Source organism: Topomyia yanbarensis, chromosome 2 (genome assembly GCF_030247195.1).
Source record: "Topomyia yanbarensis strain Yona2022 chromosome 2, ASM3024719v1, whole genome shotgun sequence".
Lineage (NCBI taxonomy): Eukaryota > Metazoa > Arthropoda > Insecta > Diptera > Culicidae > Topomyia > Topomyia yanbarensis.
Window position 1 is genome coordinate 211,359,944 of NC_080671.1, and position 144,179 is coordinate 211,504,122.

At 47.4% G+C, this 144,179-nt stretch overlaps 4 protein-coding genes across 4 annotated transcripts; all 4 read right to left on the bottom strand.

Annotated features, from left to right (window-relative positions):
• Positions 1–15,915: 15,915 nt before the first annotated feature.
• On the bottom strand, positions 15,916–17,718 carry LOC131680017 (uncharacterized). Its single transcript, XM_058960751.1, has one exon. It carries the CDS (start codon positions 17,716–17,718, stop codon positions 15,916–15,918), a length of 1,803 nt encoding a protein of 600 aa, XP_058816734.1.
• Positions 17,719–49,847: 32,129 nt separating this feature from the next.
• Positions 49,848–50,456, bottom strand: LOC131680019 (uncharacterized). The gene has a single exon (XM_058960752.1). The coding sequence runs from the start codon at positions 50,454–50,456 to the stop codon at positions 49,848–49,850; it is 609 nt and encodes a 202-aa protein (XP_058816735.1).
• Positions 50,457–82,203: 31,747 nt separating this feature from the next.
• LOC131680020 (uncharacterized) lies at positions 82,204–84,006 on the bottom strand. The gene is made up of 3 exons (XM_058960753.1): positions 83,756–84,006; positions 82,534–83,671; positions 82,204–82,407 (listed from the first exon to the last, which is right to left on the bottom strand). Exons 1-3 carry the CDS (start codon positions 84,004–84,006, stop codon positions 82,204–82,206), a joined length of 1,593 nt encoding a protein of 530 aa, XP_058816736.1.
• Positions 84,007–102,615: 18,609 nt separating this feature from the next.
• On the bottom strand, positions 102,616–104,178 carry LOC131680021 (uncharacterized). The gene has a single exon (XM_058960754.1). It carries the CDS (start codon positions 104,176–104,178, stop codon positions 102,616–102,618), a length of 1,563 nt encoding a protein of 520 aa, XP_058816737.1.
• Between the last annotated feature and the right edge of the window lie 40,001 nt (positions 104,179–144,179).

Consider the following 144,179-nt stretch of genomic DNA (forward strand, 5'->3'; position numbering starts at 1 on the left):
AGTTTGTGTATTTATTGAGGTTTTGTAATCTATTTTGCTTTCCTTCAATTAAATTGTTTTTTGCTATTATGCAGGATTTCTGAAGTTTGTATTTTAGTTCATTGTAATACAAATCTAGATTATAAATTGGTTCTACTTTGGTTTTATAAATATCCTGCGGTAAATTTGCTTTTCTGCCAAAAATCAATTCGTGTCGGGTATACTCTGTATCTGTGTGTACCTGTATGTATAAAATTTAATCCAATCATCCCAATCGTCATGGTGTTCATTACAAAAGGATCTTAGATACTCGTTGAGACATCTATGATTTCTTTCTAATGCGCCTATAGGTTGTGGATGATACGCTGTAGCGAAATTCTGTTTGAATTTTAGTATTTTTCCTATTTTATTCAGTATTTCATTATTATATTCCGTTCCTTGGTCTGATTTAAGTTCAATAAAGTTTCCAAATATTAGTATAAAATTCTCGACAAGACTTCTTGCTATAGTTGAAGCTTCTTTATTTTGTACGGGTATTATAATCACATACTTTGTTAAATCGCACTGTATTGTTATACAGTACCGATTACACTAGTTTACAGCATTTCTGAACTAAATAAGCTAGTGGTCATTTTCAATGTAAAATCGTGTGCTGAATCCGAAAATGAGGTCCAAAAAATTTACAGTAGAACAGTTTTCGAGTTACAGTGAAAAAATGAATTTTACCTTTAAAATTAAAAGTACGTTCAGTAAAATCCAAATATCTTCGATTGTAGTGCATCGATATGAAGTATTATTATGTTGAATTAAAGGTAACTGAATGCACTTTCGATCGTTAGAACATTTTGTTTTAGTGCGCCTTCTGGTTCTGACGTTATTTACGAATCTATTGAACTTTTTCTTAATTTTTCGTCGCATTTTGAACAAAAAAGAGAGTGTGGTCAATATTTTCGGCAAGATAAAGCAATCCTAAAAATTATATTTCTATTGGAAATTAAAGCCTGCTAATAACCAATGAAAATAAGCACTTGTTAGTTTAAATCCGATGACAATTGCGAAAGTTATTAAATTTTTTGTAAAATGGCAATTTTTGTGTTTCTCTTGGTCAACTTATTGAACCATCTTGATTCCAATTTTTTCTAGGGCTTGTTTAATAATATATGAGGGGCTCTCTGTCAGAATTCTGTTAAACAAGTAAATGGAAGAATTTTGAAAGAATTTAATGTGGGGTAATATTCGAACTCGTTTATCCAAATGATTAAGGACTTCTGATAACAATAATTTCAGCCTCAGTGGAGTAATGTCATCAAAAATTCGGCATTAAAAATACGCATAATATTTACATGTACAGAATCGTATATGTACAAAACACATTGTAAACTTCAATGCCTTGATACACACATCGGAAGCTTATGAATGTGCAAAATGCTAAATTCGGGCAATAGCTTCACGAATGATGACTTATCCACCTATTTCGTCACGTTTCGTTCTACTAACAATTTATTTTACGTGATTAAAACGTCTAGAAGTTTATAATTTGAAATTATATTGGATTCATATTGGCTTCTATGATGTACCGATTTTACTGTACTGGGTCACAAAACTTCAAGATACTATAATATATTGCGTAAAACATCTAAGTGCAATTACAAAATATTTTACGTTCTTCAAATCATTGTTAAGTTCAGATTTTGAGATTTTAATCCTACAATAAGTCTTGTTCGATGTCCTATATAGTTTAAAAACACGAACTGCTAGATGTTCTAGGAAGGAACACAAATTAAAAGTGTTACAAATTATTGATGTTATAATACTTGACGTATGTAGTATGACATATTTCTACGGATTCGTATAGTTTATATTAACATTGTACAAAACCCAATTGAGCAGCTAGCGTTTCAAAATACGAATTTTATAACGTGTGCGGGTTTAGTTTACAACGAATTTTGTATCATCAAAGTGTTATTTTATGTAATACACTTGTAAATATTACACGCAGTATTGCATACCAATCATTCGATGACTTATAATTTCATAGAGCCTGAAATTATTGTTATCAGAAGTCTTTAATCATTTGGATAAACGAGTTCGAATATTACCCCACATTAAATTCTTTCAAAATTCTTCCATTTACTTGTTTAACAGAATTCTGACAGAAAGCTCCTTATGCATTATGTAAACAAGCCCTAGAATAAATTGGAATCGGGACGGTTCAATTAGTTGACCCAGAGAAACACAAAAATTGGCATTTTACAAAAAAATGAATAACTTTCGTAATTTTCATCGGATTCAAACTAACAAGTGCTTATTTTCATTGGTTATGGCCAGGGGTGGCATTGCGCATCTCGAAACGAAAGGTTTCTTGTATGCAAGCTTGTATGAAAAAGTCGATTCGAAATGGTTCCATAATGTCGCCCCAGGCTTTAATTTCCCATAAAAATATAATTTTTAGGATTGCTTTATCTTGCCGAAAATATTGATGACACACTCATTTTTCTTTAAAAAATCAAAAGTGCATTCAATTGCCTTTAATTCAACATAATAATATTTCATATCGATGCGCTACAACCGAAGATATTTGGATTTTACTGAACGTACTTTTAATTTTAAAGGTAATATTCATTTTTTCACTGCAACTCGAAATGTGCCTTATTTATTCGACAGGATTTGCTTGTTTTTACAAATCTAGCAATCGATTTCTTCATATTTCTCCAATAGTATGTGTCCTTTAATTTTTTATACAATCGGTTTTGTCCTACGTGACCTCCTGTAGGTGTCGCATTATAGTCGTGTAATATATTTTCAATTCTTCTACGTGGTTTATATAGTAAAATTTCCACATCTTTCAATGTATTGATCGCGATCTTTTTAAACGATTCTACTGGTAAAATCGTGAATATTTTATTTTGTGTCGATATAGCTATTTTATTTAACTTCTTTTCTTTGAGCATGTCATTCAACCTTAGACAAACGGACTCTAGTGTCTGAGTTCCATCGGCTGTGACTGCAAATCTTCCTTTTCTTTTGGATCCGTTATAATTATCGTTATTTTTCCGTTCGAACGTGTTGTTGTATGTAGTTTAGGTAGTTTGTAAGTTTTTGAGAAATCTTCTATTTCGTAGATTGACAGTTGCGCACCTGTATGATCCTTTGAAATAGGTTCCCTTGTTGTCATATTTTTAGTCATAGACCTAGTGTTTACTTTCAAAATTGTCATTTCTTTTAATTCATCTGATGAGATTGCTATTCTTGAGAGAGCATCAGCACCAACGTTAGTTTTTCCTTTGATGTACTCGATTTCAAAGTCGTAATCTTCTAGATCTAGACGCATTTGCGTAAGCTTTTTGGTTGGTTCTTTCATACCAAAAAGATACACTAAAGGTCTGAGATCAGTTTTAATTTTGAATTTTCTTCCATATATGTAAGGTTTAAAGTGATTGATTGCCCAGTGTATGGAAATCATTTCTTGAAAAATTGTATGTTTTTTGGCTTCTGCCTTATTAAAAGTTTTGCTAGCGTAGGCAATTGGAAGGTCATCACCATTGTGGTTTTGCGATAACACTGCTCCACATGCTACGTTAGATGCATCTGTAGTTATTATGAAATCCTTTGTGAAATCTGGATATTTTAAAATTTGTGGGGATAATAAGTAAGATTTCAATTTTTCAAATGCCGTTTGACATTTATTAATCCATTCAAACTTTGTTTTCTTTTTTAATAAATCATTTAAAGGTTTCGCTATTCCTGCAAAATTTGGCGCGAATTTTCTATAATAACAAAATGCTACAAATCTGCGAATATCATCAGTATTTGTAGGAATAAGAAAATTTTTAACCGCGGAAAATTTTGAATCATCGGGATAGATTCCTTTATCGGTAATCTTATGCCCTAAATATGTTACTTCTGATTGAAAAAAATTACATTTACTAGGATTTAATTTTAAATTGTAGTGACGAAGTCGTTCAAAAACTTTGGTTAAATTTTTCAAATGGTGTTTCATGGAACATCCAATTACAATAATATCGTCGATATATATAAAGGCATGTTCAGGAGTTAATCCTGCCATGGCCTTTGTCATCATACGCTGAAAACTGTTTGGACTGATATTTAATCCAAACGGCATTCGCGTATATTGATAATGGCCTGAAGGGGTTGAAAAAGCTGTAAATTTACGTGATTCTTCTGAAAGAGGAATTTGGTGAAATCCTGACATCAGGTCAAGAGTACTGAAATACTTTGCTCTACCAAGTTGATCTAAAATAGAACCAATTCTTGGTAGCGGAAATTTGTCTGCTAATATTTTTTGTTGAGTTGTCTGAAATCAACAACCAATCTCCACTTGTTATTGTTATCATTTGACTTCTTCGGCACTAGCAATATTGGTGAATTGTATGGTGAAACAGAATGTTCCACAATATTTTCTTTTAGCATTTTATTCACATGAGATTGTATTTCTTCCGTTTGTGAATGTATTTGCTTGTAATTTTGGATATACGTCGGAATATTATCAGATAGGTGTATATCCTGGTTATAAAAATTGTTAGTTGAAAGTGCATTTTCGCTTAAACAGAAGATGTTTGAATAATTCGATATTAATTGTTTCAAATCTGTATGTATAAAATTAGGTACATTCGCACTATCGATTTCATTCCAAATATTTTCTTTATGTGTATTTTCATAATTACTGGTTTTATTAGTTTTCAGAACGTAATAATTGTCAAGTGGTTCTGTAAAAGGGTTTATTTGATTGTATGATATAAATACTGTTTTATTCGTAGTATTTATGAATTCTGACTGGATTTCTTTAGCATGTACAACCATTTCACTTTGATATGTCTTGTTTGTTAATCGTCGAATAGTTTCACTCCTCTGCGGAAGTATAAATCCATTCTGAAAATTGTCTTCAATTGGTACAGATACTGATACATTACGCTATATTTCACCCTAAGGAGGAAAATTTGGTAAAAACCAAAATTTCTCACTAGGGTGAAAATTTGTTGGTAAAAACCAGTCTTTGTACAGGAGGGCACAAATCCTTATTTCATACTTAGTTGCGTTTCGGCTCCGCCTTATCAGAAACCGACACTAACTTATTGTCGGAATAGATTAGCGCCGGCTTGACGCAAATCCCTTAAAACTAAAACACACTTTGTGTTTCAATCGAACGACTGATCAAACGTGATGTCCCGTTCGAGCAGAAGCAGAAGCGCCGGCTTGAAATATAGCGTAGTGCTTTCGCATAGGCCTGCTAAGCCGGTCGGTCGAAAACTTCCTCAGAGTATCGATCACTCATCCCCATTATTTTCAACTTCGGTTTACCGGGTATCGGTATAACAGCATTTTACTTTTCACCCAGATTGCTTACAATGTTTTCTTTCACCGATTCAATATTATCCCGAGTTGCACACTCCACAATAATCGAGCCATCTTTACCGTTTTTAAAGTTGCTAATTTTGTGCACCTTTGGATCTAATTTATTTTTTAATTCATTTCTCGTGTCGTCACTCGATTGCAACGGCTCGACTGGTTTAATCACAATGACCGGGCGAGCCTTACGTTTCGTTTGACTTCTAGTTCTAATTTTATTCGTCCCAGTAGCTCCCGACAAAACATTCGCGTAAGTAATTCTACTATTTTTATCAAAAACCTCGTCATTATTTCCATCATCGTCTATTTCAATTAACATCGGTTCATCTTCTTTATTCGTCAAAATTTTTCGTTTTCTACTGGGATTCCCGCCAGATTCAGAATGAACCTTCCTATTACTAAAATTCCTCTTTCTGTTCATTCCAACTAATTCAATTTCACGCTTAACATTTTCATTTAAACAACTTTTCAGATCTTCCAACTTTTTGGTAACACTGTTTTCCAAGCTAGCCAATTTACTCTCGAGAGAGTTGTTGAAAGACCTGATCAGTTTTTCTATTCCGTTTTCTACTGCGATGTTTATCTGTGCATCGATGTTTTTCGGGCATCAGTGAGAGACTCAGAAATGGAAGCGAATTGTTCCATCTTCCTATTCAACTCAATGGATATCGAACTGACATCCTGCACACCAGAAGACTGATCTGATAAACACTTCGCACACTTGTAGCAAAGACTTGCATTATCAGCCACCCAATTTACCATGGCCTTTGTTAGCCCGGAACATTTTTGACGATATTTATCACCGCAAAAAAGACATACAACAAGGCCTTCGGCGAGACTCACCATGCTCGTACACTTTGCACACAGGCCGCTCATTATAGGCAAATTAAACTACAGGTGGAGAAGCGGGACAATACCAAAGAACAATATAACACTGCGTCTTCCACTGCGGGCAAGCTTATAAAGCCAGCCGCAGCGAAATGAAATCTGAAAATCATAGAACAATAATAGTCTGTATGACTACACACTATACTTATGTGAATGATATTTCGATTAGCAATAGGCGCCCGCAAAGTTTTCAACGAAAAGTAAAGTATTTCACACGATTTAACCGATTGATGTTTACGCACTCTTTCACACAAGTTACCATATTCACTTTCACAAAAGCAATGATGTGGTCTTGCAGAAGGTCAAAATAAGCGCTGGCGTATTCACTCTTTTCTCCTCTTCCTTTCGTGTAATTCGCTATACACGAATCACACCCCGGCTTATAATTTCTTGTAAAACCTCCTTCTCTTCAAAGTGAATCAGATCGTAGCAGGAAATAACGCATCTGCTTACGTTCAGATTCGGATGGGATTCAACCACAACATCAGTACCGTCAATGAGCTTGGTCATCTTCATTAGTTTGGTAACTTGGACTGGGTTCCGAACTCGAAGGGTATACCGTGTTCCTTGAGCTTCGGTATTCGCACCTTCAATTGGGCCTCCAGCGACAACCTCCACCGATTTACCAATGACGAATGGGTTTCTTGGCAATGGTACGCCGTCTTTACCTGATAGCTGCAGGAATGTCAGTTCGCCAAATTTGTTCGTCGGATCCATAAATTCCGGCAATCTCCTTTGGCTTGACCCTCCCGGATCACCGCTACTAGCGGCCGCCATCTTGGATTACACCACTAGACGTTGGAAACTGCTATGTGGCACGGTCACCCGATACCAACCCCAAATGGGCAAAAAAGGTGAAGAAAAGGAAAGATCTTACCTTATTTGCCCCTTCAACGTCGACTTTTTCGAAGTGTTCCAACACTTTTGGGCCACACTGTAGGCAGGCAGAATCGCAGCTACCTTTTTTTTCGCACCGATTTTCGTGAAACTTTCACTGTCAGTCACTGAAAAACCACTTCACTCGTGTTTTCGCTCAAAAATAAATCGCGAATATCGCGAAAACACCGAAAAAACACAGTGTGAAATTTTCGAAAGCGCGTTGTATGTACCGTACGGAACGGTGTTTCGAACTCAGATGAATAAAAATAATAATAATAATAATAATAATAATAATAATAATAATAATAATAATAATAATAATAATAATAATAATAATAATAATAATAATAATAATAATAATAATAATAATAATAATAATAATAATAATAATAATAATAATAATAATAATAATAATAATAATAATAATAATAATTGTTGTTGTTGTTGTTTATTAACGACACTTTACACCAAACGGTGCATTCGTGTCGGAAGAAAATTGGATTCTATACTCGTATTAACATCTCATAATAATTTACAATTCATTTTTATATTCGTTTGTACAAATTAGTTTCCTTGAGGAAGCTTAGCAGTTTGTCTTCGGTGTCCCCGTCGTTGCCTAGAGCCACTCGCAGGCTGGTCGAATCGATGTTGTGCATCTTTCTAGAATCGTCGTGTTTTCGGCACTGAAGAATTATATGACGAACATCTACGGTTACCCCGCAGCAGTCGCAAACTGGTGGGGTTTCTCTCTTTAGAAGGAAGTCGTGCGTCAATCGGGTATGCCCTATTCGCAACCGGGTAAGCACTCGTTGATCAGCCGAACTCTCGCGGTCAGTCCACTTTACCGTATCGAATTTTATTTCGCGAAGCTTCACTTCAGTGGATGCAGACCATCGACGGTACCAATGATTTCGGATAGCTGATTTTACCTGATTGTTGGCATCTGCTCCCGGAATGGCTATTTGCAAAGGGGCATTACCCCTGGCTTCTCCTGCGAGGCGGTCTGCCTCTTCATTCCCGCGAATTCCAGCGTGTCCTGGAATCCAGCAGAGATTGATTGGACGATGTCGTATCATGGTTTCAATCTCCTGGATCCACGGATGCTGGGACGTGCCAGCTTCAATTGCCGATAAACAACTGGCTGAGTCTGTCATTATTAGCAGATCGTTGGAAGTGTAGTACGAAGTTACCGCTGTTTTAATTGCAAACGCCTCGGCCGAGAACACGCTGCACTGTGGCGGAAGACCAATCGACTGCTGGAGATGTTCTCCAAACATTCCCGCGCCTACTGCGTCGTCGTCTTTCGATCCGTCGGTATACACAACCGTTGAGTTGCTGAAGCGAGCATTCAGGAGTTCCTGAACGACAGGACGGACCACCTCAGAGGGATCTCCGGCATTCACACTTCTTTTGATATCCCACACGACGTGGGGCTTGGGCTCGTACCACTTTCGGGTGGCTAGTCGCGTTCGAGTACAAATATTTGGTAAGGGCATTCCGATCACCTCTGACAGTTCTTCGGAAGCTCGACGTACTAGTGGGAGATCCGCTTTATCGCTTTATCTATGAATAATAATAATAATAATAATAATAATAATAATAATAATAATAATAATAATAATAATAATAATAATAATAATAATAATAATAATAATAATAATAATAATAATAATAATAATAATAATAATAATAATAATAATAATAATAATAATAATAATAATAATAATAATAATAATAATAATAATAATAATAATAATAATAATAATAATATTGTTGTTGTTGTTGTTGTTTATTAACGACACTTTACACCAAGAAAGGGTGCATTCGTGTCGGAAGAAAATATTTTACCTGTAAATTTTACAATGCAGTTATCAGTTATGCAGTTACAAATCAAAATAAAATTTTATAACATTTTAAATAGGTTAGTTTCCTTGAGGAATTTTACCATACTCTCCTCATTTTTCCTGTCGTTGCGCAGAGCCGCTCGCAGACTAGTCGACTCGATACCGTGCTTCCTTCTAACGTCGTCGTATTTTCTGCAGTGGAGGATCACATGGCGGACATCTACAATGATCCCACAGCAGTCGCACACTGGTGGTGAGGTTTTCTTTAGCAGAAAGTCATGTGTTAGCCGGGTATGCCCTATTCGAAGCCGGGTAAGCACTCGCTGTTCGGCCGAATTCTCGCGGTCAGTCCACTGCCCTGTGTCGAACTTAACTTCGCGAAGTTTTACTTCAGTGGACGCGGACCATCGACGGAACCATTGATTTCGGATAGCTGTTTTCATTCGGTTGTTCGCGTCTGCTCCCGGAACGGCTATTTGCAAAGGGGCATTACCCCTGGCTTCTCCAGCGAGGCGGTCTGCCTCTTCGTTGCCATGGATACCAGCATGACCCGGAATCCAGCACAGCTTGATTGGACGGCCTCGTAGCATGTTTTCAATCTGCTGAATCCACGGGTGTTGCGATGTGCCAGCTTCTAATGCCGATAAGCAACTGGCCGAGTCAGACATAACCACCAAATCACTAACCGTGTTATGTGTTGCTAGCGCCGTTTTGATTGCAAACGCTTCTGCCGAGAAGACGCTGCATGACGATGGAAGGCCAACCGATTGTTGGAAGTATTCTCCATACACTCCCACACCTACTGCATTGTCGTCTTTCGAGCCATCCGTGTAGACGATAGTTGAGCGGTTGAAACGACCTGCTAGGAGCTCCTGAAAAGCAGGCCGAACAATTTCCGAGGGGTCACCAGCTTTCACACGTCTCTTTATGTCCCACACGATCTGGGGCTTGGGTTCGTACCATCTTCGTGCAGCTAAACGTGTACGAGTGCAAATAGCTGGAAGAGGGATTCCGATCACCTCTGTCAGACGTTCGGATGCTCGATGTACCAGGGGGAGATCGGCATTGTCCTTGCTTTTTTCCAACGTATGGATGGCCAACCGGGCTATATTTTGAAGAACGAGTAGGTCGAATGGTAGGGCTCCAGCTTCTGCCATTATGGCTACGATTGGGCTCGTGACGTATGCACCGGATGCAAACCTTACCATCCTGTTGTATGTAGGAGCGAGCGTTTGGATGACGGCGTCTCCTCCTCTGCTTACAAGTCCCATACCGTAGAGGAGTCGCGAGGTAACAATTGCGGACCCGATTTGAAATAAAGAAGCGCGTTGACCACGGGGTAGCTTGGCACCGATCATCTTCAAGATACGCAGCCTGGATTCACACGTCTTCTTCGTCATTTTACAATGCGCTTTAAAGTTGAGTGATCGATCGAGAGTGACACCGAGAGTTCTCAGCAGCGTTTGTGTCGGAACGGCTACACCATCTACCTTTATCGCCTGCATGGGTTCACGGCGTACGTTAGGGCTGCAATAGAAGATGCTGGATTTCGTTGCAGATATCGTAAATCCAACACTTCTTGACCATTTATCGACGGCTTTTACTGCGGCCTGAAGTTTCCGAAGGAGCGACTGTTCTTTCTTTCCCCACACAAGAAGCAGAATATCATCGGCGTACAGCAACACTTGTACGGAGTTCGGGACCACGCGGAAGATGGGTTGGATAGCCACGAGAAATAGTGTCACAGAGAGCACTGAGCCCTGCGGCACACCATTTTCCAGCGGATGTGCTGGCGACAAATGCCCCTCTACGTTGACCTGGAACGTTCTCTCTGCCAGAAAACTGTTGACAATGTTTATCATCCTTCCGCGTATTTGCCATTTTTGCAGTGTTCGTAGGATGCCATATCTCCAGGTGGTGTCGTACGCCTTGGCCAAGTCTAGCGACGCTATCAGACAGTGCTCGTCACGGTCGGGTAATGACCTCTCCAACTCCGCAAAGTATGTGTCAGTACCCCGACCAGATCTGAAGGCATGTTGTCGTTTGTCGAGACGCCCGTTCGACTCTAGTTCGGTGGTTAACCGTCGGTTGACAATTCGTTCGAACACCTTCGCCATACAACTAGTTAACGTGATTGGACGGAATGCAGCTGGACCCGCGTCATCCGAGCTTGGCTTTGGAATTGGTACGATGATTCCGGTTCGCCAACAGGGTGGGAATACGCCACTGCGCCATATTCTGTTGAAAAGTTCCAACATGGCAGTTTTCACAGACAATGGCAGTCGTTGAAGCATTGGATAGCCGATGCAGTCCGGTCCTGAAGAGCCACTTCTTCCTCTGTCGAGTGCCCACAGCAATTCATTCAGGATGAAGTCCGAATTGTAGATATCATCGCTATCTGGCGAGAAGTTTATGCGGTTTCGTTCGGCCTTTTCTTTCTCCTTCTGGAACAACGACGAATAGCTGGAGGTTGCGGATCTTTCGCTGTAGTGTTGCGCCAGTTCTTCAGCTATTTCTTCTGGCTTATCCGTGTAACCATTGGACCGCTTGATGACAGTTGGGCGGTGTTGGCGTTTCCCTCTCAACGTGTTCACTGTCTGCCACATGTCCGACGTAGTGGAACTTGGAGATATCTTCGCGACGAAGTCTTCCCATGATTTTTTCTTGGCGTCATGGATGGACTTTCTTGCTGCTGCCCGTGATTCCTGGAAGCTTTTCAGTGCATCCGCTTTTCGTGGGTCCTCTGCTGGTATACGCTTCAATGCTCTAAGAGCCTTTCTCCGATTTTTGATAGCTGCTTTCACCTCCGGACACCACCACGGAACCGCTTTGGGACCGACTCTGCCGGTAGTGCGAGGTATCGCGGTGTTTGCTGCTCTAATCAACTGGTCAACGAAACAGTCGATTGATATTTCGACGCCCGGTCGAATAGCGTTGGCGGTCAATCGCTCGTAGGTTGTCCAATCTGCTTGGTCGTAAATCCATTTCTGTCTTTTCGTTGGGATAGTCGACAGTCCGGGAATGGAAATCAGAATGGGAAAGTGATCACTGCTGTGGGTGTCCGGAAGTGTTCGCCAAACAAATTTCGAAGCCACCGATTCTGAGCAGATCGAGAGGTCAATAGCCGAAGTAATACCGGTAGCTGGATCAATCCGAGTGTGCGATCCGTCGTTGAGGATGAGTAATCGTTCCGATAGCGTTTTTTCGGCGATGAAGTGGCCTAATGCGGTAGATTTCGTAGAACCCCAGCAAATATGGTGCGCGTTAAAGTCGCCTAGTACCAGCACTGGACGTGGAAGCGTTTCGAGGAAGTCACCCAGCTGTTCTTGACACTGTTGAGTATTGGGAGGGACGTAGATCGATACCACCGTCATTTGTTGTGGCAGTTGGATCCGAACTGCGATTGCCTGTATATTGTCGTCGACATCGATTCGTTCGAAGGGTACACCATCCCGAATGGCAAGACCTACTCCTTGTTGCCAGTATCGACAGCTACCAGTTTTCAGCAGCAGAGAATAGTTGTTACCGATGAAATCTGCTGGAACTACTCGGTTGTCCATTTTTGTTTCTTGTAGCGCTATCAGTTTTGGCTCGTGTTGGGCGATCAGCTGCTTAAGTTCATCGATATTGGAGCGTAGGCCCCGAATGTTCCACTGCAGTGCGAAACTTTTGCTGTTGCGAGTGGTGATTGTCGCTGACGACGACGATGTTGATGGCGAACGTCTACGAGATCGTATTGGCTCGCCGACAGGGTTCCTCGACGTGGTTGGGAGATCGGTGTTCTGGAACTGCTGTTGTGGTGTGCCTTCACCGGCGGAAAGCCAGGAGGAGAATTGCGAGGACTGTATATCCGGGAGGTAGGGACAGTCCTCTTCCCCCCGGTCGATCCCTTCATGATGAAGTGGGGAAGCTACTTTCTTCTCTTCTTCCCCAAACCGGTTACTCGTTCGATTCGTGCTGTTCACATCTGTAACGGGATAAACCGCAACAGAATCCGTTCGTAAGCGAGGTGGAATAGGACTGACCTGTGGGACGTCTAGCCCCACAGTGCCAGCCGCTGTCGAAACTACTACACGATTACTTCCAGAATTGCCGACAGCAACCGGCACTGGGAAAGACTTTGTGTAGTTTTCATTGTCTGCTTCGACGCTACTGTTGTGGTGACAGCTGTTCCATCTCGAAACGGATATCTCGATGGACCTTCTCCGGGCGACAGCGAATGTTGTTGTGGAAGGAGCGTGTCGTCGATGTTGTCAGTCAAACCTGGAAGAACATCAGAACAAGCAGTACCTGCAAGGGGATTGACAACTTCGGAACTGACCTGAGGAAGGTCCAGCCCCACAGTGCCAACCGCTGTCGTACAAACTACACTATTATGCTCACGAAAACCGACTGCGGTCGGCACTGGGGATAGACTTTGTGTAGTTTTGTTGATCTCCTTTTGTTCGTCGATTGGGATTTTTTTGTTGGCTGGTTCGCATGTTGTAGTGGTGAAATCGATGTTCCTATCGGCCACAGAGGTGAATTCACTATCAACGGGTTGGGGTATGACGGCCCGGATAGTTCCTTCATCCTGCTGTGCTTGCGTTGGAAGGAGTACTACACTTTCCTCTCTTCCAAACCGATTTATCTCGTAGTCAGTATTCGTGCGTGGGTTGTCGTTGGTATCCAAACGTTGATGAAAATGCGAATTATCGAAGAGGCTGGCTAGGAGGCGTCTCGGTAATCTCAATTTCATCGTCTGAATATTCCATCGTTTCGTTGGTGGTAGTGGTAGCGGTTCTTTTTGGTGGCGGGCTAAAGTTATCCGGTGAGATTGTCGTTGGTTTGCTGGACTGGGTGTGTTGCTTCTGCGATCTTCCTCGTTTCGAATCCGTATTTATCGCTGGTGAGTTGTTCCTGGATCTCGTTACGGGCCCGATTGCCTGGTTCATTTGCTTCTGTTCTTTGCTGTGCTGTGGTTTTTCTTGGCTGGCGGACTGTTGTTTCATCTGATGGATGTACGCCAACATTTGTTCGATTTTTTCGTCTTTTCGTTTGGTCTCCGCCAGAAGTTTTGCGATCGTTTCGTCCTTCTTCTTCATTGCCAGTTCCAACTCTTTCAGCTTGCTAAGAATCTCATTCGGTTGTGCTGTGGCCTGAGCATAGCTGCCTTTACTTAGATGTTCCGCTCGTTTGCGTGCTTCCGGGAATGTTAGATTGTCGCGGATTTTTATTTTTATGACCTCCATTTCTTTTTTATACACAGGACATTCGCGGCTTGTTGGTTGGTGATCGCCTTCACAATTCCGACAGTACGCAGTTTCTTTACATTTTTCTTCGCCGTGTTGTTCTTTCGAGCAATTAAAGCATCGCTGAGGACCAGGACATCGAACGCGTGTATGGCCGTAGTTGAAGCATCCGTAACAAAGCATCGGGTTCGGGAAGTATCGGCGAGTAGGAACGTGAAGCAAACCGATCTTTATGTATTCCGGGTATGTGGTTTTACAGAAGGTCAAGATTAGCGCTGGCGTATTCACTCTCTTCTCAGCTTCCTTTCTTGTAATTCGCTGTACACGAATCACTCCCTGGCTTATAATTTCTTGTAAAACATCCTTCTCTTCCATCTGAATCAGATCGTAGCAGGAAATTACGCATCTGCTTACGTTCAGATTCGGATGAGCTTCGACCACTACTTCAGTGCCGTCAATGAGCTGGGTCATTTTCTGCAACTTAGCAACTTGGGCAGGATTCCGAACTCGAAGGGTATACCGTGTCCCTTGAGCTTCGGTATTCGCACCTTCGATTGGACCTCCAGCGACAACCTCTACCGATTTACCGATGATGAACGGGTTTCTAGGCAATGGTACACCGTCTTTGCCGGTTAACTGCAGGAACGTCAATTCGCCGAATTTGTTCGTAGGGTCCATGTACTCTGGTAGTCTTCTCGTTCGCGACCCTCCCGGGTCACCGCTACTAGCGGCCGCCATTTTGAATCACGCCACCAGACGTTGGAGAATACGCTGTGGAACGGTCACCCGATACCAACCCCAAATGGACAAAAAAGGTGAAGAAAAGGAAAGATCTTACCTTATTTGCCCCTTCAACGTCGACTTTTTCGAAGCGTTCCCACAATTTTGGGACACACTGTAGATGCGCAGTGGTGAATCTGTTCGCTTGCTTGCTTCTACACAGCCTCTAAATAGCAAAACAAGCAAGAAAAACGCACTTTTCCAATTTTTATTTTTTGCCGTTCATACACTTTTGGCCCGCACTGTACCGTACAAATATCGGTACACACTGTACTGGTATCTCAAATACCACCAAATCCAATGTTAAAAAAAAAATTCAATAATTTTTCAAAAACTTTTTACGTTTTTTGCGACTCAAAAATATCGTCCGTTCAGCACACCGTCACACTCCACCAGCGAGTGAATGCAAGATCGGCCCGGCAACCACGCGGGTAGGCACAGCGATGGCTGTTTGTTTACCTATTGCACCGCGTGGGCAAAACTAAAATTCACTTTTTTCAGCCGTTTCTGAACCGATTTTCACCAAACTTTCACTGTTCACCACTAGAGAAGCACTTCGTTCACCTTTTTGTCGAAAAATAAACCGCGAATATCGCGAAAAACACCGAAAAAACACTGTGTTTAATTCCCGAATGCGCGCTGTTTATACCGTACGGAACGGTGTTTCCAACTCAGATGAATAATAATAATAATAATAATAATAATAATAATAATAATAATAATAATAATAATAATAATAATAATAATAATAATAATAATAATAATAATAATAATAATAATAATAATAATAATAATAATAATAATAATAATAATAATAATAATAATAATAAATGTTGTTGTTGTTGTTTATTAACGACACTTTACACCAAACGGTGCATTCGTGTCGGAAGAAAATTAGTTTCCAAATTCCTATCAACATTATAAAACAATTTACAATTCATTATTTTTCACATTCGTTTATACAAATTAGTTTCCTTGAGGAAGCTTAGCAGTTTGTCTTCGGTGTTCGTTTCGTTGCCTAAAGCCACTCGTAGGCTCGTCGAATCGATGTTGTGCATCCTTCTAGCATCGTCGTATTTTCGGCACTGAAGGATTATATGACGAACATCTACGGTTACCCCGCAGCAGTCGCAAACTGGTGGGGTTTCTCTCTTTAGAAGGAAGTCGTGCGTCAATCGGGTATGCCCTATTCGCAACCGGGTGAGCACTCGTTGATCAGCCGAACTCTCGCGGTCAGTCCACTTTACCGTATCGAATTTTATTTCGCGAAGCTTCACTTCAGTGGATGCAGACCATCGACGGTACCAGTGATTTCGGATAGTTGATTTTACCTGATTGTTGGCGTCTGCTCCCGGAATGGCTATTTGCAAAGGGGCATTACCCCTGGCTTCTCCTGCGAGGCGGTCTGCCTCTTCATTCCCGCGAATTCCAGCGTGTCCTGGAATCCAGCACAGATTGATTGGACGATGTCTTATCATGGTTTCAATCTCCTGGATCCACGGATGCTGGGACGTGCCAGCTTCAATTGCCGATAAACAACTGGCTGAGTCTGTCATTATTAGCAGATCGTTGCAAGTGTAGTACGAAGTTACCGCTGTTTTAATTGCAAAAGCCTCGGCCGAGAACACGCTGCACTGTGGCGGAAGACCAGTCGACTGCTGGAGATGTTCTCCAAACATTCCCGCGCCTACTGCGTCGTCGTCTTTCGATCCGTCGGTATACACAACCGTTGAGTTGCTGAAGCGAGCATTCAGGAGTTCCTGAACGACAGGACGGACCACCTCAGAGGGATCTCCGGCATTCACACATCTTTTGATATCCCACACGACGTGGGGCTTGGGCTCGTACCACTTTCGGGTGGCTAGTCGAGTTCGAGTACAAATATTTGGTAAGGGCATTCCGATCACCTCTGACAGTTCTTCGGAAGCTCGACGTACTAGTGGGAGATCCGCATTATCTCTGCTTTTTTCCAACAAACGGATGGACAATCGGGTTATGCTTTGGAGAACGAGGAGATCAAATGGTAAGGTGCCTGCTTCGGCCATGATGGCTAAGATCGGACTTGTAACGAATGCACCAGATGCAAATCTTACCATCCTGTTGTAGGCGGGCGCGAGAGTTTTGGTGACGACATCTCCGCCCCGACTAACGAGTCCCATCCCATACAATAGTCGCGAAGTGACAATGGCGGAGCCGATTTGTAACAAAGAAGTCCGTTGACCACGTGGTAGCTTTGCTCCGATCATTTTCAGGATACGCAGCCTGGATTCACATGCCTTCTTCGTTAGCTTGCAATGCGCTTTGAAGTTCAGCGATCTGTCGAGAGTGATACCGAGGGTTTTCAGTTGATTTTGTGACGGTATAGCTACTGTATCTATCCTGATGGATTGCGTGGGCTCACGACGGGCATTCGGGCTACAGTAAAAAATGCTGGATTTTGTTGCTGATATCGTGAATCCAACACTTTTCGCCCATCTATGAACGGCTTTTACTGCTGACTGTAGTTTCCGATAGAGTGGTTGTTCTTTTTTGCCCCGCACTACAAGAAGGATGTCATCGGCGTACAATAGCACTGTCACGGTATTCGGAACCACCCGGAAGATAGGTTGGATTGCTACGAGGAATAGGGTAACTGAGAGCACAGAATCCTGTGGTACACCATTTACTGGCGGCAGCTTGCGCGATAAATGCCCATCGACGTTTACCTGGAACGTTCGCTCTGAAAGAAAGCTAGTGAGCATGTTTATCATGTTTCCGCGTATCTGCCACTTTCGTAATGTTCGCAGGATGCCGTATCTCCAAGTGGTGTCGTACGCCTTAGCCAAATCAAGCGATGCTATCAGACAGTGCTCGTCACGGTCGGGTAATGACCTCTCCAACTCCGCAAAATATGTGTCAGTACCTCGGCCGGATCTGAAGGCATGTTGTCGAGTGTCTAGCCGCCCGTTCGATTCAAGCTCGGTAGTTAACCGTCGATTCACCATCCGCTCGAATACCTTCGCCATACAGCTCGTTAACGTGATCGGTCGGAAAGCAGATGGACCTGTGTCGCTCGAATTCGGCTTTGGGATTGGCACAATAATTCCAGTTCGCCAACAGGATGGAAATACGCCACTGCGCCAAACCCTGTTGAAAAGCTCCAATAAAGCAGTTTTCACCGACAATGGTAGTCGTTGTAGCATTGGATAGCCGACTGAATCCGGACCTGTAGAATTACTTCGTCCTCTGTCGAGCGCCCATACAAGCTCATTCAAAGTGAAGTCGGAGTTATAGATGCCGTCGGTCTAGGGTGAAAAGTTGAAACGGTTTCGTTCGGCCTTTTCCTTCTCAATTTGAAACGAAGGAGGGTAGCTGGATGTTGCCGATATTGCGCTGTAATGCTCTGCTAGTTCTTCAGCCACTTCTTCTGCATTATCCGTGTAGCCAGCTGAACGTTTAATGACGGCTGGGCGATGCTGACGTTTTCCTCTTAATGCGTTCACTGTCTGCCACATTTCCGATGCAGTGGAGTTTGGGGATATTTTCGCGACGAATTCCTCCCACGATCGTTGTTTGGCATCACGGATTGATTTTCTTGTTGCTGCCCGTGCTTCCTGAAAGCTTTTCAGTGCTTCAGGTTTTCGTGGGTCCTCCATTTCGATACGCTTCAGTGCTCTGAGTGCTTTTCTTCGACTTTTTATGGCTGCTTTTACGTCCGGAAACCACCACCAGGAACTGCCTTAGGTCCGACCTTTCCGCTGCTTCTGGGTATTGCAGTGTTTGTTGCAGTGATCAAATGATCGACAAAACGGTCGATTGACATTTCGACGCCCGGTTGTAATACGTTGGCGGTCAATCGTTCGTAAGTTGTCCAGTCCGCTTGGTCATAAATCCATTGTCGCCTTTTTGTTGGAACATGTGAGAACCCGGGCATGGAAACGGTTATTGGCAGGTGGTCACTGTTATAGGTATCTGGAAGCGTTCGCCAGGTGAATTTCGAGGCCACAGTAACGGAGCAGATTGACAGGTCGATAGCTGAAGTAGCACCGGTGGCTGGGTCGACTCGTGTATGCGACCCATTGTTAAGTATAACTAGGTGTTCTTCCAACGTTTTTTTCTGCGATGAATTGACCTAGTGCGGACGATTTGTTGGATCCCCAGCATATGTGATGAGCATTGAAGTCACCTAGCACTAACATAGGACGTGGGAGCTGTTCGAGGAGGTCACATAGTTTTTCTTGGCACTGTTGGGTACTGGGAGGAATGTATATTGATACCACCGTCATTTGCTGTGGTAGTTGAACCCGAACTGCGATCGCTTGGATATCCTTATCGACGTCAATCCGCTCAAAGGGCACTCCATCCCTAATGGCCAGGCCCACTCCGTGTTGCCAGTGTCGACAGCTACCAGTCTGAAGCAACAGAGTATAGTTCTTGCCAATGAAGTCGGCTGGGATCACTCGATTGTCCACTTTGGTTTCCTGTAGTGCTATTAGGCTCGGTTCGTATTCAGTGATGAGCTGTTTAAGCTCGCTGACATTGGTTCGCAGCCCCCGAATGTTTCACTGAAGTGCGAAACATCTACTATCTCGTCTGGCGGAAGTCGTTGACGAAGACGATGATAAAGACGAAATAGACCTTCGATGTCCAGCTGGCACGTTGCGTGTGCTGATATCCACGGAACGATCGGTACTCTGGTACTGGTTGTGATGTTGCGGTGTATCTTCGCCGGCGGAAAGCCAGGAGGAGAATTGCGAGGACTGTATACCAGGGAGGTAGGGACAGTCCTCTTCCCCCGGTCGATCCCTTCATTATGAAGTGGGGAAGCTACTTTCTTCTCTTCTTCCCCAAACCGGTTACTCGTTGGACTCGAACTGGTTACATCTGCAACAGAGGAAGCAGCAGCAGCATTTGCGCGTAGATGAAGCGATATTGGACTGACCTGTGGGACGTCTAGCCCCACAGTGCCAGCCGCTGTCGAAACAACTACACGATTACTTCCAGAACTACCGACAGCGACCGGCACTGGGGAAATACTTTGTGTAGTTTTAGTGGATTTCTTCTTCGACGATCGGGTGACTGATTCGTTGTGGTATAGTCTTGTCGATGTGCCTTCTCCGGGTGAAAGCAGCGGTTGGTGCCAAGGTTCAGCAAGAACAGTGTTGCCAACCGGATCTGTAAAAACGTTTAGCGCAGCAGTATCTGTGAAAGGGTTAGCAGACTTGGAACTGACCTGAGATAGGTCCAGCCCCACAGTGCCAACCGCTGTCGTACAAACTACACTATCATGTTTAAAAACACCGACTGCAGTCGGCACTGGGGAAAGGCTTCGTGTAGTTTTGCTGATCTCCTTCTGTTCGTCGCTCGGGATTCTTTTGTTTACTGGTTCGCAAGTTGTAGTGGTGAAATCGGTGTTCCTATCGGCCACAGAGGTGAATTCACTATCAACGGGTTGGGGTATGACGGCCCGGATAGTTCCTTCATCCTGCTGTGCTTGCGTTGGAAGGAGTACTACACTTTCCTCTCTTCCAAACCGATCTATCTCGTGGTCAGTATTCGTGCGTGGGTTGTCGTTGGTATCCAAACGTTGATGAAAATGAGAATTATCGAAGAGGCTGGCTAGGAGGCGTCTCGGTAATCTCAATTTCATCGTCTGAATATTCCATCGTTTCGTTGGTGGTAGTGGCAGCGGTTCTTTTTGGTGGTGGGCTTAAGTTATCCGGTGAGGTTGTCGTTGGTTTGCTGAACGGGGTGTGTTGTTTCTGTGGTCTTCCTCGTTTTGAATCCGTATTTATCGCTGGTGAACTATTCCTGGATCTCGTTACAGGCCCGATTTGTTGGCTCGTTTGCTTCTGTTCTTTGTTGTATTGTGGTTTTTCTTGGCTGGCGGACTGTTGTTTCATCTGATGGATGTACGCCAACATTTGCACGATTTTTTCGTCTTTTCGTTTGGTCTCCGCCAGAAGTTTTGCGATCGTTTCGTCCTTCTTCTTCATTGCCAGTTCCAACTCTTTCAGCTTGCTAAGAATCTCATTCGGTTGTGCTGTGGCCTGAGCATAGCTGCCTTTACTTAGATGTTCCGCTCGTTTGCGTGCTTCCGGGAATGTTAGATTGTCGCGTACTTTTATTTTTATGACCTCCATTTCTTTTTTATAAACAGGACATTCGCGGCTAGTTGGTTGGTGATCGCCTTCACAATTCCGACAGTACGCCGTTTCTTTGCATTTATCTTCACCGTGTTTATCTTTCGAGCAGTTAAAACATCGCTGGGGACCAGGACATCGAACGCGTGTATGGCCGTAGTTAAAGCATCCATAACAAAGCATCGGGTTCGGGAAGTATGGGCGAGTAGGAACGTGAAGCAAACCGATCTTTATGTATTCCGGGTATGTGGTCTTGCAGAAGGTCAATATTAGCGCTGGCGTATTTACTCTATTCTCGGCTTCCTTTCGTGTAATTCGCTGTACACGAATCACTCCCTGGCTTATGATTTCCTGTAAAACATCCTTCTCTTCCATATGAATCAGATCGTAGCAGGAAATTACGCATCTGCTTACGTTCAGATTCGGATGGGCTTCAACCACTACTTCAGTGCCGTCAATGAGCTGGTTCATTTTCTGCAACTTAGCAACTTGGGCGGGGTTCCGAACTCGAAGGGTATACCGTGTCCTTTGAGCTTCGGTATTCGCACCTTCGATTGGACCACCAGCGGCAACCTCAACCGATTTTCCAATGATAAACGGGTTTCTTGGCAAAGGTACACCGTCTTTACCTGTCAGCTGCAGAAACGTCAATTCGCCGAATTTATTCGTCGGGTCCATATACTCCGGTAATCTTCTTTTGCTTGACCCTCCCGGGTCACCGCTACTAGCGGCCGCCATCTTGGATCACACCACCAGACGTTGGAAACTGCTATGTGGCACGGTCACCCGATACCAACCCCAAATGGACAAAAAGGTAAAGAAAAGGAAAGATCTTACCTTATTTGCCCCTTCAACGTCGACTTTTTCGAAGTGTTCCCACACTTTTGGGACACACTGTAGGTGAGCAGTGTCGCTACTGCTTGTTTTCCACTTCTACACAGCCAAGAGAAGCGAACTGAATGAATTTCGCCAAGAAAAAACGCACTTAATGGATTCCGCCCTTTTTATTGTTTCAACTTTTTTGGCACGCACTGTAACGTCCAAATTTTTCAATACGCACTGTATTATACTCAACTACCACCAAATAACAAGTCAAAAAAAAATTTCCAAATTTTCCAAAACTTTTCACGTTTTTTACGTCTTCAATAATATCTCCCGTTCAGGGCACCGTCAATCTCACGACTGGCATCTACAGCAAGTGAATGAACTGGCCGGGCAGCCACGCGGGTAGGCACAGCGATGGCTGTTTGTTTACCTATAGCACCGCGTGGGCAAAACTAAAAATTCACTTCTTTCAGCCGTTTCTTCACCGATTTACGTCAATCTTTCACTGTTCACCACTAGAGAACCACTTCACTCGTCTATTTGTCGTAAATTGGACCGCGGTTATCGCGAAAAACACGGTATTAAAATTTACGAATGTGCGATGTATGTACCGTACGGAACGGTGTTTCCAACTCGAATGAATAATAATTGTTGTTGTTGTTGTTGTTTATTAACGACACTTTACACCAAGGAAGGGTGCATTCGTGTCGGAAGAAAATATTTTACCTGTTAATTTTACAATGCAGTTATCAGTTATGCAGTTACAAATCAAAATATACATTTATAGCAATTTAAATAGGTTAGTTTCCTTAAGGAATTTTACTATACTCTCCTCATTTTTCCTGTCGTTGCGCTGAGCCACTCGCAGACTAGTCGACTTGATGTCGTGCTTCCTTCTAACGTCGTCGTACTTTCTGCAGTGGAGGATCACATGGCGGACATCTACAACGATCCCACAGCAGTCGCATACTGGTGGTGAAGTTTTCTTTAGCAGAAAGTCGTGTGTTAGCCGGGTATGCCCTATTCGAAGCCGGGTAAGAACTCGCTGTTCGGCCGAATTCTCGCGGTCAGTCCACTTCACTGTGTCGAATTTAACTTCACGAAGTTTTACTTCAGTGGACGCTGACCACCGACGGTACCATTGGTTTCGGATAGCTGTTTTTATATGCTTGACGGCGTCTGCCCCCGGAACAGATATAGCTAACGGAGCAATGTTCCTCGCTTCTCCAGCGAGTCTGTCTGCCTCCTCGTTGCCACGGATGCCAGCGTGACCTGGAATCCAGCAAAGCTTGATTGAACGATTTCGTAGCAGGTTTTCAATTTCCTGGATCCACGGGTGCTGGGATGTGCCGGCTTCGATTGCCGATAAACAGCTGGCCGAATCGGACATTATTACTAAGTCGCTGACCGTGTTGAATGTTGTTAGCGCTGTTTTTATTGCGAATGCCTCTGCCGAGAAGACACTGCATTGCTGTGGAAGACCAAGTGACTGTTGGAAGTGTTCTCCAAAAACTCCGGCGCCTACTGCGGTATCGTCTTTCGAGCCATCTGTGTAGACGATTGTTGAACGGCTGAGATGATTTGTCAGGAGCTCTTGAACAACTGGACGAACAATACCCGAGGGGTCTCCAGCTTTTACGCGCTTCTTGATTTCCCAAAGGATCTGGGGTGTGCGGTCGTACCACTTTCGATCAGATAGTCGCGTTCGGGTGTAGATGTTTGGGAGAGCAGTTCCGACTATTTCTGTCAAACGTTCGGAAGCTCGGCAAACCAGGGGAAGGTCAGCATTCTCCCTGCTGTTTCCCAACATTCTGATGGCTAATTGGGCTACAGTTTGGAGAATGAGAAGATCTAACGGTAGAGTACCTGCTTCAGCCATAATGGCTATGATCGGACTGGTGACGTATGCTCCAGATGCATATCTGATCATCTTGTTGTATGCGGGTGCCAGGGTTTTGATGACAGCATCTCCACCCCTACTAACGATTCCTATACCGTACAAAAGTCGCGAAGTAATAATTGCGGATCCAATTCGCAGTAAAGATGAGCGTTGACCACGGGGAAGTTTGGCACCGATCATCTTCAGGATGCGCAGCCTAGATTCGCATGCCTTCTTCGTCAATTTGCAGTGCGCTGCGAAGTTGAGTGATCGATCGAGGGTAACGCCGAGAATTTTCAGGCGTGTTTCTGTCGGTATAGCAACTCGATCTATCGTGATTGCTTGACTGGGTGCACGACGGGCATTAGGGCTACAATAGAAGATGCTGGATTTTGTTGCAGATATCGTAAATCCAACACTTCTTGCCCATTCATGGACGGCTTTTACTGCTGACTGAAGCTTTCGATAAAGCGGCTGGTCTTTCTTCCCCCAAACTACGAGTAGGATATCGTCGGCGTACAACAAGATCTTCACAGTGTTCGGAACCACGCGAAAGATGGGTTGAATGGCCACGAGAAACAGCGTAACCGAGAGCACTGAGCCTTGTGGCACACCGTTTTCCAGCGGATGCGCTGGCGATAAGTAACCCTCTACATTAACCTGGAACGATCTTTCTGTCAGGAAGCTGTTCAACACGTTGATCATTCTACCGCGTATGTGCCATTTCTTTAGTGTTCGTAGTATGCCATACCTCCACGTGGTATCGTAAGCCTTGGACAAGTCAAGCGACGCTATCAGACAGTGCTCGTCACGGTCGGGTAATGACCTCTCCAACTCCGCAAAATATGTGTCAGTGCCCCGACCGGACCTGAAGGCATGTTGTCGTTTGTCGAGATGCCCGTTCGCCTCTAGTTCGGTGGTCAGCCGTCGGTTGACTATTCGCTCGAAAACCTTCGCCATACAGCTCGTTAGGGTTATTGGACGGAATGCAGCTGGACCCTCGTCATTCGAGTTTGACTTTGGAATTGGTACGATGATTCCAGTTCGCCAACAGGGTGGAAACACGCCACTACGCCATATTCTATTGAATAGTTCCAACATGGCAGTTTTCACCGACAACGGCAGTCGCTGAAGCATTGGATAACCGATGCAGTCCGGGCCTGAAGAGCCACTTCGTCCTCTATCGAGTGCCCAAAGCAGCTCGTTCAGAGTGAAGTCTGTGTTGTAAGTATCGTCGGTATCTGGCGAGAAATTCACGCGGTTTCGTTCGGCCTTTTCCTTCTCTCTTTGGAACAATGGCGAGTAGCTGGAGGTGGCGGATCGTTCGCTGTAATGTTGTGCCAGTTCTTCAGCTACTTCTTCAGCCTTATCCGTGTAGCCGCTAGATCGCTTGATGACAGTTGGTCGATGCTGACGTTTCCCTCTCAACCTGTTCACTGTCTGCCACATCTCCGTCGCAGTGGAACTCGGAGATATCTTCGTGACGAATTCCTCCCATGATCGCTGTTTGGCATCATGGATCGAATTTCGTGCAGCTGCACGCGCCTCTTGGAAGTGTTTTAGTGCATCGGCTTTCCGTGGGTCTTCTGCTTGAATACGCCTTAGTGCTCTCAGTGTTTTTCTTCTCGTTTTGATGGCCGCTTTAACCTCCGGACACCACCACGGAACCGCTTTTGGACCGACTCTACCGGTTGTGCGGGGTATCGCAGTGTTTGCTGCTTTAATCAAACGGTCAACAAAACAGTCAATTGATATTTCGGCACCCGGTCGAATAGCGCTGGCGGTTAGATGTTCGAAAGTTGTCCAATCCGCTTGGTCGTAGATCCATTTCTGTCTTTTCGTTGGAGTATGTGACAGTGGAGTGGAAACGAGAATTGGAAAATGGTCACTATTATGGGTGTCCGGGAGAGTTCGCCAAATAAATTTCGAGGCTACAGTTTCAGAACAGATAGAGAGGTCAATAGCTGAAGTGACACCGGTAGCTGGATCAATCCGGGTATGTGATCCGTCGTTGAGAATGACTAGTCTTTCCGACAATGTTTTCTCGGCGATAAAGTAGCCTAGTGCAGTAGATTTATTGGAACCCCAGCAGATATGGTGCGCGTTGAAGTCGCCCAGTACAAGTACCGGACGTGGGAGCTGCTCAAAGAATTCTCCCAGCTGCTCTTGACATTGTTGAGTACTGGGAGGGACGTAGATCGACACCACCGTCATTTGATGTGGCAGTTGTATCCGAACAGCGATTGCTTGAATATTGCCACCGACCTCAAGTCTCTCGAAGGGTACACCATCCCGAATGGCGAGCCCTACCCCTTGTTGCCAGTATCGGCGACTCCCAGTCTCAAGTAGTAGAGTGTAGTTGTTACCGACGAAATCTGCTGAGATCACTCGGTTGTCCAGCTTTGTTTCTTGTAACGCTATCAAGCTCGGTTCGTATTGGGCGATCAGCTGCTTAAGGTCACTGATATTGGAGCGCAGACCCCGAATGTTCCACTGCAGTGCGAAACTTTTGCTGTCGCGAGTGGTGATTGTCGCTGACGACGACGATGTTGATGGCGAACGTCTACGAGATCGTATTGGCTCGCCGACAGGGTTTCTCGACGTGGTTGGGAGATCGGTGTTCTGGAACTGCTGTTGTGATGTGCCTTCACCGGCGGAAAGCCAGGAGGAGAATTGCGAGGACTGTATATCCGGGAGGTAGGGACAGTCCTCTTCCCCCCGGTCGATCCCTTCATGATGAAGTGGGGAAGCTACTTTCTTCTCTTCTTCCCCAAACCGGTTACTCGTTCGATTCGTGCTGTTCACATCTGTAACGGGATAAACTGCAACAGAATCCGTTCGTAAGCGAGGTGGAATAGGACTGACCTGTGGGACGTCTAGCCCCACAGTGCCAGCCGCTGTCGAAACTACTACACGATTACTTCCAGAATTGCCGACAGCAACCGGCACTGGGGAAAGACTTTGTGTAGTTTTCGTTGTCTGCTTCGACGCTACTGTTGTGGTGACAGCTGTTCCATCTCGAAACGGATATCTCGATGGACCTTCTCCGGGCGTCAGCGAGTGGTGATGTGGAAGGAGCGTGTCGTCGATGTTGTCAGTCAAACCTGGAAGAACATCAGAACAAGCAGTACCTGCAAGGGGATTGACAATTTCGGAACTGACCTGAGGAAGGTCCAGCCCCACAGTGCCAACCGCTGTCGTACAAACTACACTATTATGCTCACGAACACCGACTGCGGTCGGCACTGGGGATAGACTTTGTGTAGTTTTGTTGATCTCCTTTTGTTCGTCGATTGGGATTTTTTGACATTAAAAATGTCTTACTCCACTATCTGGGGCTAGGTGTCATTCTAAAATCTAAACTATCTCCCATGTAACGAAACTATGTAAGGTTTGCACGCTTATAACTCCGATATTACTAGATGGATTTTAATCATTCATACACCAACCGATTCAGAAACACCTAACTTAAATATTGGTAATAATTTAATATCTCTCCAATAAAAGTAGACTTTTGGAAATTGGTAAAATTAAAAAGTTCACGAAAAACGGGAAAATTACCATTCGTGAGGCAGATTTCTCAGACACAGCCGTCAAAAGAGGGCAGCTTAGTGACTCAATGAAAGACGAAAAGTCATAAATAGAAGCGACGCATGTCCGTTTAAATCAGTTGTTGCTCTTGTCTCATACGAACAACATCGTCTCCGGGCGATGCAATAAGCGCTATCGATTTTCGGCAACGTTGGCATTTGCACACACTCGCACCTATGTGACTAAACCATATACGGTTAGTTTATAAATAGAGGTGACGCGTACCCGTTTGAATCAGTTTTTGTTCTTATGTCGAACGGGTAAGATCATGACTGCAGCGTGTGGGCACTACAATAAGCGGTAGACGCTATGCATTTTCGGCAGCGGTGGCCGTGTGCGGATTTTTCGGGTACCAGCACGGTGTCACAGAATGATTTGCAAAGTGGGTGGGTGGGGTGGTTTGGATTTAATTCAATACGGTGTGTGCTGCTTAAGAGTGTTGCGTTTGAATAAAATATATTTATTTTTATGCATGCGTGTGCGTTGTAACTTGTTAATCCATGTTTACGGCACATTGTAGCTGCCTAGGGTAAAGAGCCTATTGGTTTTCATATGTTTCATATTTTGGTTATATGTTTTTTATCAGTAAGGCATCTGACAACGTGCTTCTGTAGTTATTGCACTGTTTCATCAGCGTAGTATTTTATATAGGGGAGTACACTCAGGTTTTATTACGCGATATTTTTTACGCGAAATTTGAAATTTCCGCGGTTTTCATTTACGCGTTTTTTTTTTAATTTAGGCGGTTTTCATTTGCACGGCCTGTATCCCCTGCGTAAAAAAACCTGAGTGTAATTGCATCGGAAACAATCACATTCCCAGCAGAACTTTTTGTTTTCTAATTTCAAACACTTTTGTTTCGTACTGTACACAACGGAAAATTTTAAAACAGAACTTACCGTCCCAGCAGCAGTTTAGGCGGGTGTTCTTTTTCGATTCAAATTCAAGCCATGTCTTAATCGTTACTGGACTTAAAATTGTTTTCCCAGTTTATCCAGTCAAAGTATCTCTCCTGCCCTATGTATTTAAAACACAGTTCTAATTGCGTTTTAAAGTATACAACAAATAGAACGGTTGGGTATACTAATTTAAATTTTAAAATATATCTGTTTGAAATTATGCAACAAACCGCTGTACTGAAGATATAATTATGTCAGTCCTATTACCACATAAAACACCTATATAACATAAAACGCTGCAGAATTGGTTTAATAATACAATGTTTACACTACAGAGTTATAACACGTTTTAATAATTAGCAACAAGAGAAAATGTCACCAAGATAGCATAAAACCCGTTTTAACTGGTAGTGCGAACGTTGCATAACAATGTAATTTATCAAATAATTTCATTTTTTTCACCACTAATCGATCAAGAAATACTTAACCTTAAGATTGTTTACTTAAGTTCATTAATACATTATTGAAAATTTAAATGGAAAATGAAATTTCATATTTCATGAAGAATCTGTATATTTCCGTTGCTGGGCGTGGGCTTCCTCGTCACGGTTCTAAATATGGAACTTTTCTTTTAAATATATTTTCTGGACAGACCAGCCTATTTTTACTAGATGGATTAGCCAAATAATGCCAATTACCTAGTGAGATACTTGATTAATTAATAGATTACCGTTAAAAGACCTTTAATAAATTATGTTTTAATGGGGAGGGTATATAGCAAATTGTAACATAAAAAACAGGCGAGTGAGCAAGAGCTTGAGTCGATATGTGTGATAGATAAAATACATTTGCACGCTCTTGAAAAAAGCTACATTTTTAATGTCACCGTGGTCGTGTCCTGTACACAACCCTTTAATTTTTGTTGGCTGGTTCGCATGTTGTAGTGGTGAAATCGATGTTCCTATCGGCCACAGAGGTGAATTCACTATCAACGGGTTGGGGTATGACGGCCCGGATAGTTCCTTCATCCTGCTGTGCTTGCGTTGGAAGGAGTACTACACTTTCCTCTCTTCCAAACCGATTTATCTCGTAGTCAGTATTCGTGCGTGGGTTGTCGTTGGTATCCAAACGTTGATGAAAATGAGAATTATCGAAGAGGCTGGCTAGGAGGCGTCTCGGTAATCTCAATTTCATCGTCTGAATATTCCATCGTTTCGTTGGTGGTAGTGGTAGCGGTTCTTTTTGGTGGCGGGCTAAAGTTATCCGGTGAGGTTGTCGTTGGTTTGCTGGACTGGGTGTGTTGCTTCTGCGATCTTCCTCGTTTCGAATCCGTATTTATCGCTGGTGAGTTGTTCCTGGATCTCGTTACGGGCCCGATTGCCTGGTTCATTTGCTTCTGTTCTTTGCTGTGCTGTGGTTTTTCTTGGCTGGCGGACTGTTGTTTCATCTGATGGATGTACGCCAACATTTGTTCGATTTTTTTGTCTTTTCGTTTGGTCTCCGTCAGAAGTTTTGCGATCGTTTCGTCCTTCTTCTTCATTGCCAGTTCCAACTCTTTCAGCTTGCTAAGGATCTCATTCGGTTGTGCTGTGGCCTGAGCATAGCTGCCTTTACTTAGATGTTCCGCTCGTTTGCGTGCTTCCGGGAATGTTACATTGTCGCAGATTTTTATTTTTATGACCTCCATTTCTTTTTTATAAACAGGACATTCGCGGCTTGTTGGTTGGTGATCGCCTTCACAATTCCGACAGTACGCAGTTTCTTTACATTTTTCTTCACCGTGTTGTTCTTTCGAGCAATTAAAGCATCGCTGAGGACCAGGACATCGAACGCGTGTATGGCCGTAGTTGAAGCATCCGTAGCAAAGCATCGGGTTCGGGAAGTATGGGCGAGTAGGAACGTGAAGCAAACCGATCTTTATGTATTCCGGGTATGTGGTTTTACAGAAGGTCAAGATTAGCGCTGGCGTATTCACTCTCTTCTCAGCTTCCTTTCTTGTAATTCGCTGTACACGAATCACTCCCTGGCTTATGATTTCCTGTTGTTGTTGTTGTTGTTTATTAATGACACTTTACACCAGAAGGGTGCATTCGTGTCGGAAAGTTAGTTTCAATTTCGCTTTCACAAACATTAATTTACAATACAGATTTTTCAAATTTGTTTATACAGATTTGTTTCCTTGAGGAAGTTTAGCAATTTCTCTTCGTTGTCTCTGTTGTTGCATAAAGTCACTCGTAGACTCGTCGATTCGATATCGTTCTTCTTCCTGGCTTCGTCGTACCTCCTACAGTGGAGGATCACATGACGGACGTCAGTAGTTACCCCGCAGCTGTCGCAAACCGGTGGGGATTCTTTTTTCAGCAGGAATTCGTGCGTCAATCGGGTGTGCCCTATTCGCAATCGCGTTAGCACTCGTAGGTCGGCCGTATTCTCGCGGTCAGTCCACTTTGTTGTGTTGAATTTTACTTCGCGTAGTTTCACCTCGGTGGACGCTGACCACCGCTGGTACCATCGATTTCGGATAGTTGTTTTGATTTGACTAACGGCATCTGCTCCGGGAACGGATATATCCAATGGGGGAACGCCCCTGGCTTCTCCTGCAAGTCGGTCTGCTTCTTCGTTACCGCGGATGCCAGTGTGACCTGGGATCCAGCAAAGATTGATTGGACGGTTCCGAAGCATGTTTTCAATCTGTTGGATCCACGGGTGCTGGGATGTGCCGGCTTCAATTGCTGATAAACAGCTAGCCGAATCTGACATGATCAGCAAATCGCTAGACGTGTGGTATGCTGTTAGCGCTGTTTTTATTGCAAATGCCTGGGCTGAGAAGACGCTGCATTGCTGTGGAAGACCTAGCGACTGTTGATCGGCTGAAACGTTCTGTCAGTAGCTCCTGGACGACTGGACGGACAGTATCCGAAGGATCTCCGGCTTTTACGCGTTTCTTGATGTCCCACACGATCTGGGGTCTGGCTTCGTACCACTTTCGAGTAGTTAGCCGCGTGCGGGAGCAGATATTTGGAAGAGGCGTTCCAACTATCTCCATCAAACGACTGGAAGCTATATGTACCAAGGGAAGAGCAGCATTATCCCCACTATTCTCTAACATACGGATAGCCAATCGTGCGATGGTTTGGAGGACAAGCAGATCGAACGGCAAAGTACCTGCTTCAGCCATAATGGCTAGAATTGGACTCGTGACGTATGCACCAGATGCAAACCTTACCATCCTGTTGTATGTAGGTGCGAGTGTTTGGACGACGGCATCTCCTCCGCTGCTTACGAGCCCCATGCCATATAGTAATCGAGAGGTGACAATTGCTGACCCGATTTGAAGTAAAGAAGCGCGTTGACCACGGGGTAGCTTGGCACCGATCATCTTCAAGATACGCAGCCTGGATTCACACGTCTTCTTCGTCATTTTACAATGCGCTTTAAAGTTGAGTGATCGATCGAGATTGACACCGAGCGTTCTCAGCAGCGTTTGTGTCGGAACGGCTACACCATCTACCTTTATCGCCTGTATGGGTTCACGGCGCACGTTAGGGCTGCAATAGAAGATGCTGGATTTCGTTGCAGATATCGTAAATCCAACACTTCTCGACCATTTATCGACGGCTTTTACTGCGGCCTGAAGTTTTCGGAGGAGCGACTGGTCTTTCTTCCCCCACACAAGAAGTAGAATATCATCGGCGTACAGCAACACTTGTACGGAGTTCGGAACCACGCGGAAGATGGGTTGGATAGCCACGAGAAATAGTGTAACAGAGAGCACTGAGCCCTGCGGCACACCGTTTTCCAGCGGATGTGCTGGCGACAAATGCCCCTCTACGTTGACCTGGAACGTTCTCTCTGCCAGAAAGCTGTTGACAATGTTTATCATCCTTCCGCGTATTTGCCATTTCTGCAGTGTTCGTAGGATGCCATATCTCCAAGTGGTGTCGTACGCCTTGGCCAAGTCTAGCGACGCTATCAGACAGTGCTCGTCACGGTCGGGTAATGACTTCTCCAGCTCCGCAAAGTATGTGTCAGTACCCCGACCAGATCTGAAGGCATGTTGTCGTTTGTCGAGACGCCCGTTCGACTCTAGTTCGGTGGTTAACCGTCGGTTGACAATTCGCTCGAACACCTTCGCCATGCAACTAGTTAACGTGATTGGACGGAATGCAGCTGGACCCGCGTCATCCGAGCTTGGCTTTGGAATTGGAACGATGATTCCGGTTCGCCAACAGGGTGGGAATACGCCACTGCGCCATATTCTGTTGAAAAGTTCCAACATGGCAGTTTTCACAGACAATGGCAGTCGCTGAAGCATTGGATAGCCGATGCAGTCCGGTCCTGAAGAGCCACTTCTTCCTCTGTCGAGTGCCCACAGCAATTCATTCAGGGTGAAGTCCGAATTGTAGATATCATCGCTATCTGGCGAGAAGTTTATGCGGTTTCGTTCGGCCTTTTCTTTCTCCCTCTGGAACAACGACGAATAGCTGGAGGTTGCGGATCTTTCGCTGTAGTGTTGCGCCAGTTCTTCAGCTATTTCTTCTGGCTTATCCGTGTAACCATTGGACCGCTTGATGACAGTTGGGCGGTGTTGGCGTTTCCCTCTCAACGTGTTCACTGTCTGCCACATCTCCGACGTAGTTGAACTTGGAGATATCTTCGCGACGAAGTCTTCCCATGATTTTTCCTTGGCGTCATGGATAGACTTTCTTGCTGCTGCCCGTGATTCCTGGAAGCTTTTCAGTGCATCCACTTTTCGTGGGTCCTCTGCTGGTATACGCTTCAGTGCTCTAAGTGCTTTTCTCCGATTTTTGATAGCTGCTTTCACCTCCGGACACCACCACGGAACCGCTTTGGGACCGACTCTGCCGGTAGTGCGAGGTATCGCGGTGTTTGCTGCTCTAATCAACCGGTCAACGAAACAGTCGATTGATATTTCGACGCCCGGTCGAATAGCGTTGGCGGTCAATCGCTCGTAGGTTGTCCAATCTGCTTGGTCGTAAATCCATTTCTGTCTTTTCGTTGGGATAGTCGACAGTCCGGGAATGGAAACGAGAATGGGAAAGTGATCACTGCTGTGGGTGTCCGGAAGTGTTCGCCAAACAAATTTCGAAGCCACCGATTCGGAGCAGATCGAGAGGTCAATAGCCGAAGTGATACCGGTAGCTGGGTCAATCCGAGTGTGCGAGCCGTCGTTGAGGATGAGTAATCGTTCCGATAGCGTTTTTTCGGCGATGAAGTGGCCTAGTGCGGTAGATTTCGTAGAACCCCAGCAAATATGGTGCGCGTTAAAATCACCTAGTACCAGCACTGGACGTGGAAGCTTTTCGAGGAAGTCACCCAGCTGTTCTTGGCACTGTTGAGTATTGGGAGGGACGTAGATCGACACCACCGTCATTTGCTGTGGCAGTTGGATCCGAACTGCGATAGCTTGTATACTGTCGTCGATATCAATTTGTTCGAATGGAACACCATCCCGAATGGCAAGGCCTACTCCTTGTTGCCAGTATCGACAACTCCCAGTTTTCAGCAAAAGAGTGTAGTTGTTGCCGATCAAATCTGCTGCGACTACTCGGTTGTCAACTTTTGTTTCCTGAAGCGCTATCAGGCTCGGTCCGTACTCGCAGATCAGCTGTTTAAGCTCGCTGATGTTGGTTCGCAGGCCCCGAATGTTCCATTGAAGGGCGAAGCATCTGCTGTCTCGATTGGCGAAAGTCGCTGACGAAGACGATGTTGATGGCGAAGGTGATTGCCTGCGGGTTCTCGTCGGTGTGCTTCGTTGGTACTGGGACGTGGTTGCGCTGATTTCAACCGGGATATCGGTGCTCTGATGCTTCTGCTGTTGTTGCGGTGTATCTTCGCCGGCGGAAAGCCAGGAGGAGAATTGCGAGGACTGTATATCTGGGAAGTAGGGACAGTCCTCTTCCCCCCGGTCAATCCCTTCATGATGAAGTGGGGAAGCTACTTTCTTCTCTTCTTCCCCAAACCGGTTACTCGTTCGATGCGTGCTGGTCATATCTGTAACGGGATAAACCGCAACAGAATCCGTTCGTGAGCGAGGTGGAATAGGACTGACCTGTGGGACGTCTAGCCCCACAGTGCCAGCCGCTGTCGAAACTACTACACGATTACTTCCAGAATTGCCGACAGCGACCGGCACTGGGGAAAGACTTTGTGTAGTTTTCGTTGTCTGCTTCGACGCTACTGTTGTGGTGACAGCTGTTCCATCTCGAACGGATATCTCGATGGACCTTCTCCGGGCGACAGCGAGTGGTGATGTGGAAGGAGCGTGTCGTCGATGTTGTCAGTCAAACCTGGAAGAACATCAGAACAAGCAGTACCTGCAAGGGGATTGACAACTTCGGAACTGACCTGAGGAAGGTCCAGCCCCACAGTGCCAACCGCTGTCGTACAAACTACACTATTATGCTCACGAAAACCGACTGCGGTCGGCACTGGGGATAGACTTTGTGTAGTTTTGTTGATCTCCCTTTGTTCGTCGATTGGGATTTTTTTGTTGGCTGGTTCGCATGTTGTAGTGGTGAAATCGATGTTCCTATCGGCCACAGAGGTGAATTCACTATCAACGGGTTGGGGTATGACGGCCCGGATAGTTCCTTCATCCTGCTGTGCTTGCGTTGGAAGGAGTACTACACTTTCCTCTCTTCCAAACCGATTTATCTCGTAGTCAGTATTCGTGCGTGGGTTGTCGTTGGTATCCAAACGTTGATGAAAATGAGAATTATCGAAGAGGCTGGCTAGGAGGCGTCTCGGTAATCTCAATTTCATCGTCTGAATATTCCATCGTTTCGTTGGTGGTAGTGGTAGCGGTTCTTTTTGGTGGCGGGCTAAAGTTATCCGGTGAGGTTGTCGTTGGTTTGCTGGACTGGGTGTGTTGCTTCTGCGATCTTCCTCGTTTCGAATCCGTATTTATCGCTGGTGAGTTGTTCCTGGATCTCGTTACGGGCCCGATTGCCTGGTTCATTTGCTTCTGTTCTTTGCTGTGCTGTGGTTTTTCTTGGCTGGCGGACTGTTGTTTCATCTGATGGATGTACGCCAACATTTGTTCGATTTTTTTGTCTTTTCGTTTGGTCTCCGTCAGAAGTTTTGCGATCGTTTCGTCCTTCTTCTTCATTGCCAGTTCCAACTCTTTCAGCTTGCTAAGGATCTCATTCGGTTGTGCTGTGGCCTGAGCATAGCTGCCTTTACTTAGATGTTCCGCTCGTTTGCGTGCTTCCGGGAATGTTACATTGTCGCGGATTTTTATTTTTATGACCTCCATTTCTTTTTTATAAACAGGACATTCGCGGCTTGTTGGTTGGTGATCGCCTTCACAATTCCGACAGTACGCAGTTTCTTTACATTTTTCTTCACCGTGTTGTTCTTTCGAGCAATTAAAGCATCGCTGAGGACCAGGACATCGAACGCGTGTATGGCCGTAGTTGAAGCATCCGTAGCAAAGCATCGGGTTCGGGAAGTATGGGCGAGTAGGAACGTGAAGCAAACCGATCTTTATGTATTCCGGGTATGTGGTTTTACAGAAGGTCAAGATTAGCGCTGGCGTATTCACTCTCTTCTCAGCTTCCTTTCTTGTAATTCGCTGTACACGAATCACTCCCTGGCTTATGATTTCCTGTAAAACATCCTTCTCTTCCATATGAATCAGATCGTAGCAGGAAATTACGCATCTGCTTACGTTCAGATTCGGATGGGCTTCAACCACTACTTCAGTGCCGTCAATGAGCTGGTTCAATAATTGTTGTTGTTGTTGTTGTTTATTAACGACACTTTACACCAAGGAAGGGTGCATTCGTGTCGGAAGAAAATATTTTACCTGTTAATTTTACAATGCAGTTTTCAGTTATGCAGTTACAAATCAAAATATACATTTATAGCAATTTAAATAGGTTAGTTTCCTTAAGGAATTTAAATATACTCTCCTCATTTTTCCTGTCGTTGCGCAGAGCCGCTCGCAGACTAGTCGACTCGATGTCGTGCTTCCTTCTAACGTCGTCGTACTTTCTGCAGTGGAGGATCACATGGCGGACATCTACAACGATCCCACAGCAGTCGCACACTGGTGGTGAAGTTTTCTTTAGCAGAAAGTCGTGTGTTAGCCGGGTATGCCCTATTCGAAGCCGGGTAAGAACTCGCTGTTCGGCCGAATTCTCGCGGTCAGTCCACTTCACTGTGTCGAATTTAACTTCGCGAAGTTTTACTTCAGTGGATGCTAACCACCGACGGTACCATTGGTTTCGAATAGCTGTTTTTATGTGCTTGACGGCGTCTGCCCCCGGAACAGATATAGCGAATGGAGCAATGTTCCTCGCTTCTCCAGCGAGTCTGTCTGCCTCCTCGTTGCCACGGATGCCAGCGTGACCTGGAATCCAGCAAAGTTTGATTGAACGATTTCGTAACAGGTTTTCAATTTCCTGGATCCACGGGTGCTGGGATGTGCCGGCTTCGATTGCCGATAAACAGCTAGCCGAATCGGACATTATTACTATGTCGCTGACCGTGTTGAATGTTGTTAGCGCTGTTTTTATTGCGAATGCCTCTGCCGAGAAGACACTGCATTGCTGTGGAAGACCAAGTGACTGTTGGAAGTGTTCTCCAAATACTCCGGCGCCTACTGCGGTATCGTCTTTTGAGCCATCAGTGTAGACGATTGTTGAACGGCTGAGATGGTTTGTCAGGAGCTCTTGAACAACTGGACGAACAATTCCCGAGGGGTCTCCAGCTTTTACGCGCTTCTTAATTTCCCAAAGGATCTGGGGCGTGCGATCGTACCACTTTCGATCAGTTAGTCGCGTTCGGGTGTAGATGTTTGGGAGAGGAGTTTCGACTATATCTGTCAAATTTTCGGAAACTCGGCAAACCAGGGGGAGGTCAGCATTCTCTCTACTGTTTCCCAATATTCTGATGGCTAATTGGGCTACAGTTTGGAGAATCAGAAGATCTAACGGTAAAGTACCTGCTTCAGCCATAATGGCTATGATCGGACTGGTGACGTATGCTCCAGATGCATATCTGATCATCTTGTTGTATGCGGGTGCCAGGGTTTTGATGACAGCATCTCCACCCCTACTAACGAGTCCTATGCCATACAACAGTCGCGAAGTAATAATTGCGGATCCAATTTGCAGTAAAGATGAGCGTTGACCACGGGGAAGTTTGGCACCGATCATCTTCAGGATGCGCAGCCTAGATTCGCATGCCTTCTTCGTCAATTTGCAGTGCGCTACGAAGTTGAGTGATCGATCGAGGGTAACGCCGAGAATTTTCAGGCGTGTTTCTGTCGGTATAGCCACTCGATCTATCGTGATTGCTTGACTGGGTGCACGTCGGGCATTAGGGCTACAATAGAAGATGCTGGATTTCGTTGCAGATATCGTAAATCCAACACTTCTTGCCCATTTATGGACGGCTTTTACTGCTGACTGAAGCTTTCGATAAAGCGGCTGGTCTTTCTTCCCCCAAACTACGAGTAGGATGTCGTCGGCGTACAACAAGATCTTCACAGTGTTCGGAACCACGCGAAAGATGGGTTGAATGCCCACGAGAAACAGCGTAACCGAGAGCACTGAGCCTTGTGGCACACCGTTTTCCAGCGGATGCGCGGGCGATAAGTAACCCTCTACATTAACCTGGAACGATCTTTCTGTCAGGAAGCTGTTCAACACGTTGATCATTCTACCGCGTATCTGCCATTTCTGTAGTGTTCGTAGTATGCCATACCTCCACGTAGTATCGTAAGCCTTGGACAAGTCAAGCGACGCTATCAGACAGTGCTCGTCACGGTCGGGTAATGACCTCTCCAACTCCGCAAAATATGTGTCAGTGCCCCGACCGGACCTGAAGGCATGTTGTCGTTTGTCGAGACGCCCGTTCGCCTCTAGTTCAGTGGTCAGCCGTCGGTTGACTATTCGTTCGAAAACCTTCGCCATACAGCTCGTTAGGGTGGTTGGACGGAAAGCAGCTGGACCCGCGTCATTCGAGTTTGGCTTTGGAATTGGTACGATGATTCCAGTTCGCCAACAGGGTGGAAACACGCCACTACGCCATATTCCATTGAATAGTTCCAACATGGCAGTTTTCACCGACAACGGCAGTCGCTGAAGCATTGGATAACCGATGCAGTCCGGGCCTGAAGAGCCACTTCGTCCTCTATCGAGTGCCCACAGCAGCTCGTTCAGAGTGAAGTCTGTGTTGTAAGTATCGTCGGTATCTGGCGAGAAATTCACGCGGTTTCGTTCGGCCTTTTCCTTCTCTCTTTGGAACAATGGCGAGTAGCTGGAGGTGGCGGATCGTTCGCTGTAATGTTGTGCCAGTTCTTCAGCTACTTCTTCAGCCTTATCCGTGTAGCCGCTGGATCGCTTGATGACAGTTGGTCGATGCTGACGTTTCCCTCTCAACCTGTTCACTGTCTGCCACATCTCCGTCGCACTGGAACATGGGGATATCTTCGCGACGAATTCCTCCCACGATCGCTGTTTGGCATCATGGATCGACTTTCTTGCAGCTGCACGCGCCTCTTGGAAGTGTTTAAGTGCATCAGCTTTCCGTGGGTCTTCTGCTTGAATACGCCTTAGTGCTCTCAGTGTTTTTCTTCTCGTTTTGATGGCCGCTTTAACCTCCGGACACCACCACGGAACCGATTTGGGACCGACTCTGCCGGTTGTGCGGGGTATCGCAGTGTTTGCTGCTTTAATCAAACGGTCAACGAAACAGTCAATTGATATTTCGGCACCCGGTCGAATAGCGCTGGCGGTTAGACGTTCGTAAGTTGTCCAATCCGCTTGGTCGTAAATCCATTTCTGTCTTTTCGTTGGAGTATGTGACAGTCCGGGAGTGGAAACGAGAATTGGAAAATGGTCACTATTATGGGTGTCCGGGAGAGTTCGCCAAATAAATTTCGAGGCTACAGTTTCAGAACAGATCGAGAGGTCAATAGCTGAAGTGACACCGGTAGCTGGATCAATCCGGGTATGCGATCCGTCGTTGAGAATGACTAGTCTTTCCGATAATGTTTTCTCGGCGATAAAGTAGCCTAGTGCAGTAGATTTATTGGAACCCCAGCAGATATGGTGCGCGTTGAAGTCGCCCAGTACAAGTACCGGACGTGGGAGCTGCTCAAAGAATTCTCCCAGCTGCTCTTGACATTGTTGAGTACTGGGAGGGACGTAGATCGACACCACCGTCATTTGATGTGGCAGTTGTATCCGAACAGCGATTGCTTGAATATTGCCACCGACCTCAAGTCCCTCGAAGGGTACACCATCCCGAATGGCGAGCCCTACCCCTTGTTGCCAGTATCGGCGACTCCCAGTCTCAAGTAGTAGAGTGTAGTTGTTACCGACGAAATCTGCTGAGATCACTCGGTTGTCCAGCTTTGTTTCTTGTAACGCTATCAAGCTCGGTTCGTATTGGGCGATCAGCTGCTTAAGGTCACTGATATTGGAGCGCAGACCCCGAATGTTCCACTGCAGTGCGAAACTTTTGCTATTACGAGTGGTGATTGTCGCTGACGAAGACGATGTTGATGGCGAACGTCTACGAGATCGTATTGGCTCGCCGATAGGGTTCCTCGACGTGGTTGGTAGATCGGTGTTCTGGAGCTGCTGTTGTGATGTGCCTTCACCGGCGGAAAGCCAGGAGGAGAATTGCGAGGACTGTATATCCGGGAGGTAGGGACAGTCCTCTTCCCCCCGTGATGAAGTGGGGAAGCTACTTTCTTCTCTTCTTCCCCAAACCGGTTATTCGTTCGATGCGTGCTGATCACATCTGTAACGGGATAAACCGCAACAGAATCCGTTCGTGAGCGAGGTGGAATAGGACTGACCTGTGGGACGTCTAGCCCCACAGTGCCAGCCGCTGTCGAAACTACTACACGATTACTTCCAGAACTGCCGACAGCGACCGGCACTGGGGAAAGACTTTGTGTAGTTTTCGTTGTCTGCTTCGACGCTACTGTTGTGGTGACAGCTGTTCCATCTCGAAACGGATATCTCGATGGACCTTCTCCGGGCGTCAGCGAGTGGTGATGTGGAAGGAGCGTGTCGTCGATGTTGTCAGTCAAACCTGGAAGAACATCAGAACAAGCAGTACCTGCAAGGGGATTGACAATTTCGGAACTGACCTGAGGAAGGTCCAGCCCCACAGTGCCAACCGCTGTCGTACAAACTACACTATTATGCTCACGAACACCGACTGCGGTCGGCACTGGGGATAGACTTTGTGTAGTTCTGCTGATCTCCTTCTGTTTGTCGATCGTGGGTTTTTGGTCTGCTGGTTTACAAGTTGTAGTGGTGAAATTGGTGTTCCTATCGGCCACAGAGGTGAATTCACTATCAACGGGTTGGGGTATGACGGCCCGGATAGTTCCTTCATCCTGCTGTGCTTGCGTTGGAAGGAGTACTACACTTTCCTCTCTTCCAAACCGATCTATCTCGTGGTCAGTATTCGTGCGTGGGTTGTCGTTGGTATCCAAACGTTGATGAAAATGAGAATTATCGAAGAGGCTGGCTAGGAGGCGTCTCGGTAATCTCAATTTCATCGTCTGAATATTCCATAGTTTCGTTGGTGGTAGTGGCAGCGGTTCTTTTTGGTGGTGGGCTTAGGTTATCCGGTGAGGTTGTCGTTGGTTTGCTGAACGGGGTGTGTTGTTTCTGTGGTCTTCCTCGTTTTGAGTCCGTAGTTATCGCTGGTGAGTTGTTCCTGGATCTCGTCACAGGCCCGATTGGTTGGCTCGTTTGCTTCTGTTCTTTGTTGTGTTGTGGTTTTTCTTGGCTGGCGGACTGTTGTTTCATCTGATGGATGTACGCCAACATTTGCTCGATTTTTTCGTCTTTTCGTTTGGTCTCCGCCAGAAGTTTTGCGATCGTTTCGTCCTTCTTCTTCATTGCCAGTTCCAACTCTTTCAGCTTGCTAAGGATCTCATTCGGTTGTGCTGTGGCCTGAGCATAGCTGCCTTTACTTAGATGTTCCGCTCGTTTGCGTGCTTCCGGGAATGTTAGATTGTCGCGTACTTTTATTTTTATGACCTCCATTTCTTTTTTATAAACAGGACATTCGCGGCTAGTTGGTTGGTGATCGCCTTCACAATTCCGACAGTACGCCGTTTCTTTGCATTTATCTTCGCCGTGTTTATCTTTCGAGCAGTTAAAACATCGCTGGGGACCAGGACATCGAACGCGTGTATGGCCGTAGTTGAAGCATCCATAACAAAGCATCGGGTTCGGGAAGTATGGGCGAGTAGGAACGTGAAGCAAACCGATCTTTATGTATTCCGGGTATGTGGTCTTGCAGAAGGTCAATATTAGCGCTGGCGTATTTACTCTATTCTCGGCTTCCTTTCGTGTAATTCGCTGTACACGAATCACTCCCTGGCTTATGATTTCCTGTAAAACATCCTTCTCTTCCATATGAATCAGATCGTAGCAGGAAATTACGCATCTGCTTACGTTCAGATTCGGATGGGCTTCAACCACTACTTCAGTGCCGTCAATGAGCTGGTTCATTTTCTGCAACTTAGCAACTTGGGCGGGGTTCCGAACTCGAAGGGTATACCGTGTCCCTTGAGCTTCGGTATTCGCACCTTCGATTGGACCACCAGCGGCAACCTCAACCGATTTTCCAATGATAAACGGGTTTCTTGGCAAAGGTACACCGTCTTTACCTGTCAGCTGCAGAAACGTCAATTCGCCGAATTTATTCGTCGGGTCCATATACTCCGGTAATCTTCTTTTGCTTGACCCTCCCGGGTCACCGCTACTAGCGGCCGCCATCTTGGATCACACCACCAGACGTTGGAAACTGCTATGTGGCACGGTCACCCGATACCAACCCCAAATGGACAAAAAGGTAGAGAAAAGGAAAGATCTTACCTTATTTGCCCCTTCAACGTCGACTTTTTCGAAGTGTTCCCACACTTTTGGGACACACTGTAGGTGAGCAGTGTCGCTACTGCTTGTTTTCCACTTCTACACAGCCAAGAGAAGCGAACTGAATGAATTTCGCCAAGAAAAAACGCACTTAATGGATTCCGCCCTTTTTATTGTTCCAACTTTTTTGGCACGCACTGTAACGTCCAAATTTTTCAATACGCACTGTATTATACTCAACTACCACCAAATAACAAGTCAAAAAATTTTTTTCCAAATTTTCCAAAACTTTTCACGTTTTTTACGTCTTCAATAATATCTCCCGTTCAGGGCACCGTCACTCTCACGACTGGCATCTACAGCAAGTGAATGAACTGGCCGGGCAGCCACGCGGGTAGGCACAGCGATGGCTGTTTGTTTACCTATAGCACCGCGTGGGCAAAACTAAAAATTCACTTTTTTCAGCCGTTTCTTCACCGATTTACGTCAATCTTTCACTGTTCACCACTAGAGAACCACTTCACTCGTCTATTTGTCGTTGTTGTTGTTGTTGTTGTTTATTAACGACACTTTACACCAGGAAGTGGTGCATTCGTGTCGAAAGAAAAATATTTTTACCTGAAAAATGTTTCAATGCGGTTGTCAGTTATCAGTTACAATTCAAAATATAAGTTACAACATATTAAACAAGTTAGTTTCCTTGAGGAATTTTACCATACTCTCCTCATTTTTCCTGTCGTTGCGCAGAGCCGCTCGCAGACTAGTGGACTCGATGTCGTGCTTCCTTCTAACGTCGTCGTACTTTCTGCAGTGGAGGATCACATGGCGGACATCTACAATGATCCCACAGCAGTCGCACACTGGTGGTGAGGTTTTCTTTAGAAGAAAGTCGTGTGTTAGCCGGGTATGCCCTATTCGAAGCCGGGTGAGCACTCGCTGTTCGGCCGAATTCTCGCAGTCAGTCCACTTCCCTGTGTCGAACTTAACTTCGCGAAGTTTTACTTCAGTGGACGCAGACCATCGACGGAACCATTGATTTCGGATAGCTGTTTTCATTTGGTTGTTCGCGTCTGCTCCCGGAACGGCTATTTGCAAGGGGGCATTACCCCTGGCTTCTCCTGCGAGGCGGTCTGCCTCTTCGTTGCCATGGATACCAGCATGACCCGGAATCCAGCACAGCTTGATTGGACGGCCTCGTAACATGTTTTCAATCTGCTGAATCCACGGGTGTTGCGATGTGCCAGCTTCTAATGCCGATAAGCAACTGGCCGAGTCAGACATAACCACCAAATCACTGACCGTGTTATGTGTTGCTAGCGCTGTTTTGATTGCAAACGCTTCTGCCGAGAAGACGCTGCATGACGATGGAAGACCAACCGATTGTTGGAAGTATTCTCCATACACTCCCACACCTACCGCATTGTCGTCTTTCGAGCCATCCGTGTAGACGATAGTTGAACGGTTGAAACGACCTGCTAGGAGCTCCTGAAAAGCAGGCCGAACAATTTCCGAGGGGTCACCAGCTTTCACACGTCTCTTTATGTCCCACGCGATCTGGGGCTTGGGTTCGTACCATCTTCGTGCAGCTAAACGTGTACGAGTGCAAATATCTGGAAGAGGGATTCCGATCACCTCTGTCAGACGTTCGGATGCTCGATGTACCAGAGGGAGATCGGCATTGTCCTTGCTTTTTCCCAACGTATGGATGGCCAACCTGGCTATATTTTGAAGAACGAGTAGGTCAAATGGTAGGGTTCCAGCTTCTGCCATAATGGCTAAGATTGGGCTCGTAACGTATGCACCGGATGCAAACCTTACCATCCTGTTGTATGTAGGAGCGAGCGTTTGGATGACGGCATCTCCTCCTCTGCTTACAAGTCCCATACCGTAGAGGAGTCGCGAGGTAACAATTGCGGACCCGATTTGCAGTAAAGAAGTGCGTTGACCACGGGGTAGCTTGGCACCGATCATCTTCAAGATACGCAGCCTGGATTCACACGTCTTCTTCGTCATTTTACAATGCGCTTTAAAATTGAGTGATCGGTCGAGAGTGACACCGAGAGTTCTCAGCAGCGTTTGTGTCGGAACGGCTACACCATCTATCTTTATCGCCTGCATGGGTTCACGGCGCACGTTAGGGCTGCAATAGAAGATGCTGGATTTCGTTGCAGATATCGTAAATCCAACACTTCTCGACCATTTATCGACGGCTTTTACTGCGGCCTGAAGTTTCCGAAGGAGCGACTGTTCTTTCTTTCCCCACACAAGAAGCAGAATATCATCGGCGTACAGCAACACTTGTACAGAGTTCGGAACCACGCGGAAGATGGGTTGGATAGCCACGAGAAATAGTGTAACAGAGAGCACTGAGCCCTGTGGTACACCGTTTTCCAGCGGATGTGCTGGCGACAAATGCCCCTCTACGTTGACCTGGAACGTTCTCTCTGCCAGAAAGCTGTTGACAATGTTTATCATCCTTCCGCGTATTTGCCATTTCTGCAGTGTTCGTAGGATGCCATATCTCCAAGTGGTGTCGTACGCCTTGGCCAAGTCTAGCGACGCTATCAGACAGTGCTCGTCACGGTCGGGTAATGACCTCTCCAACTCCGCAAAGTATGTGTCAGTACCCCGACCAGATCTGAAGGCATGTTGTCGTTTGTCGAGACGCCCGTTCGACTCCAGTTCGGTGGTTAACCGTCGGTTGACAATTCGTTCGAACACCTTCGCCATACAACTAGTTAACGTGATTGGACGGAATGCAGCTGGACCCGCGTCATCCGAGCTTGGCTTTGGAATTGGTACGATGATTCCGGTTCGCCAACAGGGTGGGAATATACCACTGCGCCATATTCTGTTGAAAAGTTCCAACATGGCAGTTTTCACAGACAATGGAAGTCGCTGAAGCATTGGATAGCCGATGCAGTCCGGTCCTGAAGAGCCACTTCTTCCTCTGTCGAGTGCCCACAGCAATTCATTCAGGGTGAAGTCCGAATTGTAAATATCATCGCTATCTGGCGAGAAGTTTATGCGGTTTCGTTCGGCCTTTTCTTTCTTCCTCTGGAACAACGACGAATAGCTGGAGGTTGCGGATCTTTCGCTGTAGTGTTGCGCCAGTTCTTCAGCTATTTCTTCTGGCTTATCCGTGTAACCATTGGACCGCTTGATGACAGTTGGGCGGTGTTGGCGTTTCCCTCTCAACGTGTTCACTGTCTGCCACATCTCCGACGTAGTTGAACTTGGAGATATCTTCGCGACGAAGTCTTCCCATGATTTTTTCTTGGCGTCATGGATAGACTTTCTTGCTGCTGCCCGTGATTCCTGGAAGCTTTTCAGTGCATCCGCTTTTCGTGGGTCCTCTGCTGGTATACGCTTCAGTGCTCTAAGTGCTTTTCTCCGATTTTTGATAGCTGCTTTCACCTCCGGACACCACCACGGAACCGCTTTGGGACCGACTCTGCCGGTAGTGCGAGGTATCGCGGTGTTTGCTGCTCTAATCAACCGGTCAACGAAACAGTCGATTGATATTTCGACTCCCGGTCGAATAGCGTTGGCGGTCAATCGCTCGTAGGTTGTCCAATCTGCTTGGTCGTAAATCCATTTCTGTCTTTTCGTTGGGATAGTCGACAGTCCGGGAATGGAAACGAGAATGGGAAAATGATCACTGCTGTGGGTGTCCGGAAGTGTTCGCCAAACAAATTTCGCAGCCACCGATTCGGAGCAGATCGAGAGGTCAATAGCCGAAGTGATACCGGTAGCTGGGTCAATCCGAGTGTGCGAGCCGTCGTTGAGGATGAGTAATCTTTCCGATAGCGTTTTTTCGGCGATGAAGTGGCCTAGTGCGGTAGATTTCGTAGAACCCCAGCAAATATGATGCGCGTTAAAGTCGCCTAGTACCAGCACTGGACGTGGAAGCTTTTCGAGGAAGTCACCCAGCTGTTCTTGACACTGTTGAGTATTGGGAGGGACGTAGATCGACACCACCGTCATTTGCTGTGGCAGTTGGATCCGAACTGCGATAGCTTGTATACTGTCGTCGATATCAATTCGTTCGAATGGAACACCATCCCGAATGGCAAGACCTACTCCTTGTTGCCAGTATCGACAACTCCCAGTTTTCAGCAAAAGAGTGTAGTTGTTGCCGATGAAATCTGCTGCAACTACTCGGTTGTCAACTTTTGTTTCCTGAAGCGCTATCAGGCTCGGTCCGTACTCGCAGATCAGCTGTTTTAGCTCGCTGATGTTGGTTCGCAGGCCCCGAATGTTCCATTGAAGGGCGAAGCATCTGCTGTCTCGATTGGCGAAAGTCGCTGACGAAGACGATGTTGATAGCGAAGGTGATTGCCTGCGGGTTCTCGCCGGTGTGTTTCGTTGGTACCGGGACGTGGTTGCGCTGATTTCAACCGGGATATCGGTGCTCTGATGCTTCTGCTGTTGTTGCGGTGTATCTTCGCCGGCGGAAAGCCAGGAGGAGAATTGCGAGGACTGTATATCTGGGAAGTAGGGACAGTCCTCTTCCCCCCGGTCGATCCCTTCATGATGAAGTGGGGAAGCTACTTTCTTCTCTTCTTCCCCAAACCGGTTACTGCTGGTCGCATCTGTAACGGTAGAAGCCGAAACAGAATTCGTTCGGAGATAAATTGAAGATGGACTGACCTGTGGGACGTCTAGCCCCACAGTGCCAGCCGCTGTCGAAACTACTACACGATTACTTCCAGAATTGCCGACAGCGACCGGCACTGGGGAAAGACTTTGTGTAGTTTTCGTTATTACAGCTGTTCTATCTCGAAGTGATGATCTCGATGGGCCTTCTCCGGGCGATAGCAAGTGGTGATGTCGAAGGAGCATATCGTCGATGTTGTCTTTCAAACCTGAAAGAACATCAAAACAAGCAGTACCTGCAGGGGGATTGACAACTTCGGAACTGACCTGGGGAAGGTCCAGCCCCACAGTGCCAACCGCTGTCGTACAAACTACACTATTATGCTCACGAACACCGACTGCGGTCGGCACTGGGGATAGACTTTGTGTAGTTATGCTCGTTCTCTCGTAGATGACGATCGGGTTGCTCTGGTTTGTAGTTTTGTTAGTTGAAGTGGTAAAATCGGTGTTCCTATCGGCCACAGAGGTGAATTCACTATCAACGGGTTGGGGTATGACGGCCCGGATAGTTTGTTCATCCTGCTGTGCTTGCGTTGGAAGGAGTACTACACTTTCCTCTCTTCCAAACCGATCCATCTCGTAGTCAATATTCGTGCGTGGGATGTCGTTGGTATCCAGACGTTGATGAAAATGAGAATTATCGAAGAGGCTGGCTAGGAGGCGTCTCGGTAATCTCAATATCATCGTCTGAATAACCCATGGTTTCGTTGGTGGTAGTGGTAGCGGTTCTTTTTGGTGGTGGGCTCAAGTTATCCGGTGAGGTTGTCGTGGGTTTGCTGAGCGGGGTATGTTGTTTCTGCGGTCTACCTCGTTTCGAATCAGTATTAGTCGCTGGTGAGTTGTTTCTGGATCTCGTTACAGGCCCGGTTGGCTGGTTCGTTTGCTTCTGTTCTTTGCTGTGCTGGGGTTTTTCGTGATTCGCGGATTGTTGTTTGATGTACGCCATCATTTGCTCTATTTTTTCGTCTTTGCGTTTGTTCTCTGCCAGAAGTTTAACGATCTGCTCATCCTTCTTCTTCATTGTCAGCTCCAACTCTTTCAGTTTATTTAGGATCTCGTTTGATTGCGCTGCAGCCTGGGCGTAACTTCCTTGATTCTGCTGTTCAGCTCGTTTGCGCGCTTCCGGGAATGTCAAATTGTCGCGGATTTTTATTTTGATGACCTCTACTTCTTTTTTATAATTTGGACATTGGCGGCTTGTTGGTTGGTGATCTCCTTTACAATTTAGGCAAAACTGGGGTGCTCGACATTTTTCTTCGCTTTGATGTTCTCCAGAGCAGTTGGGACAACGTTGCGGGCCAGGACAGCGAACACGCGTATGGCCGTATTTAAAGCAACCATAACAGAGCATCGGGTTTGGGAAGTACGGGCGAGTTGGGACGCGAAGCAAACCGATTTTCATGTATTCCGGGTATGTGGTCTTGCAGAAGGTCAATATTAGCGCTGGCGTATTTACTCTATTCTCGGCTTCCTTTCGTGTAATTCGCTGTACACGAATCACTCCCTGGCTTATGATTTCCTGTAAAACATCCTTCTCTTCCATATGAATCAGATCGTAGCAGGAAATTACGCATCTGCTTACGTTCAGATTCGGATGAGCTTCGACCACTACTTCAGTGCCGTCAATGAGCTGGGTCATTTTCTGCAACTTAGCAACTTGGGCAGGATTCCGAACTCGAAGGGTATACCGTGTCCCTTGAGCTTCGGTATTCGCACCTTCAATTGGACCTCCAGCGACAACCTCTACCGATTTACCGATGATGAACGGGTTTCTAGGCAATGGTACACCGTCTTTGCCGGTTAACTGCAGGAACGTCAATTCGCCGAATTTGTTCGTAGGGTCCATGTACTCTGGTAGTCTTCTCGTTCGCGACCCTCCCGGGTCACCGCTACTAGCGGCCGCCATTTTGAATCACACCACCAGACGTTGGAGAATACGCTGTGGCACGGTCACCCGATACCAACCCCAAATGGACAATAAAGGTGAAGAAAAGGAAAGATCTTACCTTATTTGCCCCTTCAACGTCGACTATTTCGAAGTGTTCCCACACTTTTGGGACACACTGTAGGTAAGCAGAATCGCAACTACCTTTTTGTTCGCTTCTACGTTTCCTTTAATGAATAAAACGCGCAAAAAAACACTTTGCAATTTATTCCTTTTTTCGCCGTTCCAATACTTTTGGCACGCACTGTGGCGTCCAATTCACACTGTACCACTCTCTTCGGCAGATCACAGCAAGAAAAAAAAAATATTTTTCTTTTTTTAAAACTTTTCGTCAATTTTCCAACTTGAAAAAAAAAACTTGCTTCCAGCCCACCGTCACCGTCACACACGCAGCCGGCACAGCCAGTGAATGAAACTAGCCGGGCGACCGCACTGGCAGCCACAGCGATGGCTGTTTGTTTTGTTTTTATTGCCGCGTGGGTAAACTAAAATGCACTTATTTCAGCCGTTTCTTCGCCGATTTGCACCAATTTTTCGCTGTTAGTCACTTAAGAACCACTTCACTCGTCTTTTTGCACTTGATTGGATCGCGGCGATCGCGAAAAACACGCCAAAAAACACCGTGTAAAATTCGAGAACGCGCGCTGTTTAGACCGTACGGAACGGTGTTTCCAACTCAGATGTCTATTTGTCGTAAATTGGACCAAGGTTATCGCGAAAAACACGGAAAAACACGGTATGAAATTTACGAATGCGCGTTGTATGTACCGTACGGAACGGTGTTTCCAACTCAGATGAATAATAATAATAATAATAATAATAATAATAATAATAATAATAATAATAATAATAATAATAATAATAATAATAATAATAATAATAATAATAATAATAATAATAATAATAATAATAATAATAATAATAATAATAATAATAATAATAATTGTTGTTGTTGTTGTTGTTGTTTATTAACGACACTTTACACCAAGAAGTGGTGCATTCGTGTCGAAAGAAAAATATTTTACCTGGAAAATGTTTCAATGCGGTTGTCAGTTATCAGTTACAGTTCAAAATACAAGTTACAACATATTGAACAAGTTAGTTTCCTTCAGGAATTTTACCATACTCTCCTCATTTTTCCTGTCGTTGCACAGAGCCGCTCGCAGACTAGTTGACTCGATGTCGTGCTTCCTTCTAACGTCGTCGTACTTTCTGCAGTGGAGGATAACATGGCGGACATCTACAATGATCCCACAGCAGTCGCACACTGGTGGTGAGGTTTTCTTTCGCAGAAAGTCGTGTGTTAGCCGGGTATGCCCTATTCGAAGCCGGGTAAGCACTCGCTGTTCAGCCGAATTCTCGCGGTCAGTCCACTTCCCTGTGTCGAATTTAACTTCGCGAAGTTTTACTTCAGTGGACGCTGACCATCGACGGCACCACTGATTTCGGATAGCTGTTTTCATTTGGTTGTTCGCGTCTGCTCCCGGAACGGCTATTTGCAAGGGGGCATTACCCCTGGCTTCTCCTGCGAGGCGGTCTGCCTCTTCGTTGCCATGGATACCAGCATGACTCGGAATCCAGCACAGCTTGATTGGACGGCCTCGTAGCATGTTTTCAATCTGCTGAATCCACGGGTGTTGCGATGTGCCAGCTTCTAATGCCGATAAGCAACTGGCCGAGTCAGACATAATCACCAAATCACTGACCGTGTTATGTGTTGCTAGCGCTGTTTTGATTGCAAACGCTTCTGCCGAGAAGACGCTGCATGGCGAGGGAAGACCAACCGATTGTACACTCCCGCACCTACTGCATCGTCATCTTTCGAGCCATCCGTGTAGACGATAGTTGAACTGTTGAAACGACCTGCTAGGAGCTCCTGAAAAGCAAGCCGAACAATTTCCTGGGGGTCTCCAGCTTTCACACGTCTCTTTATGTCCCACACGATCTGGGGCTTGGGTTCGTACCATCTTCGTGCAGCTAAACGTGTACGAGTGCAAATATCTGGAAGAGGGATTCCGATCACCTCTGTCAGACGTTCGGATGCTCGATGTACCAGGGGGAGATCGGCATTGTCCTTGCTTTTTCCCAACGTATGGATGGCCAACCTGGCTATATTTTGAAGAACGAGTAGGTCGAATGGTAGGGTTCCAGCTTCTGCCATAATGGCTACGATTGGGCTCGTGACGTATGCACCGGATGCAAACCTTACCATCCTGTTGTATGTAGGAGCGAGCGTTTGGATGACGGCATCTCCTCCTCTGCTTACAAGTCCCATACCGTAGAGGAGTCGCGAGGTAACAATTGCGGACCCGATTTGCAGTAAAGAAGTGCGTTGACCACGGGGTAGCTTGGCACCGATCATCTTCAAGATACGCAGCCTGGATTCACACGTCTTCTTCGTCATTTTACAATGCGCTTTAAAATTGAGTGATCGGTCGAGAGTGACACCGAGAGTTCTCAGCAGCGTTTGTGTCGGAACGGCTACACCATCTACCTTTATCGCCTGCATGGGTTCACGGCGCACGTTAGGGCTGCAATAGAAGATGCTGGATTTCGTTGCAGATATCGTAAATCCAACACTTCTCGACCATTTATCGACGGCTTTCACTGCGGCCTGAAGTTTCCGAAGGAGCGACTGTTCTTTCTTTCCCCACACAAGAAGCAGAATATCATCGGCGTACACGATCTGTACAGACACTTGTACAGAGTTCGGAAGCACGCGGAAGATGGGTTGGATAGCCACGAGAAATAGTGTAACAGAGAGCACTGAGCCCTGCGGCACACCATTTTCCAGCGGATGTGCTGGCGACAAATGCCCCTCTACGTTGACCTGGAACGTTCTCTCTGCCAGAAAACTGTTGACAATGTTTATTATCCTTCCGCGTATTTGCCATTTCTGCAGTGTTCGTAGGATGCCATATCTCTAGGTGGTGTCGTACGCCTTGGCCAAGTCCTGCGACGCTATCAGACAGTGCTCGTCACGGTCGGGTAATGACCTCTCCAACTCCGCAAAGTATGTGTCAGTACCCCGACCAGATCTGAAGGCATGTTGTCGTTTGTCGAGACGCCCGTTCGACTCTAGCTCGGTGGTTAACCGTCGGTTGACAATTCGCTCGAACACCTTCGCCATACAACTAGTTAACGTGATTGGACGGAATGCAGTGGGACCTGCGTCATCCGAGCTTGGCTTTGGAATTGGTACGATGATTCCGGTTCGCCAACAGGGTGGGAATACGCCACTGCGCCATATTCTGTTGAAAAGTTCCAACATGGCAGTTTTCACAGACAATGGCAGTCGCTGAAGCATTGGATAGCCGATGCAGTCCGGTCCTGAAGAGCCACTTCTTCCTCTGTCGAGTGCCCACAGCAATTCATTCAGGGTGAAGTCCGAATTGTAAATATCATCACTATTTGGCGAGAAGTTTATGCGGTTTCGTTCGGCCTTTTCTTTCTCCTTCTGGAACAACGACGAATAGCTGGAGGTTGCGGATCTTTCGCTGTAGTGTCGCGCCAGTTCTTCAGCTATTTCTTCTGGCTTATCCGTGTAACCATCGGACCGCTTGATGACAGTTGGACCGTGTTGGCGTTTCCCTCTCAACGTGTTCACTGTCTGCCACATCTCCGACGTAGTTGAACTTGGAGATATCTTCGCGACGAAGTCTTCCCATGATTTTTTCTTGGCGTCATGGATAGACTTTCTCGCTGCTGCCCGTGATTCCTGGAAGCTTTTCAGTGCATCCGCTTTTCGTGGGTCCTCTGCTGGTATACGCTTCAGTGCTCTAAGTGCTTTTCTCCGATTTTTGATAGCTGCTTTCACCTCCGGACACCACCACGGAACCGCTTTGGGACCGACTCTGCCGGTAGTGCGAGGTATCGCGGTATTTGCTGCTCTAATCAACCGGTCAACGAAACAGTCGATTGATATTTCGACGCCCGGTCGAATAGCGTTGGCGGTCAGTCGCTCGTAGGTTGTCCAATCTGCTTGGTCGTAAATCCATTTCTGTCTTTTCGTTGGGATAGTCGACAGTCCGGGAATGGAAACGGGAATGGGAAAGTGATCACTGCTGTGGGTGTCCGGAAGTGTCCGCCACACAAATTTCGAAGCCACCGATTCTGAGCAGATCGAGAGGTCAATAGCCGAAGTAATACCGGTAGCTGGATCAATCCGAGTGTGCGATCCGTCGTTGAGGATGAGTAATCGTTCCGATAGTGTTTTTTCGGCAATGAAGTGGGCTAGTGCGGTAGATTTCGTAGAACCCCAGCAAATATGGTGCGCGTTAAAGTCGCCTAGTACCAGCACTGGAAGTGGAAGCGTTTCGAGGAAGTCACCCAGCTGTTCTTGACACTGTTGAGTATTGGGAGGGACGTAGATCGATACCACCGTCATTTGTTGTGGCAGTTGGATCCGAACTGCGATTGCCTGTATATTGTCGTCGACATCGATTCGTTCGAAGGGTACACCATCCCGAATGGCAAGACCTACTCCTTGTTGCCAGTATCGACAGCTACCAGTTTTCAGCAGCAGAGTATAGTTGTTATCGATGAAGTCTGCTGGAACTACTCGGTTGTCAACTTTTGTTTCCTGTAGCGCTATCAGACTCGGTCCGTATTCGCAGATCAGCTGTTTAAGCTCGCTGATGTTGGTTCGCAGGCCCCGGATGTTCCATTGAAGGGCGAAGCATCTGCTGTCTCGATTGGCGAAAGTCGCTGACGAAGACGATGTTGATGACGAAGGTGATTGCCTGCGAGTTCTCGCCGGTATGTTTCGTTGGTACCGGGACGTGGTTGCGCTGATTTCAACCGGGATATCGGTGCTCTGATGCTTCTGCTGTTGTTGCTGTGTATCTTCGCCGGCGGAAAGCCATGAGGAGAATTGCGAGGACTGTATATCCGGGAGGTAGGGACAGTCCTCTTCCCCCCGGTCGATCCCTTCATGATGAAGTGGGGAAGCTACTTTCTTCTCTTCTTCCCCAAACCGGTTACTTGTTCGATGCGTGCTGGTCACATCTGTAACGGGATAAACCGCAACAGAATCCGTTCGTGAGCGAGGTGGAATAGGACTGACCTGTGGGACGTCTAGCCCCACAGTGCCAGCCGCTGTCGAAACTACTACACGATTACTTCCAGAATTGCCGACAACGACCGGCACTGGGGAAAGACTTTTGGTAGTTTTCGTTGTCTGCTTCGACGCTACTGTTGTGGTGACAGCTGTTCCATCTCGAAACGGATATCTCGATGGACCTTCTCCGGGCGACAGCGAGTGGTGATGTGGAAGGAGCGTATCGTCGATGTTGTCAGTCAAACCTGGAAGAACATCAGAACAAGCAGTACCTGCAAGGGGATTGACAATTTCGGAACTGACCTGAGGAAGGTCCAGCCCCACAGTGCCAACCGCTGTCGTACAAACTACACTATTATGCTCACGAACACCGACTGCGGTCGGCACTGGGGATAGACTTTGTGTAGTTCTGCTGATCTCCTTCTGTTCGTCGATCGTGGGTTTTTGGTCTGCTGGTTTAAAAGTTGTAGTGGTGAAATCGGTATTCCTATCGGCCACAGAGGTGAATTCACTATCAACGGGTTGGGGTATGACGGCCCGGATAGTTCCTTCATCCTGCTGTGCTTGCGTTGGAAGGAGTACTACACTTTCCTCTCTTCCAAACCGATCTATCTCGTGGTCAGTATTCGTGCGTGGGTTGTCGTTGGTATCCAAACGTTGATGAAAATGAGAGTTATCGAAGAGGCTGGCTAGGAGGCGTCTCGGTAATCTCAATTTCATCGTCTGAATATTCCATCGTTTCGTTGGTGGTAGTGGTAGCGGTTCTTTTTGGTGGTGGGCTTAAGTTATCCGGTGAGGTTGTCGTTGGTTTGCTGAAAGGGGTGTGTTGTTTCTGTGGTCTTCCTCGTTTTGAGTCCGTATTTATCGCTGGTGAGTTGTTCCTGGATCGTGTTATTGGCCCGGCCGTGTGATTCGTTGGTTTTTGTTCTTTACTGTGCTGTGGTTTTTCTTGACTGGCGGACTGTTGTTTGATGTACGCCATCATTTGCTCAATTTTCTCGTCCTTGCGTTTGTTCTCTGCCAGAAGTTTAACGATCTGCGCATCCTTCTTCTTCATTGTCTGCTCCTGTTCTTTCAATTTATTCAGGATCTCGTTCGGTTGTGCTGCAGCCTGGGCGTAACTTCCAAGATTTTGCTGTTCAGCTCGTTTGCGCGCTTCCGGGAATGTCAAATTGTCGCGAATTTTTATTTTTATGACCTCTACTTCCTTTTTGTAATTTGAACATTGGCGGTTTGTTGGTTGGTGATCACCTTTACAATTTAGGCAGAACTGGGGTGCTCGACATTTTTCTTCACCTTGATGTTCTCCAGAGCAATTAGGACAACGTTGCGGGCCAGGACAGCGAACACGAGTATGACCGTATTTGAAGCATCCGTAACAAAGCATCGGGTTTGGGAAGTACGGGCGGGTAGGGACGCGAAGCAAACCGATCTTCATGTATTCCGGGTATGTGGTCTTGCAGAAGGTCAAGATAAGCGCTGGCGTATTCACTCTTTTCTCCTCTTCCTTTCGTGTAATTCGCTGTACACGAATCACACTCTGGCTTATAATTTCTTGTAAAACCTCCTTCTCTTCAAGGTGAATCAGATCGTAGCAGGAAATAACGCATCTGCTTACGTTCAAATTCGGATGGGATTCAACCACAACATCAGTACCGTCAATGAGCTTGGTCATCTTCATCAGTTTGGTAACTTGGACTGGGTTCCGAACTCGAAGGGTATACCGTGTCCCTTGAGCTTCGGTATTCGCACCTTCAATTGGGCCTCCAGCGACAACCTCCACCGATTTACCAATGACGAACGGGTTTCTTGGCAATGGTACGCCGTCTTTACCTGTCAGCTGCAGGAATGTCAGTTCACCAAATTTGTTCGTCGGATCCATAAATTCCGGTAATCTCCTTTAGCTTGACCCTCCCGGATCACCGCTACTAGCGGCCGCCATCTTGGATTACACCACCAGACGTTGGAAACTGCTATGTGGCACGGTCACCCGATACCAACCCCAAATGGACAAAAAAGGTGAAGAAAAGGAAAGATCTTACCTTATTTGCCCCTTCAACGTCGACTTTTTCGAAGTGTTCCAACACTTTTGGGCCACACTGTAGGCAGGCAGAATCGCAGCTACCTTTTTTTTCGCTTCTACGTTGCCTTCAATTTTTTTTCTTTTTTTAAAAACTTTTCGTTAGTTTTCCAAACTCGAAAAAAAAACTTGCTTCCAGCCCACCGTCACCGTCACACACGCAGCCGGCACAGCCAGTGAATGAAACTAGCCGGGCGACCGCCACAGCGATGGCTGGTTGTTTTGATTTTATTGCCGCGTGGGTAAACTTAAATCCACTTATTTCAGCCGTTTCTTCACCGATTTTCGTGAAACTTTCACTGTCAGTCACTGAAAAACCACTTCACTCGTGTTTTCGCTCAAAAATAAACCGCGAATATCGCGAAAAACACTGAAAAAACACAGTGTGAAATTTTCGAAAGCGCGTTGTATGTACCGTACGGAACGGTGTTTCCAACTCAGATGAATAATAATTTGTTGTTGTTGTTGTTGTTTATTAATGACACTTTACACCAGAAGGGTGCATTCGTGTCGGAAAGTTAGTTTCAATTTCGCTTTCACAAACATTAATTTACAATACAGATTTTTCAAATTTTTTTATACAGATTTGTTTTCTTGAGGAAGTTTAGCAATTTCTCTTCGTTGTCTCTGTTGTTGCATAAAGTCACTCGTAGACTCGTCGATTCAATATCGTTCTTCTTCCTGGCTTCGTCGTACCTCCTACAGTGGAGGATCACATGACGGACGTCAGTAGTTACCCCGCAGCTGTCGCAAACCGGTGGGGCTTCTTTTTTCAGCAGGAATTCGTGCGTCAATCGGGTATGCCCTATTCGCAAGCGCGTTAGCACTCGTTGGTCGGCCGAATTCTCGCGGTCAGTCCACTTTGTTGTGTTGAATTTTACTTCGCGCAGTTTCACCTCGGTGGACGCTGACCACCGCTGGTACCATCGAGTTCGGATAGTTGTTTTGATTTGACTAACGGCATCTGCTCCGGGAACGGATATTTCCAATGGGGGAACGCCCCTGGCTTCTCCTGCAAGTCGGTCTGCCTCTTCGTTACCGCGGATGCCAGTGTGACCTGGGATCCAGCAAAGATTGATTGGACGGTTCCGAAGCATGTTTTCAATCTGTTGGATCCACGGGTGCTGGGATGTGCCGGCTTCGATTGCTGATAAACAGCTAGCCGAATCTGACATGATCAGCAAATCGCTAGACGTGTGGTATGCTGTTAGCGCTGTTTTTATTTCAAATGCCTCGGCTGAGAAGACGCTGCATTGCTGTGGAAGACCTAGTGACTGTTGATAATGTTCTCTGAAAACTCCCGCGCCGACAGCGATATCGTCTTTCGACCCATCTGTGTAAACGACTGATGATCGGCTGAAACGTTCTGTCAGTAGCTCCTGAACGACTGGACGGACAGTATCCGAAGGATCTCCGGCTTTTACGCGTTTCTTGATGTCCCACACGATCTGGGGTTTGGCTTCGTACCACTTTCGAGTAGTTAGCCGCGTGCGGGAGCAGATTTTTGGAAGAGGCGTTCCGACCATCTCCACCAAACGACTGGAAGCTCGATGTACCAAGGGAAGAGCAGCATTATCCCTACTATTCTCTAACATACGGATAGCCAATCGTGCGATGGTTTGGAGGACAAGCAGATCGAACGGCAAAGTACCTGCTTCAGCCATAATGGCTAGAATTGGACTCGTGACGTATGCACCGGATGCAAACCTTACCATCCTGTCGTATGTAGGTGCGAGTGTTTGGGCGACGGCATCTCCTCCTCTGCTTACGAGCCCCATGCCATATAGTAATCGAGATGTGACAATTGCTGACCCGATTTGAAGTAAAGAAGTGCGTTGACCACGGGGTAGCTTGGCGCCGATCATCTTCAAGATACGCAGCCTGGATTCGCACGTCTTCTTCGTCATTTTGCAATCCGCTTTAAAGTTGAGCGATCGGTCGAGAGTAACACCGAGGGTTCTCAGCAGCGTTTGTGTTGGAACGGCTACACCATCTACCTTTATCGCCTGTATGGGTTCACGGCGTACGTTAGGGCTGCAATAGAAGATGCTGGATTTCGTTGCAGATATCGTAAATCCAACACTTCTCGACCATTTATCGACGGCTTTCACTGCGGCCTGAAGTTTTCGATGGAGCGACTGGTCTTTCTTCCCCCATACAAGGAGCAGGATATCGTCGGCGTACAGCAACACTTGTACGGAATTCGGAACGACACGGAAGATGGGTTGGATAGCCACGAGAAATAGTGTAACAGAGAGCACTGAGCCCTGTGGTACACCGTTTTCCAGCGGATGTGCTGGCGACAAATGCCCCTCTACGTTGACCTGGAACGTTCTCTCTGCCAGAAAACTGTTGACAATGTTTATCATCCTTCCACGTATTTGCCATTTCTGCAGTGTTCGTAGGATGCCATATCTCCAGGTGGTGTCGTACGCCTTGGCCAAGTCTAGCGACGCTATCAGACAGTGCTCGTCACGGTCGGGTAATGACCTCTCCAACTCCGCAAAGTATGTGTCAGTACCCCGACCAGATCTGAAGGCATGTTGTCGTTTGTCGAGACGCCCGTTCGACTCTAGTTCGGTGGTTAACCGTCGGTTGACGATTCGTTCGAACACCTTCGCCATACAACTAGTTAACGTGATTGGACGGAATGCAGCTGGACCCGCGTCATCCGAGCTTGGCTTTGGAATTGGTACGATGATTCCGGTTCGCCAACAGGGTGGGAATACGCCACTGCGCCATGTTCTGTTGAAAAGTTCCAACATGGCAGTTTTCACAGACAATGGCAGTCGCTGAAGCATTGGATAGCCGATGCAGTCCGGTCCTGAAGAGCCACTTCTTCCTCTGTCGAGTGCCCACAGCAATTCATTCAGGGTGAAGTCCGAATTGTAAATATCATCACTATCTGGCGAGAAGTTTATGCGGTTTCGTTCGGCCTTTTCTTTCTCCCTCTGGAACAACGACGAATAGCTGGAGGTTGCGGATCTTTCGCTGTAGTGTTGCGCCAGTTCTTCAGCTATTTCTTCTGGCTTATCCGTGTAACCATTGGACCGCTTGATGACAGTTGGGCGGTGTTGGCGTTTCCCTCTCAACGTGTTCACTGTCTGCCACATCTCCGACGTAGTTGAACTTGGAGATATCTTCGAAGTCTTCCCATGATTTTTTCTTGGCGTCATGGGTAGACTTTCTTGCTGCTGCCCGTGATTCCTGGAAGCTTTTCAGTGCATCCGCTTTTCGTGGGTCCTCTGCTGGTATACGCTTCAGTGCTCTAAGTGCTTTTCTCCGATTTTTGACAGCTGCTTTCACCTCCGGACACCACCACGGAACCGCTTTGGGACCGACTCTGCCGGTAGTGCGAGGTATCGCGGTGTTTGCTGGTCTAATCAACCGGTCAAAGAAACAGTCGATTGATATTTCGACGCCCGGTCGAATAGCGTTGGCGGTCAATCGCTCGTAGGTTGTCCAATCTGCTTGGTCGTAAATCCAATTCTTTCTTTTCGTTGGGATAGTCGACAGTCCGGGAATGGAAACGAGAATGGGAAAGTGATCACTGCTGTGGGTGTCCGGAAGTGTTCGCCAAACAAATTTCGCAGCCACCGATTCGGAGCAGATCGAGAGGTCAATAACCGAAGTGATACCGGTAGCTGGGTCAATCCGAGTGTGCGAGCCGTCGTTGAGGATGAGTAATCTTTCCGATAGCGTTTTTTCGGCGATGAAGTGGCCTAGTGCGGTAGATTTCATAGAACCCCAGCAAATATGGTGCGCGTTAAAGTCGCCTAGTACCAGCACTGGACGTGGAAGCTTGTCGAGGAAGTCACCCAGCCGTTCTTGACACTGTTGAGTATTGGGAAGGACGTAGATCGACACCACCGTCATTTGCTGTGGCAGTTGGATCCGAACTGCGATAACTTGTATACTGTCATCGATATCAATTCGTTCGAATGGAACACCATCCCGAATGGCAAGACCTACTCCTTGTTGCCAGTATCGACAACTCCCAGTTTTCAGCAAAAGAGTGTAGTTGTTGCCAATGAAATCTGCTGCGACTACTCGGTTGTCAACTTTTGTTTCCTGAAGCGCTATCAGGCTCGGTCCGTACTCGCAGATCAGCTGTTTTAGCTCGCTGATGTTGGTTCGCAGGCCCCGAATGTTCCATTGAAGGGCGAAGCATCTGCTGTCTCGATTGGCGAAAGTCGCTGACGAAGACGATGTTGATAGCGAAGGTGATTGCATGCGGGTTCTCGCCGGTGTGTTTCGTTGGTACCGGGACGTGGTTGCGCTGATTTCAACCGGGATATCGGTGCTCTGATGCTTCTTCTGTTGTTGCGGTGTATCTTCGCCGGCGGAAAGCCAGGAGGAGAATTGCGAGGACTGTATATCTGGGAAGTAGGGTCAGTCCTCTTCCCCCCGGTCGATTCCTTCATGATGAAGTGGGGAAGCTACTTTCTTCTCTTCTTCCCCAAACCGGTTACTCGTTCGATGCGTGCTGGTCATATCTGTAACGGGATAAACTGCAACAGAATCCGTTCGTGAGCGAGGTGGAATAGGACTGACCTGTGGGACGTCTAGCCCCACAGTGCCAGCCGCTGTCGAAACTACTACACGATTACTTTCAGAATTTCCGACAGCGACCGGCACTGGGGAAAGACTTTGTGTAGTTTTCGTTGTCTGCTTCGACGCTACTGTGACAGCTGTTCCATCTCGAAACGGATATCTCGATGGACCTTCTCCGGGCGACAGCGAGTGGTGATGTGGAAGGAGCGTATCGTCGATGTTGTCAGTCAAACCTGGAAGAACATCAGAAGAAGCAGTACCTGCAAGGGGATTGACAATTTCGGAACTGACCTGAGGAAGGTCCAGCCCCACAGTGCCAACCGCTGTCGTACAAACTACACTATTATACTCACGAACACCGACTGCGGTCGGCACTGGGGATAGACTTTGTGTAGTTCTGCTGATCTCCTTCTGTTCGTCGATCGTGGGTTTTTGGTCTGCTGGTTTACAAGTTGTAGTGGTGAAATCGGTGTTCCTATCGGCCACAGAGGTGAATTCACTATCAACGGGTTGGGGTATGACGGCCCGGATAGTTCCTTCATCCTGCTGTGCTTGCGTTGGAAGGAGTACTACACTTTCCTCTCTTCCAAACCGATCTATCTCGTGGCCAGTATTCGTGCGTGGGTTGTCGTTGGTATCCAAACGTTGATGAAAATGAGAATTATCGAAGAGGCTGGCTAGGAGGCGTCTCGGTAATCTCAATTTCATCGTCTGAATATTCCACCGTTTCGTTGGTGGTAGTGGCAGCGGTTCTCTTTGGTGGTGGGCTCAAGTTATCCGGTGAGGTTGTCGTTGGTTTGCTGAACGGGGTGTGTTGTTTCTGTGATCTTCCTCGTTTTGAATCCGCATTTATCGCTGGTGAACTGTTCCTGGATCTTGTTATTGGCCCAGCCGTCTGATTCGTTGGTTTTTGTTCTTTACTGTGCTGTGGTTTTTCTTGGCTGGCCGACTGTTGTTTGATGTACGCCATCATTTGCTCAATTTTCTCGTCCTTGCGTTTGTTCTCTGCCAGAAGTTTAACGATCTGCTCATCCTTCTTCTTCATTGTCTGCTCCAGTTCTTTCAATTTATTCAGGATCTCGTTTGATTGCGCTGCAGCCTGGGCGTAACTTCCAAGATTTTGCTGTTCAGCTCGTTTGCGCGCTTCCGTGAATGTCAAATTGTCGCGGATTTTTATTTTGATGACCTCTACTTCTTTTTTGTAATTTGGACATTGGCGGCTTGTTGGTTGGTTTACAATTTAGGCAAAACTGGGGTGCTCGACATTTTTCTTCGCTTTGATGTTCTCCAGAGCAGTTAGGACAACGTTGTGGGCCAGGACAGCGAACACGCGTATGGCCGTATTTAAAGCAACCATAGCAGAGCATCGGGTTTGGGAAGTACGGGCGAGTTGGGACGCGAAGCAAACCGATCTTCATGTATTCTGGGTATGTGGTCTTGCAGAAAGTCAAGATGAGTGCTGGCGTATTCACTGTTTTCGGCTTCTTTACGTGTAATTCGCTGCACACGAATCACTCCCTGGCTTATAATTTCTTGTAAGACTTCCTTTTCTTCCAAGTGAATCAGATCGTAGCAGGAAATAACACATCTGCTTACGTTCAGATTCGGATGGGATTCAACCACAACATCAGTACCGTCAATTAGCTTGCTCATTTTCATTAGTTTGACCACTTGGACTGGATTCCGAACTCGAAGGGTATACCGTGTCCCTTGAGCTTCAGTATTCGCACCTTCAATTGGGCCTCCAGCGACACCCTCCACCGATTTACCAATGACGAACGGGTTTCTTGGCACAGGTACACCGTCTTTACCTGTCAGCTGCAGGAACGTCAATTCGCCGAATTTGTTCGTCGGATCCATGTATACCGGCAATCTTCTTTGACTTGACCCTCCCGGATCACCGCAACTATCGGCCGCCATCTTGGCTTACGCCACCAGACGTTGGAAACTGCTATGTGGCACGGTCACCCGATACCAACCCCAAATGGACAAAAAGGTGAAGAAAAGGAAAGATCTTACCTTATTTGCCCCTTCAACGTCGACTTTTTCGAAGTGTTCCCACACTTTCGGGACACACTGTAGGTGAGCAGTGTCGCTACTGCTTGTTTTCCACTTCTACACAGCCAAGAGAAGCGAACTGAATGAATTTCGCCAAGAAAAAAACGCATTTTATTGTTCCAACTTTTTTGGCACGCACTGTAACGTCCAATTTTTTTGATCCGCACTGTACTATACTCAACTACCACCAATGCGCAAGTCAAAAAAAAACTTTTCAGGTTTTTTACGACTTCAAAAATATCTCCCGTTCAGAGCACCGTCACTCTCACGACTGGCATCCACAGCACGTGAATGAACTGGCCGGGCAGCCTCGCGGGTAGGCACAGCGATGGCTGTTTGTTTACCTATAGCACCGCGTGGGCAAAACTAAAAATTCACTTTTTTCAGCCGTTTCTTCACCGATTTACGTCAATCTTTCACTGTTCACCACTAGAGAACCACTTCACTCGTCTATTCGTCGTAAATTGGACCGCGGTTATCGCGAAAAACACGGAAAAACACGGTATGAAATTTACGAATGCGCGTTGTATGTACCGTACGGAACGGTGTTTCCAACTCAGATGAATAATAATAATAATTGTTGTTGTTGTTGTATTTTATTAACGACACTTTACACCAAACGGTGCATTCGTGTCGGAAGAAGATTAGTTTCCAAAATCCTATCAACATAATAAAACAATTTACAGTTCATTATTTTTCACATTCGTTTATACAAATTAGTTTCCTTGAGGAAGCTTAGCAGTTTGTCTTCGGTGTTCGTATTGTTGCCTAAAGCTACTCTTAGGCTCGTCGAATCGATGTTGTGCATCCTTCTAGCATCGTCGTATTTTCGGCACTGAAGGATTATATGACGAACATCTACGGTTACCCCGCAGCAGTCGCAAACTGGTGGGGTTTCTCTCTTCAGAAGGAAGTCGTGCGTCAATCGGGTATGCCCTATTCGCAACCGGGTGAGCACTCGTTGATCAGCCGAACTCTCGCGGTCAGTCCACTTTACCGTATCGAATTTTATTTCGCGAAGCTTCACTTCAGTGGATGCAGACCATTGACGGTACCAGTGATTTCGGATAGCTGATTTTACCTGATTGTTGGCGTCTGCTCCCGGAATGGCTATTTGCAAAGGGGCACTACCCCTGGCTTCTCCTGCGAGGCGGTCTGCCTCTTCATTCCCGCGAATTCCAGCGTGTCCTGGAATCCAGCAGAGATTGATTGGACGATGTCGTATCATGGTTTCAATCTCCTGGATCCACGGATGCTGGGACGTGCCAGCTTCAATTGCCGATAAACAACTGGCTGAGTCTGTCATTATTAGCAGATCTTTGGAAGTGTAGTACGAAGTTACCGCTGTTTTAATTTCAAACGCCTCGGCCGAGAACACGCTGCACTGTGGCGGAAGACCAGTCGACTGCTGGAGATGTTCTCCAAACATTCCCGCGCCTACTGCGTCGTCGTCTTTCGATCCGTCGTTATACACAACCGATGAGAGTTGCTGAAGTGAGCATTCAGGAGTTCCTGAACGACAGGACGGACCACTTCAGAGGGATCTCCGGCATTCACACATCTTTTGATACCCCATACGACGTGGGGCTTGGGCTCGTTCCACTTTCGGGTCGCTAGTCGCGTTCGAGTACAAATATTTGGTAGGGGCATTCCGATCACCTCTGACAGTTCTTCGGAAGCTCGACGTACTAGTGGGAGATCCGCTTTATCTCTGCTTTTTCCAGCATACGGATGGACAATCGGGTTATGCTTTGGAGAACGAGGAGATCAAATGGTAAGGTGCCTGCTTTGGCCATGATGGCTAAAATCGGACTTGTAACGAATGCACCTGATGCAAATCTTACCATCCTGTTGTAGGTGGGCGCGAGAGTTTTTGTGACAGCATCTCCGCCCCGACTAACGAGTCCCATCCCATACAATAGTCGCGAAGTGACAATGGCGGAGCCGATTTGTAGCAAGGAAGTTCGTTGACCACGTGGTAGCTTTGCTCCGATCATTTTCAGGATACGTAGCCTGGATTCACATGCCTTCTTCGTTAGCTTGCAATGCGCTTTGAAGTTCAGCGATCTGTCGAGAGTGATACCGAGGGTTTTCAGTTGATTTTTTGACGGTATAGCTACTGTATCTATCCTGATGGATTGCGTGGGCTCACGGCGGGCATTCGGGCTACAGTAAAAGATGCTGGATTTTGTTGCTGATATCGTGAATCCAACACTTTTCGCCCATCTATGAACGGATTTTACTGCTGACTGTAGCTTTCGATAGAGTGGTTGTTCTTTTTTGCCCCGCACTACAAGAAGGATGTCATCGGCGTACAATAGCACTGTCACGGTATTCGGAACCACCCGGAAGATAGGTTGGATTGCTACGAGGAATAGAGTAACTGAGAGCACAGAACCCTGTGGTACACCATTTTCCAGCGGTAGCTTGCGCGATAAATGCCCATCGATGTTAACCTGGAACGTTCGCTCTGAAAGAAAGCTAGTGAGCATGTTTATCATGTTTCCGCGTATCTGCCACTTTCGTAATGTTCGCAGGATGCCGTATCTCCAAGTGGTGTCGTACGCCTTAGCCAAGTCAAGCGATGCTATCAGACAGTGCTCGTCACGATCGGGTAATGACCTCTCCAACTCCGCAAAATATGTATCAGTACCCCGGCCGGATCTGAAGGCATGTTGTCGAGTGTCTAGCCGCCCGTTCGATTCAAGCTCGGTAGTTAACCGTCGATTCACCATCCGCTCGAATACCTTCGCCATACCGCTCGTTAACGTGATTGGTCGGAAAGCAGATGGACCCGTGTCGCTCGAATTCGGCTTTGGGATTGGCACAATAATTCCAGTTCGCCAACAGGATGGAAATACACCACTGCGCCAAACCCTGTTGAAGAGCTCCAATAAAGCAGTTTTCACCGACAATGGTAGTCGTTGTAGCATGGGATAACCGACTGAATCCGGACCTGTAGAATTACTTCGTCCTCTGTCGAGCGCCCATACAAGCTCATTCAAAGTGAAGTCGGAGTCATAGATGCCGTCGGTATCTGGTGAAAAGTTGAAACGGTTTCGTTCGGCCTTTTCCTTCTCAATTTGAAACGAAGGAGGGTAGCTGGATGTTGCCGATATTGCGCTAATGCTCTGCTAGTTCTTCAGCCACTTCTTCTGCACTATCCGTGTAGCCATCTGAACGTTTAATGACGGCTGGGCGATGCTGACGTTTTCCTCTTAACGCGTTCACTGTCTGCCACATTTCCGATGCAGTGGAGTTTGGGGATATTTTCGCGACGAATTTCTCCCACGATCGTTGTTTGGCATCACGGATTGATTTTCTTGTTGCTGCTCTTGTTTTCGTGGGTCCTCCATTTCGATACGCTTCAGTGCTCTGAGTGCTTTTCTTCGACTTTTTATGGCTGCTTTTACGTCCGGAAACCACCACCAGGAACTGCCTTAGGTCCGACCTTTCCGCTGCTTCTGGGTATTGCAGTGTTTGCTGCAGTCATCAAATGATCGACAAAACGGTCGATTGACATTTCGACGCCCGGTTGTATAGCGTTGGCGGTCAATCGTTCGTAAGCCGTCCAGTCCGCTTGGTCATAAATCCATTGTCGCCTTTTTGTTGGAACATGTGAGAGCCCGGGGACGGAAACGGTTATGGGCAGGTGGTCACTGTTATAGGTGTCTGGAAGTGTTCGCCAGGTGAATTTCGAGGCCACAGTAACGGAGCAAATTAACAGGTCGATAGCTGAAGTAGCACCGGTGGCTGGGTCGACTCGTGTATGCGACCCATTGTTAAGTATAACTAGGTGTTCTTCCAACGTTTTTTCTGCGATGAAATGACCTAGTGCGGTCGATTTGTTGGATCCCCAGCATATGTGATGAGCATTGAAGTCACCTAGCACTAACATAGGACGTGGAAGCTGTTCGAGAAGGTTACATAGTTTTTCTTGACACTGTTGAGTACTGGGAGGAATGTATATTGATACCACCGTCATTTGCTGTGGTAGTTGAACCCGAACTGCGATCGCTTGGATATTTTTATCGACGTCAATCCGCTCAAAAGGCACTCCATCCCGAATGGCCAGGCCCACTCCGTGTTGTCAGTGTCGACAGCTACCAGTCTGAAGCAACAGAGTATAGTTCTTGCCGATGAAGTCGGCTGGAATCACTCGATTGTCCATCTTCTCCGGGGACGGATATATCCAATGGGGGAACGCCCCTGGCTTCTCCTGCAAGTCGATCTGCCTCTTCGTTACCGCGGATGCCAGTGTGACCTGGGATCCAGCAAAGATTGATTGGACGGTTCCGAAGCATGTTTTCAATCTGTTGGATCCACGGGTGCTGGGATGTGCCGGCTTCGATTGCTGATAAACAGCTAGCCGAATCTGACATGATCAGCAAATCGCTAGACGTGTGGTATGCTGTTAGCGCTGTTTTTATTGCAAATGCCTCGGCTGAGAAGACGCTGCATTGCTGTGGAAGACCTAGCGACTGTTGATAATGTTCTCCGAAAACTCCCGCGCCGACAGCGATATCGTCTTTCGACCCATCTGCGTAAACGACTGATGATCGGCTGAAACGTTCTGTCAGTAGCTCCTGAACGACTTAACGGACAGTATCCGAAGGATCTCCGGCTTTTACGCGTTTCTTGATGTCCCACACGATCTGGGGTTTGGCTTCGTACCACTTTCGAGTAGTTAGCCGCGTGCGGGAGCAGATTTTTGGAAGAGGCGTTCCGACCATCTCCACCAAACGACTGGAAGCTCGATGTACCAAGGGAAGAGCAGCATTATCCCTACTATTCTCTAATATACGGATAGCCAATCGTGCGATGGTTTGGAGGACAAGCAGATCGAACGGCAAAGTACCTGCTTCAGCCATAATGGCTAGAATTGGACTCGTGACGTATGCACCGGATGCAAACCTTACCATCCTGTTGTATGTAGGTGCGAGTGTTTGGGCGACGGCATCTCCTCCTCTGCTTACGAGCCTCATGCCATATAGTAATCGAGATGTGACAATTGCTGACCCGATTTGCAGTAAAGAAGTGCGTTGACCACGGGGTAGCTTGGCGCCGATCATCTTCAAGATACGCAGCCTGGATTCGCACGTCTTCTTCGTCATTTTGCAATGCGCTTTAAAGTTGAGCGATCGGTCGAGAGTAACACCGAGGGTTCTCAGCAGCGTTTGTGTTGGAACGGCTACACCATCTACCTTTATCGCCTTCACGGCGGGTTCACGGCGTACGTTAGGGCTGCAATAGAAGATGCTGGATTTCGTTGCAGGTATCGTAAATCCAACACTTCTCGACCATTTATCGACGGCTTTCACTGCGGCCTGAAGTTTTCGATGGAGCGACTAGTCTTTCTTCCCCCATACAAGGAGCAGGATATCGTCGGCGTACAGCAACACTTGTACGGAATTCGGAACGACACGGAAGATGGGTTGGATAGCCACGAGAAATAGTGTAACAGAGAGCACTGAGCCCTGTGGTACACCGTTTTCCAGCGGATGTACTGGCGACAAATGCCCCTCTACGTTGACCTGGAACGTTCTCTCTGCCAGAAAACTGTTGACAATATTTATCATCCTTCCACGTATTTGCCATTTCTGCAGTGTTCGTAGGATGCCATATCTCCAGGTGGTGTCGTACGCCTTGGCCAAGTCTAGCGACGCTATCAGACAGTGCTCGTCACGGTCGGGTAATGACCTCTCCAACTCCGCAAAGTATGTGTCAGTACCCCGACCAGATCTGAAGGCATGTTGTCGTTTGTCGAGACGCCCGTTCGACTCTAGTTCGGTGGTTAACCGTCGGTTGACAATTCGTTCGAACACCTTCGCCATACAACTAGTTAACGTGATTGGACGGAATGCAGCTGGACCCGCGTCATCCGAGCTTGGCTTTGGAATTGGTACGATAATTCCAGTTCGCCAACAGGGTGGGAATACGCCACTGCGCCATGTTCTGTTGAAAAGTTCCAACATGGCAGTTTTCACAGACAATGGCAGTCGCTGAAGCATTGGATAGCCGATGCAGTCCGGTCCTGAAGAGCCACTTCTTCCTCTGTCGAGTGCCCACAGCAATTCATTCAGGGTGAAGTCCGAATTGTAAATATCATCACTATCTGGCGAGAAGTTTATGCGGTTTCGTTCGGCCTTTTCTTTCTCCCTCTGGAACAACGACGAATAGCTGGAGGTTGCGGATCTTTCGCTGTAGTGTTGCGCCAGTTCTTCAGCTATTTCTTCTGGCTTATCCGTGTAACCATTGGACCGCTTGATGACAGTTGGGCGGTGTTGGCGTTTCCCTCTCAACGTGTTCACTGTCTGCCACATCTCCAACGTAGTTGAACTTGGAGATATCTTCGCGACGAAGTCTTCCCATGATTTTTTCTTGGCGTCATGGATAGACTTTCTTGCTGCTGCCCGTGATTCCTGGAAGCTTTTCAGTGCATCCGCTTTTCGTGGGTCCTCTGCTGGTATACGCTTCAGTGCTCTAAGTGCTTTTCTCCGATTTTTGACAGCTGCTTTCACCTCCGGACACCACCACGGAACCGCTTTGGGACCGACTCTGCCGGTAGTGCGAGGTATCGCGGTGTTTGCTGCTCTAATCAACCGGTCAACGAAACAGTCGATTGATATTTCGACGCCCGGTCGAATAGCGTTGGCGGTCAATCGCTCGTAGGTTGTCCAATCTGCTTGGTCGTAAATCCATTTCTGTCTTTTCGTTGGGATAGTCGACAGTCCGGGAATGGAAACGAGAATGGGAAAGTGATCACTGCTGTGGGTGTCCGGAAGTGTTCGCCAAACAAATTTCGCAGCCACCGATTCGGAGCAGATCGAGAGGTCAATAACCGAAGTGATACCGGTAGCTGGGTCAATCCGAGTGTGCGAGCCGTCGTTGAGGATGAGTAATCTTTCCGATAGCGTTTTTTCGGCGATGAAGTGGCCTAGTGCGGTAGATTTCATAGAACCCCAGCAAATATGGTGCGCGTTAAAGTCGCCTAGTACCAGCACTGGACGTGGAAGCTTGTCGAGGAAGTCACCCAGCCGTTCTTGACACTGTTGAGTATTGGGAGGGACGTAGATCGACACCACCGTCATTTGCTGTGGCAGTTGGATCCGAACTGCGATAACTTGTATACTGTCATCGATATCAATTCGTTCGAATGGAACACCATCCCGAATGGCAAGACCTACTCCTTGTTGCCAGTATCGACAACTCCCAGTTTTCAGCAAAAGAGTGTAGTTGTTGCCGATGAAATCTGCTGCGACTACTCGGTTGTCAACTTTTGTTTCCTGAAGCGCTATCAGGCTCGGTCCGTACTCGCAGATCAGCTGTTTAAGCTCGCTGATGTTGGTTCGCAGGCCCCGAATGTTCCATTGAAGGGCGAAGCATCTGCTGTCTCGATTGGCGAAAGTCGCTGACGAAGACGATGTTGATAGCGAAGGTGATTGCATGCGGGTTCTCGCCGGTGTGTTTCGTTGGTACCGGGACGTGGTTGCGCTGATTTCAACCGGGATATCGGTGCTCTGATGCTTCTGCTGTTGTTGCGGTGTATCTTCGCCGGCGGAAAGCCAGGAGGAGAATTGTGAGGACTGTATATCTGGGAAGTAGGGTCAGTCCTCTTCCCCCCGGTCGATTCCTTCATGATGAAGTGGGGAAGCTACTTTCTTCTCTTCTTCCCCAAACCGGTTACTCGTTCGATGCGTGCTGGTCATATCTGTAACGGGATAAACTGCAACAGAATCCGTTCGTGAGCGAGGTGGAATAGGACTGACCTGTGGGACGTCTAGCCCCACAGTGCCAGCCGCTGTCGAAACTACTACACGATTACTTCCAGAATTTCCGACAGCGACCGGCACTGGGGAAAGACTTTGTGTAGTTTTCGTTGTCTGCTTCGACGCTACTGTGACAGCTGTTCCATCTCGAAACGGATATCTCGATGGACCTTCTCCGGGCGACAGCGAGTGGTGATGTGGAAGCAGCGTGTCGTCGATGTTGTCAGTCAAACCTGGAAGAACATCAGAACAAGCAGTACCTGCAAGGGGATTGACAATTTCGGAACTGACCTGAGGAAGGTCCAGCCCCACAGTGCCAACCGCTGTCGTACAAACTACACTATTATACTCACGAACACCGACTGCGGTCGGCACTGGGGATAGACTTTGTGTAGTTCTGCTGATCTCCTTCTGTTCGTCGATCGTGGGTTTTGACGTAGGACTTACGTCTTTCTTTACTATACTGGGTGTCATTTCAAAATTTTCAAAACGGATGCGTTACGTACACTTTGAACTCTAATAACTTTTCTCCTACTAAAGGAATTACTAATTTTGTTTCATAAATCGAAAGGAAAACGTTCAACGCTTGCTATTGATACCTTGTTTGCTATGTAAAACTTGTTTAAAAAGTTCAAAAACTACTTTTAATGCGAATCAACATTAATGCTAAAACCTATAAATATGGGTGTCACAGTTTTTCTTAAAGCCAGACGTGTGTAAGCCACAGAGCAGAACACACGTACGTGTGCTGCTCAACGAGAAGCTGCATTTTGACCACCAACCAAATCATAGCTACTGCCTTATCGCTGCCAACCAAGAACAGTCGTCGCCCTGCGTGAAATTCATTGCTCTCAGAAGTGGACAGAGTTACTAATTCGCAAGCTGCTCTTCCAGTGCCTGATCCGTGAGATTGCACAGAATTTCAAAACCTACTCTTCCGGAGCTCAGCCGTAATGGCCCTTTAAGAAGCCAGCGAGGCCTGCCTGGTTAGTTTGTTGGAAAATACCAATCTGTGCGCTATCCATGCCAAGCGAATAATCATCATGCCGAGCGGGAAACGGCGAAATAATATTCACAACAAACGGTCCTTATTAGGACCACAAAATCGTTCTCAGAAGAATTACAATTGAAATTTCCATTTCGTGCTTTGGAAAATAACTTCCCTCTTATCGGGTTAGTTATTTTCTATAATAATATCCGAAAAATGTGCAATAAAACCAATAAACTGACCAATTGGACGGAAGCAATAAAATACCTACAACAATTTGAGTCAGAAAAGTGATATTAACGGAAAAATGCTTCGATCGTTTCTAAGTGTTTGGCAGCTGAAGTTGCCGATTTGTTTTCCAACGTCAATTATTTGCGCTGTGCTGTACGGAACAGATTTTTGCGCGATTTGTTGGGGAATAATTAAAACAATTGTGTAGTAGATTCCGTAGATTTTACCGTAAATTTTGATAGAAATGATTTTGTAAAAGCATTAATTAGCCGTGCTTTGAATGGTGGTTTTTGCAAATCTTTCTAGAACATTAGTGAATGTGGAAACCCTGCTACTAAGCGAATGCCACGCCAAAAAGAATGATGAAAATATTTTCATTTGTCGCACAAAGGGATGGACTACCATCTGCACTAAGAAGTTTATAAAAGAGATCGCATTCCGATATACAATGCTCATTCGATGTGAGCTGCGAAAGGGGAATGTTCGTGTATGTACGCATCTGGTGTATGTAATCGTCTGGTATCACCAAAAATAGTTATCTGCAAACCGTTCTTATTTGGATGAAAATATAATGGAGAAAGAATTTATTTAGAAAGCTCCTTTTAATAACTTGGATTGAGTTTGCGCCTGTCAAGTCTGCTGTACTTTATCAATGACACATATAAACCAATGTTTATCGAATTAATCTACAATGCAAATCTTTCTAGAACATTAGTGAATGTGGCAACCCTGCTACTAAGCGAATGCCACGCCAAAACGAATGATGAAAATATTTTCATTTGTCGCACAAAGGGATGGACTACCATCTGCACTAAGAAGTTTATAAAAGAGATCGCATTCCGATATACAATGCTCATTCGATGTGAGCTGCGAAAGGGGAATGTTCGTGTATGTACGCAGCAGAAGCGAATTCGGGCAAGGTTCGAATCGTTAGCAAGGATTCTCGTCTGGTATCACCAAACATAGTTATCTACAAACCGTTCTTTTTAGGATGAAAACATAATGGAGAAAGAATTGAATTAGAAAGTTCCATTTAATAACTTGAATTGAGTTTGCGCCTGTCAATTCTTGTATACATTTACCAGTGATTCATATAAGCAAATGTTTATCAAATTAATCTACAAACCCGAAGGTTTTTGCAAGTCCTAGAAAATCAGTGAATGTGGCAATCTCATTCGACATGAAATTTCCAGTAAACATTCATTCAAAAAGTGCATTGGCTCAAATTATCCATGAATGTCATATGATATGCCCAAGTTTAGTCCTACGTCAACACCGCGGTTACGTCCCGGACATTACCCACTCCTAGTTTTTGGTCTGCTGGTTTACAAGTTGTAGTGGTGAAATCGGTGTTCCTATCGGCCACAGAGGTGAATTCACTATCAACGGGTTGGGGTATGACGGCCCGGATAGTTCCTTCATCCTGCTGTGCTTGCGTTGGAAGGAGTACTACACTTTCCTCTCTTCCAAACCGATCTATCTCGTGGCCAGTATTCGTGCGTGGGTTGTCGTTGGTATCCAAACGTTGATGAAAATGAGAATTATCGAAGAGGCTGGCTAGGAGGCGTCTCGGTAATCTCAATTTCATCGTCTGAATATTCCACCGTTTCGTTGGTGGTAGTGGCAGCGGTTCTCTTTGGTGGTGGGCTCAAGTTATCCGTTGAGGTTGTCGTTGGTTTGCTGAACGGGGTGTGTTGTTTCTGTGATCTTCCTCGTTTTGAATCCGCATTTATCGCTGGTGAACTGTTCCTGGATCGTGTTATTGGCCCAGCCGTCTGATTCGTTGGTTTTTGTTCTTTACTGTGCTGTGGTTTTTCTTGGCTGGCCGACTGTTGTTTGATGTACGCCATCATTTGCTCAATTTTCTCGTCCTTGCGTTTGTTCTCTGCCAGAAGTTTAACGATCTGCTCATCCTTCTTCTTCATTGTCTGCTCCAGTTCTTTCAATTTATTCAGGATCTCGTTTGATTGCGCTGCAGCCTGGGCGTAACTTCCAAGATTTTGCTGTTCAGCTCGTTTGCGCGCTTCCGTGAATGTCAAATTGTCGCGGATTTTTATTTTGATGACCTCTACTTCTTTTTTGTAATTTGGACATTGGCGGCTTGTTGGTTGGTTTACAATTTAGGCAAAACTGGGGTGCTCGACATTTTTCTTCGCTTTGATGTTCTCCAGAGCAGTCAGGACAACGTTGTGGGCCAGGACAGCGAACACGCGTATGGCCGTATTTAAAGCAACCATAGCAGAGCATCGGGTTTGGGAAGTACGGGCGAGTTGGGACGCGAAGCAAACCGATCTTCATGTATTCTGGGTATGTGGTCTTGCAGAAGGTCAAGATGAGTGCTGGCGTATTCACTCTGTTTTCGGCTTCTTTACGTGTAATTCGCTGCACACGAATCACTCCCTGGCTTATAATTTCTTGTAAGACTTCCTTTTCTTCCAAGTGAATCAGATCGTAGCAGGAAATTACGCATCTGCTTACGTTCAGATTCGGATGGGATTCAACCACAACATCAGTACCGTCAATTAGCTTGCTCATTTTCATTAGTTTGGCCACTTGGACTGGATTCCGAACTCGAAGGGTATACCGTGTCCCTTGAGCTTCGGTATTCGCACCTTCAATTGGGCCTCCAGCGACACCCTCCACCGATTTACCAATGACGAACGGGTTTCTTGGCAAAGGTACACCGTCTTTACCTGTCAGCTGCAGGAACGTCAATTCGCCGAATTTGTTCGTCGGATCCATGTATACCGGCAATCTTCTTTGACTTGACCCTCCCGGATCACCGCAACTAGCGGCCGCCATCTTGGCTTACGCCACCAGACGTTGGAAACTGCTATGTGGCACGGTCACCCGATACCAACCCCAAATGGACAAAAAGGTGAAGAAAAGGAAAGATCTTACCTTATTTGCCCCTTCAACGTCGACTTTTTCGAAGTGTTCCCACACTTTTGGGACACACTGTAGGTGAGCAGTGTTGCTACTGCTTGTTTTCCACTTCTACACAGCCAAGAGAAGCGAACTGAATGAATTTCGCCAAGAAAAAAACGCATTTTATTGTTCCAACTTTTTTGGCACGCACTGTAACGTCCAATTTTTTTGATCCGCACTGTACTATACTCAACTACCACCAATGCGCAAGTCAAAAAAAATATTTCCGAATTTTCCAAAACTTTTCAGGTTTTTTACGACTTCAAAAATATCTCCCGTTCAGAGCACCGTCACTCTCACGACTGGCATCCACAGCACGTGAATGAACTGGCCGGGCAGCCTTGCGGGTAGGCACAGCGATGGCTGTTTGTTTACCTATAGCACCGCGTGGGCAAAACTAAAAATTCACTTTTTTCAGCCGTTTCTTCACCGATTTACGTCAATCTTTCACTGTTCACCACTAGAGAACCACTTCACTCGTCTATTCGTCGTAAATTGGACCGCGGTTATCGCGAAAAACACGGAAAAACACGGTATGAAATTTACGAATGCGCGTTGTATGTACCGTACGGAACGGTGTTTCCAACTCAGATGAATAATAATAATAATTGTTGTTGTTGTTGTATTTTATTAACGACACTTTACACCAAACGGTGCATTCGTGTCGGAAGAAGATTAGTTTCCAAAATCCTATCAACATAATAAAACAATTTACAGTTCATTATTTTTCACATTCGTTTATACAAATTAGTTTCCTTGAGGAAGCTTAGCAGTTTGTCTTCGGTGTTCGTATTGTTGCCTAAAGCTACTCTTAGGCTCGTCGAATCGATGTTGTGCATCCTTCTAGCATCGTCGTATTTTCGGCACTGAAGGATTATATGACGAACATCTACGGTTACCCCGCAGCAGTCGCAAACTGGTGGGGTTTCTCTCTTCAGAAGGAAATCGTGCGTCAATCGGGTATGCCCTATTCGCAACCGGGTGAGCACTCGTTGATCAGCCGAACTCTCGCGGTCAGTCCACTTTACCGTATCGAATTTTATTTCGCGAAGCTTCACTTCAGTGGATGCAGACCATCGACGGTACCAGTGATTTCGGATAGCTGATTTTACCTGATTGTTGGCGTCTGCTCCCGGAATGGCTATTTGCAAAGGGACATTACCCCTGGCTTCTCCTGCGAGGCGGTCTGCCTCTTCATTCCCGCGAATTCCAGCGTGTCCTGGAATCCAGCACAGATTGATTGGACGATGTCGTATCATGGTTTCAATCTCCTGGATCCACGGATACTGGGACGTGCCAGCTTCAATTGCCGATAAACAACTGGCTGAGTCTGTCATTATTAGCAGATCTTTGGAAGTGTAGTACGAAGTTACCGCTGTTTTAATTTCAAACGCCTCGGCCGAGAACACGCTGCACTGTGGCGGAAGACCAGTCGACTGCTGGAGATGTTCTCCAAACATTCCCGCGCCTACTACGTCGTCGTCTTTCGATCCGTCGTTATACACAACCGTTGAGAGTTGCTGAAGCGAGCATTCAGGAGTTCCTGAACGACAGGACGGACCACTTCAGAGGGATCTCCGATATTCACACATCTTTTGATACCCTATACGACGTGGGGCTTGGGCTCGTTCCACTTTCGGGTCGCTAGTCGCGTTCGAGTACAAATATTTGGTAGGGGCATTCCGATCACCTCTGACAGTTCTTCGGAAGCTCGACGTACTAGTGGGAGATCCGCTTTATCTCTGCTTTTTCCAGCATACGGATGGACAATCGGGTTATGCTTTGGAGAACGAGGAGATCAAATGGTAAGGTGCCTGCTTTGGCCATGATGGCTAAAATCGGACTTGTAACGAATGCACCTGATGCAAATCTTACCATCCTGTTGTAGGTGGGCGCGAGAGTTTTTGTGACAGCATCTCCGCCCCGACTAACGAGTCCCATCCCATACAATAGTCGCGAAGTGACAATGGCGGAGCCGATTTGTAGCAAGGAAGTTCGTTGACCACGTGGTAGCTTTGCTCCGATCATTTTCAGGATACGTAGCCTGGATTCACATGCCTTCTTCGTTAGCTTGCAATGCGCTTTGAAGTTCAGCGATCTGTCGAGAGTGATACCGAGGGTTTTCAGTTGATTTTGTGACGGTATAGCTACTGTATCTATCCTGATGGATTGCGTGGGCTCACGGCGGGCATTCGGGCTACAGTAAAAGATGCTGGATTTTGTTGCTGATATCGTGAATCCAACACTTTTCGCCCATCTATGAACGGATTTTACTGCTGACTGTAGCTTTCGATAGAGTGGTTGTTCTTTTTTGCCCCGCACTACAAGAAGGATGTCATCGGCGTACAATAGCACTGTCACGGTATTCGGAACCACCCGGAAGATAGGTTGGATTGCTACGAGGAATAGAGTAACTGAGAGCACAGAACCCTGTGGTACACCATTTTCCAGCGGTAGCTTGCGCGATAAATGCCCATCGATGTTAACCTGGAACGTTCGCTCTGAAAGAAAGCTAGTGAGCATGTTTATCATGTTTCCGCGTATCTGCCACTTTCGTAATGTTCGCAGGATGCCGTATCTCCAAGTGGTGTCGTACGCCTTAGCCAAGTCAAGCGATGCTATCAGACAGTGCTCGTCACGATCGGGTAATGACCTCTCCAACTCCGCAAAATATGTATCAGTACCCCGGCCGGATCTGAAGGCATGTTGTCGAGTGTCTAGCCGCCCGTTCGATTCAAGCTCGGTAGTTAACCGTCGATTCACCATCCGCTCGAATACCTTCGCCATACCGCTCGTTAACGTGATTGGTCGGAAAGCAGATGGACCCGTGTCGCTCGAATTCGGCTTTGGGATTGGCACAATAATTCCAGTTCGCCAACAGGATGGAAATACACCACTGCGCCAAACCCTGTTGAAGAGCTCCAATAAAGCAGTTTTCACCGACAATGGTAGTCGTTGTAGCATGGGATAACCGACTGAATCCGGACCTGTAGAATTACTTCGTCCTCTGTCGAGCGCCCATACAAGCTCATTCGAAGTGAAGTCGGAGTTATAGATGCCGTCGGTATCTGGTGAAAAGTTGAAACGGTTTCGTTCGGCCTTTTCCTTCTCAATTTGAAACGAAGGAGGGTAGCTGGATGTTGCCGATATTGCGCTGTAATGCTCTGCTAGTTCTTCAGCCACTTCTTCTGCATTATCCGTGTAGCCATCTGAACGTTTAATGACGGCTGGGCGATGCTGACGTTTTCCTCTTAACGCGTTCACTGTCTGCCACATTTCCGATGCAGTGGAGTTTGGGGATATTTTCGCGACGAATTTCTCCCACGATCGTTGTTTGGCATCACGGATTGATTTTCTTGTTGCTGCCCGCGCTTCCTGATAGCTTTTCAGTGCTTCAGGTTTTCGTGGGTCCTCCATTTCGATACGCTTCAGTGCTCTGAGTGCTTTTCTTCGACTTTTTATGGCTGCTTTTACCTCCGGACACCACCACCAGGAACTGCCTTAGGTCCGACCTTTCCGCTGCTTCTGGGTATTGCAGTGTTTGCTGCAGTCATCAAATGATCGACAAAACGGTCGATTGACATTTCGACGCCCGGTTGTATAGCGTTGGCGGTCAATCGTTCGTAAGCCGTCCAGTCCGCTTGGTCATAAATCCATTGTCGCCTTTTTGTTGGAACATGTGAGAGCCCGGGGATGGAAACGGTTATGGGCAGGTGGTCACTGTTATAGGTGTCTGGAAGTGTTCGCCAGGTGAATTTCGAGGCCACAGTAACGGAGCAAATTAACAGGTCGATAGCTGAAGTAGCACCGGTGGCTGGGTCGACTCGTGTATGCGACCCATTGTTAAGTATAACTAGGTGTTCTTCCAACGTTTTTTCTGCGATGAAATGACCTAGTGCGGTCGATTTGTTGGATCCCCAGCATATGTGATGAGCGTTGAAGTCACCTAGCACTAACATAGGACGTGGAAGCTGTTCGAGAAGGTTACATAGTTTTTCTTGACACTGTTGAGTACTGGGAGGAATGTATATTTATACCACCGTCATTTGCTGTGGTAGTTGAACCCGAACTGCGATCGCTTGGATATCTTTATCGACGTCAATCCGCTCAAAAGGCACTCCATCCCGAATGGCCAGGCCCACTCCGTGTTGTCAGTGTCGACAGCTACCAGTCTGAAGCAACAGAGTATAGTTCTTGCCGATGAAGTCGGCTGGAATCACTCGATTGTCCACTTTGGTTTCCTGTAGTGCTATTAGGCTCGGTTCGTGTTCAGTAATAAGCTGTTTAAGTTCGCTGACATTGGTTCGTAGTCCCCGAATGTTCCACTGAAGTGCAAAACATCTACTATCTCGTCTGGCGGAAGTCGTTGACGAAGACGATGATAAAGACGAAAGTGACCTTCGATGTCCAGCTGGCACGTTGCTTGTGCTGATATCCACGGAACGATCGGTACTCTGGTACTGGTTGTGATGTTGCGATGCATCTTCGCCGGCGGAAAGCCAGGAGGAGAATTGCGAGGACTGTATATCAGGGAGGTAGGGACAGTTCTCTTCCCCCCGGTCGATCCCTTCATTATGAAGTGGGGAAGCTATTTTCTTCTCTTCTTCCCCAAACCGGTTACTCGTTGGACTCGAACTGGTTACATCTGTAACAGAGGAAGCCGCAGCAGTATGTGCGCGTAGATAAAGCGATATTGGACTGACCTGTGGGACGTCTAGCCCCACAGTGCCAGCCGCTGTCGAAACAACTACACGATTATTTCCAGAACTACCGACAGCGACCGGCACTGGGGAAAGACTTTGTGTAGTTTTAGTGGATTGCTTCTTCGACGATCGGGTTGCTGATTCGTTGTGGTATAGTCTTGTCGATGTGCCTTCTCCGGGTGAAAGCAGCGGTTGGTGCCAAGGTTCAGCAAGAACAGTGTTGCCAACCGGATCTGTAAATACGTTTAGCGCAGCAGTATCTGTGAAAGGGTTAGCAGACTTGGAACTGACCTGAGATAGGTCCAGCCCCACAGTGCCAACCGCTGTCGTACAAACTACACTATCATGTTCAAAAACACCGACTGCGATCGGCACTGGGGAAGGACTTCGTGTAGTTTTCGTTGATTGCTGCTTCGACGCTAGAGTTGCTGAGCCAACGTGGAACATTCCTGTAGATATGCCTTCTCCAGGTGAAAGCAATGGTTGGTTCCAGAGATGTATGGGTACGGTGATGTTAGTCGACTCTGTAAAGGAATTTAGCGTAGCAGTATCCGTAATAGGTTTGGCAAAGTCAGAACTGACCTGTGGAGAGTCTAGCCCCGCAGTGCCAACCGCTGTCGTACAAACTACACTATCATGTTTAAAAACACCGACTGCAGTCGGCACTGGGGAAAGGCTTCATGTAGTTTTGCTGATCTCCTTCTGTTCGTCGCTCGGGATTTTTTTGTTTACTGGTTCGCAAGTTGTAGTGGTGAAATCGGTGTTCCTATCGGCCACAGAGGTGAATTCACTATCAACGGGTTGGGGTATGACGGCCCGGATAGTTCCTTCATCCTGCTGTGCTTGCGTTGGAAGGAGTACTACACTTTCCTCTCTTCCAAACCGATCTATCTCGTGGTCAGTATTCGTGCGTGGGTTGTCGTTGGTATCCAAACGTTGGTGAAAATGAGAATTATCGAAGAGGCTGGCTAGGAGGCGTCTCGGTAATCTCAATTTCATCGTCTGAATATTCCACCGTTTCGTTGGTGGTAGCGGCAGCGGTTCTTTTTGGTGGTGGGCTTAAGTTATCTGGAGAGGTTGTCGTTGTTTTGCTGTACGGGGTGTGTTGTTTCTGTGGTCTTCCTCGTTTTGAATCCGTATTTATCGCTGGTGAACTATTCCTGGATCTCGTTACAGGCCCGATTGGTTGGCTCGTTTGCTTCTGTTCTTTGTTGTGTTGTGGTTTTTTTGGCTGGCGGACTGTTGTTTCATCTGATGGATGTACGCCAACATTTGTTCGATTTTTTTGTCTTTTCGTTTGGTCTCCGCCAGAAGTTTTGCGATCGTTTCGTCCTTCTTCTTCATTGCCAGTTCCAACTCTTTCAGCTTGCTAAGGATCTCATTCGGTTGTGCTGTGGCCTGAGCATAGCTGCCTTTACTTAGATGTTCCGCTCGCTTGCGTGCTTCCGGGAATGTTAGATTGTCGCATACTTTTATTTTTATGACCTCCATTTCTTTTTTATAAACAGGACATTCGCGGCTAGTTGGTTGGTGATCGCCTTCACAATTCCGACAGTACGCCGTTTCTTTGCATTTATCTGCGCCGTGTTTATCTTTCGAGCAGTTAAAACATCGCTGGGGACCAGGACATCGAACGAGTGTATGGCCGTAGTTAAAGCATCCGTAACACAGCATCGGGTTCGGGAAATATGGGCAAGTAGGAACGTGAAGCAAACCGATCTTTATGTATTCCGGGTATGTGGTCTTGCAGAAGGTCAAGATTAGCGCTGGCGTATTTACTCTATTCTCGGCTTCCTTTCGTGTAATTCTCTGTACACGAATCACTCCCTGGCTTATGATTTCCTGTAAAACATCCTTCTCTTTCATATGAATCAGATCGTAGCAGGAAATTACGCATCTGCTTACGTTCAGATTCGGATGGGCTTCAACCACTACTTCAGTGCCGTCAATGAGCTGGTTCATTTTCTGCAACTTAGCAACTTGGGCGGGGTTTCTAACTCGAAGGGTATACCGTGTCCCTTGAGCTTCGGTATTCGCACCTTCGATTGGACCTCCAGCGACAACCTCTACCGATTTACCGATGATGAACGGGTTTCTAGGCAATGGTACACCGTCTTTGCCTGTCATCTGCAGAAACGTTAACTCGCCGAATTTATTCGTCGGGTCCATATAGTCTGGCAATCTTCTCCTACTTGACCCTCCCGGGTCACCGCTACTAGCGGCCGCCATTTTGGATTACACCACCAGACGTTGGAAAACTCTTTGGCACGGTCACCCGATACCCCCAAATGAACAAAAAGGTAAAAAAAGAAAGATCCTACCTTATTTGCCCCTTCAACGTCGATTATTCCAAGGTGTTCCCACAATTTTGGGACACACTGTAGGTGCGCAGTGATGAATCTGCTCGCTTACTAGTTTCTACGCAGCCACTAGATAGTAATACGAGCAAGAAAAACGCACTTTGACGATTTTGATTTTTGTGCCGTTCCAACACTTTTGACACGCACTGTACCGTACTAATATTGATACACACTGTATTGGTATCTCAATTACCACCAAATCCAACGTCAAAAAAAAATTCAATATTTTTTAAAAACTTTTCACTTTTATACGACTTCAAAAATATCCCCCGTTCAGCACACCGTCACACACACGACCGGCATCCACAGCGAGTGAATGACACGGGCCGGTCGGCCCAGTAGGTAGCACTGCGATGGCTGTTTATTTATGCCTTAGTACCGCGTGGGTAAAAACTAAAAACCACTTAATTTAGCCGTTTCTTCACCGATTTGCACAATTCTTTCAACGTTAATCACTGGAGAATCACGTCACTCAGCTATTTGTCAGCAATTAGACCGCGGATAGCGCAAAAAACACTGAAAAAACACTGTGTTTAATTCCCGTATGCGCGTTGTTGATACCGTACGGCACGTTGTTGTTGTTGTTGTTGTTTATTAACGACACTTTACACCAAGAAGTGGTGCATTCGTGTCGAAAGAAAAATATTTTACCTGAAAAATGTTTCAATGCGGTTGTCAATTATCAGTTACAATTCAAAATACAAGTTACAACATATTGAACAAGTTAGTTTCCTTGAGGAATTTTACTATACTCTCCTCATTTTTCCTGTCGTTGCGCAGAGCCGCTCGCAGACTAGTCGACTCGATGTCGTGCTTCCTTCTAACGTCGTCGTACTTTCTGCAGTGGAGGATCACATGGCGGACATCTACAATGATCCCACAGCAGTCGCACACTGATGGTGAAGTTTTCTTTAGCAGAAAGTCGTGTGTTAGCCGGGTATGCCCTATTCGAAGCCGGGTAAGCACTCGCTGTTCGGCCGAATTCTCGCGGTCAGTCCACTTCACTGTGTCGAATTTAACTTCGCGAAGTTTTACTTCAGTGGACGCTGACCACCGACGGTACCATTGGTTTCGGATAGCTGTTTTGATGTGCTTGACGGCGTCTGCCCCCGGAACAGATATAGCTAATGGAGCAATGTTCCTCGCTTCTCCTGCGAGTCTGTCAGCCTCCTCGTTGCCACGGATGCCAGCGTGACCTGGAATCCAGCAAAGCTTGATTGAACGATTTCGTAGCAGGTTTTCAATTTCCTGGATCCACGGGTGCTGGGATGTGCCGGCTTCGATTGTCGATAAACAGCTTGCCGAATCGGACATTATTACTAAGTCGCTGACCGTGTTGAATGTTGTTAGCGCTGTTTTTATTGCGAATGCCTCTGCCGAGAAGACACTGCATTGCTGTGGAAGACCTAGTGACTGTTGGAAGTGTTCTCCAAATACTCCCGCGCCTACTGTGGTATCGTCTTTCGAGCCATCAGTGTAAACGATTGTTGAACGGCTGAGATGATTTGTCAGGAGCTCTTGAACAACTGGACGAACAATACCCGAGGGGTCTCCAGCTTTAACGCGCTTCTTGATTTCCCAAAGGATCTGGGGTGCGCGGTCGTACCACTTTCGATCAGATAGTCGCGTTCGGGTGTAGATGTTTGGGAGAGGAGTTCCGACTATTTCTGTCAAACGTTCGGAAGCTCGGCAAACCAGGGGAAGGTCAGCATTCTCCCTGCTGTTTCCCAACATTCTGATGGTTAATTGGGCTATAGTTTGGAGAATGAGGAGATCTAACGGTGGAGTACCTGCTTCAGCCATAATTGCTATAATCGGACTGGTGACGTATGCTCCAGATGTATATCTAATCATCTTGTTGTATGCGGGTGCCAGGGTTTTGATGACAGCATCTCCACCCCTACTAACGAACCCTATGCCATACAAAAGTCGCGAAGTAATAATTGCGGATCCAATTTGCAGTAAAGATGAGCGTTGACCACGGGGAAGTTTGGCACCGATCATCTTCAGGATGCGCAGCCTAGATTCGCATGCCTTCTTCGTCAATTTGCAGTGCGCTACGAAGTTGAGTGATCGATCGAGGGTGACGCCGAGAGTTTTCAGGCGTGTTTCTGTCGGTATAGCAACTCGATCTATCGTGATTGCTTGACTGGGTGCACGTCGGGCATTAGGGCTACAATAGAAGATGCTGGATTTCGTTGCAGATATCGTAAATCCAACACTTCTTGCCCATTTATGGACGGATTTTACTGCTGACTGAAGCTTTCGATAAAGCGGCTGGTCTTTCTTCCCCCAAACTACGAGTAGGATGTCGTCGGCGTACAACAAGATCTTCACAGTGTTCGGAACCACGCGAAAGATGGGTTGAATGGCCACGAGAAACAGCGTAACCGAGAGCACTGAACCTTGTGGCACACCGTTTTCCAGCGGATTCACGGGCGATAAGTAACCCTCTACATTCACCTGGAATGATCTTTCTGTCAGGAAACTGTTCAGCACGTAAATCATTCTACCTCGTATCTGCCATTTCTGTAGTGTTCGTAGTATGCCATACCTCCAGGTGGTATCGTAAGCCTTGGACAAGTCAAGCGACGCTATCAGACAGTGCTCGTCACGGTCGGGTAATGACCTCTCCAACTCCGCAAAGTATGTGTCAGTGCCTCGACCGGACCTGAAGGCATGTTGTCGTTTGTCGAGACGCCCGTTCGCCTCTAGTTCAGTGGTCAGCCGTCGGTTGACTATTCGCTCGAAAACCTTCGCCATACAGCTCGTTAGGGTGATTGGACGGAAAGCAGCTGGACCCGCGTCATTCGAGTTTGGCTTTGGAATTGGTACGATGATTCCAGTTCGCCAACAGGGTGGGAATACGCCACTACGCCATACTCTATTGAATAGTTCCAACATGGCAGTTTTCACCGACAATGGCAGTCGCTGAAGCATTGGATAACCGATGCAGTCCGGGCCTGAAGAGCCACTTCGTCCTCTATCGAGTGCCCACAGCAGCTCATTCAGAGTGAAGTCGGTGTTGTAAGTATCGTCGGTATTTAGCTAGAAATTCACGCGGTTTCGTTCGGCCTTTTCCTTCTCTCTTTGGAACAATGGCGAGTAGCTGGAGGTGGCGGATCGTTCGCTGTAATGTTGTGCCAGTTCTTCAGCTACTTCTTCAGCCTTATCCATGTAGCCGCTGGATCGCTTGATGACAGTTGGTCGATGCTGACGTTTCCCTCTCAACCTGTTAACTGTCTGCCACATCTCCGACGCAGTGGAACTTGGAGATATCTTCGCGACGAATTCCTCCCACGATCGCTGTTTGGCATCATGGATCGACTTTCTTGCAGCTGCACGCGCCTCTTGGAAGTGTTTTAGTGCATCAGCTTTACGTGGGTCTTCTGCTTGAATACGCCTTAGTGCTCTCAGTGTTTTTCTTCTCGTTTTGATGGCCGCTTTAACCTCCGGACACCACCACGGAACCGCTTTGGGACCGACTCTGCCGGTTGTGCGGGGTATCGCAGTGTTTGCTGCTTTAATCAAACGGTCAACGAAACAGTCAATTGATATTTCGGCACCCGGTCGAATAGCGCTGGCGGTTAGACGTTCGTAAGTTGTCCAATCCGTTTGGTCGTAGATCCATTTCTGTCTTTTCGTTGACGTTTGACAGTCCGGGAGTGGAAACGAGAATGGAAAAATGGTCACTATTATGGGTGTCCGAGAGAGTTCGCCAAATAAATTTCGAGGCTACAGTTTCAGAACAGATAGAGAGATCAATAGCTGAAGTGACACCGGTAGCTGGATCAATCCGGGTATGCGATCTGTCGTTGAGAATGACTAGTCTTTCCGACAATGTTTTCTCGGCGATAAAGTAGCCTAGTGCTGTAGATTTATTGGAACCCCAGCAGATATGGTGCGCGTTGAAGTCGCCCAGTACAAGTACCGGACGTGGGAGCTGCTCAAAGAATTCTCCCAGTTGCTCTTGACATTGTTGAGTACTGGGAGGGACGTAGATCGACACCACCGTCATTTGATGTGGCAGTTGTATCCGAACAGCGATTGCTTGAATATTGCCACCGACCTCAAGTCTCTCGAAGGGTACACCATCCCGAATGGCGAGCCCTACCCCTTGTTGCCAGTATCGGCGACTCCCAGTCTCAAGTAGTAGAGTGTAGTTGTTACCGACGAAATCTGCTGAGATCACTCGGTTGTCCAGCTTTGTTTCTTGTAACGCTATCAAGCTCGGTTCGTATTGGGCGATCAGCTGCTTAAGGTCACTGATATTGGAGCGCAGACCCCGAATGTTCCACTGCAGTGCGAAACTTTTACTATTACGAGTGGTGATTGTCGCTGACGACGACGATGTTGATGGCGAACGTCTACGAGATCGTATTGGCTCGCCGATAGGGTTCCTCGACGTGGTTGGTAGATCGGTGTTCTGGAGCTGCTGTTGTGATGTGCCTTCACCGGCGGAAAGCCAGGAGGAGAATTGCGAGGACTGTACATCCGGGAGGTAAGGACAGTCCTCTTCCCCCCGGTCGATCCCTTCGTGATGAAGTGGGAAAGCTACTTTCTTCTCTTCTTCCCCAAACCGGTTATTCGTTCGATGCGTGCTGGTTACATCTGTAACGGGATAAACCGCAATAGAATCCGTTCGTGAGCGAGGTGGAATAGGACTGACCTGTGGGACGTCTAGCCCTACAGTGCCAGCCGCTGTCGAAACTACTACACGATTGCTTCCAGAACTGCCGACAGCGACCGGCACTGGGGAAAGACTTTGTGTAGTTCTTGTTGTTTGCTGCTTCGAAAATAGAGTCGTGCTGCTAGTTGAGTCATCTCGGTACGGGTTTCTCACGTTTGGATTCATACTGGTAACATCGTCTTGATGCGGGTCTCTCGATGGACCTTCTCCGGGTGAAGTCAGAGGTGGAGGTGAAGCATGGATATGTTCTTCGTTACCAGTCAAACCTGTAAAAATGTTAAGGACAGCAGTATCTGCGAGGTGGTTGACGCTATTAGAACTGACCTGAGGAAGGTCCAGCCCCACAGTGCCAACCGCTGTCGTACAAACTACACTATTATGCTCACGAACACCGACTGCGGTCGGCACTGGGGATAGACTTTGTGTAGTTATGCTCGTTTTCTCGTAGATGACGATCGGGTTGCTCTGGTTTGTAGATTTGTTAGTTGAAGTGGTGAAATCGGTGTTCCTATCGGCCACAGAGGTGAATTCACTATCAACGGGTTGTGGTATGACGGCCCGGATAGTTCCTTCATCCTGCTGTGCTTGCGTTGGAAGGAGTACTACACTTTCCTCTCTTCCAAACCGGTCAGTATTTGTGCGTGGGTTGTCGTTGGTATCCAAACGTTGATGAAAATGAGAATTATCGAAGAGGCTGGCTAGGAGGCGTCTCGGTAATCTCAATTTCATCGTCTGAATATTCCATCGTTTCGTTGGTGGTAGTGGTAGCGGTTCTTTTTGGTGGCGGGCTAAAGTTATCCGGTGAGGTTGTCGTTGGTTTGCTGGACTGGGTGTGTTGCTTCTGCGATCTTCCTCGTTTCGAATCCGTATTTATCGCTGGTGAGTTGTTCCTGGATCTCGTTACGGGCCCGATTGCCTGGTTCATTTGCTTCTGTTCTTTGCTGTGCTGCGGTTTTTCTTGGCTGGCGGACTGTTGTTTCATCTGATGGATGTACGCCAACATTTGCTCGATTTTTTCGTCTTTTCGTTTGGTCTCCGCCAGAAGTTTTGCGATCGTTTCGTCCTTCTTCTTCATTGCCAGTTCCAACTCTTTCAGTTTGCTAAGGATTTCATTCGGTTGTGCTGTGGCCTGAGCATAGCTGCCTTTACTTAGATGTTCCGCTCGTTTGCGTGCTTCCGGGAATGTTAGATTGTCGCGGATTTTTATTTTTATGATCTCCATTTCTTTTTTATAAACAGGACATTCGCGGCTTGTTGGTTGGTGATCGCCTTCACAATTCCGACAGTACGCAGTTTCTTTACATTTTTCTTCGCCGTGTTGTTCTTTCGAGCAATTAAAGCATCGCTGAGGACCAGGACATCGAACGCGTGTATGGCCGTAGTTGAAGCATCCGTAACAAAGCATCGGGTTCGGGAAGTATGGACGAGTAGGAACGTGAAGCAAACCGATCTTTATGTATTCCGGGTATGTGGTTTTCCAGAAGGTCAAGATTAGCGCTGGCGTATTCACTCTCTTCTCTGCTTCCTTTCGTGTAATTCGCTGTACACGAATCACTCCCTGGCTTATAATTTCTTGTAAAACATCCTTCTCTTCCATCTGAATCAGATCGTAGCAAGAAATTACGCATCTGCTTACGTTCAGATTTGGATGAGCTTCGACCACTACTTCAGTGCCGTCAATGAGCTGGTTCATTTTCTGCAACTTAGCAACTTGGGCGGGGTTCCGAACTCGAAGGGTATACCGTGTCCCTTGAGCTTCGGTATTCGCACCTTCGATTGGACCTCCAGCGACAACCTCTACCGATTTACCGATGATGAACGGGTTTCTAGGCAATGGTACACCATCTTTGCCTGTCAACTGCAGAGACGTTAACTCGCCGAATTTATTCGTCGGGTCCATGTATACCGGCAATCTTCTTTGACTTGACCCTCCCGGATCACCGCTACTAGCGGCCGCCATCTTGGCTTACGCCACCAGACGTTGGAAACTGCTATGTGGCACGGTCACCCGATACCAACCCCAAATGGACAAAAAAGGTGAAGAAAAGGAAAGATCTTACCTTATTTGCCCCTTCAACGTCGACTTTTTCGAAGTGTTCCCACACTTTTGGGACACACTGTAGGTGAGCAGTGTCGCTACTGCTTGTTTTTCACTTCTACACAGCCAAGAGAAGCGAACTGAATGAATTTCGCCAAGAAAAAACGCACTTGATGAATTCCGCCCTTTTTATTGTTCCAACTTTTTTGGCACGCACTGTAACGTCCAAATTTTTTAATCCGCACTGTATTATACTCAACTACCACCAAATAACAAGTCAAAAAAAAATTTCCAAATTTTTCAAAACTTTTCACGTTTTTTACGTCTTCAATAATATCTCCCGTTCAGGGCACCGTCACTCTCACGACTGGCATCTACAGCAAGTGAATGAACTGGCCGGGCAGCCACGCGGGTAGGCACAGCGATGGCTGTTTGTTTACCTATAGCACCGCGTGGGCAAAACAAAAAAATCACTTTTTTCAGCCGTTTCTCCACCGATTTACGCCAATTGTTGTTGTTGTTGTTGTTTATTAACGACACTTTACACCAAGGAAGGGTGCATTCGTGTCGGAAGAAAATATTTTACCTGTTAATTTTACAATGCAGTTTTCAGTTATGCAGTTACAAATCAAAATATACATTTATAGCAATTTAAATAGGTTAGTTTCCTTAAGAAATTTAACTATACTCTCCTCATTTTTCCTGTCGTTGCGCAGAGCCGCTCGCAGACTAGTCGACTCGATGTCGTGCTTCCTTCTAACGTCGTCGTACTTTCTGCAGTGGAGGATCACATGGCGGACATCTACAACGATCCCACAGCAGTCGCACACTGGTGGTGAAGTTTTCTTTAGCAGAAAGTCGTGTGTTAGCCGGGTATGCCCTATTCGAAGCCGGGTAAGAACTCGCTGTTCGGCCGAATTCTCGCGGTCAGTCCACTTCACTGTGTCGAATTTAACTTCGCGAAGTTTTACTTCAGTGGACGCTAACCACCGACGGTACCATTGGTTTCGGATAGCTGTTTTTATGTGCTTGACGGCGTCTGCCCCCGGAACAGATATAGCTAATGGAGCAATGTTCCTCGCTTCTCCAGCGAGTCTGTCTGCCTCCTCGTTGCCACGGATGCCAGCGTGACCTGGAATCCAGCAAAGCTTGATTGAACGATTTCGTAACAGGTTTTCAATTTCCTGGATCCACGGGTGCTGGGATGTGCCGGCTTCGATTGCCGATAAACAGCTAGCCGAATCGGACATTATTACTAAGTCGCTGACCGTGTTGAATGTTGTTAGCGCTGTTTTTATTGCGAATGCCTCTGCCGAGAAAACACTGCATTGCTGTGGAAGACCAAGTGACTGTTGGAAGTGTTCTCCAAATACTCCGGCGCCTACTGCGGTATCGTCTTTTGAGCCATCAGTGTAGACGATTGTTGAACGGCTGAGATGGTTTGTCAGGAGCTCTTGAACAACTGGACGAACAATTCCCGAGGGGTCTCCAGCTTTTACGCGCTTCTTAATTTCCCAAAGGATTTGGGGCGTGCGATCGTACCACTTTCGATCAGTTAGTCGCGTTCGGGTGTAGATGTTTGGGAGAGGAGTTTCGACTATATCTGTCAAACTTTCGGAAACTCGGCAAACCAGGGGGAGGTCAGCATTCTCCCTGCTGTTTCCCAACATTCTGATGGCTAATTGGGCTACAGTTTGGAGAATCAGAAGATCTAACGGTAAAGTACCTGCTTCAGCCATAATGGCTATGATCGGGCTGGTGACGTATGCTCCAGATGCATATCTGATCATCTTGTTGTATGCGGGTGCCAGGGTTTTGATGACAGCATCTCCACCCCTACTAACGAGTCCTATGCCATACAACAGTCGCGAAGTAATAATTGCGGATCCAATTTGCAGTAAAGATGAGCGTTGACCACGGGGAAGTTTGGCACCGATCATCTTCAGGATGCGCAGCCTAGATTCGCATGCCTTCTTCGTCAATTTGCAGTGCGCTACGAAGTTGAGTGATCGATCGAGGGTAACGCCGAGAATTTTCAGGCGTGTTTCTGTCGGTATAGCCACTCGATCTATCGTGATTGCTTGACTGGGTGCACGTCGGGCATTAGGGCTACAATAGAAGATGCTGGATTTCGTTGCAGATATCGTAAATCCAACACTTCTTGCCCATTTATGGACGGCTTTTACTGCTGACTGAAGCTTTCGATAAAGCGGCTGGTCTTTCTTCCCCCAAACTACGAGTAGGATATCGTCGGCGTACAACAAGATCTTCACAGTGTTCGGAACCACGCGAAAGATGGGTTGAATGGCCACGAGAAACAGCGTAACCGAGAGCACTGAGCCTTGTGGCACACCGTTTTCCAGCGGATGCGCGGGCGATAAGTAACCCTCTACATTAACCTGGAACGATCTTTCTGTCAGGAAGCTGTTCAACACGTTGATCATTCTACCGCGTATCTGCCATTTCTGTAGTGTTCGTAGTATGCCATACCTCCACGTAGTATCGTAAGCCTTGGACAAGTCAAGCGACGCTATCAGGCAGTGCTCGTCACGGTCGGGTAATGACCTCTCCAACTCCGCAAAATATGTGTCAGTGCCCCGACCGGACCTGAAGGCATGTTGTCGTTTGTCGAGACGCCCGTTCGCCTCTAGTTCAGTGGTCAGCCGTCGGTTGACTATTCGCTCGAAAACCTTCGCCATACAGCTCGTTAGGGTGATTGGACGGAAAGCAGCTGGACCCGCGTCATTCGAGTTTGGCTTTGGAATTGGTACGATGATTCCAGTTCGCCAACAAGGTGGGAATACGCCACTACGCCATATTCTATTGAATAGTTCCAACATGGCAGTTTTCACCGACAACGGCAGTCGCTGAAGCATTGGATAACCGATGCAGTCCGGGCCTGAAGAGCCACTTCGTCCTCTATCGAGTGACCACAGCAGCTCGTTCAGAGTGAAGTCTGTGTTGTAAGTATCGTCGGTATCTGGCGAGAAATTCACGCGGTTTCGTTCGGCCTTTTCCTTCTCTCTTTGGAACAATGGCGAGTAGCTGGAGGTGGCGGATCGTTCGCTGTAATGTTGTGCCAGTTCTTCAGCTACTTCTTCAGCCTTATCCGTGTAGCCGCTGGATCGCTTGATGACAGTTGGTCGATGCTGACGTTTCCCTCTCAACCTGTTCACTGTCTGCCACATCTCCGTCTCACTGGAACTTGGAGATATCTTCGCGACGAATTCCTCCCACGATCGCTGTTTGGCATCATGGATCGACTTTCTTGCAGCTGCATGCGCCTCTTGGAAGTGTTTAAGTGCATCAGCTTTCCGTGGGTCTTCTGCTTGAATACGCCTTAGTGCTCTCAGTGTTTTTCTTCTCGTTTTGATGGCCGCTTTAACCTCCGGACACCACCACGGAACCGCTTTGGGACCGACTCTGCCGGTTGTGCGGGGTATCGCAGTGTTTGCTGCTTTAATCAAACGGTCAACGAAACAGTCAATTGATATTTCGGCACCCGGTCGAATAGCGCTGGCGGTTAGACGTTCGTAAGTTGTCCAATCCGCTTGGTCGTAAATCCATTTCTGTCTTTTCGTTGGAGTATGTGACAGTCCGGGAGTGGAAACGAGAATTGGAAAATGGTCACTATTATGGGTGTCCGGGAGAGTTCGCCAAATGAATTTCGAGGCTACAGTTTCAGAACAGATCGAGAGGTCAATAGCTGAAGTGACACCGGTAGCTGGATCAATCCGGGTATGCGATCCGTCGTTGAGAATGACTAGTCTTTCCGATAATGTTTTCTCGGCGATAAAGTAGCCTAGTGCAGTAGATTTATTGGAACCCCAGCAGATATGGTGCGCGTTGAAGTCGCCCAGTACAAGTACCGGACGTGGGAGCTGCTCAAAGAATTCTCCCAGTTGCTCTTGACATTGTTGAGTACTGGGAGGGACGTAGATCGACACCACCGTCATTTGATGTGGCAGTTGTATCCGAACAGCGATTGCTTGAATATTGCCACCGACCTCAAGTCTCTCGAAGGGTACACCATCCCGAATGGCGAGCCCTACCCCTTGTTGCCAGTATCGGCGACTCCCAGTCTCAAGTAGTAGAGTGTAGTTGTTACCGACGAAATCTGCTGAGATCACTCGGTTGTCGAGCTTTGTTTCTTGTAACGCTATCAAGCTCGGTTCGTATTGGGCGATCAGCTGCTTAAGGTCACTGATATTGGAGCGCAGACCCCGAATGATCCACTGCAGTGCGAAACTTTTGCTATTACGAGTGGTGATTGTCGCTGACGAAGACGATGTTGATGGCGAACGTCTACGAGATCGTATTGGCTCGCCGATAGGGTTCCTCGACGTGGTTGGTAGATCGGTGTTCTGGAGCTGCTGTTGTGATGTGCCTTCACCGGCGGAAAGCCAGGAGGAAAATTGCGAGGACTGTATATCCGGGAGGTAGGGACAGTCCTCTTCCCCCCGGTCGATCCCTTCGTGATGAAGTGGGGAAGCTACTTTCTTCTCTTCTTCCCCAAACCGGTTATTCGTTCGATGCGTGCTGGTCACATCTGTAACGGGATAAACCGCAACAGAATCCGTTCGTGAGCGAGGTGGAATAGGACTGACCTGTGGGACGTCTAGCCCCACAGTGCCAGCCGCTGTCGAAACTACTACACGATTGCTTCCAGAACTGCCGACAGCGACCGGCACTGGGGAAAGACTTTGTGTAGTTTTCGATGTTTGCTTCGACGCTACTGTTGTGTTGGCAGCTGTTCCATCCCGAAACGAATATCTCGATGGACCTTCTCCGGGCGACAGCGTGTGGTGATGTGGAAGGAGCGTGTCGTCGATGTTGTCAGTCAAACCTTTAAGAACATCAGAACAAGCAGTACCTGCAAGGGGATTGACAATTTCGGAACTGACCTGAGGAAGGTCCAGCCCCACAGTGCCAACCGCTGTCGTACAAACTACACTATTATGCTCACGAACACCGACTGCGGTCGGCACTGGGGATAGACTTTGTGTAGTTCTGCTGATCTCCTTCTGTTCGTCGATCGTGGGTTTTTGGTCAGCTGGTTTACAAGCTGTAGTGGTGAAATCGGTGTTCCTATCGGCCACATAGGTGAATTCACTATCAACGGGTTGGGGTATGACGGCCCGGATAGTTCCTTCATCCTGCTGTGCTTGCGTTGGAAGGAGTACTACACTTTCCTCTCTTCCAAACCGATCTATCTCGTGGTCAGTATTCGTGCGTGGGTTGTCGTTGGTATCCAAACGTTGATGAAAATGAGAATCATCGAAGAGGCTGGCTAGGAGGCGTCTCGGTAATCTCAATTTCATCGTCTGAATATTCCATAGTTTCGTTGGTGGTAGTGGCAGCGGTTTTTTTTGGTGGTGGGCTTAGGTTATCCGGTGAGGTTGCCGTTGGTTTGCTGAACGGGGTTTGTTGTTTCTGTGGTCTTCCTCGTTTTGAGTCCGTATTTATCGCTGGTGAGTTGTTCCTGGATCGTGTTATTGGCCCGGCAGTCTGATTCGTTGGTTTTTGTTCTTTACTGTGCTGTGGTTTTTCTTGGCTGGCGGAATGTTGTTTGATGTACGCCATCATTTGCTCAATTTTCTCGTCCTTGCGTTTGTTCTCTGCCAGAAGTTTAACGATCTGCTCATCCTTCTTCTTCATTGTCTGCTCCAGTTCTTTCAATTTATTCAGGATCTCGTTTGATTGCGCTGCAGCCTGGGCGTAACTTCCAAGATTTTGCTGTTCAGCTCGTTTGCGCGCTTCCGTGAATGTCAAATTGTCGCGGATTTTTATTTTGATGACCTCTACTTCTTTTTTGTAATTTGGACATTGGCGGCTTGTTGGTTGGTTTACAATTTAGGCAAAACTGGGGTGCTCGACATTTTTCTTCGCTTTGATGTTCTCCAGAGCAGTCAGGACAACGTTGTGGGCCAGGACAGCGAACACGCGTATGGCCGTATTTAAAGCAACCATAGCAGAGCATCGGGTTTGGGAAGTACGGGCGAGTTGGGACGCGAAGCAAACCGATCTTCATGTATTCTGGGTATGTGGTCTTGCAGAAGGTCAAGATGAGTGCTGGCGTATTCACTCTGTTTTCGGCTTCTTTACGTGTAATTCGCTGCACACGAATCACTCCCTGGCTTATAATTTCTTGTAAGACTTCCTTTTCTTCCAAGTGAATCAGATCGTAGCAGGAAATTACGCATCTGCTTACGTTCAGATTCGGATGGGATTCAACCACAACATCAGTACCGTCCATGAGCTTGGTCATTTTCATAAGTTTGGCAACTTGGGCTGGGTTCCGAACTCGAAGGGTATACCGTGTCCCTTGAGCTTCGGTATTCGCACCTTCGATTGGACCACCAGCGGCAACCTCAACCGATTTTCCAATGATAAACGGGTTTCTTGGCAAAGGTACACCGTCTTTACCTGTCAGCTGCAGAAACGTCAATTCGCCGAATTTATTCGTCGGGTCCATATACTCCGGTAATCTTCTTTTGCTTGACCCTCCCGGGTCACCGCTACTAGCGGCCGCCATCTTGGATCACACCACCAGACGTTGGAAACTGCTATGTGGCACGGTCACCCGATACCAACCCCAAATGGACAAAAAGGTAGAGAAAAGGAAAGATCTTACCTTATTTGCCCCTTCAACGTCGACTTTTTCGAAGTGTTCCCACACTTTTGGGACACACTGTAGGTGAGCAGTGTCGCTACTGCTTGTTTTCCACTTCTACACAGCCAAGAGAAGCGAACTGAATGAATTTCGCCAAGAAAAAACGCACTTAATGGATTCCGCCCTTTTTATTGTTCCAACTTTTTTGGCACGCACTGTAACGTCCAAATTTTTCAATACGCACTGTATTATACTCAACTACCACCAAATAACAAGTCAAAAAATTTTTTTCCAAATTTTCCAAAACTTTTCACGTTTTTTACGTCTTCAATAATATCTCCCGTTCAGGGCACCGTCACTCTCACGACTGGCATCTACAGCAAGTGAATGAACTGGCCGGGCAGCCACGCGGGTAGGCACAGCGATGGCTGTTTGTTTACCTATAGCACCGCGTGGGCAAAACTAAAAATTCACTTTTTTCAGCCGTTTCTTCACCGATTTACGTCAATCTTTCACTGTTCACCACTAGAGAACCACTTCACTCGTCTATTTGTCGTAAATTGGACCAAGGTTATCGCGAAAAACACGGAAAAACACGGTATGAAATTTACGAATGCGCGTTGTATGTACCGTACGGAACGGTGTTTCCAACTCAGATGAATAATAATAATAATAATAATAATAATAATAATAATAATAATAATAATAATAATTGTTGTTGTTGTTGTTGTTGTTTATTAACGACACTTTACACCAAGGAAGGGTGCATTCGTGTCGGAAGAAATTATTTTATCTGTAAATTTTACAATGCAGTTATCAGTTATGCAGTTACAAATCAAAATAAAATTTTATAACATTTTAAATAGGTTAGTTTCCTTGAGAAATTTTACCATACTCTCCTCATTTTTCCTATCGTTGCGCAGAGCCGCTCGCAGACTAGTCGACTCGATATCGTGCTTCCTTCTAGCGTCGTCGTATTTTCTGCAGTGGAGGATCACATGGCGGACATCTACAATGATCCCACAGCAGTCGCACACTGGTGGTGAAGTTTTCTTTAGCAGAAAGTCGTGTGTTAGCCGGGTATGCCCTATGCGAAGCCGGGTAAGTACTCGCTGTTCAGCCGAATTCTCGCGGTCAGTCCACTTCCCTGTGTCGAATTTAACTTCGCGAAGTTTTACTTCAGTGGACGCAGACCATCGACGGCACCACTGATTTCGGATAGCTGTTTTCATTTGGTTGTTCGCGTCTGCTCCCGGAACGGCTATTTGCAAGGGGGCATTACCTCTGGCTTCTCCAGCGAGGCGGTCTGCCTCTTCGTTGCCATGGATACCAGCATGACCCGGAATCCAGCACAGCTTGATTGGACGGCCTCGTAGCATGTTTTCAATCTGCTGAATCCACGGGTGTTGCGATGTGCCAGCTTCTAATGCCGATAAGCAACTGGCCGAGTCAGACATAACCACCAAATCACTGACCGTGTTATGTGTTGCTAGCGCCGTTTTGATTGCAAACGCTTCTGCCGAGAAGACGCTGCATGACGATGGAAGACCAACCGATTGTTGGAAGTATTCTCCATACACTCCCACACCTACTGCATTATCGTCTTTCGAGCCATCCGTGTAGACGATAGTTGAACGGTTGAAACGACCTGCTAAGAGCTCCTGAAAAGCAGGCCGAACAATTTCCGAGGGGTCACCAGCTTTCACACGTCTCTTTATGTCCCACACGATCTGGGGCTTGGGTTCGTACCATCTTCGTGTAGCTAAACGTGTACGATTGCAAATAGCTGGAAGAGGGATTCCGATCACCTCTGTCAGACGTTCGGATGCTCGATGTACCAGGGGGAGATCGGCATTGTCCTTGCTTTTTCCCAACGTATGGATGGCCAACCGGGCTATATTTTGAAGAACGAGTAGGTCGAATGGTAGGGTTCCAGCTTCTGCCATTATGGCTACGATTGGGCTCGTGACGTATGCACCGGATGCAAACCTTACCATCCTATTGTATGTAGGAGCGAGCGTTTGGATGACGGCATCTCCTCCTCTGCTTACAAGTCCCATACCGTAGAGGAGTCGCGAGGTAACAATTGCGGACCCGATTTGCAGTAAAGAAGTGCGTTGACCACGGGGTAGCTTGGCACCGATCATCTTCAAGATACGCAGCCTGGATTCACACGTCTTCTTCGTCATTTTACAATGCGCTTTAAAATTGAGTGATCGGTCGAGAGTGACACCGAGAGTTCTCAGCAGCGTTTGTGTCGGAACGGCTACACCATCTACCTTTATCGCCTGCATGGGTTCACGGCGCACGTTAGGGCTGCAATAGAAGATGCTGGATTTCGTTGCAGATATCGTAAATCCAACACTTCTCGACCATTTATCGACGGCTTTCACTGCGGCCTGAAGTTTCCGAAGGAGCGACTGTTCTTTCTTTCCCCACACAAGAAGCAGAATATCATCGGCGTACACGATCTGTACAGACACTTGTACAGAGTTCGGAAGCACGCGGAAGATGGGTTGGATAGCCACGAGAAATAGTGTAACAGAGAGCACTGAGCCCTGCGGCACACCATTTTCCAGCGGATGTGCTGGCGACAAATGCCCCTCTACGTTGACCTGGAACGTTCTCTCTGCCAGAAAACTGTTGACAATGTTTATTATCCTTCCGCGTATTTGCCATTTCTGCAGTGTTCGTAGGATGCCATATCTCTAGGTGGTGTCGTACGCCTTGGCCAAGTCCTGCGACGCTATCAGACAGTGCTCGTCACGGTCGGGTAATGACCTCTCCAACTCCGCAAAGTATGTGTCAGTACCCCGACCAGATCTGAAGGCATGTTGTCGTTTGTCGAGACGCCCGTTCGACTCTAGCTCGGTGGTTAACCGTCGGTTGACAATTCGCTCGAACACCTTCGCCATACAACTAGTTAACGTGATTGGACGGAATGCAGTGGGACCTGCGTCATCCGAGCTTGGCTTTGGAATTGGTACGATGATTCCGGTTCGCCAACAGGGTGGGAATACGCCACTGCGCCATATTCTGTTGAAAAGTTCCAACATGGCAGTTTTCACAGACAATGGCAGTCGCTGAAGCATTGGATAGCCGATGCAGTCCGGTCCTGAAGAGCCACTTCTTCCTCTGTCGAGTGCCCACAGCAATTCATTCAGGGTGAAGTCCGAATTGTAAATATCATCACTATTTGGCGAGAAGTTTATGCGGTTTCGTTCGGCCTTTTCTTTCTCCTTCTGGAACAACGACGAATAGCTGGAGGTTGCGGATCTTTCGCTGTAGTGTTGCGCCAGTTCTTCAGCTATTTCTTCTGGCTTATCCGTGTAACCATCGGACCGCTTGATGACAGTTGGACCGTGTTGGCGTTTCCCTCTCAACGTGTTCACTGTCTGCCACATCTCCGACGTAGTTGAACTTGGAGATATCTTCGCGACGAAGTCTTCCCATGATTTTTTCTTGGCGTCATGGATAGACTTTCTCGCTGCTGCCCGTGATTCCTGGAAGCTTTTCAGTGCATCCGCTTTTCGTGGGTCCTCTGCTGGTATACGCTTCAGTGCTCTAAGTGCTTTTCTCCGATTTTTGATAGCTGCTTTCACCTCCGGACACCACCACGGAACCGCTTTGGGACCGACTCTGCCGGTAGTGCGAGGTATCGCGGTATTTGCTGCTCTAATCAACCGGTCAACGAAACAGTCGATTGATATTTCGACGCCCGGTCGAATAGCGTTGGCGGTCAGTCGCTCGTAGGTTGTCCAATCTGCTTGGTCGTAAATCCATTTCTGTCTTTTCGTTGGGATAGTCGACAGTCCGGGAATGGAAACGGGAATGGGAAAGTGATCACTGCTGTGGGTGTCCGGAAGTGTCCGCCACACAAATTTCGAAGCCACCGATTCTGAGCAGATCGAGAGGTCAATAGCCGAAGTAATACCGGTAGCTGGATCAATCCGAGTGTGCGATCCGTCGTTGAGGATGAGTAATCGTTCCGATAGTGTTTTTTCGGCAATGAAGTGGGCTAGTGCGGTAGATTTCGTAGAACCCCAGCAAATATGGTGCGCGTTAAAGTCGCCTAGTACCAGCACTGGAAGTGGAAGCGTTTCGAGGAAGTCACCCAGCTGTTCTTGACACTGTTGAGTATTGGGAGGGACGTAGATCGATACCACCGTCATTTGTTGTGGCAGTTGGATTCGAACTGCGATTGCCTGTATATTGTCGTCGACATCGATTCGTTCGAAGGGTACACCATCCCGAAGGGCAAGACCTACTCCTTGTTGCCAGTATCGACAGCTACCAGTTTTCAGCAGCAGAGTATAGTTGTTATCGATGAAGTCTGCTGGAACTACTCGGTTGTCAACTTTTGTTTCCTGTAGCGCTATCAGACTCGGTCCGTATTCGCAGATCAGCTTTTTAAGCTCGCTGATGTTGGTTCGCAGGCCCCGGATGTTCCATTGAAGGGCGAAGCATCTGCTGTCTCGATTGGCGAAAGTCGCTGACGAAGACGATGTTGATGACGAAGGTGATTGCCTGCGAGTTCTCGCCGGTATGTTTCGTTGGTACCGGGACGTGGTTGCGCTGATTTCAACCGGGATATCGGTGCTCTGATGCTTCTGCTGTTGTTGCTGTGTATCTTCGCCGGCGGAAAGCCATGAGGAGAATTGCGAGGACTGTATATCCGGGAGGTAGGGACAGTCCTCTTCCCCCCGGTCGATCCCTTCATGATGAAGTGGGGAAGCTACTTTCTTCTCTTCTTCCCCAAACCGGTTACTGCTGGTCGCATCTGTAACGGTAGAAGCCGCAACAGAATTCGTTCGGAGATAAATTGAAGATGGACTGACCTGTGGGACGTCTAGCCCCACAGTGCCAGCCGCTGTCGAAACTACTACACGATTACTTCCAGAACTACCGACAGCGACCGGCACTGGGGAAAGACTTTGTGTAGTTTTCGTTGTTACAGCTGTTCTATCTCGAAGTGATGGTCTCGATGGGCCTTCTCCGGGCGATAGCAAGTGATGATGTGGAAGGAGCGTATCGTCGATGTTGTCTTTCAAACCTGAAAGAACATCAGAACAAGCAGTACCTGCGAGGGGATTGACAACTTCGGAACTGACCTGAGGAAGGTCCAGCCCCACAGTGCCAACCGCTGTCGTACAAACTACACTATTATGCTCACGAACACCGACTGCGGTCGGCACTGGGGATAGACTTTGTGTAGTTATGCTCGTTCTCTCGTAGATGACGATCGGGTTGCTCTGGTTTGTAGTTTTGTTAGTTGAAGTGGTAAAATCGGTGTTCCTATCGGCCACAGAGGTGAATTCACTATCAACGGGTTGGGGTATGACGGCCCGGATAGTTCCTTCATCCTGCTGTGCTTGCGTTGGAAGGAGTACTACACTTTCCTCTCTTCCAAACCGATCTATCTCGTGGTCAGTGTTCGTGCGTGGGTTGTCGTTGGATTCCAAACGTTGATGAAAATGAGAATTATCGAAGAGGCTGGCTAGGAGGCGTCTCGGTAATCTCAATATCATCGTCTGAATAACCCATGGTTTCGTTGGTGGTAGTGGTAGCGGTTCTTTTTGGTGGTGGGCTCAAGTTATCCGGTGAGGTTGTCGTGGGTTTGCTGAGCGGGGTATGTTGTTTCTGCGGTCTACCTCGTTTCGAATCAGTATTAGTCGCTGGTGAGTTGTTTCTGGATCTCGTTACAGGCCCGGTTGGCTGGTTCGTTTGCTTCTGTTCTTTGCTGTGCTGGGGTTTTTCGTGATTCGCGGATTGTTGTTTGATGTACGCCATCATTTGCTCTATTTTTTCGTCTTTGCGTTTGTTCTCTGCCAGAAGTTTAACGATCTGCTCATCCTTCTTCTTCATTGTCAGCTCCAACTCTTTCAGTTTATTTAGGATCTCGTTTGATTGTGCTGCAGCCTGGGCGTAACTTCCTTGATTCTGCTGTTCAGCTCGTTTGCGCGCTTCCGGGAATGTCAAATTGTCGCGGATTTTTATTTTGATGACCTCTACTTCCTTTTTGTAATTTGGACATTGGCGGCTTGTTGGTTGGTGATCTCCTTTACAATTTAGGCAAAACTGGGGTGCTCGACATTTTTCTTCGCTTTGATGTTCTCCAGAGCAGTTAGGACAACGGTGCGGGCCAGGACACTGAACACGCGTATGGCCGTATTTAAAGCAACCATAACAGAGCATCGGGTTTGGGAAATACGGGCGAGTTGGGACGCGAAGCAAACCGATTTTCATGTATTCCGGGTATGTGGTCTTGCAGAAAGTCAAGATGAGTGCTGGCGTATTCCCTCTGTTTTCGACTTCTTTACGTGTAATTCGCTGCACACGAATCACTCCCTGGCTTAGAATTTCTTGTAAGACTTCCTTTTCTTCCAAGTGAATCAGATCGTAGCAGGAAATTACGCATCTGCTTACGTTCAGATTCGGATGGGATTCAACCACAACATCAGTACCGTCCATGAGCTTGGTCATTTTCATAAGTTTGGCAACATGGGCTGGGTTCCGAACTCGAAGGGTATACCGTGTCCCCTGAGCTTCGGTATTCGCACCTTCAATTGGACCTCCAGCGGCAACCTCAACCGATTTTCCAATGATAAACGGGTTTCTTGGCAATGGTACGCCGTCTTTACCTGTCAGCTGCAGGAATGTCAGTTCACCAAATTTGTTCGTTGGGTCCATGTACTCTGGTAGTCTTCTCGTTCTCGACCCACCCGGATCACCGCTACTAGCGGCCGCCATCTTGGATTACACCACCAGACGTTGGAAAATACTCTTTGGCACGGTCACCCGATACCATCCCCAAATAGACAAAAAGGCAAAAAAAGAAAGATCCTACCTTAATTGCCCCCTCAACGTCGACTTTTTACAAGTGTTCCCACAATTTTGGGACACACTGTAGGTGCGCAGTGATGAATCTGTTCGCTTACTAGCTTCTACGCAGCCACTAGATAGTAATACGAGCAAGAAAAACGCACTTTGACGATTTTGATTTTTGTGCCGTTCCAACACTTTTGACACGCACTGTACCGTACTAATATTGATACACACTGTATTGGTATCTCAAATACCACCAAATCCAACGTCAAAAAAAAAATTTCAATATTTTTAAAAACTTTTCACTTTTTTACGGCTTCAAAAATATCCCCCGTTCAGCACACCGTCACACACGCGACCGGCATCCACAGCGAGTGAATGACACGGGCCGGTCGGCCCAGTAGGTAGCACTGCGATGGCTGTTTATTTATGCCTTAGTACCGCGTGGGTAAAAACTAAAAACCACTTAATTTAGCCGTTTCTTCACCGATTTTCACAATTCTTTCAACGTTAGTCACTGGAGAATCACTTCACTCGTGTTTTCGTCGAAAAATAAGCCGCGAATATCGCGAAAAACACCGATTTGTTGTTGTTGTTGTTGTTGTTGTTGTTTATTAACGACACTTTACACCAAACGGTGCATTCGTGTCGGAAGAAAATTAGTTTTCAAATTCCTATCAACATTATAAAACAATTTACAATTCATTATTTTTCACATTCGTTTATACAAATTAGTTTCCTTGAGGAAGCTTAGCAGTTTGTCTTCGGTGTTCGTGTCGTTGCCTAAAGCCACTCGTAGGCTCGTCGAATCGATGTTGTGCATCCTTCTAGCATCGTCGTATTTTCGGCACTGAAGGATTATATGACGAACATCTACGGTTACCCCGCAGCAGTCGCAAACTGGTGGGGTTTCTCTCTTCAGAAGGAAGTCGTGCGTCAATCGGGTATGCCCTATTCGCAACCGGGTGAGCACTGTTGATCAGTCGAACTCTCGCGGTCAGTCCAGTTTACCGTATCGAATTTTATTTCGCGAAGCTTCACTTCAGTGGATGCAGACCATCGACGGTACCAGTGATTTCGGATAGCTGATTTTACCTGGTTGTTGGCGTCTGCTCCCGGAATGGCTATTTGCAAAGGGGCATTACCCCTGGCTTCTCCTGCGAGGCGGTCTGCCTCTTCATTCCCGCGAATTCCAGCGTGTCCTGGAATCCAGCAGAGATTGATTGGACGATGTCGTATCATGGTTTCAATCTCCTGGATCCACGGATGCTGGAACGTGCCAGCTTCAATTGCCGATAAACAACTGGCTGAGTCTGTCATTATTAGCAGATCGTTGGAAGTGTAGTACGAAGTTACCGCTGTTTTAATTGCAAACGCCTCGGCTGAGAACACGCTGCACTGTGGCGGAAGACCAGTCGACTGCTGGAGATGTTCTCCAAACATTCCCGCGCCTACTGCGTCGTCGTCTTTCGATCCGTCAGTATACACAACCGTTGAGTTGCTGAAGCGAGCATTCAGGAGCTCCTGAACGACAGGACGGACCACCTCAGAGGGATCTCCGGCATTCACACTTCTTTTGATATCCCACACGACGTGGGGCTGCGGCTCGTACCACTTTCGGGTGGCTAGTCGCGTTCGAGTACAAATATTTGGTAAGGGCATTCCGATCACCTCTGACAGTTCTTCGGAAGCTCGACGTACTAGTGGGAGATCCGCATTATCTCTGCTTTTTTCCAACAAACGGATGGACAATCGGGTTATGCTTTGGAGAACGAGGAGATCAAATGGTAAGGTGCCTGCTTCGGCCATGATGGCTAAGATCGGACTTGTAACGAATGCACCAGATGCAAATCTTACCATCCTGTTGTAGGCGGGCGCGAGAGTTTTGGTGACGACATCTCCGCCCCGACTAACGAGTCCCATCCCATACAATAGTCGCGAAGTGACAATGGCGGAGCCGATTTGTAACAAAGAAGTCCGTTGACCACGTGGTAGCTTTGCTCCGATCATTTTCAGGATACGCAGCCTGGATTCACACGCCTTCTTCGTTAGCTTGCAATGCGCTTTGAAGTTCAGCGATCTGTCGAGAGTGATACCGAGGGTTTTCAGTTGATTTTTTGACGGTATAGCTACTGTATCTATCCTGATGGATTGCGTGGGCTCACGGCGGGCATTCGGGCTACAGTAAAAGATGCTGGATTTTGTTGCTGATATCGTGAATCCAACACTTTTCGCCCATCTATGAACGGCTTTTACTGCTGACTGTAGTTTCCGATAGAGTGGTTGTTCTTTTTTGCCCCGCACTACAAGAAGGATGTCGTCGGCGTATAATAGCACTGTCACGGTATTCGGAACCACCCGGAAGATAGGTTGGATTGCTACGAGGAATAGGGTAACTGAGAGCACAGAACCCTGTGGTACACCATTTTCCAGCGGCAGCTTGCGCGATAAATGCCCATCGACGTTTACCTGGAACGTTCGCTCCGAAAGAAAGCTAGTGAGCATGTTTATCATGTTTCCGCGTATCTGCCACTTTCGTAATGTTCGCAGGATGCCGTATCTCCAAGTGGTGTCGTACGCCTTAGCCAAGTCAAGCGATGCTATCAGACAGTGCTCGTCACGGTCGGGTAATGTCCTCTCCAACTCCGCAAAATATGTGTCAGTACCTCGGCCGGATCTGAAAGCATGTTGTCGAGTGTCTAGCCGCCCGTTCGATTCAAGCTCGGTAGTTAACCGTCGATTCACCATCCGCTCGAATACCTTCGCCATACAGCTCGTTAACGTGATCGGTCGGAAAGCAGATGGACCTGTGTCGCTCGAATTCGGCTTTGGGATTGGCACAATAATTCCAGTTCGCCAACAGGATGGAAATACGCCACTGCGCCAAACCCTGTTGAAAAGCTCCAATAAAGCAGTTTTCACCGACAATGGTAGTCGTTGTAGCATTGGATAGCCGACTGAATCCGGACCTGTAGAATTACTTCGTCCTCTGTCGAGCGCCCATACAAGCTCATTCAAAGTGAAGTCGGAGTTATAGATGCCGTCGGTCTCGGGTGAAAAGTTGAAACGGTTTCGTTCGGCCTTTTCCTTCTCAATTTGAAACGAAGGAGGGTAGCTGGATGTTGCCGATATTGCGCTGTAATGCTCTGCTAGTTCTTCAGCCACTTCTTCTGCATTATCCGTGTAGCCATCTGAACGTTTAATGACGGCTGGGCGATGCTGACGTTTTCCTCTTAACGCGTTCACTGTCTGCCACATTTCCGATGCAGTGGAGTTTAAGGATATTTTCGCGACGAATTCCTCCCACGATCGTTGTTTGGCATCACGGATTGATTTTCTTGTTGCTGCCCGCGCTTCCTGAAAGCTTTTCAGTGCTTCAGGTTTTCGTGGGTCCTCCATTTCGATACGCTTCAGTGCTCTGAGTGCTTTTCTTCGACTTTTTATGGCTGCTTTTACCTCCGGACACCACCAAGGAACTGCCTTAGGTCCGACCTTTCCGCTGCTTCTGGGTATTGCAGTGTTTGCTGCAGTCATCAAATGATCGACAAAACGGTCGATTGACATTTCGACGCCCGGTTGTATGGCGTTGGCGGTCAATCGTTCGTAAGCTGTCCAGTCCGCTTGGTCATAAATCCATTGTCGCCTTTTTGTTGGAACATGTGAGAACCCGGGGATGGAAACGGTTATGGGCAGGTGGTCACTGTTATAGGTATCTGGAAGCGTTCGCCAGGTGAATTTCGAGGCCACAGTGACGGAGCAGATTGACAGGTCGAAAGCTGAAGTAGCACCGGTGGCTGGGTCGACTCGTGTATGCGACCCATTGTTAAGTATAACTAGGTGTTCTTCCAACGTTTTTTCTGCGATGAATTGACCTAGTGCGGACGATTTGTTGGATCCCCAGCATATGTGATGAGCGTTGAAGTCACCTAGCACTAACATAGGACGTGGGAGCTGTTCGAGGAGGTCACATAGTTTTTCTTGGCACTGTTGGGTACTGGGAGGAATGTATATTGATACCACCGTCATTTGCTGTGGTAGTTGAACCCGAACTGCGATCGCTTGGATATCCTTATCGACGTCAATCCGCTCAAAGGGCACTCCATCCCGAATGGCCAAGCCCACTCCGTGTTGCCAGTGTCGACAGCTACCAGTCTGAAGCAACAGAGTATAGTTCTTGCCAATGAAGTCGACTGGGATCACTCGATTGTCCGCTTTGGTTTCCTGTAGTGCTATTAGGCTCGGTTCGTATTCAGTGATGAGCTGTTTAAGCTCGCTGACATTGGTTCGCAGCCCCCGAATATTCCACTGAAGTGCGAAACATCTACTATCTCGTCTGGCGGAAGTCGTTGACGAAGACGAAGATAAAGACGAAATAGACCTTCGATGTCCAGCTGGCACGTTGCGTGTGCTGATATCCACGGAACGATCGGTACTCTGGTACTGGTTGTGATGTTGCGATGTATCTTCGCCGGCGGAAAGCCAGGAGGAGAATTGCGAGGACTGTATATCAGGGAGGTAGGGACAGTCCTCTTCCCCCCGGTCGATCCCTTCATTATGAAGTGGGGAAGCTACTTTCTTCTCTTCTTCCCCAAACCGGTTACTCGTTGGACTCGAACTGGTTACATCTGCAACAGAGGAAGCAGCAGCAGCATTTGTGCGTAGATGAAGCGATATTGGACTGACCTGTGGGACGTCTAGCCCCACAGTGCCAGCCGCTGTCGAAACAACTACACGATTACTTCCAGAACTACCGACAGCGACCGGCACTGGGGAAAGACTTTGTGTAGTTTTAGTGGATTGCTTCTTCGACGATCGGGTTGCTGATTCGTTGTGGTATAGTCTTGTCGATGTGCCTTCTCCGGGTGAAAGCAGCGGTTGGTGCCAAGGTTCAGCAAGAACAGTGTTGCCAACCGGATCTGTAAATACGTTTAGCGCAGCAGTATCTGTGAAAGGGTTAGCAGACTTGGAACTGACCTGAGATAGGTCCAGCCCCACAGTGCCAACCGCTGTCGTACAAACTACACTATCATGTTCAAAAACACCGACTGCGATCGGCACTGGGGAAGGACTTCGTGTGGTTTTCGTTGATTGCTGCTTCGACGCTAGAGTTGCTGAGCCAACGTGGAGCATTCCTGTAGGTATGCCTTCTCCAGGTGAAAGCAATGGTTGGTTCCAGAGATGTATGGGTACGGTGATGTTAGTCGACTCTGTAAAGGAATTTAGCGCAGCAGTATCCGTAATAGGTTTGGCAAAGTCAGAACTGACCTGTGGAGGGTCTAGCCTCGCAGTGCCAACCGCTGTCGTACAAACTACACTATCATGTTTAAAAACACCGACTGCAGTCGGCACTGGGGAAAGGCTTCGTGTAGTTTTGCTGATCTCCTTCTGTTCGTCGCTCGGGATTCTTTTGTTTACTGGTTCGCAAGTTGTAGTGGTGAAATCGGTGTTCCTATCGGCCACAGAGGTGAATTCACTATCAACGGGTTGGGGTATGACGGACCGGATAGTTCCTTCATCCTGCTGTGCTTGCGTTGGAAGGAGTACTACACTTTCCTCTCTTCCAAACCGATCTATCTCGTGGTCAGTATTCGTGCGTAGGTTGTCGTTGGTATCCAAACGTTGATGAAAATGAGAATTATCGAAGAGGCTGGCTAGGAGGCGTCTCGGTAATCTCAATTTCATCGTCTGAATATTCCATCGTTTCGTTGGTGGTAGTGGTAGCGGTTCTTTTTGGTGGCGGGCTAAAGTTATCCGGTGAGGTTGTCGTTGGTTTGCTGGACTGGGTGTGTTGCTTCTGCGATCTTCCTCGTTTCGAATCCGTATTTATCGCTGGTGAGTTGTTCCTGGATCTCGTTACGGGACCGATTGCCTGGTTCATTTGCTTCTGTTCTTTGCTGTGCTGCGGTTTTTCTTGGCTGGCGGACTGTTGTTTCATCTGATGGATGTACGCCAACATTTGTTCGATTTTTTCGTCTTTTCGTTTGGTCTCCGCCAGAAGTTTTGCGATCGTTTCGTCCTTCTTCTTCATTGCCAGTTCCAACTCTTTCAGCTTGCTAAGGATCTCATTCGGTTGTGCTGTGGCCTGAGCATAGCTGCCTTTACTTAGATGTTCCGCTCGTTTGCGTGCTTCCGGGAATGTTAGATTGTCGCGGATTTTTATTTTTATGACCTCCATTTCTTTTTTATAAACAGGACATTCGCGGCTTGTTGGTTGGTGATCGCCTTCACAATTCCGACAGTACGCAGTTTCTTTACATTTTTCTTCGCCGTGTTGTTCTTTCGAGCAATTAAAGCATCGCTGAGGACCAGCACATCGAACGCGTGTATGGCCGTAGTTGAAGCATCCGTAACAAAGTATCGGGTTCGGGAAGTATGGGCGAGTAGGAACGTGAAGCAAACCGATCTTTATGTATTCCGGGTATGTGGTTTTACAGAAGGTCAAGATTAGCGCTGGCGTATTCACTCTCTTCTCAGCTTCCTTTCTTGTAATTCGCTGTACACGAATCACTCCCTGGCTTATGATTTCCTGTAAAACATCCTTCTCTTCCATCTGAATCAGATCGTAGCAGGAAATTACGCATCTGCTTACGTTCAGATTCGGATGAGCTTCGACCACTACTTCAGTGCCGTCAATGAGCTGGGTCATTTTCTGCAACTTAGCAACTTGGGCAGGATTCCGAACTCGAAGGGTATACCGTGTCCCTTGAGCTTCGGTATTCGCACCTTCGATTGGACCTCCAGCGACAACCTCAACCGATTTTCCAATGATAAACGGGTTTCTTGGCAAAGGTACACCGTCTTTACCTGTCAGCTGCAGAAACGTCAATTCGCCGAATTTATTCGTCGGGTCCATATACTCCGGTAATCTTCTTTTGCTTGACCCTCCCGGGTCACCGCTACTAGCGGCCGCCATCTTAGATCACACCACCAGACGTTGGAAACTGCTATGTGGCACGGTCACCCGATACCAACCCCAAATGGACAATAAAGGTGAAGAAAAGGAAAGATCTTACCTTATTTGCCCCTTCAACGTCGATTTTTTCGAAGTGTTCCTTAAAACGCGCAAAAAAAACACTTTGCAATTTATTCCTTTTTTCGCCGTTCCAATACTTTTGGCACGCACTGTGGCGTCCAATTCACACTGTACCACTCTCTTCGGCAGATTTTTATTTTTCTTTTTTTAAAACTTTTCGTCAATTTTCCTACTTCAGCCGTTTCTTCGCCGATTTGCACCAATTTTTCGCTGTTAGTCACTTAAGATTTGTTGTTGTTGTTGTTTATTAACGACACTTTACATCTAAGGGTGCATTCGTGTCGGAAGAAAATTGGTTTCTATACTCGTATTAACATCTCATAATAATTTACAATTCAGTATTTTTATATTCGTTTGTACAAATTAGTTTCCTTGAGGAAGCTTAGCAGTTTGTCTTCGGTGTCCCCGTCGTTGCCTAGAGCCACTCGCAGGCTGGTCGAATCGATGTTGTGCATCCTTCTAGCATCGTCGTGTTTTCGGCACTGAAGAATTATATGACGTACATCTACGGTTACCCCGCAGCAGTCGCAAACTGGTGGGGTTTCTCTCTTCAGAAGGAAGTCGTGCGTCAATCGGGTATGCCCTATTCGCAACCGGGTGAGTACTCGTTGATCAGCCGAACTCTCGCGATCAGTCCACTTTACCGTATCGAATTTTATTTCGCGAAGCTTCACTTCAGTGGATGCAGACCATCGACGGTAACTCCGCTAGCGAATGACGGATCCCAATAGTAGCATGTCTGTAATAACATACGTACATGGAACTATTGAGATCCAGAGCTACAGGTCCAAAGCCCTGGTAAAGGAGGATGGTTGTGATGATCCGGGCCGAGATCACCACGTAAAGCAAGGTAGGGCATAACCCCAATTCCAAGGCGTGAAGCGACCCGTGCCGAGGGATGAGTGATCGAGGGGGTGAAAAAGATGCTCGATCGTTAACGGAGCCTGTGGGGTACCTGGGCAACCCCCACAGTAAGCGTCCCTTACCACGCTAATGCGGAGCTCTGGCGTGGCGGACATATATTTCTCGCGCTACTCGTGGGACTATACATGGAGGCAAACAAAAATAAAAATAAACAGACGGAGGTGCCAAACCCCTTCGCAAGAGGTGGTTTGGCGAGGTCTCCCCCCCGTGGGGAGAGTAGTGGAACGATGAGTGCTGTACTCGAAAGCACCAGTGACCCCCCAGCAGCGGTAGGCAATACCCCTACCAATGCATCGGAGGGGCCAATAGCTGCGATGCGCAAAGTAGCGAAGCAACTCGATGCTATAATCGACTTCGCTAGCGCAAAGCAGAACATAGCCAAGGAGTTGAAGTTGAGCCTTCTGGAGCTCCGGAAAGCTGTTCGTGTCGCAAGACAGGAACAGCAGGCATATGTTGAGAGGGTGGAATGTCGGGAGAGGCCCGACAGAGAAACCCAGACAGTGGCCTCCAATAGGGAGGAAAGTGAGAAGGTCAATAGAGGTTCACAGACAGTGGCCTTTACCTTCTATGGAGCAGCCACGTCGATCGGAGCGGCGACCGAGTTCCCCTCGAAGGGAAAGGGAAAGGGCAATCGCAAGACGGCATCGAATGCGAAGCGCCCTAGGAAGTCGCCAGGAGAGGGTGCCAAAACCGACACCACTCGGCGTGCAACCGTCAAGGTCAAACGCCGCCTGGGTGAGGTAAGCGAGGGCGAGAGTGACCTCGCTGTGGAGAGCGATGGTACCAGCAACCCGACACGACCGGGGCAGGGGGGCTCAAACCCCTGGACGCTGGTTACCAAGAAAAAGCCGGCACCGAAACCGGAGGTACCGCGGCCTGCGAGGAAGGCCAAGGACAGAGGCGAAGCCTTGTGGTTAAAAACCGACAAGGACAAATACGCCGATGTCCTTAAATCGATGAAGGCGGCCGAAAGCCTCTCGGCCCTTGGGCAGGATGTGCGTAGCGTAAGATGCACCAACACGGGAGAGATGCTCCTGGTGCTGAAGCGAGGCGCACAATCAAGTGCAATATATAAGGCCTTGGCTCAAGAGGTCCTTGGCGAGGGCGCCCAAATCAGGTCGCTAGGTGCGGAAACAACTCTCCAGTGCAAGCACTTGGACGAGTTCGCGACCGCAGAAGACGTCGTCGCAGCCGTCAAGGAGCACTGCGGCGTCACAATCGAGCGGGCCTCTGTGCGATTGAGGGACGGACCCTCTGGCACCCAAGTAGCCTACCTCAGGCTACTCAATGCGGATGCCAAAAAGGTAACCGAGAAAGGGAAGCTGAAGATCGGCTGGTCGGTATGCCCTATTAGTATACCCCAGCCGCCTTCAGTGGACAGGTGCTATCGGTGCCTAGAATCCGGCCATAAAGCTTACGAATGCAAAGGCCTAGACAGGAGTAAGCTATGTCGTCGATGCGGCGAGGAGGGGCATAAAGAGCGGGGGTGCACTAAGGCATATAAGTGCCTTATCTGCACCTCTAAGAAGCAAGCCCATAAACATGCTATGGGCGGACCTTCGTGTCCCTTCGGCGAGTTAAATAAGAAGAAGCCATGAGAGTCACACAGCTAAATCTTAACCATTGTGCAGCAGCCCAACAGCTGCTGTGGCAGTCGGTCTCGGAGTCGAGGACAGATGTCGCCCTCTTATCAGACCCGTACAGCATCCCTGCCGGCAACGGCAATTGGGTGTCGGACGGGTCCGGAATGGTGGCAATCTGTACAACGGGAAGGTTCCCGGTTCAAGAGGTAATACACCCCTCCGCCGAGGGTGTGGCGATTGCCAAGATCAATGGTGTGTTCTATTGCAGCTGCTACGCCCCACCAAGGTGGCCAATAGAACAGTTCTACCAGATGATCGACAGGCTCTCGTCGGACCTCGTGGGCCGGAAACCGGTAGTAATAGCGGGAGACTTCAACGCTTGGGCAGTGGAGTGGGGCAGCCGCTGTACAAATAGCAGGGGTCAAGCGCTAATGGAAGCGTTTGCGAAACTCGATACTGTGCTAGCTAATGATGGCTCCGCTAGTACATTCCGTAGAAACGGAGTGGAGGCGTGGATTGATTTGACCTTTGCCAGCCCGAGTCTGGCTCCAGGCATGGAATGGAGGGTAGACGAAGGCTACACCCATAGTGATCATTTAGCAATCCGCTTTAAGATCAACTATGGTGTGCAGCATCCGAGGGCGGGAGATCCCTATCAGGTAAGCGGGTGGAAGTTCAATCACTTCGACAGCGAAGCTTTCACCGCGGCCCTGGGACTGGAGGCCAACACCGACAGTCTATGCGGGGATGCGCTGGTAGCTGTTCTATCACGTGCGACGCCACTATGCCGAGAAAAACACTGCCAAGAAACGGCAGATGCCCGGTATACTGGTGGAGTGCCGAGATTGCAGCTCTACGGTCAGCCTGCCTCAGAGCTAGACGTAGGATGCAAAGAGCCCGCACCGAGGATGCAAGAGAGAACCGCCGTGAAGTGTTTCGAGCTGCGAAATTAGCCCTTAACAAGGCTATTAAAAGCAGCAAGAGAGCGTGTTTCGACAACCTGTGTGAGAGTGCCAACGCGAATCCGTGGGGTGACGCCTACCGGATTGTGATGGCCAAGACCAAAGGGGGCTCCTCACCCCCAGAACGGTCTCCGGACCGGTTGGCAACGATTATCGAAGTACTCTTCCCGTCTCGAGCCACAAGCCCCTGGCCACCTGCACTACGAGACAGTGCGGGCACGGTCGAAATGGTGGCTCCAGTGACGAACGAAGAACTACTCGCAGTGGCTAAATCCCTAGCAATGAACAAAGCTCCAGGGCCGGATGGAGTTCCGAACAACGCTCTCAAGGCAGCGATCATAGCGAACCCGAACATGTTCAGGCTAGCTATGCAGAGATGCCTTGACGAGTGCCGTTTCCCCGATAGATGGAAAAGGCAGAAACTGGTGCTGTTGCCGAAGCCCGGGAAGCCGCCAGGCGACCCATCGGCGTACAGACCAATCTGTCTGATAGACACGACTGGCAAACTGCTTGAGAGGATCATCCTCAACAGGCTCACCCCGTACGCGGAAGGTACGGACGGTCTGTCAAGCAACCAGTTTGGCTTTCGGAAGGGTAAGTCCACAGTGGACGCTCTCAACTCAGTGATAAATACTGCCGAGATAGCGATCCAACGAAAAAGGCGAGGTATTCGATACTGTGCGTTAGTGACACTTGACGTGAAGAACGCATTCAACAGCGCAAGCTGGGATGCCATCGCGCTCTCGTTACACCGGCTTAGCCTACCGGTGGGTCTGTACCGGATCCTGGAAAGTTACTTCCAAAACCGCGTACTGCTATACGAGACCGATGCCGGTCAGAAAAGGGTTCCGATTACCGCCGGAGTCCCGCAGGGCTCGATCCTAGGCCCGGTGCTATGGAACCTCATGTATGACGGGGTTCTGAGACTGAAGTTCCCTCCTGGGGTCAAGATCGTCGGCTTTGCCGACGACGTAACCTTGGAGGTCTACGGGGAGTCAATTCCTGAGGTAGAACTAACCGCAGAACACGCGATTAGCACGGTGGAGGAATGGATGAGCGCGAGAGGCCTGGAGCTCGCTCATCATAAGACGCAGGTAGTTATCGTCAACAACCGCAAGTCGGCACAACATGCAGTTATCCATGTGGGAGAAGTCGCGATCACTTCACAGCGAAGTCTGAAGTCTCTCGGAGTCATTATAGACGACAAGCTGACCTTCGGCAGCCATGTCGACTATACGTGCAAGAGAGCGTCGACTGCTGTTGCGGCACTATCGAGAATGATGTCCAACAGCTCAAAGGTGTGCGCCAGTAGACGTAGGTTACTGGCAGGCGTTGCCGTATCTATCCTCAGGTACGGCGGCCCGTCATGGTCAAGAGCACTGAGGGTAACCAGTTACCTACAGAAACTGGAGAGCACCTACCGCGTGATGTGCCTCAGAGTGATATCTGCCTACCGCACGGTATCACACGATGCATCCTGCGTGATAGCGAGCATGATGCCAGTCGGGCTGGTCATTCGGGAAGATGAGGAGTGCTTTGAGCTACGTGGAAATAGGGGAGCCCGCGAGCGCACCAGGGTGACCTCGGTCGCCAGATGGCAGCGTGAGTGGGACAACTCCTCGAAAGGTAGGTGGACCCACCGGCTGATACCTAGCATATCGAGCTGGGTGGGAAGACCCCATGGGGAAGTTCACTTCCACCTGACACAATTCCTGTCAGGCCATGGCTGTTTCCGTCAGTACCTCCACAGGTTCGGGCACGCGGAGGTCCCAGTCTGCCCGGACTGCCCAGGTGTAGATGAAACTGCCGAACACATACTGTTCGTATGTCATCGGTTCGACGTCGAAAGAAGAGCAATGCTTGACGTCTGTGGCTGGGACACAACCCCGGATACCCTTATCCAGCGGATGTGTCAAACGGTGGAGAAGTGGAACGCAGTCTCGGCTGCTACCATCCAGATTGCCAGTAGGCTACAGGTAATCTGGCGAACCGAGCAACAGACGGCGGGCACGGCTAACTAGTGATTGGTTAGTTGGAGCGAAAAAGGCCAAGCGCAAAATAAGAGAGTGAATGGTCTGTTCATGCCGAGGTAGGTTGGCGCAGCGAATGGCAACCGCGTAAGGGGTAAACCCAGCCACCCCGAAGCAAGACAGAAGAGTGAGTGTATAGGCGTATAAGTGGACTGCCTCATGCCAAGACGGGAGGGTCGTAGCGTAGTATGTTGGAACTAAGCTATCGATGCCTCATGGCGTGGCAGAGGAGTGAAAGGGTGAGCATCCAAGTCAGTCTCACACTGCATGTTAAGGGTGAGCATAAAAGTCAGCCTCACAGGTTGGTAGCAAGCAAGGAATGAAAAAGGTGAGCACAAAAGTCAGCCTCGCATGGTATGTCAGAAGTGGGGCCTAAGAAAAATGTCCCACATGGGATGCCAGAGGGAGTGACAAAGGTACAATAGAGTGGCACGATTGAGAGTGAATCAGGTGATAGGGTGAGCACCCAAGTCAGCCTCACATGTATGGGTAGGGCGAGCACAAAAGTAAGCCTAGCAAGGAATGAGTAAGGTGAGCACACAAGTCAGCCTCGCATGGAACGTAAAAGGTGAGCACAAAAGTCAGCCTCATGTGGGAGTGTTTGAGAGCGAATCAAAGTGTGATTGAGAGAGCACCCAAGTAAGCCTCATACAGGATGTATGATCGCGTGAGTGAGAGTGAATGAGTACACTTAGTACAGCCATCCCCCCAGAAGTAATACCGAGAGGTAGTTCCTGGGAGGAATGATGGCGGAGCCCAATGGAGTTTAGTCGGTATTAATGGCTGGTCACCATTCGAGTCCGACACGCCCCCAGTGCACCCCGTGTGGTAGATTGGACCCTACCGTTAGCACGTGTACTGGGCTAGGACATAAAGGTCTTCTCCATTGTAAAAAAAAAAAAAAAAAAAAAAAAGACCATCGACGGTACCAGTGATTTCGGATAGCTGATTTTGCCTGATTGTTGGCGTCTGCTCCCGGAATGGCTATTTGCAAAGGGGCATTACCCCTGGCTTCTCCTGCGAGGCGGTCTGCCTCTTCATTCCCGCGAATTCCAGCGTGTCCTGGAATCCAGCACAGATTGATTGGACGATGTCGTATCATGGTTTCAATCTCCTGGATCCACGGATGCTGGGACGTGCCAGCTTCAATAGGGATCTTTAATTTGGAAAAATTGTGCCAGTTTTTCATATGTATTGATAGCGGGTGTCCTTACGAGTACACTCATGTCATTCTTAAACCTTAATTATTCTTTTATGATTTTTAAATTTAAAAAAACCAAATTAAACTCAACCAGCAAACTGACAGTTGTCCTACTAAATGACGTATCTGCAAATATCTTGTTCGCCTCATTGTTAACTGGGACAGCACCCCACACAGCATGATCTGGTACTTTGTCAATCCGCTAGCAACCTGCCATCCCAAGTTTCATCTGCAAACTATGGTAGATCTGATAAGGCAACCTATAGGGTCGTGCAAGTCGCATGGGTTTGGATGTGTTATTGTCCTAAAAGGAAACAAACTAAAAAATGTTTTTTTCAATAGTTTCAGGCCAAAAAATTGAAAAAGGACTGAGATATTAACTCACGGTACTAATCTGCATCAGAATATGCCTTAACCCGCACACCCCTAAAGATCCCTATTGCCGATAAACAACTGGCTGAGTCTGTCATTATTAGCAGATCGTTGGAAGTGTAGTACGAAGTTACCGCTGTTTTAATTGCAAACGCCTCGGCTGAGAACACGCTGCACTGTGGCGGAAGACCAGTCGACTGCTGGAGATGTTCTCCAAACATTCCCGCGCCTACTGCGTCGTCGTCTTTCGATCCGTCAGTATACACAACCGTTGAGTTGCTGAAGCGAGCATTCAGGAGCTCCTGAACGACAGGACGGACCACCTCAGAGGGATCTCCGGCATTCACACTTCTTTTGATATCCCACACGACGTGGGGCTGCGGCTCGTACCACTTTCGGGTGGCTAGTCGCGTTCGAGTACAAATATTTGGTAAGGGCATTCCGATCACCTCTGACAGTTCTTCGGAAGCTCGACGTACTAGTGGGAGATCCGCATTATCTCTGCTTTTTTCCAACAAACGGATGGACAATCGGGTTATGCTTTGGAGAACGAGGAGATCAAATGGTAAGGTGCCTGCTTCGGCCATGATGGCTAAGATCGGACTTGTAACGAATGCACCAGATGCAAATCTTACCATCCTGTTGTAGGCGGGCGCGAGAGTTTTGGTGACGACATCTCCGCCCCGACTAACGAGTCCCATCCCATACAATAGTCGCGAAGTGACAATGGCGGAGCCGATTTGTAACAAAGAAGTCCGTTGACCACGTGGTAGCTTTGCTCCGATCATTTTCAGGATACGCAGCCTGGATTCACACGCCTTCTTCGTTAGCTTGCAATGCGCTTTGAAGTTCAGCGATCTGTCGAGAGTGATACCGAGGGTTTTCAGTTGATTTTTTGACGGTATAGCTACTGTATCTATCCTGATGGATTGCGTGGGCTCACGGCGGGCATTCGGGCTACAGTAAAAGATGCTGGATTTTGTTGCTGATATCGTGAATCCAACACTTTTCGCCCATCTATGAACGGCTTTTACTGCTGACTGTAGTTTCCGATAGAGTGGTTGTTCTTTTTTGCCCCGCACTACAAGAAGGATGTCGTCGGCGTATAATAGCACTGTCACGGTATTCGGAACCACCCGGAAGATAGGTTGGATTGCTACGAGGAATAGGGTAACTGAGAGCACAGAACCCTGTGGTACACCATTTTCCAGCGGCAGCTTGCGCGATAAATGCCCATCGACGTTTACCTGGAACGTTCGCTCCGAAAGAAAGCTAGTGAGCATGTTTATCATGTTTCCGCGTATCTGCCACTTTCGTAATGTTCGCAGGATGCCGTATCTCCAAGTGGTGTCGTACGCCTTAGCCAAGTCAAGCGATGCTATCAGACAGTGCTCGTCACGGTCGGGTAATGTCCTCTCCAACTCCGCAAAATATGTGTCAGTACCTCGGCCGGATCTGAAAGCATGTTGTCGAGTGTCTAGCCGCCCGTTCGATTCAAGCTCGGTAGTTAACCGTCGATTCACCATCCGCTCGAATACCTTCGCCATACAGCTCGTTAACGTGATCGGTCGGAAAGCAGATGGACCTGTGTCGCTCGAATTCGGCTTTGGGATTGGCACAATAATTCCAGTTCGCCAACAGGATGGAAATACGCCACTGCGCCAAACCCTGTTGAAAAGCTCCAATAAAGCAGTTTTCACCGACAATGGTAGTCGTTGTAGCATTGGATAGCCGACTGAATCCGGACCTGTAGAATTACTTCGTCCTCTGTCGAGCGCCCATACAAGCTCATTCAAAGTGAAGTCGGAGTTATAGATGCCGTCGGTCTCGGGTGAAAAGTTGAAACGGTTTCGTTCGGCCTTTTCCTTCTCAATTTGAAACGAAGGAGGGTAGCTGGATGTTGCCGATATTGCGCTGTAATGCTCTGCTAGTTCTTCAGCCACTTCTTCTGCATTATCCGTGTAGCCAGCTGAACGTTTAATGACGGCTGGGCGATGCTGACGTTTTCCTCTTAACGCGTTCACTGTCTGCCATATTTCCGATGCAGTGGAGTTTGGGGATATTTTCGCGACGAATTCCTCCCACGATCGTTGTTTGGCATCACGGATTGATTTTCTTGTTGCTGCCCGCGCTTCCTGAAAGCTTTTCAGTGCTTCAGGTTTTCGTGGGTCCTCCATTTCGATACGCTTCAGTGCTCTGAGTGCTTTTCTTCGACTTTTTATGGCTGCTTTTACCTCCGGACACCACCAAGGAACTGCCTTAGGTCCGACCTTTCCGCTGCTTCTGGGTATTGCAGTGTTTGCTGCAGTGATCAAATGATCGACAAAACGGTCGATTGACATTTCGACGCCCGGTTGTATGGCGTTGGCGGTCAATCGTTCGTAAGCTGTCCAGTCCGCTTGGTCATAAATCCATTGTCGCCTTTTTGTTGGAACATGTGAGAACCCGGGGATGGAAACGGTTATTGGCAGGAGGTCACTGTTATAGGTATCTGGAAGCGTTCGCCAGGTGAATTTCGAGGCCACAGTAACGGAGCAGATTGACAGGTCGATAGCTGAAGTAGCACCGGTGGCTGGGTCGACTCGTGTATGCGACCCATTGTTAAGTATAACTAGGTGTTCTTCCAACGTTTTTTCTGCGATGAATTGACCTAGTGCGGACGATTTGTTGGATCTCCAGCATATGTGATGAGCATTGAAGTCACCTAGCACTAACATAGGACGTGGGAGCTGTTCGAGGAGGTCACATAGTTTTTCTTGGCACTGTTGGGTACTGGGAGGAATGTATATTGATACCACCGTCATTTGCTGTGGTAGTTGAACCCGAACTGCGATCGCTTGGATATCCTTATCGACGTCAATCCGCTCAAAGGGCACTCCATCTCTAATGGCCAGGCCCACTCCGTGTTGCCAGTGTCGACAGCTACCAGTCTGAAGCAACAGAGTATAGTTCTTGCCAATGAAGTCGGCTGGGATCACTCGATTGTCCACTTTGGTTTCCTGTAGTGCTATTAGGCTCGGTTCGTATTCAGTGATGAGCTGTTTAAGCTCGCTGACATTGGTTCGCAGCCCCCGAATGTTCCACTGAAGTGAGAAACATCTACTATCTCGTCTGGCGGAAGTCGTTGACGAAGACGATGATAAAGACGAAATAGACCTTCGATGTCCAGCTGGCACGTTGCGTGTGCTGATATCCACGGAACGATCGGTACTCTGGTACTGGTTGTGATGTTGCGGTGTATCTTCGCCGGCGGAAAGCCAGGAGGAGAATTGCGAGGACTGTATATCAGGGAGGTAGGGACAGTCCTCTTCCCCCCGGTCGATCCCTTCATTATGAAGTGGGGAAGCTACTTTCTTCTCTTCTTCCCCAAACCGGTTACTCGTTGGACTCGAACTGGTTACATCTGCAACAGAGGAAGCAGCAGCAGCATTTGCGCGTAGATGAAGCGATATTGGACTGACCTGTGGGACGTCTAGCCCCACAGTGCCAGCCGCTGTCGAAACAACTACACGATTACTTCCAGAACTACCGACAGCGACCGGCACTGGGGAAAGACTTTGTGTAGTTTTAGTGGATTGCTTCTTCGACGATCGGGTTGCTGATTCGTTGTGGTATAGTCTTGTCGATGTGCCTTCTCCGGGTGAAAGCAGCGGTTGGTGCCAAGGTTCAGCAAGAACAGTGTTGCCAACCGGATCTGTAAAAACGTTTAGCGCAGCAGTATCTGTGAAAGGGTTAGCAGACTTGGAACTGACCTGAGATAGGTCCAGCCCCACAGTGCCAACCGCTGTCGTACAAACTACACTATCATGTTCAAAAACACCGACTGCGATCGGCACTGGGGAAGGACTTCGTGTAGTTTTCGTTGATTGCTGCTTCGACGCTAGAGTTGCTGAGCCAATGTGGAACATTCCTGTAGATATGCCTTCTCCAGGTGAAAGCAATGGTTGGTTCCAGAGATGTATGGGTACGGTGATGTTAGTCGACTCTGTAAACGAATTTAGCGCAGCAGTATCCGTAATAGGTTTGGCAAAGTCAGGGTGGAGGGTCAAGCCCCGCAGTGCCAACCGCTGTCGTACAAACTACACTATCATGTTTAAAAACACCGACTGCAGTCGGCACTGTGGAAAGGCTTCGTGTAGTTTTGCTGATCTCCTTCTGTTCGTCGCTCGGGATTCTTTTGTTTACTGGTTCGCAAGTTGTAGTGGTGAAATCGGTGTTCCTATCGGCCACAGAGGTGAATTCACTATCAACGGGTTGGGGTATGACGGCCCGGATAGTTCCTTCATCCTGCTGTGCTTGCGTTGGAAGGAGTACTACACTTTCCTCTCTTCCAAACCGATCTATCTCGTGGTCAGTATTCGTGCGTGGGTTGTCGTTGGTATCCAAACGTTGATGAAAATGAGAATTATCGAAGAGGCTGGCTAGGAGGCGTCTCGGTAATCTCAATTTCATCGTCTGAATATTCCATCGTTTCGTTGGTGGTAGTGGCAGCGGTTCTTTTTGGTGGTGGGCTTAAGTTATCCGGTGAGGTTGTCGTTGGTTTGCTGAACGGGGTGTGTTGTTTCTGTGGTCTTCCTCGTTTTGAATCCGTATTTATCGCTGGTGAACTATTCCTGGATCTCGTTACAGGCCCGATTTGTTGGCTCGTTTGCTTCTGTTCTTTGTTGTATTGTGGTTTTTCTTGGCTGGCGGACTGTTGTTTCATCTGATGGATGTACGCCAACATTTGCTCGATTTTTTCGTCTTTTCGTTTGGTCTCCGCCAGAAGTTTTGCGATCGTTTCGTCCTTCTTCTTCATTGCCAGTTCCAACTCTTTCAGCTTGCAAAGGATCTCATTCGGTTGTGCTGTGGCCTGAGCATAGCTGCCTTTACTTAGATGTTCCGCTCGTTTGCGTGCTTCCGGGAATGTTAGATTGTCGCGTACTTTTATTTTTATGACCTCCATTTCTTTTTTATAAACAGGACATTCGCGGCTAGTTGGTTGATGATCGCCTTCACAATTCCGACAGTACGCCGTTTCTTTGCATTTATCTTCGCCGTGTTTATCTTTCGAGCAGTTAAAACATCGCTGGGGACCAGGACATCGAACGCGTGTATGGCCGTAGTTAAAGCATCCATAACAAAGCATCGGGTTCGGGAAGTATGGGCGAGTAGGAACGTGAAGCAAACCGATCTTTATGTATTCCGGGTATGTGGTCTTGCAGAAGGTCAATATTAGCGCTGGCGTATTTACTCTATTCTCGGCTTCCTTTCGTGTAATTCGCTGTACACGAATCACTCCCTGGCTTATGATTTCCTGTAAAACATCCTTCTCTTCCATATGAATCAGATCGTAGCAGGAAATTACGCATCTGCTTACGTTCAGATTCGGATGGGCTTCAACCACTACTTCAGTGCCGTCAATGAGCTGGTTCATTTTCTGCAACTTAGCAACTTGGGCGGGGTTCCGAACTCGAAGGGTATACCGTGTCCCTTGAGCTTCGGTATTCGCACCTTCGATTGGACCACCAGCGGCAACCTCAACCGATTTTCCAATGATAAACGGGTTTCTTGGCAAAGGTACACCGTCTTTACCTGTCAGCTGCAGAAACGTCAATTCGCCGAATTTATTCGTCGGGTCCATATACTCCGGTAATCTTCTTTTGCTTGACCTTCCCGGGTCACCGCTACTAGCGGCCGCCATCTTGGATCACACCACCAGACGTTGGAAACTGCTATGTGGCACGGTCACCCGATACCAACCCCAAATGGACAAAAAGGTGAAGAAAAGGAAAGATCTTACCTTATTTGCCCCTTCAACGTCGACTTTTTCGAAGTGTTCCCACACTTTTGGGACACACTGTAGGTGAGCAGTGTCGCTACTGCTTGTTTTCCACTTCTACACAGCCAAGAGAAGCGAACTGAATGAATTTCGCCAAGAAAAAACGCACTTAATGGATTCCGCCCTTTTTATTGTTCCAACTTTTTTGGCACGCACTGTAACGTCCAAATTTTTCAATACGCACTGTATTATACTCAACTACCACCAAATAACAAGTCAAAAAATTTTTTCCAAATTTTCCAAAACTTTTCACGTTTTTTACGTCTTCAATAATATCTCCCGTTCAGGGCACCGTCACTCTCACGACTGGCATCTACAGCAAGTGAATGAACTGGCCGGGCAGCCACGCGGGTAGGCACAGCGATGGCTGTTTGTTTACCTATAGCACCGCGTGGGCAAAACTAAAAATTCACTTTTTTCAGCCGTTTCTTCGCCGATTTACGTCAATCTTTCACTATTCACCACTAGAGAACCACTTCACTCGTCTATTTGTCGTAAATTGGACCGCGGTTATCGCGAAAAACACGGAAAAACACGGTATTAAAATTTACGAATGCGCGTTGTATGTACCGTACGGAACGGTGTTTCCAACTCAGATGAGTCACTTAAGAACCACTTCACTCGTGTTTTTGCACTTGATTGGATCGCGGCGATCGCGAAAAACACGCCAAAAGCACTGTGTGAAATTCGAGAACGCGCGCTGTTTAGACCGTACGGAACGGTTGTTGTTGTTGTTGTTGTTTATTAACGACACTTTACACCAAGGAAGGGTGCATTCGTGTCGGAAGAAATTATTTTACAATGCAGTTATCAGTTATGCGGTTACAAATCAAAATAAAATTTTATAACATTTTAAATAGGTTAGTTTCCTTGAGGAATTTTACCATACTCTCCTCATTTTTCCTGTCGTTGCGCAGAGCCGCTCGCAGACTAGTCGACTCGATGTCGTGCTTCCTTCTAACGTCGTCGTACTTTCTGCAGTGGAGGATCACATGGCGGACATCTACAACGATCCCACAGCAGTCGCACACTGGTGGTGAGGTTTTCTTTAGCAGAAAGTCATGTGTTAGCCGAGTATGCCCTATTCGAAGCCGGGTAAGCACTCGCTGTTCGGCCGAATTCTCGCGGTCAGTCCACTTCCCTGTGTCGAACTTAACTTCGCGAAGTTTTACTTCAGTGGACGCAGACCATCGACGGAACCATTGATTTCGGATAGCTGTTTTCATTCGGTTGTTCGCGTCTGCTCCCGGAACGGCTATTTGCAAAGGGGCATTACCCCTGGCTTCTCCAGCGAGGCGGTCTGCCTCTTCGTTGCCATGGATACCAGCATGACCCGGAATCCAGCACAGCTTGATTGGACGGCCTCGTAGCATGTTTTCAATCTGCTGAATCCACGGGTGTTGCGATGTGCCAGCTTCTAATGCCGATAAGCAACTGGCCGAGTCAGACATAACCACCAAATCACTGACCGTGTTATGTGTTGCTAGCGCTGTTTTGATTGCAAACGCTTCTGCCGAGAAGACGCTGCATGACGATGGAAGACCAACCGATTGTTGGAAGTATTCTCCATACACTCCCACACCTACCGCATTGTCGTCTTTCGAGCCATCCGTGTAGACGATAGTTGAACGGTTGAAACGACCTGCTAGGAGCTCCTGAAAAGCAGGCCGAACAATTTCCGAGGGGTCGCCAGCTTTCACACGTCTCTTTATGTCCCACACGATCTGGGGCTTGGGTTCGTACCATCTTCGTGCAGCTAAACGTGTACGATTGCAAATAGCTGGAAGAGGGATTCCGATCACCTCTGTCAGACGTTCGGATGCTCGATGTACCAGTGGGAGATCGGCATTGTCCTTGCTTTTTCCCAACGTATGGATGGCCAACCGGGCTATATTTTGAAGAACGAGTAGGTCGAATGGTAGGGTTCCAGCTTCTGCCATTATGGCTACGATTGGGCTCGTGACGTATGCACCGGATGCAAACCTTACCATCCTATTGTATGTAGGAGCGAGCGTTTGGATGACGGCATCTCCTCCTCTGCTTACAAGTCCCATACCGTAGAGGAGTCGCGAGGTAACAATTGCGGACCCGATTTGAAGTAAAGAAGCGCGTTGACCACGGGGTAGCTTGGCACCGATCATCTTCAAGATACGCAGCCTGGATTCACACGTCTTCTTCGTCATTTTACAATGCGCTTTAAAGTTGAGTGATCGATCGAGATTGACACCGAGCGTTCTCAGCAGCGTTTGTGTCGGAACGGCTACACCATCTACCTTTATCGCCTGTATGGGTTCACGGCGCACGTTAGGGCTGCAATAGAAGATGCTGGATTTCGTTGCAGATATCGTAAATCCAACACTTCTCGACCATTTATCGACGGCTTTTACTGCGGCCTGAAGTTTTCGGAGGAGCGACTGGTCTTTCTTCCCCCACACAAGAAGTAGAATATCATCGGCGTACAGCAACACTTGTACGGAGTTCGGAACCACGCGGAAGATGGGTTGGATAGCCACGAGAAATAGTGTAACAGAGAGCACTGAGCCCTGCGGCACACCGTTTTCCAGCGGATGTGCTGGCGACAAATGCCCCTCTACGTTGACCTGGAACGTTCTCTCTGCCAGAAAACTGTTGACAATGTTTATCATCCTTCCGCGTATTTGCCATTTCTGCAGTGTTCGTAGGATGCCATATCTCCAGGTGGTGTCGTACGTCTAGCGTCTACGTCTGGCCAAGTCTAGCGACGCTATCAGACAGTGCTCGTCACGGTCGGGTAATGACCTCTCCAGCTCCGCAAAGTATGTGTCAGTACCCCGACCAGATCTGAAGGCATGTTGTCGTTTGTCGAGACGTCCGTTCGACTCTAGTTCGGTGGTTAACCGTCGGTTGACAATTCGCTCGAACACCTTCGCCATACAACTAGTTAACGTGATTGGACGGAATGCAGCTGGACCCGCGTCATCCGAGCTTGGCTTTGGAATTGGTACGATGATTCCGGTTCGCCAACAGGGTGGGAATACGCCACTGCGCCATATTCTGTTGAAAAGTTCCAACATGGCAGTTTTCACAGACAATGGCAGTCGCTGAAGCATTGGATAGCCGATGCAGTCCGGTCCTGAAGAGCCACTTCTTCCTCTGTCCAGTGCCCACAGCAACTCATTCAGGGTGAAGTCCGAATTGTAAATATCATCGCTATCTGGCAAGAAGTTTATGCGGTTTCGTTCGGCCTTTTCTTTCTCCCTCTGGAACAACGACGAATAGCTGGAGGTTGCGGATCTTTCGCTGTAGTGTTGCGCCAGTTCTTCAGCTATTTCTTCTGGCTTATCCGTGTAACCATTGGACAGCTTGATGACAGTTGGGCGGTGTTGGCGTTTCCCTCTCAACGTGTTCACTGTCTGCCACATCTCCGACGTAGTTGAACTTGGAGATATCTTCGCGACGAAGTCTTCCCATGATTTTTTCTTGGCGTCATGGATAGACTTTCTTGCTGCTGCCCGTGATTCCTGGAAGATTTTCAGTGCATCCGCTTTTCGTGGGTCCTCTGCTGGTATACGCTTCAGTGCTCTAAGTGCTTTTCTCCGATTTTTGATAGCTACTTTCACCTCCGGACACCACCACGCGACCGCTTTGGGACCGACTCTGCCGGTAGTGCGAGGTATCGCGGCGTTTGCTGCTCTAATCAACCGGTCAACGAAACAGTCGATTGATATTTCGACGCCCGGTCGAATAGCGTTGGCGGTCAATCGCTCGTAGGTTGTCCAATCTGCTTGGTCGTAAATCCATTTCTGTCTTTTCGTTGGGATAGTCGACAGTCCGGGAATGGAAACGAGGATGGGAAAATGATCACTGCTGTGGGTGTCCGGAAGTGTCCGCCAGACAAATTTCGAAGCCACCGATTCTGAGCAGATCGAGAGGTCAATAGCCGAAGTAATACCGGTAGCTGGATCGATCCGAGTGTGCGATCCGTCGTTGAGGATGAGTAATCGTTCCGATAGCGTTTTTTCGGCGATGAAGTGGCCTAGTGCGGTAGATTTCGTAGAACCCCAGCAAATATGGTGCGCGTTAAAGTCGCCTAGTACCAGCACTGGATGTGGAAGCGTTTCGAGGAAGTCACCCAGCTGTTCTTGACACTGTTGAGTATTGGGAGGGACGTAGATCGATACCACCGTCATTTGTTGTGGCAGTTGGATCCGAACTGCGATTGCCTGTATATTGTCGTCGACATCGATTCGTTCGAAGGGTACACCATCCCGAATGGCCAGACCTACTCCTTGTTGCCAGTATCGACAGCTACCAGTTTTCAGCAGCAGGGTATAGTTGTTACCGATGAAATCTGCTGGAACTACTCGGTTGTCCACTTTTGTTTCTTGTAGCGCTATCAGTTTTGGCTCGTGTTGGGCGATCAGCTGCTTAAGTTCATCGATATTGGAGCGGAGGCCCCGAATGTTCCACTGCAGTGCGAAACTTTTGCTATTGCGACTGGTGATTGTCGCTGACGAAGACGATGTTGATGGCGAACGTCTACGAGATCGTATTGGCTCGCCGATAGGGTTCCTCGACGTGGTTGGTAGATCGGTGTTCTGGAGCTGCTGTTGTGATGTGCCTTCACCGGCGGAAAGCCAGGAGGAGAATTGCGAGGACTGTATATCCGGGAGGTAGGGACAGTCCTCTTCCCCCCGGTCGATCCCTTCGTGATGAAGTGGGGAAGCTACTTTCTTCTCTTCTTCCCCAAACCGGTTATTCGTTCGATGCGTGCTGGTCACATCTGTAACGGGATAAACCGCAACAGAATCCGTTCGTGAGCGAGGTGGAATAGGACTGACCTGTGGGACGCCTAGCCCCACAGTGCCAGCCGCTGTCGGAACTACTACACGATTGCTTCCAGAACTGCCGACAGCGACCGGCACTGGGGAAAGACTTTGTGTAGTTCTTGTTGTTTGCTGCTTCGAAAATAGAGTCGTGCTGCTAGTTGAGTCATCTCGGTACGGGTTTCTCACGTTTGGATTCATACTGGTAACATCGTCTCGATGCGGGTCTCTCGATGGACCTTCTCCGGGTGAAGTCAGAGGTGGAGGTGAAGCATAGATATGTTCTTCGTTGCCAGTCAAACCTGTAAAAATGTTAAGGACAGCAGTATCTGCGAGGTGGTTGACGCTATTAGAACTGACCTGAGGAAGGTCCAGCCCCACAGTGCCAACCGCTGTCGTACAAACTACACTATTATGCTCACGAACACCGACTGCGGTCGGCACTGGGGATAGACTTTGTGTTGTTCTGCTGATCTCCTTCTGTTTGTCGATCGTGGGTTTTTGGTCTGCTGGTTTACAAGTTGTAGTGGTGAAATCGGTGTTCCTATCGGCCACAGAGGTGAATTCACTATCAACGGGTTGGGGTATGACGGCCCGGATAGTTCCTTCATCCTGCTGTGCTTGCGTTGGAAGGAGTACTACACTTTCCTCTCTTCCAAACCGATCTATCTCGTGGTCAGTATTCGTGCGTGGGTTGTCGTTGGTATCCAAACGTTGATGAAAATGAGAATTATCGAAGAGGCTGGCTAGGAGGCGTCTCGGTAATCTCAATTTCATCGTCTGAATATTCCATAGTTTCGTTGGTGGTAGTGGCAGCGGTTCTTTTTGGTGGTGAGCTTAGGTTATCCGGTGAGGTTGTCGTTGGTTTGCTGAACGGGGTGTGTTGTTTCTGTGGTCTTCCTCGTTTTGAGTCCGTAGTTATCGCTGGTGAGTTGTTCCTGGATCTCGTCACAGGCCCGATTGGTTGGCTCGTTTGCTTCTGTTCTTTGTTGTGTTGTGGTTTTTCTTGGCTGGCGGACTGTTGTTTCATCTGATGGATGTACGCCAACATTTGCTCGATTTTTTCGTCTTTTCGTTTGGTCTCCGCCAGAAGTTTTGCGATCGTTTCGTCCTTCTTCTTCATTGCCAGTTCCAACTCTTTCAGCTTGCTAAGGATCTCATTCGGTTGTGCTGTGGCCTGAGCATAGCTGCCTTTACTTAGATGTTCCGCTCGTTTGCGTGCTTCCGGGAATGTTAGATTGTCGCGTACTTTTATTTTTATGACCTCCATTTCTTTTTTATAAACAGGACATTCGCGGCTAGTTGGTTGGTGATCGCCTTCACAATTCCGACAGTACGCCGTTTCTTTGCATTTATCTTCGCCGTGTTTATCTTTCGAGCAGTTAAAACATCGCTGGGGACCAGGACATCGAACGCGTGTATGGCCGTAGTTGAAGCATCCATAACAAAGCATCGGGTTCGGGAAGTATGGGCGAGTAGGAACGTGAAGCAAACCGATCTTTATGTATTCCGGGTATGTGGTCTTGCAGAAGGTCAATATTAGCGCTGGCGTATTTACTCTATTCTCGGCTTCCTTTCGTGTAATTCGCTGTACACGAATCACTCCCTGGCTTATGATTTCCTGTAAAACATCCTTCTCTTCCATATGAATCAGATCGTAGCAGGAAATTACGCATCTGCTTACGTTCAGATTCGGATGGGCTTCAACCACTACTTCAGTGCCGTCAATGAGCTTGTTCATTTTCTGCAACTTAGCAACTTGGGCGGGGTTCCGAACTCGAAGGGTATACCGTGTCCCTTGAGCTTCGGTATTCGCACCTTCGATTGGACCTCCAGCGGCAACCTCAACCGATTTTCCAATGATAAACGGGTTTCTTGGCAAAGGTACACCGTCTTTACCTGTCAGCTGCAGAAACGTCAATTCGCCGAATTTGTTCGTCGGGTCCATATACTCCGGTAATCTTCTTTTGCTTGACCCTCCCGGGTCACCGCTACTAGCGGCCGCCATCTTGGATCACACCACCAGACGTTGGAAACTGCTATGTGGCACGGTCACCCGATACCAACCCCAAATGGACAAAAAGGTGAAGAAAAGGAAAGATCTTACCTTATTTGCCCCTTCAACGTCGACTTTTTCGAAGTGTTCCCACACTTTTGGGACACACTGTAGGTGAGCAGTGTCGCTACTGCTTGTTTTCCACTTCTACACAGTCAAGAGAAGCGAACTGAATGAATTTCGCCAAGAAAAAACGCACTTAATGGATTCCGCCCTTTTTATTGTTCCAACTTTTTTGGCACGCACTGTAACGTCCAAATTTTTTAATATGCACTGTATTATACTCAACTACCACCAAATAACAAGTCAAAAATTTTTTTCCAAATTTTCCAAAACTTTTCACGTTTTTTACGTCTTCAATAATATCTCCCGTTCAGGGCACCGTCACTCTCACGACTGGCATCTACAGCAAGTGAATGAACTGGCCGGGCAGCCACGCGGGTAGGCACAGCGATGGCTGTTTGTTTACCTATAGCACCGCGTGGGCAAAACTAAAAATTCACTTTTTTCAGCCGTTTCTTCACCGATTTGCGTCAATCTTTCACTATTCACCACTAGAGAACAACTTCACTCGTCTATTCGTCGTAAATTGGACCGCGGTTATCGCGAAAAACACGGAAAAACACGGTATGAAATTTACGAATGCGCGTTGTATGTACCGTACGGAACGGTGTTTCCAACTCAGATGAATAATAATAATAATAATAATAATAATAATAATAATAATAATAATAATAATAATAATAATAATAATAATAATAATAATAATAATAATAATAATAATAATAATAATAATAATAATAATAATAATAATAATAATAATAAAAATAATAATAATAATAAAAATAATAATAATAATAATAATAATAATAATAATAATAATAATAATAATAATAATAATAATAATAATAATAATAATAATAATAATAATAATAATAATAATAATTGTTGTTGTTGTTGTTTATTAATGACACTTTACACCAGAAGGGTGCATTCGTGTCGGAAAGTTAGTTTCAATTTCGCTTTCACAAACATTAATTTACAATACAGATTTTTCAAATTTTTTTATACAGATTTGTTTCCTTGAGGAAGTTTAGCAAATTCTCTTCGTTGTCTCTGTTGTTGCATAAAGTCATTCGTAGACTCGTCGATTCAATATCGTTCTTCATCCTGGCTTCGTCGTACCTCTTACAGTGGAGGATCACATGACGGACGTCAGTAGTTACCCCGCAGCTGTCGCAAACCGGTGGGGCTTCTTTTTTCAGCAGGAATTCGTGCGTCAATCGGATATGCCCTATTCGCAAGCGCGTTAGCACTCGTTGGTCGGCCGAATTCTCGCGGTCAGTCCACTTTGTTGTGTTGAATTTTACTTCGCGCAGTTTCACCTCGGTGGACGCTGACCATCGCTGGTACCATCGATTTCGGATAGTTGTTTTGATTTGAATAACGGCATCTGCTCCGGGAACGGATATTTCCAATGGGGGAACGCCCCTGGCTTCTCCTGCAAGTCGGTCTGCCTCTTCGTTACCGCGGATGCCAGTGTGACCTGGAATCCAGCACAGATTGATTGGACGGTTCCGAAGCATGTTTTCAATCTGTTGGATCCACGGGTGCTGGGATGTGCCGGCTTCGATTGCTGATAAACAGCTAGCCGAATCTGACATGATCAGCAAATCGCTAGACGTGTGGTATGCTGTTAGCGCTGTTTTTATTGCAAATGCCTCGGCTGAGAAGACGCTGCATTGCTGTGGAAGACCTAGCGACTGTTGATAGTGTTCTCCGAAAACTCCCGCGCCGACAGCGATATCGTCTTTCGACCCATCTGTGTAAACGACTGTTGAGCGGCTGAAACGTTCTGTCAGTAGCTCCTGAACGACTGGACGGACAGTATCCGAAGGATCTCCGGCTTTTACGCGTTTCTTGATGTCCCACACGATCTGGGGTTTGGCTTCGTACCACTTCCGAGTAGTTAACCGCGTGCGGGAGCAGATATTTGGAAGAGGCGTTCCGACCATCTCCATCAAACAACTGGAAGCTCGATGTACCAAGGGAAGAGCAGCATTATCCCTACTATTCTCTAACATACGGATAGCCAATCGTGCGATGGTTTGGAGGACAAGCAGATCGAACGGCAAAGTACCTGCTTCAGCCATAATGGCTAGAATTGGACTCGTGACGTATGCACCAGATGAAAACCTTACCATCCTGTTGTATGTAGGTGCGAGCGTTTGGACGACGGCATCTCCTCCTCTGCTTACGAGCCCCATGCCGTATAGTAACCGAGAGGTGACAATTGCTGACCCGATTTGAAGTAAAGAAGCGCGTTGACTACGGGGTAGCTTGGCGCCGATCATCTTCAAGATACGCAGCCTGGATTCGCACGTCTTCTTCGTCATTTTGCAATGCGCTTTAAAGTTGAGCGATCGGTCGAGAGTAACACCGAGGGTTTTCAGCAGCGTTTGTGTCGGAACGGCTACACCATCTACCTTTATCGCCTGCATGGGTTCACGGCGTACGTTAGGGCTGCAATAGAAGATGCTGGATTTCGTTGCAGATATCGTAAATCCAACACTTCTCGACCATTTATCGACGGCTTTCACTGCGGCCTGAAGTTTTCGGTGGAGCGACTGGTCTTTCTTCCCCCATACAAGGAGCAGGATATCGTCGGCGTACAGCAACAGGAATTCGGAACGACACGGAAGATGGGTTGGATAGCCACGAGAAATAGTGTAACAGAGAGCACTGAGCCCTGTGGTACACCGTTTTCCAGCGGATGTGCTGGCGACAAATGCCCCTCTACGTTGACCTGGAACGTTCTCTCTGCCAGAAAGCTGTTGACAATGTTTATCATCCTTCCGCGTATTTGCCATTTCTGCAGTGTTCGTAGGATGCCATATCTCCAGGTTGTGTCGTATGCCTTAGCCAAGTCTAGCGACGCTATCAGACAGTGCTCGTCACGGTCGGGTAATGACCTCTCCAACTCCGCAAAGTATGTGTCAGTACCCCGACCAGATCTGAAGGCATGTTGTCGTTTGTCGAGACGCCCGTTCGACTCTAGTTCGGTGGTTAACCGTCGGTTGACAATTCGCTCGAACACCTTCGCCATACAACTAGTTAACGTGATTGGACGGAATGCAGCTGGACCCGCGTCATCCGAGCTTGGCTTTGGAATTGGTACGATGATTCCGGTTCGCCAACAGGGTGGGAATACGCCACTGCGCCATATTCTGTTGAAAAGTTCCAACATGGCAGCTTTCACAGACAATGGCAGTCGCTGAAGCATTGGATAGCCGATGCAGTCCGGTCCTGAAGAGCCACTTCTTCCTCTGTCGAGTGCCCACAGCAATTCATTCAGAGTGAAGTCCGAATTGTAGATATCATCGCTATCTGGCGAGAAGTTTATGCGGTTTCGTTCGGCCTTTTCTTTCTCCCTCTGGAACAACGACGAATAGCTGGAGGTTGCGGATCTTTCGCTGTAGTGTTGCGCCAGTTCTTCAGCTATTTCTTCTGGCTTATCCGTGTAACCATTGGACCGCTTGATGACAGTTGGGCGGTGTTGGCGTTTTCCTCTCAACGTGTTCACTGTCTGCCACATCTCCGACGTAGTTGAACTTGGAGATATCTTCGCGACGAAGTCTTCCCATGATTTTTTCTTGGCGTCATGGATAGACTTTCTTGCTGCTGCCCGTGATTTTCGGTGCATCCACTTTTCGTGGGTCCTCTGCTGGTATACGCTTCAGTGCCCTAAGTGCTTTTCTCCGATTTTTGATAGCTGCTTTCACCTCCGGACACCACCACGGAACCGCTTTGGGACCGACTCTGCCGGTAGTGCGAGGTATCGCGGTGTTTGCTGCTCTAATCAACCGGTCAACGAAACAGTCGATTGATATTTCGACGTCCGGTCGAATAGCGTTGGCGGTCAATCGCTCGTAGGTTGTCCAATCTGCTTGGTCGTAAATCCATTTCTGTCTTTTCGTTGGGATAGTCGACAGTCCGGGAATGGAAACGAGGATGGGAAAATGATCACTGCTTTGGGTGTCCGGAAGTGTCCGCCAGACAAATTTCGAAGCCACCGATTCTGAGCAGATCGAGAGGTCAATAGCCGAAGTAATACCGGTAGCTGGATCGATCCGAGTGTGCGATCCGTCGTTGAGGATGAGTAATCGTTCCGATAGCGTTTTTTCGGCGATGAAGTGGCCTAGTGCGGTAGATTTCGTAGAACCCCAGCAAATATGGTGCGCGTTAAAGTCGCCTAGTACCAGCACTGGACGTGGAAGCGTTTCGAGGAAGTCACCCAGCTGTTCTTGACACTGTTGAGTATTGGGAGGGACGTAGATCGATACCACCGTCATTTGTTGTGGCAGTTGGATCCGAACTGCGATTGCCTGTATATTGTCGTCGACATCGATTCGTTCGAAGGGTACACCATCCCGAATGGCCAGACCTACTCCTTGTTGCCAGTATCGACAGCTACCAGTTTTCAGCAGCAGGGTATAGTTGTTACCGATGAAATCTGCTGGAACTACTCGGTTGTCCACTTTTGTTTCTTGTAGCGCTATCAGTTTTGGCTCGTGTTGGGCGATCAGCTGCTTAAGTTCATCGATATTGGAGCGGAGGCCCCGAATGTTCCACTGCAGTGCGAAACTTTTGCTATTGCGACTGGTGATTGTCGCTGACGAAGACGATGTTGATGGCGAACGTCTACGAGATCGTATTGGCTCGCCGATAGGGTTCCTCGACGTGGTTGGTAGATCGGTGTTCTGGAGCTGCTGTTGTGATGTGCCTTCACCGGCGGAAAGCCAGGAGGAGAATTGCGAGGACTGTATATCCGGGAGGTAGGGACAGTCCTCTTCCCCCCGGTCGATCCCTTCGTGATGAAGTGGGGAAGCTACTTTCTTCTCTTCTTCCCCAAACCGGTTATTCGTTCGATGCGTGCTGGTCACATCTGTAACGGGATAAACCGCAACAGAATCCGTTCGTGAGCGAGGTGGAATAGGACTGACCTGTGGGACGTCTAGCCCCACAGTGCCAGCCGCTGTCGAAACTACTACACGATTGCTTCCAGAACTGCCGACAGCGACCGGCACTGGGGAAAGACTTTGTGTAGTTCTTGTTGTTTGCTGCTTCGAAAATAGAGTCGTGCTGCTAGTTGAGTCATCTCGGTACGGGTTTCTCACGTTTGGATTCATACTGGTAACATCGTCTCGATGCGGGTCTCTCGATGGACCTTCTCCGGGTGAAGTCAGAGGTGGAGGTGAAGCATGGATATGCTCTTCGTTGCCAGTCAAACCTGTAAAAATGTTAAGGACAGCAGTATCTGCGAGGTGGTTGACGCTATTAGAACTGACCTGAGGAAGGTCCAGCCCCACAGTGCCAACCGCTGTCGTACAAACTACACTATTATGCTCACGAACACCGACTGCGGTCGGCACTGGGGATAGACTTTGTGTAGTTCTGCTGATCTCCTTCTGTTTGTCGATCGTGGGTTTTTGGTCTGCTGGTTTACAAGTTGTAGTGGTGAAATCGGTGTTCCTATCGGCCACAGAGGTGAATTCACTATCAACGGGTTGGGGTATGACGGCCCGGATAGTTCCTTCATCCTGCTGTGCTTGCGTTGGAAGGAGTACTACACTTTCCTCTCTTCCAAACCGATCTATCTCGTGGTCAGTATTCGTGCGTGGGTTGTCGTTGGTATCCAAACGTTGATGAAAATGAGAATTATCGAAGAGGCTGGCTAGGAGGCGTCTCGGTAATCTCAATTTCATCGTCTGAATATTCCATCGTTTCGTTGGTGGTAGTGGCAGCGGTTCTTTTTGGTGGTGGGCTTAGGTTATCCGGTGAGGTTGTCGTTGGTTTGCTGAACGGGGTGTGTTGTTTCTGTGGTCTTCCTCGTTTTGAGTCCGTAGTTACCGCTGGTGAGTTGTTCCTGGATCTCGTCACAGGCCCGATTGGTTGGCTCGTTTGCTTCTGTTCTTTGTTGTGTTGTGGTTTTTCTTGGCTGGCGGACTGTTGTTTCATCTGATGGATGTACGCCAACATTTGCTCGATTTTTTCGTCTTTTCGTTTGGTCTCCGCCAGAAGTTTTGCGATCGTTTCGTCCTTCTTCTTCATTGCCAGTTCCAACTCTTTCAGCTTGCTAAGGATCTCATTCGGTTGTGCTGTGGCCTGAGCATAGCTGCCTTTACTTAGATGTTCCGCTCGTTTGCGTGCTTCCGGGAATGTTAGATTGTCGCGTACTTTTATTTTTATGACCTCCATTTCTTTTTTATACACAGGACATTCGCGGCTTGTTGGTTGGTGATCGCCTTCACAATTCCGACAGTACGCAGTTTCTTTACATTTTTCTTCGCCGTGTTGTTCTTTCGAGCAATTAAAGCATCGCTGAGGACCAGGACATCGAACGCGAGTATGGCCGTAGTTGAAGCATCCGTAACAAAGCATCGGGTTCGGGAAGTATGGGCGAGTAGGAACGTGAAGCAAACCGATCTTTATGTATTCCGGGTATGTGGTTTTACAGAAGGTCAAGATTAGCGCTGGCGTATTCACTCTCTTCTCAGCTTCCTTTCTTGTAATTCGCTGTACACGAATCACTCCCTGGCTTATAATTTCTTGTAAAACATCCTTCTCTTCCATCTGAATCAGATCGTAGCAGGAAATTACGCATCTGCTTACGTTCAGATTCGGATGAGCTTCGACCACTACTTCAGTGCCGTCAATGAGCTGGGTCATTTTCTGCAACTTAGCAACTTGGGCAGGATTCCGAACTCGAAGGGTATACCGTGTCCCTTGAGCTTCGGTATTCGCACCTTCGATTGGACCTCCAGCGACAACCTCTACCGATTTACCGATGATGAACGGGTTTCTAGGCAATGGTACACCGTCTTTGCCGGTTAACTGCAGGAACGTCAATTCGCCGAATTTGTTCGTAGGGTCCATGTACTCTGGTAGTCTTCTTTTGCTTGACCCTCCCGGGTCACCGCTACTAGCGGCCGCCATCTTGGATCACACCACCAGACGTTGGTAAATGCGCTGTGGCACGGTCACCCGATACCAACCCCAAATGGACAAAAAAGGTAACGAAAAGGAAAGATCTTACCTTATTTGCCCCTTCAACGTCGTTTTTTTCCGAAGTGTTCCCACAATTTTGGGACATACTGTAGATGTGCAGTGATGAATCTGCTCGCTTACTTGCTTCTACACAGCCTCTAAATAACAAAACAAGCAAGAAAAAAGCACTTTTCCAATATTGATGTTTTGCCGTTCACACACTTTTGGCCCGCACTGTACCGTACAAATAGCGGTACACACTGTACTGGTATCTCAAATACCACCAAATCCAACGTTAAAAAAAATTCAATAATTTTTCAAAAACTTTTTACGTTTTTTGCGACTCGAAAAATATCGCCCGTTCAGCACACCGTCACACTCCACCAGTGAGTGAATGCAAGATCGGCCCGGCAACCACGCGGGTAGGCACAGCGATGGCTGTTTGTTTACCTATCGCACCGCGTGGGCAAAACTAAAATTCACTTTTTTCAGCCGTTTCTGAACCGATTTTCACCAAACTTTCACTGTTCACCACTAGAGAAGCACTTCGTTCACGTTTTTGTCGAAAAATAAACCGCGAATTTCGCGAAAAACACCGAAAAAACACTGTGTTTAATTCCCGAATGCGCGCTGTTTATACCGTACGGAACGGTGTTTCCAACTCAGATGAATAATAATAATAATAATAATAATAATTTGTTGTTGTTGTTGTTGTTTATTAACGACACTTTACACCTAAGGGTGCATTCGTGTCGGAAGAAAATTGGTTTCTATACTCGTATTAACATCTCATAATAATTTACAATTCAGTATTTTTATATTCGTTTGTACAAATTAGTTTCCTTGAGGAAGCTTAGCAGTTTGTCTTCGGTGTCCCCGTCGTTGCCTAGAGCCACTCGCAGGCTGGTCGAATCGATGTTGTGCATCCTTCTAGCATCGTCGTGTTTTCGGCACTGAAGAATTATATGACGTACATCTACGGTTACCCCGCAGCAGTCGCAAACTGGTGGGGTTTCTCTCTTCAAAAGGAAGTCGTGCGTCAATCGGGTATGCCCTATTCGCAACCGGGTGAGCACTCGTTGATCAGCCGAACTCTCGCGGTCAGTCCACTTTACCGTATCGAATTTTATTTCGCGAAGCTTCACTTCAGTGGATGCAGACCATCGACGGTACCAGTGATTTCGGATAGCTGATTTTGCCTGATTGTTGGCGTCTGCTCCCGGAATGGCTATTTGCAAAGGGGCATTACCCCTGGCTTCTCCAGCGAGGCGGTCTGCCTCTTCATTCCCGCGAATTCCAGCGTGTCCTGGAATCCAGCACAGATTGATTGGACGATGTCGTATCATGGTTTCAATCTCCTGGATCCACGGATGCTGGGACGTGCCAGCTTCAATTGCCGATAAACAACTGGCTGAGTCTGTCATTATTAGCAGATCGTTGGAAGTGTAGTACGAAGTTACCGCTGTTTTAATTGCAAACGCCTCGGCTGAGAACACGCTGCACTGTGGCGGAAGACCAGTCGACTGCTGGAGATGTTCTCCAAACATTCCCGCGCCTACTGCGTCGTTGTCTTTCGATCCGTCAGTATACACAACCGTTGAGTTGCTGAAGCGAGCATTCAGGAGCTCCTGAACGACAGGACGGACCACCTCAGAGGGATCTCCGGCATTCACACTTCTTTTGATATCCCACACGACGCACAGTGGCGGGTCTTCAAACAAAAGTCGGACTAAACCTCAAATGTTACCTAATTTGGCTGAAAATCACAATTTAAGCTAATTTTGAGGTGCTGAGCTCATTTTTAAAGTCAAAAGTCGTGAAATATTAAATGCATTTTTCCATACAGTGTCATTGAACCTTTCTTATAACTATGATCCCGTTTTCATGATAGATTTTCCGTTACTGTTCACCAATGTCAGCAATATCATAAAAAATGAAGAACACTACTTTAAATCCATTGTATAACGTGTTGGTTTACTGTAGATTGTCTAACTATTTTACACAAAACACCATGCGCCTCCATATCAGCAACAAAGCTTCAAAATCTCCTTAAAAATTTTGCGCACCTAGGCGCAGAACGAGACCATGATATTCGAAAAGTAGAGGTTATTTCGCATAGAATGTATACTATGTGACCGTTCCGAAATGATTCCGAAATTTGTACAGATTACATTAGTGAAAAAAGTATTTTTGATCTGACCACCTCAAACATATTTAAACTAAAAAGTTATAGTTCCCAGCAAATTTACCAAATGTATTTTATTCACTAACCAAGTTCTTTCGTTCCCCTACACAATGAAACTAGTTGTGCTAAAATCGGACCAAAATCAAAAGAACAACATGCATTTGAAGTGAACAGAGCAACAGTGGTTTCGGATATGAAAATCATTAAAAATTCCGGACTTTGCTACGTTTAAACTGATGTTAAAAATCGTGTTCTTATCCAATGATCATAAAATTTTGAATATACATCATTCAATACATGAGAAATTTGGTAAAAATATAAAATATTAATATTTCAAAAATAAATTTTTGAGGTTTTGGCCAGCCTTCAGCCACTGTGCGACGTGGGGCTTGGGCTCGTACCACTTTCGGGTGGCTAGTCGCGTTCGAGTACAAATATTTGGTAAGGGCATTCCGATCACCTCTGACAGTTCTTCGGAAGCTCGACTAGTGGGAGATCCGCATTATCTCTGCTTTTTTCCAACAAACGGATGGACAATCGGGTTATGCTTTGGAGAACGAGAAGATCAAATGGTAAGGTGCCTGCTTCGGCCATGATGGCTAAGATCGGACTTGTAACGAATGCACCAGATGCAAATCTTACCATTCTGTTGTAGGCGGGCGCGAGAGTTTTGGTGACGACATCTCCGCCCCGACTAACGAGTCCCATACCATACAATAGTCGCGAAGTGACAATGGCGGAGCCGATTTGTAACAAAGAAGTCCGTTGACCACGTGGTAGCTTTGCTCCGATCATTTTCAGGATACGCAGCCTGGATTCACATGCCTTCTTCGTTAGCTTACAATGCGCTTTGAAGTTCAGCGATCTGTCGAGAGTGATACCGAGGGTTTTCAGTTGATTTTGTGATGGTATAGCTACTGTATCTATCCTGATGGATTGCGTGGGCTCACGGCGGGCATTCGGGCTACAGTAAAAGATGCTGGATTTTGTTGCTGATAACGTGAATCCAACACTTTTCGCCCATCTATGAACGGCTTTTACTGCTGACTGTAGTTTCCGATAGAGTGGTTGTTCTTTTTTGCCCCGCACTACAAGAAGGATGTCATCGGCGTACAATAGCACTGTCACGGTATTCGGAACCACCCGGAAGATAGGTTGGATTGCTACGAGGAATAGGGTAACTGAGAGCACAGAACCCTGTGGTACACCATTTTCCAGCGGCAGCTTGCGCGATAAATGCCCATCGACGTTTACCTGGAACGTTCGCTCTGAAAGAAAGCTAGTGAGCATGTTTATCATGTTTCCGCGTATCTGCCACTTTCGTAATGTTCGCAGGATGCCGTATCTCCAAGTGGTGTCGTACGCCTTAGCCAAGTCAAGCGATGCTATCAGACAGTGCTCGTCACGGTCGGGTAATGTCCTCTCCAACTCCGCAAAATATGTGTCAGTACCTCGGCCGGATCTGAAGGCATGTTGTCGAGTGTCTAGCCGCCCGTTCGATTCAAGCTCGGTAGTTAACCGTCGATTCACCATCCGCTCGAATACCTTCGCCATACAGCTCGTTAACGTGATCGGTCGGAAAGCAGATGGACCTGTGTCGCTCGAATTCGGCTTTGGGATTGGCACAATAATTCCAGTTCGCCAACAGGATGGAAATACGCCACTGCGCCAAACCCTGTTGAAAAGCTCCAATAAAGCAGTTTTCACCGACAATGGTAGTCGTTGTAGCATTGGATAGCCGACTGAATCCGGACCTGTAGAATTACTTCGTCCTCTGTCGAGCGCCCATACAAGCTCATTCAAAGTGAAGTCGGAGTTATAGATGCCGTCGGTCTCGGGTGAAAAGTTGAAACGGTTTCGTTCGGCCTTTTCCTTCTCAATTTGAAACGAAGGAGGGTAGCTGGATGTTGCCGATATTGCGCTGTAATGCTCTGCTAGTTCTTCAGCCACTTCTTCTGCATTATCCGTGTAGCCAGCTGAACGTTTAATGACGGCTGGGCGATGCTGACGTTTTCCTCCTAATGCGTTCACTGTCTGCCACATTTCCGATGCAGTGGAGTTTGGGGATATTTTCGCGACGAATTCCTCCCACGATCGTTGTTTGGCATCACGGATTGATTTTCTTGTTGCTGCCCGCGCTTCCTGAAAGCTTTTCAGTGCTTCAGGTTTTCGTGGGTCCTCCATTTCGATACGCTTCAGTGCTCTGAGTGCTTTTCTTCGACTTTTTATGGCTGCTTTTACCTCCGGACACCACCAAGGAACTGCCTTAGGTCCGACCTTTCCGCTGCTTCTGGGTATTGCAGTGTTTGCTGCAGTGATCAAATGATCGACAAAACGGTCGATTGACATTTCGACGCCCGGTTGTATGGCGTTGGCGGTCAATCGTTCGTAAGCTGTCCAGTCTGCTTGGTCATAAATCCATTGTCGCCTTTTTGTTGGAACATGTGAGAACCCGGGGATGGAAACGGTTATTGGCAGGTGGTCACTGTTATAGGTATCTGGAAGCGTTCGCCAGGTGAATTTCGAGGCCACAGTAACGGAGCAGATTGACAGGTCGATAGCTGAAGTAGCACCGGTGGCTGGGTCGACTCGTGTATGCGACCCATTGTTAAGTATAACTAGGTGTTCTTCCAACGTTTTTTCTGCGATGAAATGACCTAGTGCGGTCGATTTGTTGGATCCCCAGCATATGTGATGAGCATTGAAGTCACCTAGCACTAACATAGGACGTGGGAGCTGTTCGAGGAGGTCACATAGTTTTTCTTGGCACTGTTGGGTACTGGGAGGAATGTATATTGATACCACCGTCATTTGCTGTGGTAGTTGAACCCGAACTGCGATCGCTTGGATATCCTTATCGACGTCAATCCGCTCAAAGGGCACTCCATCCCTAATGGCCAGGCCCACTCCGTGTTGCCAGTGTCGACAGCTACCAGTCTGAAGCAACAGAGTATAGTTCTTGCCAATGAAGTCGGCTGGGATCACTCGATTGTCCACTTTGGTTTCCTGTAGTGCTATTAGGCTCGGTTCGTATTCAGTGATGAGCTGTTTAAGCTCGCTGACATTGGTTCGCAGCCCCCGAATGTTCCACTGAAGTGCGAAACATCTACTATCTCGTCTGGCGGAAGTCGTTGACGAAGACGATGATAAAGACGAAATAGACCTTCGATGTCCAGCTGGCACGTTGCGTGTGCTGATATCCACGGAACGATCGGAACTCTGGTACTGGTTGTGATGTTGCGATGTATCTTCGCCGGCGGAAAGCCAGGAGGAGAATTGCGAGGACTGTATATCAGGGAGGTAGGGACAGTCCTCTTCCCCCCGGTCGATCCCTTCATTATGAAGTGGGGAAGCTACTTTCTTCTCTTCTTCCCCAAACCGGTTACTCGTTGGACTCGAACTGGTAACATCTGCAACAGAGGAAGCAGCAGCAGCATTTGCGCGTAGATGAAGCGATATTGGACTGACCTGTGGGACGTCTAGCCCCACAGTGCCAGCCGCTGTCGAAACAACTACACGATTTCTTCCAGAACTACCGACAGCGACCGGCACTGGGGAAAGACTTTGTGTAGTTTTAGTGGATTGCTTCTTCGACGATCGGGTTGCTGATTCGTTGTGGTATAGTCTTGTCGATGTGCCTTCTCCGGGTGAAAGCAGCGGTTGGTGCCAAGGTTCAGCAAGAACAGTGTTGCCAACCGGATCTGTAAAAACGTTTAGCGCAGCAGTATCTGTGAAAGGGTTAGCAGACTTGGAACTGACCTGAGATAGGTCCAGCCCCACAGTGCCAACCGCTGTCGTACAAACTACACTATCATGTTCAAAAACACCGACTGCGATCGGCACTGGGGAAGGACTTCGTGTAGTTTTCGTTGATTGCTGCTTCGACGCTAGAGTTGCTGAGCCAACGTGGAACATTCCTGTAGATATGCCTTCTCCAGGTAAAAGCAATGGTTGGTTCCAGAGATGTATGGGTACGGTGATGTTAGTCGACTCTGTAAAGGAATTTAGCGCAGCAGTATCCGTAATAGGTTTGGCAAAGTCAGAACTGACCTGTGGAGAGTCAAGCCCCGCAGTGCCAACCGCTGTCGTACAAACTACACTATCATGTTTAAAAACACCGACTGCAGTCGGCACTGTGGAAAGGCTTCGTGTAGTTTTGCTGATCTCCTTCTGTTCGTCGCTCGGGATTCTTTTGTTTACTGGTTCGCAAGTTGTAGTGGTGAAATCGGTGTTCCTATCGGCCACAGAGGTGAATTCACTATCAACGGGTTGGGGTATGACGGCCCGGATAGTTCCTTCATCCTGCTGTGCTTGCGTTGGAAGGAGTACTACACTTTTCTCTCTTCCAAACCGATCTATCTCGTGGTCAGTATTCGTGCGTGGGTTGTCGTTGGTATCCAAACGTTGATGAAAATGAGAATTATCGAAGAGGCTGGCTAGGAGGCGTCTCATTAATCTCAATTTCATCGTCTGAATATTCCATAGTTTCGTTGGTGGTAGTGGCAGCGGTTCTTTTTGGTGGTGGGCTTAGGTTATCCGGTGAGGTTGTCGTGGGTTTGCTGAGCGGGGTATGTTGTTTCTGCGGTCTACCTCGTTTCGAATCAGTATTAGTCGCTGGTGAGTTGTTTCTGGATCTCGTCACAGGCCCGATTGGTTGGCTCGTTTGCTTCTGTTCTTTGTTGTGTTGTGGTTTTTCTTGGCTGGCGGACTGTTGTTTCATCTGATGGATGTACGCCAACATTTGCTCGATTTTTTCGTCTTTTCGTTTGGTCTCCGCCAGAAGTTTTGCGATCGTTTCGTCCTTCTTCTTCATTGCCAGTTCCAACTCTTTCAGCTTGCTAAGGATCTCATTCGGTTGTGCTGTGGCCTGAGCATAGCTGCCTTTACTTAGATGTTCCGCTCGTTTGCGTGCTTCCGGGAATGTTAGATTGTCGCGTACTTTTATTTTTATGACCTCCATTTCTTTTTTATAAACAGGACATTCGCGGCTAGTTGGTTGGTGATCGCCTTCACAATTCCGACAGTACGCCGTTTCTTTGCATTTATCTTCGCCGTGTTTATCTTTCGAGCAGTTAAAACATCGCTGGGGACCAGGACATCGAACGCGTGTATGGCCGTAGTTGAAGCATCCATAACAAAGCATCGGGTTCGGGAAGTATGGGCGAGTAGGAACGTGAAGCAAACCGATCTTTATGTATTCCGGGTATGTGGTCTTGCAGAAGGTCAATATTAGCGCTGGCGTATTTACTCTATTCTCGGCTTCCTTTCGTGTAATTCGCTGTACACGAATCACACCCTGGCTTATGATTTCCTGTAAAACATCCTTCTCTTCCATATGAATCAGATCGTAGCAGGAAATTACGCATCTGCTTACGTTCAGATTCGGATGGGCTTCAACCACTACTTCAGTGCCGTCAATGAGCTGGTTCATTTTCTGCAACTTAGCAACTTGGGCGGGGTTCCGAACTCGAAGGGTATACCGTGTCCCTTGAGCTTCGGTATTCGCACCTTCGATTGGACCTCCAGCGGCAACCTCTACCGATTTACCGATGATGAACGGGTTTCTAGGCAATGGTACACCGTCTTTGCCGGTTAACTGCAGGAACGTCAATTCGCCGAATTTGTTCGTAGGGTCCATGTACTCTGGTAGTCTTCTTTTGCTTGACCCTCCCGGGTCACCGCTACTAGCGGCCGCCATCTTGGATCACACCACCAGACGTTGGTAAATGCGCTGTGGCACGGTCACCCGATACCAACCCCAAATGGACAAAAAAGGTAACGAAAAGAAAAGATCTTACCTTATTTGCCCCTTCAACGTCGTTTTTTCCGAAGTGTTCCCACAATTTTGGGACACACTGTAGATGTGCAGTGATGAATCTGCTCGCTTACTTGCTTCTACACAGCCTCTAAATAGCAAAACAAGCAAGAAAAAAGCACTTTTCCAATATTGATGTTTTGCCGTTCACACACTTTTGGCCCGCACTGTACCGTACAAATAGCGGTACACACTGTACTGGTATCTCAAATACCACCAAATCCAACGTTAAAAAAAAAATTCAATAATTTTTCAAAAACTTTTTACGTTTTTTGCGACTCGAAAAATATTGCCCGTTCAGCACACCGTCACACTCCACCAGTGAGTGAATGCAAGATCGGCCCGGCAACCACGCGGGTAGGCACAGCGATGGCTGTTTGTTTACCTATCGCACCGCGTGGGCAAAACTAAAATTCACTTTTTTCAGCCGTTTCTGAACCGATTTTCACCAAACTTTCACTGTTCACCACTAGAGAAGCACTTCGTTCACGTTTTTGTCGAAAAATACACCGCGAATACCGCGAAAAGCACCGAAAAAACACCGTGTTTAATTCCCGAATGCGCGCTGTTTATACCGTACGGAACGGTGTTTCCAACTCGAATGAATAATAATAATGGATAATAATAATAATAATAATAATAATGATAATAATAATAATAATAATAATGATAATAATAATA

Coding starts and splice junctions, on each gene's coding strand:
- LOC131680020 (XM_058960753.1), bottom strand. CDS start 84,006: ATGATTTACGTGCTGAACAGTTTCCTGACAGAAAGATCATTCCAGGTG. Junction 83,672..83,755: donor CCGCTTTATCGAAAGCTTCA/GTCAGCAGTAAA, acceptor CTTCTATTGTAG/CCCTAATGCCCGACGTGCAC. Junction 82,408..82,533: donor GGTGGTCAGCGTCCACTGAA/GTAAAACTTCGC, acceptor TTTCTGCTAAAG/AAAACTTCACCATCAGTGTG.
- LOC131680019 (XM_058960752.1), bottom strand. CDS start 50,456: ATGTCTGACTCGGCCAGTTGCTTATCGGCATTAGAAGCTGGCACATCG.
- LOC131680017 (XM_058960751.1), bottom strand. CDS start 17,718: ATGATAAACATGCTCACTAGCTTTCTTTCAGAGCGAACGTTCCAGGTA.
- LOC131680021 (XM_058960754.1), bottom strand. CDS start 104,178: ATGATAAACATGCTCACTAGCTTTCTTTCGGAGCGAACGTTCCAGGTA.